Source organism: Nomascus leucogenys, chromosome 11 (assembly GCF_006542625.1).
Source record: "Nomascus leucogenys isolate Asia chromosome 11, Asia_NLE_v1, whole genome shotgun sequence".
Taxonomy (NCBI): domain Eukaryota; kingdom Metazoa; phylum Chordata; class Mammalia; order Primates; family Hylobatidae; genus Nomascus; species Nomascus leucogenys.
The window spans coordinates 38000021-38144199 of record NC_044391.1 but is presented as its reverse complement, the minus strand read 5'-3'; the positions used below and the strand labels follow the sequence as shown (position 1 = coordinate 38144199).

Here is a 144179-nt window from a genome sequence, read left to right as displayed (position 1 = left end):
TTAAATTATGGTTGAGTGACAAGATTCCTAATATGGAAGCATTATAGAACACAATAGTGAACTGCATATTTAGTAGTATCCGTTACATTAATCTGTCTCTAAAAGTAGTTCATGATCAATTTTAGGTTGCCCACTTACTAGATATTTTATCATAATTATCTCAAATACTATAAAAACATTTTGACTTTTGTCTTATTCTAGTTATCTCAAATACTATAATAAGACATTTTGACTTATTTGACATTTTATCATTATTATCTCAAGTACTATAAAAGACATTATTGGCATAAACTTGACTTCAGAAAATCAGCAGGGGCTGAGCTTTGGGCCTCATGTCTGTGATCCCAGCACTTTGAGAGGCCAAGGCAGAAGGGTCACTTGAGCCCAGGAGTTCAAGAAAGAAAGAGAAAATAAAAGAAAGAAAGAAAGAAGGAATACTAGCAGAGCTGTTGTGTTTCATGCTCAATCTGGACTTCCTTGTGGGATTTGTAGTGTATTAATTGGCATCTCGGTATCTTAGCTTCAGCTGCTATAAAAAAAAAAAAATCATAAGCTGGGCGCGGTGGCTTACACCTGTAATCCCAGCACTTTGAGAGGCCGAGGCAGGTGGATCACGAGGTCAGGAGATGGAGACCATCCTAGCTAACATGGTGAAACCCTGTCTCTACTAACAGTACAAAAAAATTAGCCGGGCGTGGTGGCAGGCGCCTGTAGTCCCAGCTACTCGGGAGGGTGAGGCAGGAGAATGGCGTGAACCCGGGAGGTGGAGCTTGCAGTGAGCCGAGATCGCGCCACTGCACTCCAACATGGGAGACAGAGTGAGACTCTGTCTCAAAAAAAAAAAAAAAAGAAAGAAAGAAATCATAGACTGGGTGGCTTAAGCAACCAATGTTTATTTCTCACAGTTCTGGAGGCTGGAAGTCCAGGATCAGGGGCCCAGCATGGTTGGGTTCTTGGTGAGGGCCCCACCCCCAGTTTGCAAGGGCAGCTTCTCACTATATCCTCACATGGCAGAGAGAGAACAACCTCTCTGGTACCTTTTTTTAAATATATATAAAAATCCCATAATCCCATAATGAGGGCCTGTTGGGAATGAAACTTTTGGAGTTTCTCTTCCATTTTGCCACACTAGATAGTAGCTACTGTCCCCAGCAGCCACTAGAGGTCTAGAGGAAAAATCACCAGCAGCAGATCCACCTGCATGTGCCCCTTCACAATGGCCTTGCCATCAGGGGCTGGATTTTGGGCACAGCTTCAGTGACACAATCACAGTGTGAAGGTTTAAGAGTTTTTACTACCTACAGACTCTGGAAGGCAGATTCCCCCACATGCCTGTAGGGGGGAGCAGGGAGCAGTTGTATAAGGCAGATGTCTGGATTGGCCACACAGAGACACTGGGAGGAAGTATACAACCGGAAACTGTGTCAAGGGTGACTGAGCCAAGCTTTTGGTATGGGAAAGCCCAACATATTTCAACATAGATGCCGAAGCAGCATAAATATAAGCATTCACTACAGGGCCCCGTCTTCGTGATCTTATCTAAACCTAATCACCTCCCAAAGGCCCCATCTCCAGACACTATCACATTGGGAGTTAGACTTCAACATTTACATTTTGTGGGGGACACAGACATTCAGTGAGTAACATTTTCCTAGGGCTGCTGGGATGAACAGAATTTATCATATCACAGTTATGGAGGCTGGGAGTCTGGAATCAATGTGGCAGCAGGGTGGGTTCCTACTGAAGGCCGCATGGGAAAATCTGCTCTCTCGGTTTCTGGCGGTTTGCTGGCAACCTTTGGTGTTCCTTGGCTTCTGCTGAATCATCCCAATCTCTGCCCCCATCGGCACGTGTTGTTCTCCCTCTGTGCATGCCTGTGTCCAAATTGTCCCCTTTATAAGGACACAAGTCAGATTAGGAGACCATCCTACTCCATTATAACCTCTTTTTTTTTTTTTTTTTTTTTGACAGGGTCTTGTTCTGTCACTCTGAGGCTGGTGTGCAGTGTTGTGATCTTGGCTCACTGTAACCTCCACCTCCCAGGCTCAGATGCCCAGGCGATCCTCCCACCTCAGCCTCCTGAGTAGCTGGGACTACAGGTGCGTGTCACCATGCCAGGCAACTTTTTAATTTTTTTTGTAGAGATGGGGTTCGCCATGTTGCCCAGCCTGGTCTCGAACACCTAGACTTAAGCCATCTGCCTGCCTCTGCCTCCCAAAGTGCTAGGATTAAGGGTGTGAGCCACTGCACCTGGTCCATTATGCCCTCGTCTTAACTAATTACATCTACAATGTTCCTATTTTCAAGTAAGCTCATATTCTAAGGTATTGGGAATTACAACACCAACATATAAATTTGGAAGGTGATGCAATTCGACCCATAACACCTAGTTACCTTTAATATCTATACAACTTGGGTAAGGATATGAAACCTAGTTTTTTTAACTAGGTTTGACTGTGAACACTGAAGTGTTCACAGGCTATATTCATTTTCATACAATTATGAAATATGATGTGATCTAACTTTTTTCACTTGATATCTTTCTTCTGTGAGAAGCGTTGGTAATATTGAAATAAAATTCAGAGCTGTGTGTAAGGAACGTTTATTTACAAAAAGGAACTGAATCCTACATGTAATGTAGGAACACTGCCAGATCAAATTAGCAATGTGCTAAGTTTCCTGGTATGGTACTTCCAGTGTTAAAAAGTGGTCTCTAAATTAGCTATTAAAAAGCATTTAATTTTGCATAAAGCAGCTTTCACTACAGAGCCTTAATTAAAAGCCAGTACTCAATTATTTATGTACCACTCAGGGTATTCAAATGACTTAGAAGAACTAGCAAGTGACATTTTACAGATTTGGGCCCACTGGCATAAAGGAACTCAGGGTAAATTCAAAGTCTTCCTATGACTTTACTTCTTTGGGTTTGTATTCATTAGCCTTTAGAGAAAACTGCCAGCTACTGCAGTCTCTGCTGAGATCAAAAGCCAAGGAGATGCTGGAAGTAATCTGAATACTTCTTTAAAAGTTCTGAGAAATTTGAAGCTGTAAAAATTTTGCTAGCTCAAAGGAGAACAATTAGGCTGATAATACAAACAGATTTCTCTCCCCGCCCCGCCTCGAGACGGAGTCTTGCTCTGTCGCTCAGAGCTGGAGTGCAACGGTGTGATCTCAGCTCACTGCAACCTCCGCCTCCCGGATTCAAGCAATTCTCCTGCCTCAGCCTCCCAAGAAGCTGGGATTACAGGCATGTGCCACAACGCCTGGCTAATTAATTTCTCTGTATTTTTAGAAGAGGTGGGGTTTCACCATGCTGGCCAGGCTGGTCTCGAACTCCTGACCTTGTGATCTGCCCGCCTTGGCCTCCCAAAGTGCTGGGATTACAGGTGTGAGCCACCGTGCCCAGCCATACAAACAGATTTTAAGAGCTAATTAATAATCACAGCCAAAGAAAGAAGACTCAGGTATCTAATGCAACTAGACCTCTGCAGCTCAGTGGTGACTAAGCAGGCTCTGAGGGTGTTGACGTCCCCATTGTGGTGAACTCCAGACATGGGCAGCTGCCTGCCTTGAGGATGCCTGAAGGGAGAGGAGTTTAAGAGCATATCCATGCACCTCTAAAACAATGAGCAAAATTAGCAACACGGGCACCCATCCCTCCTCTTTGATACCTTGATGGTGTCCAAGAGGTGTTCTGCCACCGGGATATATACTGCAGGACAGCTTCAGAGGCTGATGCTGCCCATCAAGGGCAAGGAGCTCAGGAATGAATTATAGGAGTTGCATTCCATGTGTCCAAGAAGCAAGTCTAGTAGTTCCAGGTGTGGCTGTTTTGGGGCAGTGCTTGAAACCCAGTGGCTCAATGGGGACTCAGGCCAGGTATGGCTCCAGCCAGCAAACCTGAATCTCTGATTTTACATACATGGTGTCCCAAAAGTCTTAGTTCAGTTTTAGGTTGTAATATCTTCAGTAGTACAGATGCTGTGAACGTACAAAATGAGCTCACAAACTTACAAAATGAAGAAGACTATTTAAATTTATCTGTACTTAGTTTTGAGATATTTGAAAAATTAATTTTTAAAACATTTTAGTCCCTCTAAAGATGGCAGACACTGACACAACTAAAGATTAAGTTAAAAATGTGTTATTTGGCTAAGTGTATGAAATAATCATTAGAGAAATGCAAAGAAAAAAACACAATGAGATATCACCGCACACCCATTTGGATGGCTACTATCAAAAAAAGGAAAGGAAAGAAAAGAAAAGAACAAGTGCTGGCACTGATATGGAGAAAGTGGAACTCTTGTGCACCATTGGTGGGAATATAAAATAGTGCCACTGCTATAGAAAACATAGTGGTTCTCAAAAAACTAATAATAGAACTACCATATGATCCAGCAATTCCACTTCTACACATATATCTGACAGAATTGAAAATAGGTCTCAAAGAGCTATTTGTACACCCGTGTTCATAGCAGGATTATTCACAATAGCCAAGGGGTGGAAGAAACCCAAGTGTCCATCAACAGATGAGTGCATCAACAAATGTGGCATATACATACAAGAGCATATGACAGCCTTCAGAAGGAAAAAAATTCTGATGCATGCAACAACATGAATGAACCTTGAGGACGTTATGCAAAGTGAAATAAGCCAGTCACAAAGACAAATACTGTATGATTCCACGTATATGAAGTATCTACGGTAGTCAAATATTTAGAAAGTAGAATGGTGGTTGCCAGGGGCTGAGGGGAGAGGTAAATGGGGAGTTACTATTTAATGACTGTCTTAGTTTGGACTGTGACAACAAAATACCATAGACTGGGTGGTTTATAAGCAACAGAAATATATTTCACACAGAGGCTGGAAGTCTAAGATCAGGATGCCAACATGCTCAGGTTCTAGTGAGGGCTATCTTGTAGGTTGCAGATTGACTTTTTTTGTAACCTCATAAGAGGGAAGAGGGCTAGAGAGCTCTCTGGGGGTCTCTTTTATAAGGCCTAATCTCATTCATGAGGGCTTCACCCTTATCACCTCCCAAATTGTCTTCCAAAAACCCTGCCCCCTAATACCTCACATTGGGGGATTTCAACCTATAAATTCCGGGGAGACACAAACATCAGTCCACTGCAATGGATATAGAGTTTCAGTTTTGTGAGATGAAAAAGTTCTGGAGACTGGTTGCACAGCAATGTTAATATATTTAACGCTACTGAACTATACATTTAGAAATGGTTAAGATGGTAAAGTTTATGTTACGTATTTTTTACTACAGTAAAAAAGTATTATTGAAACTTCCTCAAAACTTCCTGATTGTGATACATTTAAATCATTACATTTTCACTTTTTAAAATTTTGAAGGATTTATTCTTCTGAAATTACTAAAAAAACTGCAGTAGGACTTTGGAAAGATCCTATGCTTTGGGACTTCTCTCCATTTATGACAGTTGGTGTGCACTATTAGTGGGCTTTAGGTTTGCAGAAGTGTCATTGCTCTAAAATCCATGTTGCAAATAAAAGCTTCCATATTACTTTGAAATACTTAACGTTTACAAAGTTTGTATGGATTTGAAACCATTTGCATTATCACAGAAATTTCAGTATCACATGTGGCAATGAAAGAAGTGAAGTGCCATTAGATTCTTAAAATATAATTTCAAATGTATATTTTTGTTTCTTTTCAAATGTATATTTTTGAACGGTCATAAGAACAGTTTAAATTTTTTCAATTACAATTATGAAAATTTCAACCCTATAAAAAAAGAAATGCTGGGAGAATTGGACATCCACACGCAAGGCGCAAATGCACTCTGTTGAGAAGAGTCGGAAGGATCAGAAGACGCATAAACATATTGTGCTACAGAGAATGGGAAGATTTTTTTGTCGTGTTTTAAAAATGACAATTTAAAAAACCAACAAGTATTTATTTGCAAATAAAGTTTTACAAGTAAGAAGGCTATGAGTACATAGCCTTCTTAACTTACATGACTGAACTTCTATTTTTGTAACTGGCTGAATTGATTACGACAGTATCAATGAAGTCATAGTAATGATCACCGGGCGGGTGAGTAAATTCAACCTCCTAAACAAACATTGTTCGCAACTTTAAGTGAATAAACAATTCTCTAAAACAAATATTTTCACAAACATTGTTTTCATAAGATGAAAGGGTTCTAAGATCAATAAATAGTCCTTACAGCATAACTAGTAATAATAAATTTTAAATATAAATGTAAAAAAAACCAAAATTGACATATTAAGGGAAATTTCCCTTCCCCTTTTAGTAAACAGACTAAGATATTCTGTTTTAGGATGATAAGGGACAGACTACATGTAGATTTAACTTATTTTTTATGGCAAATAAAGGCTAAATATCTTTATTCATTCTCTTTCTCCCCTACCTCTCTAAGCACATTGTAATGACTAACCTAGTACCTTGCATTCTCAGTCTATTATTTCAACACCTTTTCATTTTTCCTTACAGGTTTGCTTTTAGAAATCTTTGTACCTTTTTTTCCCGCTTAATTTAATCAAGTCTTAATTAAAGTATCTGGTGATTATAATTTCTTTTACCTTATTCACTGTGAATGAGCATTATAATAAAAGTTCTTTATATTCTGATTCACATTTTGACAGTCACTGCAGGCTGAATAATAGCCCCCAAAGATGTCCTTTTCCTAATCTCTGGAACTTGTGAATATGTTACTTTACGTGGCAAAGTATAACTTACAGATGTGATCAAGAAAGGATTTTCAGATGGGGAGAGTAGCCTGCATTATCCAGGTGGGCCCCATAGAATCACAAGGGTCCTCTAAGAAGGGGAGTAGACCCTGTGACCAGAGAGGTAGAAGCTATACTGCTGGCTTTGAGGCTGGAAGAAAGATCCACTGGCCAAGCAATGTGGACAGCCTGTAGAAGCTAGAAAAGGAAAGGACCTGGATTCCTCCCTAGAGCATCCAGAAGGAATGCAGCAGCTCTGCCTATTGTAAAATAATACATTTGTGTGGTTTTAAGCCACTACATTTGTGGTCATTTGTTTCAATGCCAATAGGAAACAAATGCAATGATCTGTAATCAGCTATCAGTCATCTCTTTTGTGGGATTTGCACATTTAGCCTGTGGCATTGCTTTTAGGTGTTTGTGAGACTAATGCTGTTCGAGTCACTCCCTCCATTTAGTGACCAAACTGAAAGGTAGTTGAAGTCTCAGGTGAATTGTGTTGCCTAAGCTATCTTATAATAAACAGTCAGAAGCTGGTGTGGGGTGGCTCACACCTGTAATCCCAGCACTTTGGGAGGCCCAGGTGGGCAGATCACTTGAGGTCAGGAGTTTGAGACCAGCCTGGTCAGCATGGTGAAACCCCGTTTCTACTGAAAATACAAAAAGTAGCCGAGTGTGGTGGTGGGCGCCTATAATCCCAGCTATTTGGAAGGCTAAGGCGGGAGAATCGCTTGAACCCAGAAGGCGGAGGCTACAGTGAGCCGAGATTGTGCCACTGCACTCCAACCTGGGTGACAGAGTGAGACTCCATCTCAAAAGAAAAAAAAGCTAGGATTCTCCTACATGTGGCTAAGATACAGATTAGAAGGTGTATTCACTATAACAAAATCACTAACAAATTAATCTTCAAATAGACAATTTAGAGGACGATTCAAGGAAACACCAGTACCTAAACTCAGTTAGTGACTCTTATCAGGAAATGTTAACTGCTCATCCCTGCTGAATCTAATTTGGGTTTCCTATAAATTTGAGTAGAATTAACTTACCCTGAACCTTTATTATTTGAGATAAGTCTAGAACCATCAGACCAAATTGATATAAAAAATGTTTCTCCACTGCAATACTTTTATTTTCCTTAATTAAATATTGATCTTGGAAATTTCCTCTGACTATCCTCTCACCTATTTGGTTCAGAGCCCAGATTGCCTACTGCTTACTTCTGCCTCCATGTAGAATAAAAATATTATTCCATCCCCCTTCATTCTCTAGGCCAAATTCAGTGCTTGCTCTCTCGTTCCGGCCTCATTTATGTTCTGAGGCAGTAAACGGAGGGCTGTTCTGCTGTGTGTGTCCTCCAGCACTTTCTGCTACAATCCTGCTGAAAGATGGGCTGTGGGAGTTCAAATTTTAAAAAAGGCAAGGCACAAAGTTAAATTTAGTTCATTTTGGGTATTGCAATCCTAGGAACTAGCACCACCTCTAACCATGCCAGTCATGTTGCAAAACTGAGATCTTCAACACTGTTTTTCATTTTTTAATTTTGTTTTCAGTGTTTAGGGGAAGAAAAGAAGAATGCATCCAAAAGAAACACTACTAGACCATAGTCCGTAATTGATTATTGGACAATTCAAATTTATTACCTGAGTTTTTTGTTTTGTTTTGTTTTGAGACAGCATCTTGCTTTGTTGCCCAGGCTGGAGTGCAGTGGTACAATCACAGCTTACTGCAGCATTGAACTCCCAGGCTCAAGAGATCCTTCCATCCCAGCCTCCCAAGTATCTGGGATTACAGGTATATGCCACCATGCCCGGTTATTTATTTATGTATTTTTTTGAGACGAGTCTCACTCTGTCACCCAGGCTGGAGTGCAGTGGCACGATTTCGGCTCAGCCCCTGCAGTCTCCTGCCTCAGCCTCCAGAGCAGCTGGGATCACAAGTACAAGCCACCACATCCGGCCAATTTTTTATATTTTTGGTAGAGACGGGGTTTCACCATATTGGCCAGGCTGGTCTCAAACTCCTGACCTCAAGTGATCTGCCCGCCTGGGCCTCCCAAAGTGCTGGGATTACAGGCGTGAGCCACCACACCAGGTCCTGGTTTTTTTTTATTTTTTGTACAGACAGGGTCTCACTATGTTGCCCAGGCTGGTCTTGAATCCCTGGGCTCAAGAGATCCGCTTGCCTCAGCCTCCCAAAGGGTGGAATTACAGGTGAACCACTGCTCCCGGCCTATTACCTGAGTTTTTAAAAACAAAAATATAATTTGAGTTATCTACTTCATATTTCTTAGAACATGGGCCTTTGCTTTTTTAAATCTTTTCCCCTCAAACAGTATTATGCAGTGTTCTTAGGCTAACTGCTGAGTTGTGAACAGGAGAAAGGGGCCATTGGAGCAGGCACTTCATTACGTCAGCACCAATTGACATACAATTCCTTTTTGTATCTCTCTTACTCTTCACACCTCATTTTCCCCTTTCTTCTTCATTTTTCCATTGTGAGAATGTGTCAGAAGGAAGAACAGCCCTCAGGACAAAAATGAGATTCAATTAAGAGACTCTGATATTCAAAATGGCACATACATTTCATCTGAGAGGTGGGCTGTTGGCTATAACTAACTTCCACGAGTTACTTTTGGGAAGCCCTCACTAGCTGGGTGCTATTTGTTTTTTGTAGAAGTGGCATATTCTTTCATGTGTCCTGTGTAATTTTCCTGAGTTTACACATTTTTAGCATATGTGGCAGTCCAATTTTCAAAGGCATCTAGTGTATTGCTTCAGTTACAAATCTTTCACTGTTAGAATCATTCTTTACTTTCAGAATGATTTTAAGAACTAGAATATTTTCCCCATATCTAACATAATGCACAAATCATAATAGATTCTGGGGAGTTAATTTGTTTGCTTCCAACTTTGTTGGTCATTGTATATAGAAAATAACTTTTTTTAACACAAGGGGGGAAATATCAGTGGCTTTTATGAATTTCATTGATTGTTAAAAAATTGTGATTTGTAGAATTAGAAAATCTTTCGATCTCTGTTTTTTTTTCTTTTTTCTTTCTTTCTTTTTTTTTTTTTTAAGATAGGGTCTCTTTCTGTAACACAGGTTGGAGTGCAGTAGCACAATCATAGCTCATTGTAACCTCAAACTCCTGGACTCAAGCGATCCTCCTGCCTCAGCCTCCTAAGTAGCTAGAACTACAGGCACACACCACCACGTCTGGCTAATTTTTTATTTTTTGTAGAGACAAGTCTCACTGTGTTGCCCAGGCTGGTCTCAAACTCCTACATTTAAGCAGTCCTCCCTCCTTGGCCTCCCAAAGTGCTGGGATTACAGGCATGAGCCACCATGCCCGGTCTAATCTTACTCTTATAATCGTTTTTTAGGGTATCTTGAGAGTGTTGATTCAAAGAGGTCAGAAGGCAGTTCTGGATCATCTCCAAGTCTCAGGTCTTATTTATGGAACTGTGGAAAAGCTCTTAGCAAGACTCAGAGAAATACTAGAGGTCATCGTGTCTAACCTCTGACATTGCAAGAGAAGGAACTCAAGACAAGAGGGGATAAGAACGAACAACAGAGAAGCTGTGATCTTTTGACTCCCAATCTGATGCACTTGTCTCAAAATTATGCTACTTCAGACTTTGAACATAAACAAACATCGTTCCCCACAAACTATTACAAGAATAAAGAGGTTGTAATGTCTATTTTAGAGATTTTTCTGGACGGTTTAGGGAAATATAACTTTGATCTGAAGAAAACTTGAATTCATAATATTTTCAGCACTTAAAAAAATATAATCTTGTTATCCCCATGTAATGGTGTATAAGTCTGTTCTCACAATGCTATGAAGAAATACCCACGACTGGGTAATTTACAAAGGGAAGAGGTTTAATTGACTCACAGTTCAGCGTTGCTGAGGAGGCCTCAGGAAACTTACAATCGTGGCAGAAGGCAAAGGAGAAGCAGGCACCTTCCTTACAGGGAGGCAGGATGGAGTGAGTGCAAGCAGGGGAAATGCCAGATGCTTATAATACTCTCAGATCTTGTGAGACTCACTCATTATCATGAGAACAGCATGGGGGAAACCTCCCCCGTGATCCAATCACCTCCCACCTGGTCCCACCCTTGACATGTGGAAATTATTACAATTCAAGGAGAGATTTAAGTGGGGACACAGTCAAACCATATCAAATGGAATAACCACATAATGGTTAAGAATATGGCTTCTGAAATAAGATTGCATTGGATCCATTTTTATTATCTGTATCAACTTGGGTGTGTTCCTTAACTTTTCTATCTTTGTAATATGTGAAAATATAATCAATCACATTGGCCTCAAAAAAATTATTTGTGAAGATCAAATAAAATAAGGTATACACCATGTTGAACATCATTGCTAGAAATAGTCACTCAAATATAAACTATTAATTTTATTGTTGTTAATAAACATAGAAAGACATTAATTTTGCCATCAAGTAAGAATAGCTCTTTAGAGAGATATGATATGTCAGAGAAAATTAGTTTTTTTTTCCTTGTTGCTGTTCATCTACTCTCACCCCTGATGAAATGAATTAAAAAGGAAGCTAATCTGAACTGAAAGTAGACTACAGAATTAATAGACCAATGGTTACCAATTTTTTGAAAGGACAATAACTAAAGATACTCACATAGATAGACACACACAACATAATAAGGATCGGTGTTCTTATGCATTAAAATATACTATTCCTAGTCTCCAAGTCTCTTTGGCCATAATTAAGATCTGTATGCATCAAAATGTGGAACTTATTTTATTTTTTTAAAACTAGTCAATTCTTTGCAATAAATCTCTCTCTCATAAACAGACGCACGCACACACTTATATACATGTACGTGCATCTGCATATCTGTGTGTGTGTGTGTGTGTGTGTGTGTGTATCCTGCATTCTACTGGTTCTGTTTCTCTGGTAGAATACTCATATAGATTTTAGTATCCTTATATATAGATATTACACTACAGTAAATAATTGAGACATTGAGTAAGCTCTGGAAAGTAATGAAACCCACAACCTGTTTCTAAAATTGTTTATTATCATTATCTCTAAGTGCTTTGAACAAGTTGCCAAAGGAGGTGATTCAAAAACTATCAGGGAATATGGCAAGATTTGTAATTTTGTGTTTTTCCAATCAACTAGAGCATAAAAAGGATAATATGTTTTGAAGGTGTTACAAGCCCACAAAACAATCAGAGCCCTGACAGCTGCCATGCCTCTGATCCCCTGCTCCGATGGTGTGATACTGATGCTCATTCACTGTGTGATATTAATTTTGTGATGTGATAAGCTATGACCTAAAGTATTCCTTTCCCACATCAACATAAATTCCCAGTTCCTAAGTTTTAATCAAGATTTTTATCCTATAGGACCTAATCAGTAGGTAGGTACATAGATATAGATAGATAGATAGATAGATGATAGATAGATAGATAGAGAGATAGATAGATACATAGATACATACATATGTACATACATACACAGTATAGAGAGATAGCTTTTAGCCTGGGGGCAGTTCTAGAACAATGATTTGAAAGCTCCTTGACTTCTCATTAGGAAAAAATGGAGCCATAAGACAGTGGAACAAGATCTTTAAAGTGCTGAAAGATAAAAACTGCAAACCCAGAAGAACACTGTATCCAATAAAAATATTCTTTAAAAATTAAAGCAAAATAAAGATATTTTCATATAAAAGTAAACAAGATCATTTTTCAGCAGATTTACACTACTAGAAATTCTAAAAGTAGGGTTTTGTTTTTGTTTAATAATTAGTTTGTACAATCATTATATGTATATGTAAAAAGAGAAATGATACCAGATGGAAACTCAGATCTCTAGAAAGAGGAACACTAGATACAGTAAATAAATGGATAAATATAAAACATATTTTTCTTTTTCTATTTTGTTTTTAAATTTATTTTTAGTTTTTCTAAGTTTCAGGGTCCATTGCAGGATGTGCAGGTTCTTACATAGGTAAACGTGTGTGCCATGGTGGTTTGCTGCACAGATCAACCCATCACCTAGGTTTTAAGCCAGCATTTATTAGCTATTCTTCCTGATCCAATCCCTCCCCCCACCCCAACAAGCCCCAGTGAAAAACACATTTTTCTTAATTAAAAATGAACAGAACTGTTTAAAACAAAAATTTATAACATTGTATTTTGGAGTCCATAATGTTTACAGATGTAACATATATGACAACTATTATATAAATGATTGAGGAGAGGGTAAATAGACCTGTACAATTACAAGGTATATTTTATGCAACAGGTTACAATAGTAACTCTCACTAGACTGAAAATTGAAGATTGCACAGTGAAATCCCTAGGGCAACCACTACAAAGATAACATAAAGAGGTGTAGCTAAAAGGCAATAGATAAATTAAAATGGAATTCTAAAAAATACTCAATTAATCCAAAAAGAAGGCAAGGAAAGAGGAACAGAGGAGTACAACCAGAAGGAAAAAGCAGGATAAAACTAAAATTACAGACTTAAAGCAACCATATTAATAATGAGCCAAACATACCATTTAGAAGGCTGAAATTATCACAATTTTTTTTTTAAAGCAAGACTCGGCCCAGTGCAGTGGATCATGCCTCTAATCTCAGCACGTTGGGAAGCTAAGGCAGGATTGCTTGAGCCCAGGAGTTTGAGACCAACCTGGGTAACTAGGGAGACCCTGTCTCTACAAAAAATATAAAAATTAGCCAGGCATGGTGAGATGCACCTGTAGTCCCAGCTACTTGGAGGACTGAGGTGGAAGGATCACTTAAGCCCAGAAGGTCCAGGCTGTAGTTAGTCATGATCACATCACTGCACTCCAGCGTGGGCAACAGAGTGAGACTCTGTCTCAAAAAAAAAAAAAAGAGTGCAAGACTTAGTAATGTGCTCTGTGCAGAAGAGTCATACTTTAAATGTAATGACACAGATAGGTTGAATGGAAATGGATGAAAAAGATACGTCATGCAAACAATATGCCTAAAAGGGTGGAGTGGCTATCCTAATGTCAGATAAAGTAGACAAGAGGCCAGGCATGGTGGCTCACGCCTGTAATCCCAGCACTTTGGGAGGACGAGGCAGGAGGATCGCCTGAGGTCAGGAGTTCGAGACCAGCCTGACCAACATGGCAAAACACCTTCTCTACTAAAAATAGAAAATTAGCCTGGTGTGGTGGTGCACACCTGTAATCTCAGCTACTCGGGAGGCTGAGGCAGGAGAATTGCTTGAACCTGGGAAGCGGAGGTTGCAGTGAGCTGAGTTCGTGCCACTGCACTCCAGCCTGGGCGACACAGTGAGACTCCATTTCAAAAAAAAAAAAAAAAGAAAGTTAAACTGAAGACTGTTAAAGTTGTTTATAAAAATCAGATATCTGTGGATTAAAAAGTAGACAAGACAAAGATTATTACCAGGTAAAGCGGGACATTTCATTGCCCAACTCATGAGAAAGACATAACAATCATAAATCTCTAGGTATCTAATAACAGAGCTTCCAGATGTATAAAGCAAAATTGGCCAAACAGAGAAATGTAGTTTACAGTCACAGACTGAGATTTTAATACCCCTTTCTCAGCAACTGATACAATTACCAGGCAAACAAAAACGAAACAAAAACATTAAAGATGCAGAACTTCTGAACAACACTATCAACTACCAAGACCTCATCGATATTTGTAGAACACTCCACGCAACAACTGTAGAATACACATTGTTTTCAAGTGCAAATGGCATATTCACCAAGATAGACCATATGCTGGGCTATAAAACAAGTCTCAATAAATTTAAAAGCTTTGGAATCTTACCATTTATGTTCTCTTACCACAATGAAATTAAACTAGAAAGTAATTACAACCATATATTTTAAAACTCAAATATATGGAAATTATACAATGCACTCGTAAATAATTCATTGGCCATTGTCATTGCTCAAAATATTTCAAAGCCATTTAGCAGGTACAAGCTATGATGTGAAACAGGTTGTGATCTGAACAAAACACTAGAGGCCAAAGTGAACAGTTTTTCTAAAATCCATGAAAAAACTTTAAGGTTGGTCCAAAGCAAGATAAATGATCAAATATTTCATCTGTTATTTTATCCTCAGCATCAGAATTTTACAATCCTTTGTTGCAAGCTAGTTAGCCTGGTACCCTCCTATCTAGACTGCTAGAAGTATATACACGGAAAATTCATCTTTCCCTACTCTGTAGCACCTGTATTACTCTCTATTCTCTGAAAGTTTTACATATGTTGTAAATAGTCATCTCTTAGATTTCCTTGTATTTAGAAAAGTTGTTGTTTGGTACTACAACAAAAATTGTTGTTTGATTGTCATTGTTGGTGAGCACACTGGAAAAAAGAAAAAAAACTAAATACATTTTCACTTTATTGCTCACTAAGATAAAAAAATCAAGAAAGACCAGTTTTAGGACTATTACTTTTCACAGTGTTCCCACACACTTGGGAATGAATTCAGATTAGCTGTCATATGGCTATAGGGCACTAACATCTTCTATCCTCTTACATCAGGTAAAACCCACTGAAGGTTGCCAGGACATCTTTCTCAAGAGATATTTGCCAGTTTTTAATCAGCTTTCAGGAAAAATGAAATCTACCATCTCACTAATCCCTCATCCTGTGCCAAAGCCTGGTCCTGCCTCAGTTCTTGTCTGCTTGCCCTTATGTCTCCTTGGGAATGTGTTCCAAGATGTTTTGACACCTGAAGTTTGGGTTAGGTCAGTGTTGTTAAGCCCAAGCTTGCATCCAAATCACCAGGAGGGCTTGTCAAAATAGATTGCTCGGTCCACCCCCAGAGTTTCTGATTTCGCATGTCTTGGGGGGATCCTGACAGTCTTCATGTCCAGCTAGCCCCCAGGGAATATCAATGCTGCCAGTCTGGAGACTACACTCAGAAAACCATGAGGATTTCCTGCTAAAAAGAAAAGATAATGCAACAAAAAGGTCTAAGATTCCTCAAACGATTTAGTTGGTTGTAAAACATGAAGGACTGCTTCTTCCCTGCGGACTAAAAAATAATAATAATAATAATAAATCAAGACTATTTGAATTGAGATATTTCCCACCCTCCTGTACCTCTTAAAATACTTTAAAAGTGTTTTATTTTATTTTATTTTTTACTTTTTATTTTTATTTTGAGACAGAGTCTGGCTCTGTCACCCAGACTGGAGTACAATGGCTCTATCTCGGCTCACTGCAACCTCTGCCTTCTGGGTTCAGGCTATTCTCCTGCCTCAGCCTCCCAAGTAGCTGGGACCACAGGTGTGAGACACCACACCTGGCTAATTTTTGTATTTTTAGTAGAGATGGGGTTTCACCATGTTGGCCAGGCTGGTCTCCAACTCCTGATCTCAGGGAATGCACCAGCCTCGGCCTCCGGAAGTGCTGGGATTATAGGCGTGAGCCACTGTGCCCAGCTGAAAAGTAGTTTTAAAAATACAAAATAAAAATACTTGAAAATACTTAAAAAGTAAAAAAAAACTTTAGGATTTTATGAAAAAAAAAAAACTCTCAGAAACAGAAAGTCAAATACCACGTTTTCCCTTTCACAAGTGAGAGCTAAACAATGGGCACACATGGACATAGAGTGGAAGAATAGACACTGGAGACTACGAAAGGCAGGGGTGGGACTGAGGGGTGAGAAATTGCCTGTCGGGTACAATGTACACTATTTGGGTAGTGAGTAAACTAAAAGCCCAGACTTCACCACTGTACAATCTATGCACCTAAGAAATCTGCACTTGTACTCCCTAAATATATAAACATTTGTAACAACTTTTAAAAAAGAATAATTGGCATTGTTACAGAGCCTGGTTAGACAATCCTCACAGTAAAGTTATTTTTGCTTCGTTTGAAAACAAATAATAAGGGAAAGTGTCAGGAGTATTTTATAAATAAATTATGGGCCCACATTGTGTTGGCTGTGTTCCAGGGAATGACACAATCAATAATGATGCGTTGTTGTTTAGTGCATTAATCCAAATTCTCATGAAGTAGCAGTCAGGCTGTGGCTCCAATGCTGAACTTGTTAAAGAAGGTATAGGAAAAATTTAGGATGAATTTTTAATCAACCCTTTAAAAGGGATTTCTTTCTTTTTTTTTTTTTTTTTTTTTTTTTTGAGGCAGAGTCTCACTCTGTCACCCAGGCTGGAGTGCAGTGGCGCGATCTCGGCTCACACCATTCTCCTGCCTCAGCCTCTCGAGTAGCTGGGACCACAGGCGACCGCCACCATGCCCGGCTAATTTTTTGTATTTTTAGGAGAGACAGAGTTTCATCATGTTAGCCAGGCTGGTCTCGATATCCTGACCTAATGATCCACCCACCTCGGCCTCCCAAAGTGCTGGAATTACAGGCGTGAGCCACCACGCCTGGCCTAAAAAGGAATTCTTAATACACATTCACTCATTTAGACGTTCCGACTTTACGGGACACCAACTTCCTGCCAAGTTATGTGCTACGCTATATGGCAATTGAAGATACAGAGTTGAACAAAATACAATCTGTCTCCTTAACTGAAGACATAATGGACTTCAGAAAGTCAGCACCGAAATGGAGCTTAGTAACCATTTGGCCCTGCAGTTCTCCAAGTGTGGTTCTGACACAGAATAGTGTCATCTGGGAACTTGTTAGAAATGCAAATCCTTAGACCCCAGCCCTACTGAGTCAGACACAGCCTGGCAGGGGTGCAATCAACCGTAACAAACCCTTGGGTGATCCTGATGCATGCTGAAGTTTGAGGATCACCAAGGTAGCCCAGTCATTTTACTTTCCTTAGGTCACAGACCACTGACTATCTGATGAAAACAGAGTTTTGCAGATTACTTTGGGTGGCTCACACTATTGGTTCAAGGCTGAATCTTGTCCAAGCTCTTATTTTTACAATTAAGCAAAGTAAATACCAAGAGTTAAGTGACTAGCTAATTAGTTTAACAGCAAATTAAATGGCAGAGTGGTGTCTCCACACCCAAGCCAATCAATTCCAAGTTCCTATCTCTACCCCTCCACTTACACAGCAGCAAAAGCCAAATGTGGGAAGTCCAAAGGACTGAAGCCACAGTAGTTTATGATTTCATTAAAAAAAATCTATCTTGCCCATAAAGATGTGACTACTCTCCAGAGAAGACATGGATGATTTTTTTTTTTTTTTATAATGAGGAAAACCATGTGCTCCAAAGATTATCTCTGAAAAACAGATATGTACCTAGAAATTATTCTCTGCCAAGAACATAGTGCAACATTCAGGCTCATTAAAAAATAATGTTCTCATTTCACATGTTCCTGCTGAAAGAGCTGGGCATTATTGTTGGTAGGTCAACTGTGTCTACTTAATCACACAGCAGAAAACAACTAAACACAAAGAACAACAAAAAAGGTAAAACAAGGTTGAGTAAAAGAAGACATTAACAAAATAATATTAAATGCATCCATTTCAAACACAGGCAAAAATAATCCAGGATCATGATTTCTCGGGTGGAGGCTAGGGTTGCGAGAGGCAAGAGGAGGCTAACGTTCAATTTCTTCATTGGATCGCTGATTACCCAGGTGTGCTATTTCCATTCAAGCCAAAGACTTAGATGCTCTTTCCTATATGTTGTATGTCAATAAAATAGTTAAAACACACATAAAACCAAGACGTAAAGGTTTCAATCATGCAAAGATTAGTTCTAAAAAGGTGTTTTATGTGGAAGAAACATTTTACACCCATTTATTCCACAAGAAAAGGTGTACCAAGGTATATACCAGGTGTAGGGTATACCAGGAGGGACTTTGAAGTCTATCATTTCTCAAAAGTACAGAGAACAGAAAGGAAATAATTTCCATTAGTTCGGAGAAGATGAGGTCAGAAACACTGAATCAGCATGAGCTGGGAGGTGTTTTAGAAATTAGTAATGGGATGCACATTGTCTCAAGCCAAACAATTCTATGACTATGCAAGACATGATACGTTTCATGATTGTTGGTTTCTTGGTTTGCAAATGAAAGATTTTTATTTCCCTCTACCCCAACAAAATTTTGCAAATTAGAAACTGCTGAATTCCAGAAGTTTCGAAGTGTAGCGTTCTATTTTTAGACACTAACACATAATTTTAAATTTCTTATTGAAATGATACTGCCTTGAACTATGCCCAAAATGGGAGTAAAATGTATTTCAATGTATAAATGCAAATCCAGAAAGTGAGATCACATTGTGTTAAAATGTTCAAACCCTTTAACCCAAATTCCATGTTTTTTCTAAATAACCAGAGATGAACAAAAATTTATATAAAGGTATATTTTAAATGGTAATTTTTAAAAGCAAAAAGTTAAAGATAGCTTATACAGAATTCTGGAATAATTAAATAAATTGTGACCCTTCTGGACCAAGAACAATGATATGTTTAAAAATCATGTTTTTGAAGAATAGTTATTGATATGGTAAAAATACAGAGTATCATTAAGGAGCAGGATATAAAAATAATATAGAATAAGCACATTAATTTTAAAATTATGAATGTATCAGATACTCTTTCTAAGGAAATCTAAATAGGTATGAAGAATAAAAAGAAAAATGATTCTTTCCCTTTCTTCGTCCCATCACTGTCCAAGATACATGCAGAAATAACATTTATAACAATTATTAGATAGTATTTTCTCTTTTATGTATTTATAAGGATAAGGTATACATACACATAACTTTTTTGATGAAAAAAATTCTTTAAAACTTGCATTTTTCCTTGAATAATATATTATTAACATCTTTTTTAGTTTAGCTTAACTTAAAATCACTATCTCAAGTTTTGTTTGGGAAAAATACTTCGTGCTAGAAAATGTCAAGTAGTATTCTAAAACTGTTCGAGTCATAGATTAGAAATGCATATGATGGGACCACCCTGCTAAGCTGCTTCCAGATTCCTGACCTACAGAAACTATGGCAGAAAAAAATGTTTAAAAAATGTTTATTGTTTAAAGCTGCTAAATGTTAGGGTAATTTGTTCCACAGCAAAAAAAAAAAAAATTTTTTTTTGATTCATGATACAGATTTATGATAATTTTTAAGGTAGTCATTTCCTTCCTTCCTTCCTTTCCTTCCTTCCTTCCCTCCTTCCCTCCTTCCTTCCTTCTTCCCTTCTTCCCTTCCTTCCTTCCTTCCTTCCTTCTTCCTTCTTCCCTTCCTTCCTTCCTTCCTTCCTTCCTTCCTTCCTTCCTTCCTTCCTTCCTTCCTTCCTTCCTTCTGTTCTTTCTTGAGGCAGTTTCTCTCTTGTTGCCCAGGCTGGAGTGCAATGGCACAATCTTGGCTTGCCAGGCTGGTCTCAAACTCCTGACCTCAGGTGATCCACCTGCCTCGGCCTCCCAAAGTGCTAGGATTACAGGTGAACCACCGTGCCCGGCCAAGTGGCTTTTTTCTTATACGCATTTTACATCTACCAGCCTGTCACTAATACTAATCAGTGCACATAGGTCTTTGGGTACAACTGTGGAATGATTTCTAGAAATGGAGTGCTGCATCAATGGACATGCATTTTTAAAATCTTGATATTTATTGCCAGATTGTAACTGTAAAGGCCATATGTGAAAAAAACTCACTTTTCACACAGCCAACATTATTGATTTTAGTAATTTTTTTCTGACTTTATTATTTTAAGTTGTACATCTCCAATTAACAGTAAGGTTGAGCATCTTTTCATTGTAATTATCCATTTGAATTGACTCATCATACTTTTTGTATATTTTCAGTTAAATTCTTTATTTTTTCTTATTAATTTATAGAAGCTGTTTATATTGTATTAACTCTTTTGTTATTTTTATCCATCTGTTGAAGCTGTACTGATCCTGTATGCATTTGGTGTTTATCATTCATATGCCTTTCAGTATAGACACACTTTAAACTTTCTATATTCAGAGTTTTTTGTTTTTTTTTTTTTGCTTTTGTGTCTTGTTTTCTCTATGTGAAGGCTATAAAGACATTTCTCTGTTTTTTTAGTGCTTTCATTGTTTTACCATTAGGTGAAAATTTTAATTTTACGTTTTTTTTGTTTTTTTGTTTTTTTTAAGACAGGGTCTCACTCTGTCACCCAGGCTGGAGTGCATAGCTTGATCATACCTTATTGCAGCCTCAACCTCCAGGTCTCCAGCAAATACTCCTGCCCCAGGCTTGAGAGTAGCTGGAACCACAGGTGATGCCACCATGCCCAGTTTGTTTGTTTAACTTTTGTAGATATGGGGTCTCATTGTGTTGCCTGGGCTGGTCTTGGGCTCAAGGGATCAAGGGCTCCTCCAGCCTCCTCGGCCACCCAAAGTGTTGGGATTACAGGTATGAGCCACCAGGCCTGGCAAGGTGAACATTTTTAATTTATCAGATATTATTTTTGTATATGTACTACTGCGGTAGCCAGTCTCCAAGTTGGCCTGAAATTATCCTGATGTACTGGTATTCACACTCTCACTTGGTTCTCATATACATTATACAGGGCTGGTCTACGTGACCAATAGAATATAGCAGAAGTGATGTTATGTCACTTCCAGTATTAGGTTATTAAAGGTGACTTCCTTCTTGGGCTCCTTGTCTCTCAGATTACTCAATCTGGAGGAAGCCAGCTATTATGTCATGAGGTCACTCAGGCAGTTGAGTTGAGGTTCTGGCTAAAAGTCAGCAAGAACTGAGGTCCGGCAACAACCTTGTGAGTCACCCTGAAAGCAGATTCTACAGCCCTGGGAAGACAGCGACTCCAGCCCACGGCCTGACGGCAACCTCATGAGGCTGAGCTGAAGCCACCCAGCCAAGCCAGTCCCAGATTCCAGATTCCAGACCCACAGAAGCTGTGGCATCACATATGTTTATTGTTTAAAGCTGCCAAATGGCCAAACGTTAGGGTAATTTGTTTCATGGCAATGGATAACTAATTTAACTACTTTTAAAATAGAAACTGGTTTTATTTAAAAACAAACAAACAAAAAACAGGAAATTGTCTTTCAGAGAAAGACAGGGCTTTTGGTTTGAGGATTCATTACTGAGTCCCTGCTGTTTGAGCATTCCTTTCCCCTCCCCATGCGTGCTGACCTTACAATCACTACTTCAAGTTTTGTTTGGGAAAAATACTCTGCGCTGGAAAATGTTAAGTAGTATTCCATAGACTTCTAGTTCCATGTTGGTTCCATTCTAAGCCCTTGGATAACTGTGCTTTCTGGTTACCTTGGAAATGCTGGAGCCAACAAAGTTGTTGGCTCACATTTTTTACTCATATTCTGCTAAAGTGGAGCAATAACTCTCTTACACATTGACATATAAAAACACATAAAAGTTGACATAAAATTTGTAGCATGTTTTCAATATTTTATCTTTAAATTTTGTCAATATATTAGAGATGCATATTTAACTTATTCAGTTTATACAATATGCTGGCCATGTATCCTAACTGGCAGTCAGCATGTGTCAAATTAGTTGGCCAAATTTATTTTTCAGTTAAAATTTTGCATTTTTTCAATTCAAATAAGCACATTAATAGACACTCATGGTATAATTATTATTTATCTTCAAAATTACAATTTTTAGATATGCGGAAGGGGGCAGGAGCAGTGACTTGCATCTGTAATCTCAGCACTTTGGGAGGCCAAGGCAGGTGGATCACCTGAGGTCAGGAGTTCGAGACCAGCCTGGCCAACATAGTGATACCTCCGTCTCTACTAAAAACACAAAAATTAGCTGGGTGTGGTGGTTCATGCCTGTATCCCCCCTACTCCGGAGGCTGAGGCAGGAAAATTGCTTGAACCCAGGCAGAGGTTGCAGTGAGTCAAGATAGTGCCACTGCACCACAGCCTGGGTGGCAGAGCAAGACTGTCAATAAAAAAAAAAAAAAAAAGATAGATGGAAGAGCAGATAGATAATGGAGACTTGCCACGAATTGATGGCCTGTTAGAAATCAGCCACCTCTCCCATCAGTTTCCAGCTTTTCTCTCAAGGGACTAGCCTAAAAGAGCCACACATTCTAGAACTGTCCCTTTGTTTAGTGCCATGTGCTTGTCATCCTTGGGGCAGTGTACCATATTGGAATGGATGCATTAGCACTTTCTTTTATAAAATAGGAGGAAGCCAACCGTGAAGGGGAAGACCAGGAAGGAAAATCAGCATATGAAAGAGGGACATTATCCAGTAGGTCAATTTTAGGACAGAATATATATGTTACCACCAGGACTATGCTAAGCACTCCAAGGTGACATAAGCTCTTTATTCTATGACTTTGTCCTTGGCCACAGTTGTCCTGTCATTATTTCTTGCACAATGAAAACAGCATTCTCACATATAGATGATTTTTCAAAGTAAGGCTGAGGCAGGAGAATCGCTTGAACCTGGGAGGCGGAGGTTGTAGTGAGCCAGTATCATGCCACTGCACTTCAGCCTGGACCATAGAGGGTGCGAGCCCCTCTCAAAAAAAGAGAAAATGATCTATCATCATTTTATGGATATAAATAGTGGTCGAGTCATAGGGAAAATATTTTTTCTTTTCTGAAGACAAACAGGAAATCAGAAAACCCTCTTTAGATACAGGATGATGATGATACAGCAATGACAATTTTCCTTTTGCTTATCTTAATGAGTACATGGGTTACTAATGTATCATCCTTTTGTTTCAAGTCTTAGATAAAATGTTTCCTTCTTAGAGATTACCATCACCCTAGCACCAGGGCAGTACCTTAAGCTTCTCAAAAGTTAAAAAAAAAAAAAAAGACTTCTGTATAAAGTTTTCCTAAATGTTCAGATGTTTCGTACTATTATTAATACTATTGAGAGAAGAATAACTTAAAGGATAAAATAACTCAGCCATAAATAAATATAAACAAAGACCTAAACCTATATACATAAATCTTTAGCTCTCCTCTAACTAGGGAGAAAATAGTGCTGAGGAAAACGAGCAATGTGAAACATATATTTATATGCTTAATTATTAATAATATAACCATGGCATTATTAATAAGACCAATGTGCATGTATTTGGGGGTTAATTTCTCCTTTGCCATGAGGATAACTGAAATGTACTACTCATGAGATGAGAGAAACAGAACAGTTTTTTGGTTTTTTTTTTTTATTTGAGACGGAGTCTCACTCTGTCACCCAGGCTGGAGTGCAGTAGCGCAATCTTGGCTCACTGCAAGCTCCGCCGCCCAGGTTCACGCCATTCTCCGGCCTCAGCCTCCCGAGTAGCTGAGACTACAGGTGCCCACCACCACACCCGGCTAATTTTTTGTATTTTTAGTAGAGATGGGGTTTCACTGTGGTCTCGATCTCCTGACCTCGTGATCCGCCCGCCTCGGCCTCCCAAAGTGCTGGGATTACAGGTGTGAGCAGAACAGTTTTTAATAGATGACAAGAAATATAACTGTTCAATATTGTGGATGGGTAGAGAAAAAACACCGAAATACCATCTGTGTAAGAAGTCACGTACAGGAAAGAAATAAAAGCTCTGACAATATAAGCCCAGATTTTTAAAAAGCCATTTATTTTAAAAAACTGGTTTGTCAAATCACATACATGAGCAGATACACAACTACCAAAGTGGCCTGTAATAGACACCAGTGGGGCGGTCACCACACAGTACCTGAAAAATACAGCTAAAAAAGGAGGAGTCTGTTGAGTATTTAATTTCAGATTCCTACTTGACTCCTTGTTGAATGGCTTTAAGTTAGCATATAGTGAGTGAGAGGTAGAGTCCCAAGTATAATAGCTGATGCCTCAGGGCTCCATTTAAAAACGAAACAAAAACAAAACCATTTCTCCCTCTGCACAAGGGAAGCCTATCCTATTATTTTTTCCTTTGCGAAAACAGAAGCCAAGTTTCTCTTCTCAAATGGTTCAGCATTCCCAATCAAAAAGTGGTGTGTGGTAACCTAGGTATTGTGCTTGTTGAGCCATTTAATTTTCCTCACCTTCCGATTCGGATTCTAGGAGAGAAGAAAGAAGTTAGATATTTCCCCCCCAGATTCCTCTAATTAAAGTCAAAAGTTACTACCGTCACCAACCCAGAACCCTGCCATTGCGCCAGCATACTTTTACCCTAGGCACCCATTATAAGGTAAAGTAGTCACATGAGGGCAGATAGCAAACTCTTGCTCTTTTCTGCTTTCAGGTAAATTTTACCTGTCTAAAAATGCAACATGCGTATATATACAAATACTTATAAATGAATACATTTTATATATATTACATTTATACATATAAATTATACAAAAATTTGAATACATATAAAATTAAACAATATAACTTTTCTTCTTTGGATCACCTAAGATAAACTTTTTTTTGTTTTTTTCTTTTTAGACGGAGTCTCACTCTGTTGCCCAGGCTGGAGTGCAGTGGCATGATCTCGGCTCACTGCAACCTCCACCTCCCAGGTTCATGCCATTCTCCTGCCTCAGCCTCCCGAGTAGCTGGGACTACAGGCACCCGCCACCATACCCATCTAATTTTTCATATTTTTAGTGGAGACGGGGTTTCACTGTGTTAGCCAAAATGGTCTCAATCTCCTGACCTCGTGATCCACCAGCCTCGGCCTCCCAAAGTGCTGGGATTATAGGCGTGAGCCACCGCGCCCAGCCTAAACTTTTTGTTCTTAATTGAATTCACTTTATTTATTTATTTATTTATTGAGATGGAGTCTTGCTCTGTCATCCAGGCTAGAGTGCAGTGGCGCGATCTTGGCTCACTGCAACCTCCGCCACCCGGTTGAACTGATTCTCCTGCCTCAGCTTCCCGGGTAGCTGGGACTACAGGCGTGCGCCACAATACCTGGCTGATTTTTTTGTGTTTTTAATAGAGACAGGGTTTCACTATGTTGGCCAGGCTGCTCTCAAACTCCTGACCTCAGGTGATCCACCCACCTCTGGTTCCCAAAGTGCTGGGATTACAGGTGTGAGCCACCACGCCTGGCCTGAATTCACTCTTATCCATTATTATCCTTCCACTTTATATTTCCACTATTTAAAATTGTCAGTTAATTGGTAAAGGTGTCATAAAAATCTATAGAATTCCATAATGTGTGATTAAGCTAAACGTATTTTTCTCCTTTCACATCTACTGATCATTTCCTCCTTATTGTCCTCCATCAGAGTGGATAATTTAAGCATTTCATTTCTTTCTTTGTTTTTACGTGTAGAGATTTTTATTGCCGTGATATCAGAAAGGAAAGCTAAGATGTTGGCAAAATGTTTGATACGAAAGATAACTCTAGAATTTTAGTTTTAGGAAATCAAGTAAAATCTGTGGAAGAGGTAAATATTTTGACATATAATGAGACAGTGTTTAAAGGTCATCAAAGTCTGTAAACAGAATCATACCTTCTTCTGCATTTTGTAACCACTCAACAAACTTCTTCATCTGGTCAAGAAAAACACTTTTGCCTTTAGCAACATGTGCTTCCTTATACCATTTCAGTATTGCTTCTTCACTCAGAACATCAGCTGCAATTTTAAATCAAAGATTTCAAAGTTACTACACAAATGTCATGTTTCAAAACAACTTCATGTCTTACAGTTTAATAGAAAGCAATCATTTTAAATATAAAGCATTCTGTTACTTATCAGAAGAGAGGAACCAAGTTGATTTTCATGTAGCACAGTGCCATATTTTGATAGCTTACTAAAGGCTTAAGTAGTGATGATGATGATACACACCTTCTTAGGCATGATATAATGCAAGCCTATAGCTCACTACTAGGACTTGGAAATCTCTCACAGTGCTAATTTGCTGGTAGGAAATAGAATTATTTTGTAATTTTGCAAATGAATCAGCAATTCCAGCATTTTAGAACATTTTGTGTCCTGCCAAGTTCAACCATATCTTGATTAAAGAGCAACCTCAAATGACCAGTGTCTTTTAAAGGGGATTGGGATTTTCTTTTTTAGGAGAAAAATGGCAAAGGAAAAAAATGTAGATAGTATGCAATAATGCTGTTAGCAATTAGGTATAAAGAGGAACTTCTGGGGTATGTTGTGGGAGTAATACACACCTAAACTGAAGTTTTACACTTTCTCCATCACTAAATCACGACTTATTTTCCCACAGTATATCCTAAATTACAAGAGTAATATTTTTCTTCTACTACATTAAGAGAAAACAGACATATTAGCTAATTTCCTACAGGTTTCTAAAAACAACAAAAAATTGTTAACTATCTCTTGTCTAAAACTCTAAATTCCACAGATGTGCCTTGATATTCTCAACATAACATTAATTGAGAGTATTTAATGTTAAGAATAGGAAGGAGAATATAAAAATAAGTGTATATATTCTCCCAATGTTCTAATGGGTTGTTCTAACATTCTTCTAATGTTCCAATGTTCCAATGGGTTGTTGTTTGGGAATCTGTAGTGGGAAACAAGACAGAAAGCGGGTACAAAGCATTTATTATTGCCCCCGAGATGTGCTCAATTCATTACAAATACTGACAAAGCCATATAATGTTAATAAATTACTCTAATGATATATTTTCAGTTAAAATATAATTTCAACTTATGAAAATGACAGAAACAATTTAATATTGTTTTCATTTAAAACATCACTGATATTTTCATAACAAAAACATTGGCTTTTTTATTTTTAAAGAATTATTGGCTCTTGGAAAATGTTCTTGAATTAAATTGAAGAGGCTGAGCTGACTAAAATGAACATGATTTGTTTATGAAAATAAAAGGTTTTTTTAAAAAACATGTTTATTATCATCACTAAAAACACTACATTTTGCAAAGGAAGCAAGAAGTCTGGGTTTACTTATAGAGCCTGGATGTAAGAGCTACAATCAGGGGTCCTATGGACTTACTCTTAGCTTCTAGTTATTTTAGCTCTTTGTTTCTAGCTCTCCACTGAGATAAAAGAAATTTCTACTAGCCATCAGAGCCTAATTGTAATAGAGCTGACGAGCAGGCAGTTGTGTCCCGAGGAAGTGACCTGTTATTGTGTAAGACTGCCTTGCAGAGACTTTTAAAGAACATTAACAGGGATTTTAAGACCCTTTTATATAACTTGTAAATTATCTTTAAGATGCTTATGATTAGATCAGTAATTATCAAACCGTTTGGATCATGTCTTCCTGCCTGTAGGATAATTTTGAGCATATACACCCAACATATGTATATTTTTGAGTTTATAAATTATATTCGTGCACTATTAAACTATCATTATTAATGTTCTACACAAACAATATAATTTTAAACTGTGACAAACATGGAAAGGAGAATTTTTTTTTCTCCACACCTTAGTGAATTGAGGATGATACAAAGTATAGGTTGGAAAGCTGATGTAGACTGCAGTTTAGTGATGCTATTTGTCCGAGCTTTCCTTTTGAAAGTTGAGAGCTCATTCCTGTGTTTTATTGCCCCACAGAGGCTGAAAGAGACCATGCAACTATTAAAATGCTTGTCAATGTCAGTGCTTGTGAAAAGCACACTAAATGATAGGTAAAAACTATCAAATGCATTGTTTATTGCAAATCTTGTGCCTTGATATTCTTGTTACCATTAATTGAGAATATTTAATGTTACGAATAAGGAGAATTTAAAATAAGTCTACATATTAACGGTGCAATGTGGAGTTCTTAGAAGAAGCCAGTGTAGTAATAACTACTTGCTGAAAGATCAAACTTCTAGTACCAGAGAATTATTAATTAAAAGCTACTTCAGTATCTACACAGAGCATCATATGAGGCAAAGCATGAACATCAAAGAGTTTAAGAAGAAATTAAACTTCTATTTAGTGAAAGGAAAGGTCTGAAAAGGAAGGAACTCCTTGAGGAACAAAGAATTCAGACAATTTTTTCCCTCACTAAGGATAAAGTAGGGAAAAGAGTTAATTAAAACTGAGAAACGATTTTTGGTGGGATATTCCATAAATGCCTATTAGGAATATAGAATAACAGTAAAAGACAGTAAGAAAGGAAAACATTGTATGATAGCACATAGAGACTAGAATATATGTTTTCGCCTTCTGTCTGGCCAACTTCTTCATAATGTCTGGTGAGATACATGTACCTCGAGAGCCTTCACTTCTCCCCCTCCAAAGTAGCTTTAACAAGTTAGGTGCCCTTCCTCTGTGGTCCTATCCCTTCTGACACCCTCTGTGTGAGGCTTATTTCAGCAGTTGACATGGTGAGTGTAATTCTTTGTTTTCTTCTACATCCTGAAATTCAGGAAGTCAGGGACTATATTTTGTTCAGCTCATTTCCAGCATTTAATGAAGGACCTGCCCTATAGTGTCCATTCAAGACATGTATAAGGAATAAATTTGTTAACTTGATGAGAAAAAATAAATATTTCTCAATTTGTAGAGTTCTAATGTATTCATGAGGATCGAAGAGACAATACTGTAAAAGTGGCTTGAGAACCGCTAAATTTTAGATCATGTTAGTTATCTAGAAAGTCTAAAACTATGTCACTTGAAACTCTTGAAATTCAGGATTTTTTTATTAGGAATGTCACATAGGGACACAAGTCAAAAATAATTTACCCTAAGAATGCTGGGAATATATGCTGAGAAGGGCACTCACCCTTTTTTAGAACTAGAATAAAAAACTTCTTTTAGAAAAATTTGCATGCAGAATAAAATTTAACCTAAAAAATTTCTGCAAACAAGAAAACCCATGATAGAGATAATAACAGTACTTGACAAGGTAGTTTTACACGTTTTAGACCATGCTGAGTCTATGGGACTTATCTTCAGGGAAAAAAGAAGAGAAAATCATTTTTAAAAGTCAATAATGTGATGCTTGAAAGTTAGCAATGGATTTACTGTTCCTTACTGCCTTAGAAATATGCAAATCTACATTTTAATACAGAGAGTCTTTGCAAAATGACCCATCACCACTTTTTTCTTTGCTGACTAGTATTATTTAGTTTATTTGCTTTTATTGCACTGCTATTTATGTAAAAGATTTATAAATCTTTCAATAATGATATTCAATTAAGTAATTAGATTTGCCAAGGGGGACATGGCTAATCATATGCCCAAGTTTCTGTTATCATCAAGTTCTGGACATGTTGGGAAAGGGGAGGTGTGTGTGTGTCCATGTATATGTTTGTGTGTGCTGTGTGTGTAAGAGAGAGATAAAAATGAAAATTAAAAAGGAGCAACGGTTCCCATTACATTTTAAAAACTTGTTTTAGAGCACTACGTTCCTTATGACAAACTAAAGGAATCCACAGAAACTTGGTAAAAGAAGCAGAGAAGACACTATTCCATATTTGTAAGATGTGGATATGTACCTGAAATCAAAGGTAAGTATAATCTTGAACATGTCACTGGAGTTCATAGCATCTGTTGCTTCTTGAATGCTATACACTTTACACCAGTGGTCCTGGTACAACAGTCAGAGAGCATCACCTTGGAAACTTGTTAAAATGAAAATTCTCAGGCCCAACCCTGGCCCTACTGAATCAGAATCTCTGGGGGAGCTGTGTTTTATAATAAGCTCTCTGGGTAATTCTTACGCATATTAGGAAAGGAGTGCTTTAACACTCACTGTTCATTAAGTCTGTCTCTAGGCATATAAAACACAGAATGAGAGCATCCAAATCTTTACAGAAACAAATCAAATACATGTCTCCTGGTGCACAAGTGTTTGGTGGACAAAATAAGGTGAAAGTAAAAATCTGGCAAAAAAGATACAAGATGGTAAACATAGTTAACACAGTAATGCTCTTAACAGTGGTATGGAACAATCATTCCTCAGGGATTGCATGTTCTCAAGAGAAAACATGGAATTATTTCACTTAAGAAAACAGCCTATATATATCATTCTGTGGAAAATTACCAAATTACCTAGAAAATGGTATTTAAAATGTCAGTTCAGTGATGTATTTTAGGTTTACATTTTAAAAAAAGTTTCCCAATTTCATTTCCAAAAATAACGAAGGCAGAAATAAAATTGATGTTGACACTCACCCTTCCTGTGTTCCCTGGGGCCAGGTCATACTTGCCACAGATCTCACTAACTTTAGGTTATTTAAATGCTGATTACCTAGTTAATCAATGAGCCTAAGAGCTCATGCCTCTTCTTTTTACTTCCTAGTGCTTACTTCTTGAGTTATTTTATAATTTCAGGTCATACTGACCCTTAGCATCTGGGGCTGATGAAGAAGAAAAAACTCAAAGTAGCCAGTTTTACTACCTGTCAGTAGTTGTTATAAGAAGTCTAAAGGAAAAGGAGGTTGGCATTAGTGGTTAAAATGAGAAATCGGAAGGATTTTAATAGTTCATGTGCCACCTAGATGCCATTTCCCATAACAATGGGTTTGCTGATTCTTTGTGATTTCATTACAATAATAAGATAGGGTGCTCCTGAAGATGAGACTCCAACAATGATATCTCAGTTAAAAAAAAAATTTGGTGAGAAACACTGGTTGGGTTATCTTTTAAATGACAAGAAAGCAAACTACGTTCAGGTAACTAACTAGTTTACGAACAGTTTGGTTTTCTGTAGTGGAAAAAATTTACCACCCTCAAAACAAATGTGAAACCTGTCCTATAGGTCTCTCTGACAGTTTTACAAATGGAGCCAGCTGTGGCCACAGAAGGTTGGGCCCCACTTCTCATTCTTGGCTGCTGGGTACCATCTATGAATTGGTAACATGGCTTGCAGGTTTGGTTCTGATGGGTGGATCACTTTGGGTATCATTGGGTGGGGCCTAGTTTTAGGACACTGCTATCTTATGACTAAATCCAAGAAGACCCAACTCAGATCTGGTTGGAGAAAATACCAATTACTGAACTTCAAGTGGCAATGGGTGGCCATCATATTTTCCTACTGACTATTATAATTGTTGCTGAATACCTTTGTGCTCTGAAAAAGTAAAATATCACCCAAACACTTGTGGACAAGATTCATTCATTTGAAGAATCTACGTGGCCAATTAAAATTCATTGTGAAATGCTATTAAGCATTTTTAAAAGAGCTATTATTTATCTAAAACCTTTATTTTCCAAATTCCCAAGATATAATTCAAAATAGACAAATTTAGGAACACATCAAAGGGAAAATAAACATTTGGCTAGTATGATTTTAACTTTTCTGATATCATGATATTTATGAATATAATAACATAAACATGTTATAATGTTCAAAATGTATCATTTCTTAAGTGTTCCTTTTTCTCCCTCACGAAACTACATAAATGTAGGCCCAAAAAATAGCCTAGGACATTTTTGTATGCTGTAGGTATACAGATTGAGATTGGTTAAAACCTTTAGCATTCATTTTTTAGTGCTAGTTGTCATGGCAACCTAATCCTTATAAATACAATGAAAAGACAGTAAATGTGAAAACCTAAAAATAGCCATTCCCTTGGAAAATAGGAGAATGGCTGGGCCAAGTAACTAAAATACAAAGTAAAAAGGCTAATTACTTCAGTAATTTTAAAGTCAGATTTATGGTACCTAAAAGGGTCTGAACATAATATATATAGCATTTTGATAATCATTGTTATTAGAGCTAATCCTTACAATTCAAAAACAGGCTCAATTTTATATAATTACATTTTTTTTCCCACCAACCCCAAGAAACAATTACCAGTTCATCTACCAATGAGAAGTGCCCAGGGGCCTAAGCAGGGTTTCCAAGGCAACGCATATATGGCGTGTATGCCTCCTCTCTCTACATGGTATGGTTGCCTCAATAAAACTTTCACAAATTAGCATCTTGCTGTCCCTCTCTAAGCAGAGCCCCATGACCTCCTCTGCCTCATTCTCTGCTCTGCCCCTCAAAGAGCTTCAGCAAAACACAGAAGCACAGCAGTGGCACATGGATGGATACCTTTATAAAAGAGAACCACGATCTTCTGAAAGGCTTTCATGAAATGGATGTTGTCGTAGCAGTATTCCTGAACCTTCTGGAGGAGGATCAGCTCTGACTGGCCTTGGGAGCTGAACACAGCCAGCAGGGGAGCATATTGCTAGAACAGAAGTGGAGAGTAAAAGCCGTCACTTGCGTAGGAGATACAGAGCCGACACTGCTGGAGCCATAACAATAACCTGGAGGGTTGCTTAGAAAAGATTGACTTTCAGGATTGATACCTTTTATCATCATATTGTGCCCAATGGGGTGAGGGGAACAGAACAGTAGGAACAAAGCAGTATGGTCGACCTGTGAGGGAACTGGGAAGAAGATTCACACTTTTTCAATGGCAGAGCCACAGTCCAATAATACAATGGATATTGTATGAGGATATGACCTCATTTTTGAAATATCCCTTAGACATAGCAGGCCAGCAATTATCTTTAATATAGGCAGATTCTCATATTTGGTCTCTTGGTGGGTACAGGGAAAGAATGTTGATGAGCTGCTGGGATAAAAAGCGTTCATTTAGAAATATCCTTGACTTTCTGACACTGATGCATAGCCATTGTTTTTCTGAGACTTACTCAATTCAATACTTATCTCTTCCAAAGGGCCTTCCCTGATCAAAGTAACATGGACAGTTTACTCACTGCTATGTTCTCATGATCGCTGGGTGCAAACTTGAAAAAAATTAGGAAGTATATGTTTAGTCTGAGTCTAGGGTAATTGTAGTTGGAACCCATTTGTCATACTCTCAATTAAGACAAATTTGGGCCTGGTGTGGTGGCTCACGCCTGCAAGCCAACACTTTGGGAGGCCGAGGCAGGAGGATAGCCTGAATGCAGGAGTTCAAGACCAGCCTGGGCCACACAGCGAGACTACATCTCTACCAAAAAATGAAGAAATTAGCCAGACGTGGTGGCATGCGCCTGTAGTCCCAGCTACCTGGGAGGCTGAGGAGGGAGGATGGCTTGAGCCCAGGAGTTCAAAGTTGCAGTGAGCCCAGATCGTGCCACTGCACTCTAGCTGAGGCAAAAGAGTGAGACTCTGTCTCAAAAAAAAATAAATAAATAAAAGCTGCAGTTTGCCCTTGGCTGGGTCAGTTCCTTGCTAAGGGCTGTTACCTTCAGGTGCTTCAGAGCCTGCTCTGCAACAAGTTCTTCCTTCTTGTTCCACTCAACAGCGTTCATTATACAGGTCCACAGAAGACCAATCACTGCTGTTTCTGGAAGATCATTCCTCTTCATTTCTTCTTTGACATAAAGCACCACCTACATTTCATGGAAATGGGGTCAGAAAGTAATAGGCAGATGGAGGGCTCCCATCTCCCCCGCTAGCTGCCCAGTCAATCAAGGTTTTGGGGCAGCTAAGAAACCATCTGCTTGGCTTCTCCTTTCCTTGTCTGCATTCTCAGACTGGAAGAGGGAGAAAAACTATAATGATTTGTTCTCAAAGCAGATTTATTTTTAGTCCCAAAATTAATAGGCTTAGCTCTGGCCAGGAGCTGCTGGATAATGTGGAGTAAGAGAGGATTTTTGTTTCCTCACGGAGAAACCCCTTTGAGTCTAGTAGAGTAGGGATACTTGAGCCAGTTTGACTTTTTTGGAGATTTAAAGAAGGCAACAGAGTTGTGAACTTTTATCTCCATCCCTAAACTTTAAAACCTCTTGATGGATACCATCTTGGGTTTGTACAGGTCCATTCTCCACAATTTATTCTTCAGTGATTACTTTTGATGATCCTTATGCCCCATCTCAGTGAAAAGTTAATTTGTAAATAAATTGTAAGTGCAAAGGCAATTTTTAAATTTCATATACATCAATTCAGCAGTATTCAGCAACTTATTTTCCCCTTTGAATCATGTATAAATATGCAAATTTATACTCAACCCTGAGAGTATGGAATATAGGCTTGCCTAACTTAATGTATTTTATATCAAATTTATTTGAAAGGCTTTTTCCTTTTAAAATAAAATAATAAATAGAGGTTTGGGCCTCAGAAGTGATTGAAAGTCATCATATATCTCCAGCATACTACTTTGTGAGTAGTAGTAACACCTTTTTATCCTCCCTTTTCTTTTTTACTGGAAACACATTGCTTTCTTTACTTCTGGCCTGGAGTGTAGAAATGCCAGCAGTGACTTGAGTAGCCCTCGAAAGCAGAAGGAGCTGGGCAGTCCCAGTCCCTGTGCTGCCTGGAGGAAGCCACATAAAAGTGTGACATCCTGGCATCTACAAGCATCACAAGGCTTTTTATGTTTGCTTCTTTTCCCCATGGGAAATCATGTACAAATTCTTGCTTGGAGAAATATGATTAAATATACTGCTATCCTTAATACCATGAGACTTAAGAATATTTGTCATTCCAACACCTCCACCTGCTGGATAGTATCAGTCCTACATTCTCCAGGCTTCAACCATGTGAGCTGCCATGCAGGGCTTGGAGCATGGAAGGAGGTATGGGTCAGGCATTTTAGAGCATGTGGAAAAAAAGAAAGGACTCTTTATATTAATTTTTAGATTGTTGCATGAAAGATTTTAAAACTTCAAATAGAAAGCTTTCTCCCGATACACTAAAAATAAAAAAAGATATAGTCATAGCTTTGTGAACTATAGCATGTATATATAAACTATGTATATGCACATTATAAAAAACATAGCTTTTACATTATAGGGAAACACAGCTCTTCCAAGTGTGAGTGGGATTAAACAAGTCACTGATCCAACTAGTCTTTTCCCATAACAGGAATTCAAACTTTTTTCAAATAAAAAGCCTACATATTCATACAGAGTGATGAACAAAAAACCCAGTGTTAATTCCAAACACTAGACAAATGCTTAATCAGGTTAGATAATCTGCAACAAAATTTAAAAACTACCATATAATGGGCTATACTGATAGTGGATGGTCAAATCTCTTTGACAGATGAAATATTTTGAAAATCATAGCAGCCTGGTAAAATAAGTCATTTGTGTGGAAATCACTATTAATTTCTGGACCATCCTAGAGTGTTAACAAAAATGGAGGATACTAAATCAATACTTTGAAGCTGAGTTAATTTAAATGGTAGGAATAAGTACATAAAGTTTACAGCAATAAGCATAGGGCAGATTTTTTAAGGAAAGCCTTTGCTACACAGCCCATGTAATTCCTGTCATTTGTGTATATCGAGGTGATGTCTGCCTGTGGTCTCCCACCTCCTTGATCGGGCATTCCTGAGAAAGACGCTCCTGGAGCTCCTTCTGCAGTTCCTTCCTGGTGCCCAGGGACTGCTGGACTCGGAGGAAGTCGGAAAGCTCCTTAAGACCTGCATCAGTGAAGTATTTAGCAAAATGATCCACACTCTGTCTGTTAACTGGAAAGAGTTCCTGAAAAATGGAAAAAAGACTGCTATACAACAAGCCATTCAAATTTCAGCAAGCATGAAGGACAAAAGTCTTCATTTCACTTAGAATATCTCACATTTCGAAGAAAAGAATAAAGACAAAACAACAAATTGCTGGTATATTTATTGAGCTAAACATCTTCTGAAATCAGGCAGTTTCACAAAGAAAAAGAAAAAAAGGGTAAGCAATTGAGATAAACTTGGACCCTACCGTGACAATACTGAGAGATGAGGCTTTTAAAGAGTTACTGGATTATAAGGGCTCTGCCCTCATGAATGGATTAATCCATTCATGGATTAGTGGGTTATGTTGGGAGGGGACCTGGTGGCTTTAAAAAAGAGGAGGGAAGACCTGAGCTAGCACACTCAGCCCCCTCGCCATGTGATACTCTGAGCCTTCCTGGGACACTGCAGAGTCCCCACCAGCAAGAAGGCCCTCACCAGATGCAGCCCCTTGACATGGGACTTAGCCTCCATAACTGTTAAGAAATAAGTTCCTTTTCTGTATAAATAACCCAGTTTCAGGTATTCTGTTATAAGTAATAGAAAAGGTCTAAGACACCCACCCTACCAACTCTAGTTTATTACATAATTCTGATGGAAATTTTCGAAAAGAGCAATATACCATAGCTGCTCTCATATTTTCACCTCATTTCCATTTTACCCTACACAGTTTGGCAGAATCTCAGTAACACTTAGTCATGATCTAATCCTGGGTGAGTTCAACACCCATCTATGAAATTAAGATGATTTTCAAAGTTCTCACATTTTTCAGACTGCTGCAGGGTCTAAAAAATATATCCAAGCTTTTGTATTGGTTAGACTTGCATATATATGGCCAATGGCTATGCGGTTCCATTGTGGATCAGTAGATCTGCAATGGGTTTGCCACCACCTATAGGAACACAGCTGGAGGGCTCCTATGTCAGGATTCAAATTTCAATGTTCTATCATCCTATTAATTTCCCCTGTTGAGTCATATGTTTCAAAAATGTCAGAAGAGAGCTGGTGGGAGCAGCTATCAAACACGCATTCATAATAAAGCAAACATTTTATATCACACTGAAACTGCGTCACTGATATTTCCTCTACTGCTCCACATCTTCCAAATCTGCAGGGAAGGAAGGGAACTAATGTATTTTTATTGAGTTTCTTCTATGAGTCAAAATGTACTGGCACTTTCCTCATAATAATTGTGTAAAGCATACTTTTCTAGATGATAAACTAAGTTTCAACAAGGTTAAGCAGCTTGACCCAATTTATGCCGCCAAAAATATTTAAGAACAGAGCTGTGTGCCCCCAAGTCAATACTTATTCCATTACTCTGTGCTAGCACTCAATATTCTATTTAGGAAGAGTTTGATTTAAAGTTATGTTCAGAGCAATATGCCATTAAACCTATCACTTGTAGTTCACTTATGAACTACATTCCAAATTCTTATGAATAGTATATAATACATTGAAAATCATTATTCAGATTAAGTTGAGGGGAAGCCCGTCTAAATCATACCGTGTCATTTTTTGACTCGGAACATGGTTTGTATTTTTTTTAGAGAAACCATACCCTGGTACAAATCTCTATCACCTCATCCCTAGATTAAGGTCTCTCTGCTTTTGCTCTTGCCCCTGAGTCTATTCCCAAAGTGACAGCAAGAGTGATCCTGTTGAGACCCAAAATCACATTACACACCATTCTGCAGAGAATTTCCGAAAGTTTTCTATCTCATTTGGAATACAAGCCAAAGCCCTAGATGATATGGGCCTTGCTACTTCTCTGAGCTTATCTACACTTTTGCTTTTACCTGCTCTCCCCTTGCGGTCCCCAACATCCCATGCCCCACGGCCTTCCCATTTCCCATTCCCTTTGCCTGGAATGCTCTATGTGGAGATATTTAAACAGTTCACTCCACACCTCCCTCAAGTCTTTACACAAATGTCATCTTATCACAGAGGGCTTTCCACCACTGAAAATTACAACCCACATTTGGAAGCTCCTTAACTCTTTCCTAATTTTGTTTTGTTTTGTTTTGTTTTGAGACAGAGTCTTGCTCTGTCGTCCAGGCCGGAGTGAAGTGGTGTGATCTTAGCTCACTGCAACCTCCACCTCCTGGGTTCAAGCAATTCTCCTGCCTCAGCCTCCCGAGTAACTGAGATTACAGGTGTGCACCATCACGCCTGGCTAATTTTTTGTATTTTTAGTAGAGACAAGGTTTCACCATGTTGGTCAGGCTGGTCTTGAACTCTTGATCTCAAGTGACCCACCTGCCTCAGCCTCCTAAGGTGCTGGGATTACAGGTGTGAGCCACCACACCCGGCCCCTACTTAATTTTTACCTTTATTATAATACATATTTTACGGGTTTTAGTTTATGGCCCACTCTCCTGAAACAGAATATAAGCTTCATGAAGGAAAGGGTCTGTTGGTTTGGTTCCTTTCAATCTCTTCATCTCTTGGAAGTTTCTGGCATATAATATAATCAATACATACTTATTGAATAAATAAAGGAAGGGATCAATATCTTTGATTTCTTAATCACCATTCTCTTTGTCAGTAATAAGGGTTGGCTTCTCCCATCCCCTCACCTCTCTGAGTTGCTATAAATTGTTCTTTCTTCTGTATTATAATAGTGGGTGATAGCTAAAGTCTGGTAATACACAAATTTTCCTAAAATGTAGTAGTTCAGAGTTAAAGAGAATTTTGTTGCATATGTTCATGAAACAAAATTTCCTCCTAAAGAGTGGAACTGACTCACTAGTTCCTCATTCTCTTGTTGATTCAACAACTATCAGGCAGGCATAGTGCATAGGCAACTATCCTGTTCTCACCCAGTTTATAAGTTTCTTGCAGAAACCACCACCTATGTTCCATATATATACACAAATGCACACATATGTACACATACACACACACACAGAACCTAGTAAAAACAGCTAAATGACATGTGTTTCTAAAAAGAAAATGAATTTTGTAAATGAAGCCATCTAATTAAGTAACCGGGCTATAGTTGTGAATATCTTTAAGAAAATTACTGCTTTAAATTGAACAATGAGAACACATGGACACAGGAAGGGGAACATCACACACCAGGGACTGTTGTGGTGTGGGGGGAGGGGGGAGGGATAGCATTAGGAGATATACCTAATGCTAAATGACGAGTTAATGGGTGCAGCACACCAACATGGCACATGTATACATATGTAACAAACCTGCACATTGTGCACATGTACCCTAAAACTTAAAGTATAATAAAATTAAAAAAAAAATTAAATTACTGCTTTAAGAAATAACCAGATAAATTGTATCTTTGTTCCCAATCATCCACCTCCTCTCCTTCAAAAGAGTATTAAGAGAAACCCCTCCTTGCTATGTCTATCTGCAGAGCTGGAGAAGCAGCCTATTAGTGGACTGGATTTTCCCAATCTATTGCCAGGCATGGCAGCGTCCATAGGTGAGTTTTTAAGGTACTTGAGAGGTTCAGTTCAGTCTCTGTGTTCTGGTACTCTGCCACGAAGACAGAATGGCCCAGATGGGAGCTGCTCCCTCAGCCTGTGCCCGAATGAAAAGGCATGTGGAACTAAGCCAGGCTTAGCCAAGATAGAGCTAATCTACAGACAACCCACAGCCTCATGCACAAGAAATATGTTCCCTTCATATGAACCTCCACCTTCCTCAGCAACCTATTCACTTATCTTCTGTGACTTTTGCTGCTGTTCACAGGGATTTGCCCTAAGTCCACTAGAAAGTAGGTTTCACGAGGGCAGGCAACTTTTCTATCCTGTTCTCTACTGGCTCTGCAGCTTGTGGCACCATACCCAGCACAGGGTAGACATTCAGGAAACATATGAGGAATGAAAATTATTAGGAACTAGAATCTAGACTTCTGTACCTTTTTTACCATAATCTAAAAACCTTGAACACACAAATCTATTTAAGGTAAACTTCAAGAAACAAAGTATTCTTAAGTGATTTAAATTGCAAGTGTTTAAATTTAAAATTACTTTCATGCGTTCTTGAGGAAAAGAGATAGTCTTAGAATTATCTCATGGGATTGGACCCTTGCACACTGAAACACATTGGAAGAGAACAACAGAGAAGAGGCCAGGTGAAGAGAAGATGGCAGGGGTGTGTCTTATTTTTACACTTCATCCTAGAACTGTAAAAGCAATTCCACCTGGAGAAATCTTGGCATTTCACAGCTGCTGCATCAAGAAGAAAGAAATTGTAGGGAGCAGACAGAAATTATAAGAACAAAATATTTTTCTGGATTTTCTTAGAAAAACACAAAGATGGAGAAATAAAAATATAATCAAGCAATTGTGACAATTAACTTGTTTACTTTTTGCAACAGCTTAAGTATTTCCAGGGAAATCTTGTTTAAACTTTTATTTTGTTAACAAACTATTTAACACACATTTGAGATTAGCACAGTCTGACTGCTACTCAAGACAGACATCACAAGTATTTGATCGAGATTGATGAAATTTTTATCATATTAAAACCTTAAAATGTCTAGAAAGTTATGATTATAGGCTGAGTGTGGTGGCTCACACCTATAATCCCAGCACTTTGGGAGGCTGAGGTGGGCGGATCACTTGAGGTCAGGAGATCAAGACTAAAAGACTAACATGGCCAGTATGGTGAAAATCTGTCTCTATTAAAAAAATCCAGAAATTAGCTGAGTGTGGTGGAGGGCGCCTGTAATCCCACCTACTCAGGAGGCTGAGGCAGGAGAATTGTTTGAACCCAGGAGGCAGAGGTTGCAGTGAGCGAGATTGTGCCATTGCACTCCAGCCTGGGTGACAGAGCCAGACTCTGTCTCAAAAAAAAAAAAGAAAAAAAAAAAGTTATGGCTATAAAACAAAGTCTTAATTCTGATGAAATGTTAATACTATGTCAACAAACTTACAAATTTGGAAGTCTATATTCCTCACAATTCTTTAATTTTATTGTGTCATTTGTTGACAAAATAAAGATTAAAATGAAATCAGTTTCTACTACCAATTACACAGAAATAAAAGGAACAGTGCTCCAAGTCAACACAGATCCAGGGATCTTACGCATATACTATATTGCAGGCATTGCTTAAGCTCCAAGAAAGGCATCGTACATACAACCCTTTAACCAGAAAACACTTACAAGCAGCCTCTTGTCTAAGTTGGCTTTTCTCAAAGACGAGGTAACAGAGTTGGCATCTTTTTCTGCCATCCATGCTTTGAAAAGCTTGACAGCAAATGAGGCCGCAATGCCTGTTCAAAAACAAAAGAGAATTTCATTCCTTTTACGAGCAAAACCAATTGTGATGGTGTGCAAAGCAACCAGGTTTCCTGAAACGGGTAAATAACTAAAAGACTAATTTTGGTACAAAGGAAAAGTCAATAGACCTCTAGGCAAATTCTCCTCTTCTCATTACTCAAAATAGAATATTTTCAGGGAAAGGAAAATAAAATATTTTTCAAATTTGGACTCCTTGAATCCAACCTGGTCTAACTGCAAGTTTATTTTATTTTACCTTGGTCAAAAACATATTTAACACTCAGTATCTTCGGTGTTATTGCCTTTATTTCACCCTCTGGTTCATATGTATTTCATGTTTATAACAGTGATCTTGAGGCACAAGAAAGTAAATTAGGAGACACAAAACTGTAATGTCACCTTTATCAAGTAATTTGCTAATAAAGGATGCCAGTACAAGAACACTGATAGTGATAGATACAATAAGTATTGCTACAAATAGATGAACACATATCATTTACCTTAGTTTTGCTTTTTATAAAAAGCATTTTATTTATTTATTTTTATTTTTATTTTTTTGGGGATGGAGTCTCACTCTGTCGCCCAGGCTGGAGTGAAGTAGCATGATCTCGGCACACTGCAATCTTCGCCTCCTGGGTTCAAGTGATTCTCCTGCCTCAGCCTCCCAAGTAGCTGGGATTACAGGCATGCACCACCACACCCAGCTAATTTTTGTATTTTTAGTAGAGACAGGGTTTCGCCATGTTGGGCAGGCTAGTCCTGAACGCTTGACCTCAGGTGATCCACCTGCCTTGGCCTCCCAAATTGCTGGGATTACAGGCATGAGCCACTGCGCCCAGCCATAAAAAGCATTTTAAAATATTCTTGAGTTAAGCTATAAAAATATCAAGGCTGTTTCAAGTTAAACTCTTCTGGATTTAAAAAAAAAATCGTTATTAAGGTAGTTATGTTAAATCAGGAAACCATTTAATCACATGTCCACATTTACATTACCACTTATTTCCAGATAGAAATAATCAGATAACAAGAAGACAGTTCTATGAACACTTCAAATTTCTAAATTTATGTTGCAGTTATTTAATGAAGAGTTAAGATGTAATTGAAGCATTTAACTGATTTTTCTAAACTGAAGGTTCTACTATTGTTATGAGCTAATGATAATGTGGCCTAAGCAGCCTCTATTCTCTTTACCTCCCTCCTAAAAGAGGTCCCCTTTTATCCAGTCCAGGTGACTACTGATTAGTCTAAGTCCTGGTACCACTTCTTTCTGATGATTAATTTAGTGACCTCGCTTAAACTCATCTGCCCAAGGCACGCCCCTGGCAATTGCTACTGGACCTGCACTGGTCATGCAGCCTGTGTCAGCCAATCAGCTGAAGGAAAGATAAATTATCCTCTGTTCAGGAGAAATGTTCTTCCACTGGACCTGAACCAGGAAGAATATGCCATAATTGTGTCAGGAGACATAACAACTAGAGGGGGCACCATCCTTGGGATGAAGTTAATGCTATGAATGATAAAGGAGAAAAATACTTAAGTCCTGGATACTGCTGTTCAGCCTGAGGTCTGTGCTAATTTTCTGTTTATTTTTACATAAGAAATCCATGTCCTTATATACCAATTTGACCCAGGTCTTCCAGAAACTGGAAAGTAAAAGCATTTAATTGGTCTATCATTCATATAGACACCAACTAAACCTGATTTTCTTCCCTTGAATAAGCAAAGAAACTAAGTTAAAAAAAAAACGGCTATAATAACAAAACATGCATTACACCTTAACTGAAAGTTCATGTTAAACAACTTAAGATGAATTTTTAGCATTATCATTAGCTCATAAAACCAATATAAAATTTAATATAAATTAACACTAGGCTGTAATCTGTATTGTAAGCAAAGAAAAACTATGCTTGAAACTAGGAGCCTAAAATTGAGATTTAACTTTCTTTATAGTTACTCCTCTGAGTAGGATAATCCCATCTCCCTTGGTCATTTATTGAATGAGTTGGGGAAAATGATTAATTTCTTAACCATTTTCTTTATTTCTTTTTTTATTTTAGATAGTCTTTCTCTGTTGCCTAGGCTGTAGTAAGATGATGTGATTATAGCTCACTGTAGCCTCAAACTCCTGGGCTCAAGCAATCCTCTTGCCTTAGTCTCCTGAGCAGCTGGGACTGCACAGGTGTGCCAACACACCTGGCTAGTTTTTAAATTTTTTTTGTAGAGAAGAGAGTCTTGCTTTGTTTCCCAGACTGGTCTCAAACTCCTGGCCTCAAGCAATTTTCTTACCTCAGCTTCCCAAAGTGTTAGGATTACATGCATGAGTTACCATACCCAGCCATTTTCTTAATCCTTTTCCAATTAGGAAGCAAGGGTTTAAACCTCTAGTTTGTAAAAGATGGAAAAGCCATATAACAGAGGCACTATGCTACTTCCATAGCAGTTATTTTTCTCCTCACCACCCCCCAAACATTTTACTATAATAATTTTCAGACATACAGAAAAGTTGAACAAATTGAACAATGAACACTCACATGCCCACCATCTAGTTTCTATAGCTAATATTTTGCCGTATTTGCTTTATCACATATCTATCCACCTAATAATTTAATTTTTGTATATATTACAAAGGAAGTTACAGACCTCACTTAGGTTTTTAAAAAAACTAGAAAGGCAATTATTTTCTGTTACATTGGCTAGGATAATTTAAAATAATTAATGATTAATATTTATATTCCATGTTGATTTTCTGTGTGCAAAATGGCTAATAGCAAAAATAAGATGTGTGTTGTATTGTGAATTTTCTTCAGGGAAATACTTTAAAATGTCATAATACTAATAACATCCAACAATTACAGAGTCTGAATTGTCATAAATCTGAGTGATTTTAAGCTAAAAACTAGAGAGAGTCTCTGAATAAGACCAATTGACTCTCAATTTACTATTCTTTTCTTAGCTACAAGAAAACTATAACTCCTTTCTTTCACTATAGGCATGAATGAGGCTAGGACTTCATATACGTAGGAGGAAAACTTTAAGTTCTCAGAAGAAACAGATGTTCTCACAAAAGCTCTTTTAATTTATTTTTAAGGAAAAATAACTGTTTTGTGTTGCATTGTAATTTGACTATCATTATCCTCCTACAAGTAAACAGCCCACTTTTATTTTATTCTATAACCAAATCATGGTATGCATGCCTATCCAACTCTTAATGCCTTAAAATTAAAACAAGACTCCTTCTAATGCAGCAGACTTAAAATTGTTTTCTAAAACTGAGACAATGGATATCTTAAAAAGTGCAATCAAAATGAATATCTGAGCATCAGTTTCTCTAGACCTTGAGAGGGGAACAGTTTTTGTTCTTATAATAGGGGTGAGAGTTAAAGGCTGCCATTTTGTGTCGAAGGGCAAAAAGATTACCAGATCGATTTCAGGGTATTTGACCTAGGCATCAAGTCTTCCATGAGATTTTAATTTGCTATTAGTCTTTCTTAATATGTCTTTGTACAGGTGTGCATATTTTTTCCTTCAAATATCCTACAATTAACATGTCCACTCCTTTTATTATTTGAAAGGCAATATACACCCATACACAGATATTCTCTTATATGAAGAATGAGTAACAGAGGACACCAAAAAGAGTCACTGGCATTTTTCTAACTATCTGTGGCTTTATTTTTCTTTTGTTGTCTGACAGGCGAGAAAACAGGAGCCTCGTTACCTTCTTTGACTAAGCTGTCGGTGAAGAGACTGGTGAGGATGGTGGCGGGCAGGGTGCCATTGCCCAGCAGAATCCCCGACAGCATCGCCAACTTTGTCTGCTCTGTTTCGGAAAAGGCTTTAAGGAAGAGGAGAAGCTGTGGGTCAAAAAAAAAAAAAAAAAAAGAAAAAGAAAAAGAAAAAAAAAGGAACCATGTCTATGAAGCAAAGGACTGAAGTGGGAAGATAAACTGTGAACATCCATGGCTACGTGGCACACACACAGAAGGTCATATGCAAAGCATAGTAATTCATTTCATGATAAACTGGATGCTGTGGAAAGTGACTTGAGCAGGCAGAGTTCCTTTCTTCTCGGTTAATTTACTCACAGCTGTAGATAACATTCACGGAAAGGAAAAGAGATATTTGGATGATATGTAAACAGATGGATTTATGTTTGACTATGTGCATGCAAAAGAGTTAAGTATACATGATGGACATGTTTTCTGAAATGTATTATTTTTCAAGTTTTTCCACTCTTTGGGTGACTACCTCTTCGCCTGCTACATGTACCCATTTTCTCTGAATAGAATTTTTATGGCAAAAACATAGAAACAAAAAAAAAGCCCCACAAAAACAAAAAAACCAGGAAAGAGTCAAAGTTAAGCTTTTGACATTTAATATATACTTTTCTGAGCTCACAGAATACAACAGTCTTCAAAACAAGACTGTTGAGGGAGAAAGGGGTTTTCTAGGTCCTTGATGTTTTTTTGGTAAACTTTTAGATTCTCTTGCCCTAGAGGCAGGGAACTGAAAAAGTAGCAGCCCTAGAAAATTTGAATGTAAGCTCAAAGCAAACAAAACGAAAAACCCACTTCCTGTATTAAATTCTAAGAGTAGTCAGCCCTGTGGGATGCCCTTCTCTCTCGACTCTCCTCTGCTTTGTGCTTTGACTACATTCTACTGTTACTTTCTCCATTTCAGCAGTTATTAGGCTTGCCATGGAAATTCCTCAGGGGCCACTATCACTACAGGGGCCTTGCTGATTTTCCATTATTTTGCACCAATGCAAAATTCACTGGCATTGATAGAGACTTAAGTGTCTCCATCCTGATGATATGATTATTCCACTAACTGTATAGGGGATAAGAAAATATTAACTTACTATTCCCCAAGAATTGAAGGATTGTTATATTATAGACTATTTACATTATGTGAAAGTGGCAGAACTGGAACCAAACCAGTCCATTTGCCTCTCAATTTATACCTATTAAATTCTCAACAAATTAAAAAGAAGTTAACATCTAAGTAAGTGCCAGGGAGTGAGGGAATGAGGGATTGAAAGGCTTAAGTTCCAAGGAGCATCAGAAATGGGGAAGAATGAAAGAACTAACATAAATATAGACAGTTCATGTCAATTTGTCCTTTTCCTCCATTATTAAAATAAATAACATCTAAATGAGAATAATAAAAAAGTCTCTAAAATAAAATTTTAACAACACTTCTTTAAGCTCACACATATAACCATATTCATTTAAAATATACTTAATCACATAGAAATGGTACAAAAATTAGATCATCATAAAAATAACCACATTGCTCAATTATATTAATCAACATTAAAACACAATTACATGTATACACACATATTGTTTTTTACTGCATTATATGCTAACAATAGCTAAAACTTGTTGAGTGGAACAGACACTCTTCTGATCACTTTATGTGTATTAATACCTACAACAGGCTCCATCTCCAATTACAGAAAAGAACACTAAGGTACAAAGATATTAAGTAATTTGCCCCAGGTCAAACTACTACCAAATGGTTGCTTTGCACCTCGCATTTCCACTTAATTTGCCACGGGCATTTTCCCTTATTAATACATGTAGTTATGCCTACATGTATAAAAGACTGCATAGTATTCCACTGTATAGATAGATTGTAATTTAATTAACCAGTCTTCATCTCCCACCAATGAACATTTAGGCTATTTTTCAATACTGTGGTGACATCTTTATACATATAGCTTTATATATCCATGCTAATGGATTCTTATAAATTCATGACGGCTGGGTCATGGGTTATGTAAGAAACATTTCTTTTAATGACTATTGCCAAATTGCTCTTCAATATTATACACGGAACCACTTTGAACTGGGCGGGGTTGGGGGCGGTTAGGTGGGGAGGAGTGGGGAGAGTAAGTAAGTAGGGAAGAAATAAGTATATGTTATGGTTACTTTTTTCACTTGGTTTTTTACTTTAGATAGTTATCTAAAATTGGAAACAATGACAAAATAACGAACAAATCTGAAATAAGTAAAGGTAGTGGGTGCTATATATAAATACACGAGTTACAAATTGAAGAGGGAACATGCAATTACTCAAAAGAGGACATCTTTAAGGAGATGCTACTGTTGATGTGACTAGAGACCAATCACTACACTGAGCCCCTTATATGTTATTTCATATATTCCCACAACAACCATAAGGTATATCCTCTTACAACAGCTATTCCACTGACGAGAAAGAGTACTGAGATTTACACCCATACACTCTATCTCCAAAGAGGTGCTATTCCCTTTGCTAAACTGCAGACAATTAAAGAATTTTGCTGAACATTAGCTGCTGTGCTATGTTCTTTCACAGGCTTTAACTACCTAAATCACTTTATCTTGATTCTAGTTTTCATTTTAATCTCTGCAAGGTCAGAGATTATAGCCCTTAAAACTATTCTTACTGAACAAAGCACACTGTCTTACACTAAATATTAATGCAAAAAGTCCAGAATACTCACATATTTCTTCCTATAGCTATTAGCTAATGATCTTTCATATTTATTTACCAAACATTTATTAAAAACTATGTGTTTCACATACATGTTATTACATATATGGCACTTTTGCAATATCATTGTACGTGTAAATTATTTTATTTTATTTTATTTTATTTTATTTTATTATTTTATTTTATTTTTTGAGATGGAGTCTTGCTCTGTCGCACAGGCTGGAGTGCAGTGGAGTGATCTCGGCTTACTGAAGCGTCTGCCGCCCACGTTCAAGCGATTCTCCTGCCTCAGCCTGCCAGTTAGCTGGGATTACAGGTGCATGCCACCATGCCTGGGTAATTTTTGTGTTTTTAGTAGAGGTGAGGTTTCAGCATCTTGGCCAGGCTGGTCTTAAACTCCTGACCCTGTGACCCACCCGTCTCGGCCTCCCAAAGTGCTGGGATTACAGGCATGAGCCACTTATAACCATGCCCGGCCACTTATAAAATTTTTATCCACCTCCATTTCATTACTATAAAACAGATAGGCATTATATTTGAATTTTTACCTTTTTCATTTCATCTTCAAATGCCTTCTCCAAATACTTATATCTCCTGATGAGTTTATTGAAGACCTAAAAAAAAAACAACCACTAAATATTAGGTCAACCAAAAAGACACAGAAAGAGGTATAGAAACTCACTATAATGACACCATAGATCTATAATAATAAAAGTGTATAGTTAAACAGGCTCACGCTGTAATATAAGAACTGTAAGCATTTCAAAGATGCTATCATGACCTAGGGGAAATGACACATGTAAGATAAAACAAATTCATTCAAGAATATAGCAGGTAGAAAAAAAATTCGACGAAAATAAAATAAATGTGATTTTTAAACTGTGAGATGCGGAGACTAAAAATCACGGAAATGAAGGTGTTAAAGATATAACCACTTAGATAATGATGTGATGGGGAGGAGAGCAAAGTGCAGGACAGATTCTACTCTAGGTGGACAATAAACATGTTTCTAGCAGATGAGCAAAAAATGTTATAATTTACTGGCAATAAAGGATGATTGGCCCCTACAGTCCTGTTAGAACTCTGAAGCAAAGTTTGCAACTATATTAGTAAGATTCCAGACAGTGTTCTAAGTGGAATGATGTTTTTATTTAAATGGGGATTTTGTAAATATTGGTTATTTTAATAACTGTGGGAATGATTTCTTAATCTAGTTCCTTTTTCTCCTACACACAGGCTATACTCCTACTTACAACTCTTGGTGTATTCGTTTCCTAATGTAATCAAGATGGAGTCCAAGAGTAAAAAATATGGTTGCCCTTTATGGAGAAAGAATGACCCAGGCAGGGAATTAACACACAATAAGAAAAAGAAATAAATTGCATTAAAATCCCATAAATTTTATTTCCAACTTAACTAATACTTACATATTCCTTAACATGTATACAAGAAAAACGAATTCTCCTGATCCAAGAATAAATATTTAAATTCTCCCAAGAGAGGTTAAAAAAAAAAAAGCATTATATTCCTGTAGTTCTTTCTGTTTTGTTTTGAGATGGAGTCTCACTGTCACCAAGGTTGAGCAGTGGCACGATCTCGGCTCACTGCAACCTTCGCCTTCTGGGTTCAAGTGATTCTCCTGCCTCAGCCTCCCAAGTAGCTGGGATTACAGGCGCCCACCACCACACCCAGCTAATTTTTGTTATTTTTTAGTAGAGATGGGGTTTCAGCATGTTGGCCAGGCTGGTCACAAACTCCTGACCTCAAGTGATCCACCTGCCATGGCCTCCCAAAGTGCTGGGATTATAGGCTCGAGCCACACTGCTAGGCCTATTTTTGTAGTTTTAATGCCCATTATTTTCATAAGTTTAAAAGCTTTCTAAGATTCCTATTTAAAAACTGGGTGGGCTGTAGAGCTTCTACAGAGTTTTCCTCAATCCTCTTCAAATGCTTCCCTTCTGACTCAAGGGCAATCTCTCAAACAGGCTCTACCTGAGCATAGTTTCGGATGGTTTCATGATCTTCATTTGCTGAAAACACACAGTGGTTGGTCATCTTGGTCTTGTCACCATCATCTATGCGCGTTCCTCCAGGGGCTAAAAAGATAAAGGTAATTATAATTAGGATAATACTGAAATTGAGAACAGCATTTGCAGAACAGATCAATTCTGGCAAATGAAAGAAAATAATGAAAGTAGATGTAAAATCTAAGAATCACATAACATTTTCAAAGAATGACATGGATGTATAGAGGTACACACATTGCTGTATATTTTTTCCTTTTTTTTGAGATGGAGTCTCGCTCTGTCACCCAGGCTGTGACAATTGTGCAATGGCACAATCTCGGCTCACGGCAACCTCCACCTCCCCGGTTCAAGCGATTCTCCTGCCTCAGCCTCCTGAGTAGCTGGGATTACAGGTATGCACCACCGTGCCTGGCTAATTTTTATATTTTTAGTAGAGACGGGGTTTCACCATGTTGGTCAGGCTGGTCTCGAACTCCTGACCTTGTGATCCGCCTGCCTCAGCCTCCCAAAGTGCTGGGATTACAGGTGTGAGCCACTGCACCTGGTCTTTTTTTTTTTTTTTTTTTTTTTCCAGACAGGGTTTCACTCTATTGCTGGAGTGTAGTTGTGCAATTATGGCTCACTGCAGTCTCAACCTCCAGGGTGCTCAAGTGATCCTCCTGCCTCAGCCTCCCAAGTAGCTAGGACCACAGGTGCATGCCACCATGCCCAGCTTATTTTTTTGTAATTGTTTTAGAGACAGGGTTTTCCCATGTTGCCCAGGCTGGTCTTTAACTACCGGGCTCAAGTGATCCTCCTGTCTCAGCATCCCAGAGTGCTGGGATTACAGGTGTAAGCCACTGTAGCTGGCCTTGTATACTTCATGTTTCCAATATAATAGAAATTAGTTGTTTCATTCATACTCCCACCGTAGTGTACTTCATTTTTGTTCCACATCCTTGCCTTCACTACATCCTATCACTATAAGTCTGGTTCTTTCCAAAGTATATTCTTAATCATGGAAGAAAAGAGCAACCTTTATTCAGTAAATTTTTCAGTAAATATTCAGTAATATTCAGTAAATATTCTCAGTGCAACTCCAGACACTTTCCACTCCAGGACATAGTTCTTTCTTCAGGCTTGCTAACATTTTGCAAGTATTTTGCAGATACTCTACCTAGATCACCAACTACAGAATTGACCAGACCTGACTCAGATCTTTTTGCCTTCTACTTGGGTAGCTATTACAATTGCTCCCTCCTTTGCTAACCCAGTTATCCATGACTGGTTGAATAGCATGGACTCTGATGCTTGCTATTTGAATTTGATCGCCCAGCTGCTATGTTGGCTAGAATAAATTATTTTATTCTCTCTCATCTTCTTTTCCCCATGGACTCAATAGATTAGATGCCTTTTTCTTCAATAACTTTCCATATTCAAAGGGTCCTCCTGTAAGTTTCAATGGTAGCCATTAGAAGCATTAGTTGATTAGAAGAGCAGAATGAGAACATTAGGAATTTTTATTTTCTAATTTTACTTCATTGTAATTAAGGTAGAAGGTTTGAGTAGTTAGATTAATATCTTTCATATATACAACAAATGTATGTAGTGTATATACTTATACCAGCTACTGTGCTAGGCACCAAGGATACAACGATGGTCAAAGCTGAAAAGACAAACACTCTCTACTCATTAGCCACTCCCTTTATTTGTTTGTGTATTAGTGTATAATCGTCTTGATTTAACTTGTGATTTCAGATCTCTGGATTAAAAGGGCCACCCACAGCCACCTTTTTTTAGCAGGCATAGGCAAATGAGAATTCAATCAAGTTATACTTTCCTTAGCTTATCATCTCCTCTATGGGCTTCAGACTTCAGCATACAGTTTAGTAAGTAAATTAGTTTTTGGAGAAGTCAGCCCCTTCAGGAATCTATTGTCACTCAATTAATTTATGCATGAGATTTAATTAGCCCTTTTAAATGAATATAACCACCTGGAACTGCTGCGGGAAGTCAGGGAACCTGAACGGAGGGACCGGCTGAAGTCATGGCAGAAGAACATAAATTGTGAAGATTTCATGGACATTTGTTAGTTCCCCAAATTAATACTTTTATAATTTCTTAAGCCTGTCTTTACTGCAATGTCTGAACATAAATTGTGAAGATTTCATGGACATTTATCACTTCCCCAATCAATACTTATGCAGTTGAAGATAAGGGATGAAATATGCCCTGGTCTCCTGCAGCACCCCCAGGCTTGTTAGGATTGGGAAATTCCAGCCTGGCAAAATTCTAGTCAGACCAGTTGTCTGCTCTCAAACCCTGTTTCCTGTTAAGATATTTATCAATGACAGTGTGTGCCCAGCGGGACATGGACCTTCATCAGTAATTCTAATTTCGCCCTGGCCTTGTGATCTTGCTCTGCCCCCATTTGCCTTGTGATATTTTATTGCCTTTGAAGCATGTGATCTCTGTGACCCACACCCTATTCGTACACTGTCTCCCCTTTGAAAATCGCTAATAAAAACTTGCTGGTTTTGCAGCTCAGGCCGACACGTGATGTCACCCCTGGAGACCCAGCTGTAAAATTTCTTTCTTTTGTACTCTTTCTGTTTATTTCTCAAACCGGCCAACACTTAGGGAAAACAGAAAAGAACCTATGTTGAAATACTGGGGGCTGGTTCCCCTGATATGGAACAAACTTAGATAATGATACTCTAAAAACTATGGGCCAATTATTGCTATTGCTTTTGATAGAAATTACAAAACTGAAAAGTTTGATATTGAAACTACAGACTTTTGAGAGGTATGTTTTTAAAGTTACATTGTTTAATGAAATAAAACACTTATTACATATTAATAATATTGCTACAGCTTGCATTAAAATTTTCGCTGATATTAGGACCAAGTATTGTTTGCCATTTCTAATGTTTTTGGAGTGACTGCTGTTTTTCTCAAGGTAGAACTAAACTTAATATATTTACTGTATTTACTATACGAGGGTAATATTGAAAGACCAAGACAGCTGCTGTTTTAAGAACAATGGGGCTGGGTGTGGTGGTGCACGCTTGTAATCCTAGCACTTTGGGACAGATCACCTGAGGTCAGGAGTTCGAGACCAGCCTAGCCAACATGGTGGAAACCCCGTCTCTACTAAAATTACAAAATTAGCTGGGTGTGCCGCACATGCCTGTAATCCCGGCTACTCGGGGTAACTGCCTGATCCCAGGAGGTGGAAGTTGCAGTGAGTCAACACTCCAGCCTGGGCGACATCATTAAAAAAAAAAAAAAAAAAAGAACAGTGGAAGAAGGTAAATTGTGAGTGTCAAGAAAATTTCTACATAATAATTAAACAAAGCATTTATGTAAGAAGAATGCACCTAGCTGGCTTCAGTCCTTACGTTACGTGTCCAGACTCAGTAGACATCTGGTGTTGTACAGCTTATACCAAAACATTGGCCCTATGTTCTTCTTGAATGTATAGACATGGAGTGAAGAAGTAAAATCTGGGCTGCACTAACCAATGGAAATTACTTAAAACCCTTCACCAACCCTTTCACTTAGGCATTGATAGCACCCAGATGGCCAAATTATTATTTACTGGACCAGGCCTTTTCAAAACTATCAAGCAGATAGTCAGGGCCTGTGAAGTGTGCCAAAGAAATAATCCCCTGCACTGCGGGCCATACATTTCAATCCCTGTATCTGTAACTTACTTGTTAAGTTTGTCTCTTCCAGAATCGAAGCTATAAAACTACAAATGGTTCTTCAAATGGAGCCCCAGATGAGGTCCATGACTAGGATCTACCGCGGACCCCTGGACCGGCCTGCTAGCCCATGCTCCAACGTTAATGACATCGAAGGCACCCCTCCCAAGGAAATCTCAACTACACAACCCCTACTACACCCCAATTCAGCAGGAAGCAGTTAGAACGGTCGTCGGCCAACCTCCCCAACAGCACTTGGGTTTTCCTGTTGAAAGGGGGTACTGAGAGACAAGACTAGCTGGATTTCCTAGGGTGACTAAGAATTCCTAAGCCTAGCTGGGAAGGTGACCACATCCACTTTTAAACATGGGGCTTGCAACTTAGCTCACACCCGACCAATCAGGTAGTAAAGAGAGCTCACTAAAATGCTAATTAGGCAAAAACAGGAGGCAAAGAAATAGCCAATCATCTATTGCCTGAGAGCACAGTGGGAGGGACAATGACCAGGATATAAACCCAGGCATTCAAGCCAGCAATGGCTACCCTCTTTGGGTCCCCTGCCTTTGTATGGGAGCTCTGTTTTCACTCCATTAAATCTTGCAACTGCCAAAAAAAAAAAAAAAAAAAAAGAAATCTGGGCTACAGAGATAAATCTGATCATGGTAAATGAAACTTTGAGAAACTCAATACAAATTGGAGAGGCTGAGGCAGAAGAATGGTGTGAACCCGGGAGGCGGAGCTTGCAGTGAGCTGAGATTGCGCCACTGCACTCCAGCCTGGGCGACAGAGCGAGACTCCGTCTCAAAAAAAAAAATATCTCCACCTTTTATTTAATCCATTAATCCCTTGCTAAGTAGATAAGGATGTAATCAGGTAAAAGCACAAAGATATGTGCATACAGACACTGATAACTGTTGTTTATAAAAGCAACAACTGCAAACAGCCTAAATATTCTTTTTTTTTTTTTTTTTTCAGAGAGTTTCACTCTTATTGCCTAGGCTGTAGTGCAATGGCGCAATCTCAGCTCACTGCAACCTCCACCTCCCAGGTTCAAGAAATTCTCCTGCCTCAGCCTCCTGAGTAGCTGGGATTACAGGCACCCACCACCATGCCCAGCTAATTTTGTATTTTTAGTAGAGACGGGGTTTCTCCACGTTGGTCAGGCTGGTCTCGAACTCCTGATCTCAGGTGATCTGCCTGCCTTGGCTTCCCAAAGTGCTGGGATTACAGGCATGAGCCACCGTGCCCAGCCCCTAAATATTCTTTAACATCCGTTTGGCTTGCTTTTTAGAATCATCCAGTATAACACTCATAGGTGTGCAAGGCAGCAACATATTGCTGAATAAATACAAATCAGCATGCAGAATATCGTATTTGCATAATGTCACCCATTCTCAAAATTTTATGAGGTAAAGAGATTTCTTTTTTCTTTTTGAGACAGAGTCTCACTCTGTCACCCCAGGTTGGGGTGCAGTGGCTTGATCTCAGCTCACTGTAACCTCTGCCTTCTAGGTTCAAGTGATTCTCCTGCCTCACCCTCTCCAGTAGCTGGGATTACAGGCAGCTGCCACCAAATCCTGTTAATTTTTGTATTTTTTTATAGACACGGGGTTTCACCACGTGGGCCAAGCTGGTCTCGAACTCCTGACCTCAGGTGATCCACCCGCCTCAGTCTCCCAAAGTGTTAGGATTACAGGCATGAGCCACCACGCCCGGCTGCTAAAGAGATTTCCAGAAGGGAAGTAACCAAAATATTAACAATGATTTTTGCCGGGTAATGGGATTTCAGCTCAATATAGGTAGCTATTATACTTGGACTTGAATTATCTACAGTCATAATGTAAGCTCTTCATAAACAATAAGAACAACAAAACTAATTCAGTATGTGTCGAAAACTAGCAACGCAGAATGACAGAAGGCCTAGTAGTCAATGGGGCCATGTACCAAACAGATTGCTTGAAATAAGAGCTCAGAGAAAAACGAATTTATGGGCAGTTCCACCTCAAGATGGAGGAATGCATGCATATTCTTTTTCAAAGCCAAGGTAGGCTGGCTTAAGCAGTGTTTTCTCAAGGAAAGGCAATGATGGCACTTTGGGCAAGGCAATCTTTCATTATGTTGCATGTTCTTTGCATAGCAGGTAGACAGATACCTGCCCTCCCTCCTCAAGTCTTTTTAACAACTAAAACACTTGCACACATTTACAAACTGAAAATTCCTGGCATAGGAAATTTGACCATTTCTAGTGAAATACAGCTACCACAGGAACTAACTATAAGAACTCAGATCTAAGAATGACTATGAGAGGAAAAATGGGTGGCTATTATACTTAATAAATATTAGAATCATCTACTTAATAAACTTAAATAGTATTCTGAAGCCTACTTTCCTGATGCCTCTGTTCTATAAGGTATAGCTTTTATTTTGTTTTCACCTATCTTTAACAATTTCTAATCTTCTATCTTTAATTTTTCTACTTATACTTAAAACTTAAATGATTTTTCAAAAACCAGGTTTAAACTATGTTTCTTATATGCTTTATTTATGAATGAAATGGCATTAATTAAACCTTGGAAATTTATACACTAAATTATAGTCTTTTGCAGAAATCACCCCTTTTATGGCCCCTCCAAAAACACTGAAAGATTAGGGACATACGAGAAAGGTGGCTTTTAGGAGAAGCAAAGTGGCCGACTTTGTTGTAACGTCAACCAAAGTCCTCCGTTCTATGCTTCTATTAACCAGTAATCATTTCACATCTGCATTAATACCATTCCAAATCCTAAACCAGGTAAAAATTATAGGCTTCCATTTGTATTTTTATTAACTCTAATAAACATAAACTTATAAAGACTCTATCTTATAAGGAAATACTTCAATAGAATTAAAAATATATAAATATACTACAAGAAGCAATAATGCATGGTTTACCAAGCATACTGCCAGCCACCAGGATATCGAAGAGCGTGTCTGCATAGCGACGGTAATCTAATCTTGAGCCTGTGGAGTCCAGAAATTTGGCTACAGCTTCAAGGTCATCACCAGCCTCATTAAGCCCCTGGACAAGTGTATCCCTGAAGACTGTGGGTTCGAATTTCTCTTTTTCATCTAAAATAAAACAATTCAAAATAATAGTCAAATAAATAAATACTGAGAGTATAACAATCAAAACTTAAATTCTATTTTATCTAAGATAGGAAAAAAAAAATCCACAGAGCATCGCCAAAGAATGTACGAGAATATACAAATATAAACAAACAAATAAAGATGGCAGAGGGGAATAAGAAGGGATGTCTCTTTTAAAATACATTACTGTAGGCTGGGTGCAGTGGCTCACGACTGTAATCCCAACACTTTGGGAGGCCAAGGCAGGTAGATCACCAGAGGTCAGGAATTCAAGACCAGCCTTGCCAAAACAATGAAACTCCGTCTCTATTAAAAATATAAAAAATTAGCTGGGCATGGTGGTGGGTGCCTGTAATCCCAGCTACTTGGGAGGCTAAGCCAAGAGAATCACTTGAACCCAGGAGGTGGAGGTTGTGGTGAGCAGAGATAGTGCCATTGCACCCCAGCCTGGGAGACAAGAGTGAAACGCTGTCTCAAAAATATTAAAAAAAAAAAAAAAAAAAAAAAAGAATTTACTGCGGAGTACTTAAATATTTAATAGATGTAATGAGCCATATATGTATATCTACAGCTTCAGGACAGATATGCTAAACTTTTTGGTCTCATGACCTCTTGACACGTAAAATGTACATTTGGAATTAGGATTCCAAAGGATCCTTTGGAAAACGACTCTGGAATCCTAATTACAAAGGATTAGGATTCTAAACTTTGGAACCCTAATTCCAAAGTTTTGGATCCTAACCCAAAAACTCTTTGGAATCCTAACTCCAAAGCATTCCAAAGGGAGTTTCTGTTTATGGAGGTTCAATCTATGGATACTTATTTTAAGAAATTAAAACAAAACATTTTATAGTATTTATTTAACAAAAAAATTAGTGAGAAGGAGAGTATTGTTTTATACTCTTGCAAATCTCTTTAGTGCCTGGCTTAATGGCAGACAGATCAATTTTCATATCCACTGCATTCAACCTACTGCAATATCACACATCTTTAAACTCTAGAAAACTCCACTGTAAAATTATGAGAGAATGTGTGAAAGACGTGAATATCTTGGTGTCATTATAAAAATGGTTTTGATTTTGTGGGGCTTCAGAGGACTGACAGGGATATAGATATTATATAGCTTTTTTTCCTTAGAAAGTGGATAAGACAAATACAGAGTAATCACAAAGGCACACATGAAAAGCATAAATGAGCTGTCACAGTGAAATGGACACATGAGCCTGCAGAAGTAGTTTGATGTGGTGACTGAAAGTTTGGATTTGGAAGGAGTTTTGGTCTAGACTCTAGCAAAACCTTGTGGAAGGTCGACTTGGAGCCAGGTCTTGAACAAAGCAGGGATCATATACTGTTGATAAGAAGTGAAGATGACAAACTACATGTCAGATTTGGTGGAAAAAAATGAGTGGATTAAAGGTAAAGGGTCTGTAGTTCAACTCAAAAGGACATCACCCTTTTTTTCCACACCCATTGAGAATAAGTCTGGATGTGAGGAGAGAGGAGCAAAGGTAGAACCCAAAACTTCAAAAGAAAAAATCATATCATAGATATCTCTAGAGAGAAAGGTGAAAGATACTGCAACAGAAGTGGGAGGGACGGAGGGAAGAGAATACTATAAAAATATTTCATAAATAAAGAGTTCTTGGAAATAAAAAATATGATAGAAAAAGTAAAAAACTCAATGGAAGCATTAAGAGAAAGCTAAGATTATCTTTCAGAAAATAGAAGAAAGGTCAAAGACCTAGAAAATAGTAGCAAAAAGAAGAGAAAAAGGGCAAGACCTGTCAAATATCCAAAAAAATACATCTAACAGACAGAATGAGAAAACAAAGGAAAGGAAATTTTTTGAAAAATCTCAATAACTCTCACAGAAATGAAAGATTGTTTCCAAGTACATGGCTGTCTGTGAACCCAGCACAAAGATTGAAAGTGGATTGACACAAAGTACATTGATTACTGTGAGATTTCAGAATACTGGGAACAAAGCAATTATCTGAAGTTTCCAGGGTAAAAAAAAAACAAGTGATATGTAAAAAGTATCAAGCAACTAAATTGCTCAACAGAAATACCAGACACAGAAGACATTTCTTCAAAATTATTAGGGAAAAGTATTTCCAGCCTAGAATTCTTATTAGTGTTCAACCAAAAAAAAAAAAATTTTTTTTTTTTTGAGACAGGGTCTCACTCTGTCACCCAGGCTGGAGGGCAGTGGTGCAATCTTGGCTCACCATAACCTCTGCCTCCTGGGTTCATGTGATCTTCCTGCTTCAGCTTCCCAAGTACCTGGGACTACAGGTACGTGCCACCACACCCAGCTAGCTTTGGTACAAAAAAAATTGTATTTTCAGTACAGACAGGATCTTGTCATGTTGCACAGGCTGGTCTCAAACTCTTGGCCTCAAAAGATCCACCTGCCTTGGCCTCCCAAAGTACTGGGATTACAGGCACGAGCCACTGTGCCTGGCCCAGCCAAACTACTAACCAAGGGAAAGAGCAATATCAACATACATATACTGAAACACCCAAGGCCTCAAAAATGGATAATAACTGAAGAGTAAGTCATGAGATCCCAGGCAAGAGGGAAAAAACAAGACAGGCAATAGTACTCTTGTGGATAATGGTGAAAGGACATTTCAAGCTTTTCCTTAAGTGTTCTGTATTAAGAGATTCATACAACAAAGGGAAAGGTTAGGGTTGGCTAGTTTTAAGGCACAGAAAACTAAGCCCCCCCAACTCAAGAGATAATTACATTTATTAAATCAAGAGATAACAAAATAATGTTATTTTTTTAAAATGCAGTCATATCATAGTTCAGCTGTGAATAGCATGTACAATGTCACAAAAATATAAACCCTAAACATTGATGTAGCTGAAACTATGACATAATGAAAGAATAGAGAAGGACAGGAAGTATGGGGGTGGGGGGAAGCAAGCAATGAAAGAGAGCTGAATCATCATTTTCCATAGTAGAAAAGGCATATCTAGTATCTCCAACAGAAAAATCAAGAACTAGCCATACTATGCGCATGCATAACTTTGATAAAATTAAAAACTACATTTTAAAACCATATAGCAACTGCCTAGTTTGTACTGCTTGGAAGTGGTCTAACAGAAGGGCTGGGTTGTAAGTGGTTAACACTAGTCACATCAGCATGAGAACCAGAGAAGAATGGCATTCCCAGTACCAGTCACAGTCACGCAGCGTGAGATACCATAAAGACACACATAAATTAACTGGGACAATATTCATCATGAACAAGAGATAAAAAGTCCTTTTGATGCTGTAAGCAAAACATTATGCAGTCAAGAACATGCAAATGGTGACTGCAGAAAAAATATAATTAGGGTCTTGCTGTGTAGAGGGGGAGGAAAACGGATAGGAATTCTAGAGGAATACATTAGGTGGAGCGGGAGGAGGGGATAACTGTGTTTCTACACAAAAGGAACCCACTGAAAAGCACAGAAAACTTCACCTCCCACTCAGGGTTTAGCCAACAGGCAATTCTCCTTCCTTGTTGAAAAAAGATATTTTCTTTCTTATAATATGAGAAAGTTGAAGTAAAACAACTACATGCTGTTATATTAAGTCTCGTGACCAGTTTCCAAAATCAAATAAAGTCATTCCCACAAAGGCCCCACAACATGGTTGGATGATTCAGGTGGTAGAACAGATTTTGATGATTTGAAAATTACAAATGGAGGCATTGGGAAATGTAAATGGATAAATGAGGAAAAACCTAGAGTATGCCAAGAATCCGTGCAGAGGACTTTGTTTTCAATGTAAGACACAACTTAAAAACTTGTTTGTAAAAAGATCTTCATCCTCCCATTCCAAAAGAATTACCAGCAAAGAGAAAAAGGAAGATAGCATACTACAGCCAAGGATATTTCAACAGCGAGCAATAAGGGTAGTAGGTCAAAATGATTACTTACAGCTTGGGAATCTTAAAAACTTACGATGGACTGATAGGACTAATAATTGTTTTGCAGGCTGAAAAAAGCTCCCAGCTGCTAAAACAAAGTGCCCATCAAAATGATTAGAAAATTCCCATATAAGAAAATGGCAAGAACACTAATGAAAACTTGAGAAACAAGACAACATTGGAACTGAAGAGTCTTTTTCATCTGAAAGTACAGTAAATGTAGTTTGTATTTTATTAGAGGACAGTCTAGCAGAAATACTAACAAAATTCAAATGAAAATATGCCATTGCCTCCTTGGATTTCCATTTGGCAGTTCAAGTCTCCCTTGAAGTGAGAAGGATATAATTAGGGTCTCCAATTTAAACTGTGTTGGTGAATCATAATTGTGATACTCAAGAGTTAGTCATTATAGCCCTTGTACTGACATAGAGAAGAAATGGGCCTAATTCTGACACTCAAATATGCCTATACATTATCTAACTTGCTTACTGTGGGAACCACAGTCACTGGTTAAAAACACATTAGTGAAGTGATATAATAGCAGAACCTACATCCCTTTCTGGATGTCACTGAGATGTAGCAATGAATTTTAAAAATCACATATTTTCTTTTTTCCTGTAAAATCAAATGTATTTTCTAATTATATATATACATATACTCATATTTGCACGTATATTTCAAGATTTACAGGTTTACTCATTTAGTTACTAACACCACTTACTATAAAGCTAAAAGTGATTTAAAACCAATATTACATGGCTGGGCACGGTAGCTCATGCCTGTAATCCCAGCACTTTGGGAGGCCAAGGTGGATGGATCACTTGAGGCCAGGAGTTCTGAGACCAGCCTGAGCAACATGATGAAACTTCATGTTTACTAAAAAATACAAAAATTAGCTGGGTGTGGTGGTGCACGCCTGTAATCCCAGCTACTTGGGAGGTTGAGGCACAAGAATCACTTGAATCTGGGAGGCAGAGGCTGCAGTGAGCTGAGATTGCGCCACCGAACTACATCCTAGATGACAGAGTGAGACTGTCTCCAGCAACAACAACAAAAAACATTATTACAGAGCTAAAGTTTCAGGGAGAAACCTGAGCACATGGTCATGCTGAATGCCTGCAGTGTGGCCTGTTTTTCTCTCTCTTGTTTTCACTAATTGTAATCCAATTTTTCTAAAAATGTACAGAAAGACCAGTTTGATTATTAAATGTTTCATTTAGCAAAGCATAATCCAATTGCTCATGGGAGAAATTTTCATCCTTTCAGATTTCCACAAGCCACAGTAAAAAACATAATTACTTTGGAGAATATATCATAAGCGAGATGTATTTCATAAAGGAAAAAAGAATCTGATTAGAGTTCTATTATATAATGTGTCCTGCCATGACGTTTGTATTTTAATGCTAAGCAATAACGACAATGCGATAAGAAATACACTGTCATACTAACTTGGCATGCAGGAGCATTGGCTTTGCTAGGAAATGTTTCAAAGTGAAGACATATCTTCAGAAAACAGCCTATCACAAGGACCTTGAAATATCCTCAGTAGTAATTTTCCCCAGCTCTACAAAACTGCTAACCACTTATTTGATGTCAGCCCCTTCATAATAGCAAAGAAAAGTTAAGGATGAGAAATCATCAGGAGGCATTTCACTACTAAGAGGAGCAGAAAATGAAGTTGACTCAATTTTTATTCCCCCATCAGCAGTTGGGCACAAAATGGCTCAAGTGTTGCTTAAATCCCCAAGAGATACGAGTTATATAAATCCAGATCAACTGGCAAATAATATATATTTCTCAGTGGCTCTCCCTGAGTACTCCAACAGCACAATCTTGACCACCAAGTGATTCAGAGGCAAACCGGTTCTGAAGGAGAGAAAACTTTCTGGTTCTTAGCTGAAGACAAACTGTAAGGGCCAGTTTACTCACTGACTCATGTCTGCTGTTGTGCAACACATTCTGAGGCCCTCTCTTGAGCTCAGTTCCAGTGAATTAGCGTCACACTAATAAAGATGCTTGAGGTGGAGATCCAGCTCTGAGATTAACACGATCCCCCAGGGGCAGGCAATAGCAAACGTTTCTGTGCCTCATAGCTGGGCATATATTAGCTATTATCACATTACTAGGCTCCACAATACCTTCACTGTAATTAGGTTTCTGGACTATATTGTTCATTACTGACAAATCCTTTTAAAATCAACCGTGTCCTTTTTTCCAAGACTGCTTTAAACAGTAAGACGATAAATTCTGGTTAGCACTTTGTGTTTGATACCTGCTTCCAGATGGCAAGGGGCAATGTAGTGGGGCACAATTTGTAAGACTAAGATGAGGACTAAATAGAGAAGTGGTTCAGGCTATACTTGTACTTATTCTTCTTATGGGGATAGGCCAGAAATGAAAAAAATAGAAAAGGGAGAGTGCAAAACAGAAAAACTGTACAAAGTAACTATTTTCTGGTCACTTAAATTTTTTTTAATTTTTATATTTTACTTTGAACATGAAGCTTCCCAGCAGACAGCACACAGTTAAATTCAGTCTTACTGCTTCCTAGTGACTCTTACAAACTCTTCTGATCCAAATGATCTATTATATTGCAATTTCTTTTCTGTCTGCACGACTAGACTTGTTACTTAAATGGACACAGCACTGCAAGAGAACACAGGCTACTTAGCACTGACTGCCAAAGGCATATAAAGTCAGTTATCGATGAAATAATTTAGTCCTCCAAGATCATTACATGGGATTCTGCTCCAACATCTTTTATCTTTATACATATTTCCTTAAATATTTTTCAGTAATTCCCTTCAACTTTATTTAATTTAACCACTCACATCATGTCTCCTCTTTGAAAAAGTTTCCCTATTGCGTTCCAGTTCAGCTTTTTTTTTTTTTTTTTTTTTTTTGAGATGGAGTTTCACTCGTGGCCCAGGCTGCAGTGCAGTGGCTCGATGTCGGCTCACTGCAACCTCCCCCTCCCGGGTTCAAGCGAGTCTCCTACCTCAGCCTCCAGAATAGCTGGGATTACAGGCATGCGCCACCACGCCTGGCTAATTTTGTGCTTTTAGTAGAGACTGGGTTTCTCCATGTTGGTCAGGCTGGTCTCAAACTCCCAACCTCAGGTGATCCGCCCGCCTCGGCCTCCCAAAGTGCTGGCATTACAGGTGTGAGCCACCGTGCCTGGCCCCAGTTCAGCTATTCTTATATCCAAGAGGACCTCTATATAATTATGCAAAACTGACTAAATATAAAATCATGTTTAAAATAGTCTTGGCTTGGTGTAGTGGCTCATGCCTGTAATCCCCTCACTCTGGGAGGCTAAGACATGAAGATCGCTTGAGCCCAGCTTCAAAAACATAGCAAGACCTTGTCTCCACAAAAAAGTGGCTGCTTGGGTGGCTGAGGTGGGAGGAGCACTTGAGCCCAGGAGGTTGAGTCTGCAGTAGCTGTGATGGCACCACTGTATTCCAGCCTAGGTGTCAGAGCAAGACCTTATCTCAAAAATAAATATGCCAATAATTAATTAAAAATAAATAAATAGGCGGATCACAAAGTCAGGAGATTGAGACCAGCATGGCCAATATGGTGAAACCCCATTTGTACTAAAAATACAAAAATTAGCTGGGTATGATGGCAGGTGCCTGTAATCCCAGCTACTTGGGAGGCTGAGGCAGGAGAATCACTTGAATCTGGGAGGCGGAGATTGCAGTGAGCTGAGATGGCGCCACTGCACTCCAGCCTGACGACAGAGCGAGACTCCATCTCAAAATAAATAAATAAATAAAGTCTTTTATACAGGCCAGGCGCAGTGGCTCACATCCACAATCTCAGCACTTTGGGAGGCCAAGGGAGGAGGACTGCTTGAGGCCAGGAGTTCGAGACCCTGTCTCTACAAAAGAATTTTTTTTAAAACGTAGCCAGGTGTGGTGGTGTGCACCTATAGTCCCAGCTACTTGGGAGGCTGAGGTGAAAGGACCACCTGAGCCCAGGTGTTTGAGGATGCAGCGAGCTATCATCACACCACTGCACTCCAACCTGGGCGACAGTGCAAGACCCTGTCTCTAAAAAAATATATAAAATATTATTTACACAAACAGAATGCTAAGATGAACATTATAAAAAAAAAGTCACTCACACAAATAGAAATTTTACCAGTCATCATCAAAATGGGTCTATAACTACTCTTATCACAATTAAAGACACTTGAAAATATGGTTTTTAAGGGGAATTTAGGGCAATAGATTTATTTTGACTTCCTCATTTCTGAAAAATTAAAAAACTCTTCAATATCTCACTTCCTAATTTACTTTTCATTTTATCATCTTTGCCATCAACGTTTTCATAAAACGACAAAGAAAGCAAAAACCAAATACCATGCTAATGTCAAAACCAGTAAAATTTATCAATTGCCTTTATAACCTCCGAAGACAACCTGAACAGAGATATCTATCCCATTCTGTAAGTAGCACAGGCAAATTAAATAACTTGTCCAACAAGTAACTGGCAGTTCTATGGTTTCACTAAAGCACTTCAGATTCTACACTCAGAGCTCAAATGAGTAGAATCAGTGAGGCTGGGGGAAACAGGGATCATTCAGATTCTTCTCCAATCTTATATTTTGGTTACAACTTTAAACACACACACACACAACCTACCCCTTTTCCGAGTTTTGAACCGCTGGCCTGTTAGCACTGGCTTCTGATGCTTATTCATAAAATTTCTGAAAACAAAGAAAATAAAGATTATGTATTTCAAATAAGCATTTTATATGGAAAACATATGGCCAATAAGTTTGGTTGAACATATGTTCAACCTCATTCATTACTGAATATGTCTCTTTTATTTTATTTTTTTCAATTGAGATGGAGTCTCGCTGTTGCCCAGGCGGGAGTGCAGTGGTGTGCTCTCGGCTCACTGCAACCTCCCCATCCCGGGTTCAAGCGATTATCCTGCCTCAGGCTCCTGAGTAGCTGGGACTACAAGTGTGAGCCACCATGCCCAGCTAATTTTTGTATTTTTAGTAGAGACGGGGTTTCACCATGGTGGCCAGGTCTTGAACTCCAGACCTCGTGATCCACCCACCTTGGCCTCGCAAAGTGTTGGGATTACAGGCATGAGCCATGGCACCCGGCATAAATACACTTTCAAAAATGAGATCTAATTTTAACTTCGACTAGCAAAAATTTTAAAGTTTACCAATACTCAGTGTTGGCAAAAGACATAGGAAAAACAACCACAGACACCAACTTTGATGTAAAGATTAAACTCCATGAAATACTTTGAGGAAAATTTTGGTGAGTATTTACTATATTTACTATAAATATTTACATGGGCATAACCTTGGTCCAGCAATACCCTACCGGGAATTTATCCTGTAGTTATATTCACACAAGAATGCAAATATACTTGTATATGTAAAAGGATTTAGTTGCAGCATTGTTGTATACATAAAAAATGGAACACGAAATGTCCTCAAATAAGTTATCATTTAGGCACCAAGTGGAACACCATGAAGCTTTATGAAAGCAAGAATTAGATCTAACTGTACCACATTTCTGATCCTGGCTACCTTTCTGACTATATATGTATGTTCAATACACATCTCGTCTCATCGCTCATTGAGTTCCAGTCACATTGATCTCTTTGTTGTTCTTCCAATAGGCCAGATAAGGTCTGGCTTCTGAGACTCTGTTCCTGCCTCTCTTTCAGGAAAGATCTTCTCCAGCTGTCCACATGGCTATCTCCTTGCAATCATTCAAATGCCTCCCTGAAAACGGAGGTCTTCTCTGACCATCTTCACCAAAGTGGCCCGTTGTCACTAGCTCTCCTTACTTAGCTTTATTTTTCTTTAGCAGTGCCTGCCATTTTATTATTATCTCTTTGTCTGGGGTCTATACCCTCCATGAGTGTAACCTCCACTAGGACAGGAACCTTGTAGATTTTTATTCCATAGAGCTCCTTTAGCTCCTCCATTCTGTATCTTTTATATTAAGCAAAGTATAAACATATAATAAATACTTTTCAAATAAGTTGCTGGACTGATATGGAAAGATGCTCAAGGGATATTGATAGTGGAAAAAAGCAAGCTGAATAAAAGAATGTAAAGTACTTGGTTAAAAGGAGGGTGTATAGAATATATGGTTTTCTATGCAATAACAATTTAAGAAGGATACAAGAAACAGTTAATAGATTTTTAATTTTTTTGGTTTACCTTAATGGACAGGGATTTGAGTACTTTATACTATTTTACTGGATTTAATACACAATTTAAAAAATGTAATATATTATCTTTGAAAAAATGTAAGGCCTGCTCCATAAGACTTCTTAAAAACTGAGAATACGCTTGCTGACTTAAATATTATAAACTGAAAATATGTCTAGATTGCTTCAATTATGAATGCCAAACATTCAATATAACATGCATTATTCAAGCAAATTATTTAATTACCTTCCAAACCTTTTAGATATTCATTTGGAAATGCCTAGATTTCCTTAATTACTTATACCATCAAACAATAAAAAATTTACATTATTCAAGTAATTTAATTACTCCTGAAAGTTTTTTAAAAAAATCTTTAAGAACATGAAAAAATTATTTATGTACCAAATTTTCCCTCTTATGCATAAAAGAGAAACTTGTAGCTTCACATAATAAAAAATCTGTTTATTATTGAAAACTTCAAGTTAATCGTTATTTTAGAAGGGAAACTAATAAAAAGTCACATAAAAACAAAAAAAGTAATTACATGGTTTGAGAAATAATTTTTATCAACCCTATAAAGTAAAATGAACTTAATACATCACGCTTCGAGATACAAAGGTTATTAAGCCAGAATCCATGCCCTCGAGAAACTCACTGGGAGGGATAAAATTCAAACGTTTGCAACACAATGTACTAGTTCAAACAGTAGAAACACAGACCAGAGTAAGAATAAAGTAATTGATTGCTTATGTGTACGGGGCAACAGCAACATATCGAAATCATCACAAATGCTATAAACTTAATCAATGAATTCCCGTTTCACTTGATGGATGTTGAAAACAGAGCTTCTAATGCATCATTTATATTTACCGCAAAAGTTTCATTCAGAAACTTTCCTGCTGGCATTATAAACAGATTCACTCTGGATCAGCCAATACTTTATTGTTGCAAAAGTGATGATGATATACATATTACTGTCTCCATATCTCCCAAACACAAATATTATACAAAATGTATCTGTGTTAGCAAAAAAAAATATGTGTCAAGAATTTGGGTGTTGGGTCTTGTACCAAGATGCAAAAAGAATGTAACTCAACTAGACAGAAATCTCTCCAGCAGACTTCTCTGCCAAAGATTTTTTCTTCTTTCTTTCTGTCCTTCCTTTTTCTTTCTCTCTCTTTCCTTCCTTTTTTTTCTCTCTCTACTTCCTTAGAGATGAGGGTGTTACTATGTTGACCAGGGTGACTTCAAACTCCTGGACTCAAGCAATTCTCTCATCTCGCCTCTTGAGTAACTAGGATTACAGGCACACACCACTGTGCCAGGCTAAAAATGGTTTTTAATTTGTAATTTAAAAAATTCTAAAGTGTGAGTCCTTCCTAAAAGTTTTGTTTTGGGGTTTAGAACACAAACTCATGGAATTCCCTAATTAACTCTTTGCACCTTGTTTCTATTTTTTCTGTTAATGGAGAAGTACCACCAAACACAGCATATGAAAGAATTACTCTATTTTCAAATGTTAAGCTTTTATACTTACTTCCTTTCTAAGCATAAAAGTTTGTTTCTTTATAACCCAGGTATGTGGGCTTACTTCTCATACCCTTGATATATTCCATGTGGAGAAACATACAATAACATGTAAACATAAAAATGTATGCAAAGACTTTGATATAACACCCAAAATTAAAACAAACAAACAAAAACTCACCCACTGGTGGTGACAGACTAAATGAAGATATTCTGCTCTCCAAGAGTGTCTATGCTTTAGCTGTTACTATTTGGAGCAGAGGCCCCACATCCCTCTAAATTTAGCTCTTCATGCTACACTATAATCTGCTCCAGTAAGGGTCAGCCTTTATAAGGTACTCACTGAGCCCTTATAAAAGCCCTGGCCTAAGAGAAGCAAGGACACTTTGAATAAGAAACTGCTAGCTTCAACCTAGGAAAATAACAAAGAAACAGTAACAAAGACAGTTCTATTAGGCCAATGTCAAAGGCTGTTAGTACACTGCCCTACAATGTATTTTCAAATCTAATAACTAAAAATACTTAAGTTTAAAAAAATAAAAGTTTAACATTATCCTCAGAGACAAATCCCCGTGGGGGTACAACCTATGCATCATTGACAATTTGGCTTCTGTTTTAAAAACTATAAGCCACACACAAAATACGCACGTATTCTACCAAAATGGAACAGTTCCATGGTTTAAAATAATATTAAAATTGTATGTGAAATGGCAAACAAAATGGACTTAAGTATTTCACATGTCATCTAAGAGACTACATTTCTTGGATACTCCACAAGGTAATAGAAGGCTATAAGAATACTAAAATGATCCAATCAATCAAATATTTAGAAACTTGATACTATATTAATGAACACTTTTGCATAAATTCCTATTTTAAGTGTAAATTGAAAGGTTTTTATGTCTAACCTATTACATCTATTTCTGTTACCTACCTCATTCTGTTAATCTTCTAACTGTCCTAACATCTTTTTCAAATTCGGTCCCTTAACTTGCAGTGAGACTCTGGGCCCAGGTGTGACAATGAGCCACACGCACAGATGCATCTCATGGCAACTGTGCACTAATCCTTCCAGGTGCCCAGCCCACCTTAAGTGGATTAGCACCTTCAACGTAGACTGATCAGTTTTACCTGGGACTCTTCTTTAGTTCTCTCCATTTTGGAAAGGAACTGATCTACCAGAGGACTTACCTTCTAGTTATCCCTACAAGGGAATGACTGCTCCTGTCTAATTATCCAGCACTTTGGTCCTAGATTCTATTTTTGACTGTTCTGGTCTGACTCATCTTTGAACTATGATAACCTGCCTTACGTAACACGCTATATTACTAACATGTGCTATGCATATGTTATTCCAACAACTTTATGAGCATATATACTCTAAAGCAGGGAACACAACATTTTTTGTAAAGAAATAAAGGAAAAATATTTTACTCTCTCTGAGGGATATAAGGTTTCTGTTCCAACCACTCAATTCTGCTGTTACAGTGTGAAAGCAGCCATGGACAATATGCAAACAAATGGTCATGGCTGTATTCCAATAAAACTTCATATTAACACAACAAGTGGTGGACCAGATTGGACCCCCAGGAAGTCCTTTATGAACTCCTATTCTAGCGCAGTGTATCCAATAGAAGTCTCTATGATGATGGAAACGTTCTATATCAGCACTATCTAATACAGTAGCCACTACTGATCCCTTGAAATGTGGCTAGTGACTAGAGAAATGAATGTTTAATTTTATTTTATTTCCATTAACTAAATTTAAACAGTGTGGCTAATGGTTACTTATGTTGGGCCGTGCAATTCTTATGTCCCAAAACACTTAAATTTGATACAAAGATAAAAATACATCTAAAGAATAGAAATTTTTAATTAATATTTTTCAAATAAAGTAGCTCGAAGAGTAGTCTGCACAAATTTCAAAGCCAGGTGGCTATAGTGAGGAAAAAAGAAAAATTACCACATTTCAAAGTAACACACTGTGTGCAGTCAATACTGTTTAAGACTTTAGGGAAAAAAGACCTTTTTTTTTTTTTTTAAATATGGAGTCTCACTCTGTCACCCAGGCTAAAATGCAGGTGTGTGATCTCTGCTCACTGCAGCCCCGACCACGTGGGCTCAAAAGATCCTCCCAAGTAGCTAGGACTACAGGCACACTACCAGGCCCGGCTATTTTTTTATATATTTTGGTAGAGGTGGGGTTTCCCCATGTTGCCCAAGATGGAAAAAAGACTCTGGAGTCTAAAAATTATAGAGCAACAACATAAAAAAGGATGAGTTCATATCCTTTGTAGGGACATGGATGAAGCTGGAAACCATCATTCTCAGCAAACTATCTCAAGGACAAAAAACCAAACACCGCATGTTCTCACTCATAGGTGGGAACTGAACAATGAGAACACTTGGACACAGCAAGGGGAACATCACACACTGGGGCCTGTTGTGGGGTGGGGGAGATGGGAGGGATAGCATTGGGAGATATACCTAATGTAAATAACGAGTTAATGGGTGCAGCACACCAACATGGTGCATATATACATATGTAACAAACCTGCACGTTGTGCACAGGTACCCTAGAACTTAAAGTATAATAAAAAATAAAAATAAAAAAATAAAAATTATAGGGCAACAATATCATTCCCAAAGTATAAAATGTTTCATAAAGATATAATAACAACACACAAAACTCAAAATTGAGACACTTCACTGCAGTGTTCTCATGAAGCACTTTGTATTTAATAACAAGTTTCAAGAATTACCTTTTAGTCTATATTTTAAATGAGTAAAATTATCTACTATTAAAATAAACTTTAAAAATTACCCATAACTATACAACATTTTCCTTTCCATTAATGCTAAAATTAAAAGAACAAGTAACATAAAATCCTTTACAGAAAATAAAGGAATCTAGGAATCTTTTGGAGTGATAACATTGTATTATCATTCTCTCCAAAGAAACAAAAAATAATTAAGTTGGTTCTAAAAGTTTAAATTATTGACACTCTAAGCAATAAACTAACTATATGCCTATAATAACACTATACAATTTGTTGCCTGAAATAACATTAGCTTGTTTAATATCCTCATCATGATTTTGTAACAGCCTCTGCCTACTCAAAATCACTCAGCCAGTACAAAAAGCTTAATTACTAACAAATACTATGAAAGTTGTAGTATTTATAATAATTGAAAAAAATTAAAATTCAAAATATGACACAAGTTATTTGGGCTTTAATAACTCTTTATAAGGTAGATAGTTGGCGCAAGTAAAGAGTCCACCATTAAAGTTCTTCACTGGAAAATATATACATTTTTGAGGAGACTATACTTTTTTTATTTTTTTTTTTAGTTTTTAAGAGACCGAGTTTCACCATGCTGCCCAGGCTGGTCTCCAACTCTTGAGCTCATGCAGTCCTCCTGCCTCAGCCTCCCAAATTGCTGGGATTCCTCACCTGACCCCGTTTAATGCTTTTTTTCAAAAGTTTTTTTATTCTTTTATATTATTCAGGATAAGAATGAAAGGAATAGGGAAATGACAGCAATATATTTTTTTTTTCTGAGACGGAGTCTTGCTCTGTTGCCCAGGCTGGAGTGCGGTGGTGCGATCTTGCTTCACTACAACCTCCGCCTCCTGGGTTCAAGTGATTCTCCTGCCTCAGCCTCCCAAGTAGCTGGGATTACAGTTGTGCGCCACCACGCCCGGCTAATTTTTGTATTTTTAGTACAGACAGGGTTTCACTATGTTGGACAGGCTGATCTCGATCTCCTGACCTCGTGATCTGCCCACCTCGGCCTCCCAAAGTGCTGGGATTACAGGCGTGAGCCACAGCAATATTTTTATATTAGAAAAAAGAGCATTTGACTTTATTTTTCCCTTAGAGCTGTTAATGCAAATCTCCTTTAAGAAAACATAAAGGCACCATGATAAAGTTTTCATTTTATTATAATACTTCCAAAACTACTTTACACCTTAAACTAATTAGAAGACCTAAGTTGTAAATGCTTGAATGCTTGTTTTTAAAATTTCCTTTTAAATAAAAATAAAAATATTACAAAAATTACATTTTAAATATCCATGTAGAAACAAATTAAGGCAACTACACAATGTCACTTACTTTATCTCAATGAAGCTATTTTCAAAAACTTTTAAGAAGTATAAATTAATTCCTAAACTCCTTTCATTCTAGGAATCACTTCCTGGTCTCTAGTTAATGCAATTCTACTTTTCTAAGAGGTCCCTTAAGGCACGTGCATTCCTTCCTCTGGGCCCTTGCACTTTCCCCAGATGGGTTATCTCCCAGGTCCTGCCCTTTCCCCAAGGGCTAGTCAGCACATTCAATCTTCCAGATGGTCTAATTTTACTGATGTCATTCTTACGTCTTTCAACACTCTGAAGACACAAACACATATACACTACCCACATTGTAGCATACTTTGGCTTTTAGAAAACCCATCCCTCAAATATAATGGTTCAGGGTACTTTAACAAAATGCCCTAAAACTTCTGCTCTCGATAAGTTAAGACCCTTAGGTCTGAAATGTCAATGAAGTGCTGAGGTTGAGAAACCCTACTGTAGAGAGGAAACAATGGTGAGCAAAGCCAGAGATGGTCCCTGCTCTCAAGGGCTGAAAATTTTGCACCCAGGTCTGAACATACCAGTGGCAACGAAGCACATATTTTATTGAACTACTTACTCGTATTTGCCAAACACTGGTGTCAAATTTTAGAAAAAAAAAGTTTATCACTGAATAGATAGTCATATCTCAAACCAAAAGTACAGTTAGAATGTACAAAATACATGTTTCCCAGTCTCTGATACTAACAATTTATTTCTGAAATTGGTAATTTTACATCTTATGCAATTTAGCGGGAGGGCAGCGGATAGGCAAGAATATGGGTTTTAAAGAGAGCAGAAAAAGCAGCTCAACACCAGCAGACAAACTTTTTTTACTTTAGGATATTGCATCAATGGAAACAAAAACAAGAAAGAAAAGAGAAATTTTAATATACAATGTGTGACTTAAAAATGCTAATTTCTATGACTTTGAGAAAACAATGACATGCTATGTAGATACAGCAAAATGCAATATTCTATATACATGATGTGATCTTGGCTATGTAAAATACATTTGCATCCAATGGTGGTAAACATGAGTAGTGGGTTCAAGGCACCTCTTATTCTTCTTACCTATACTTGTCTATATTTTCTGTAATATAAATACATATCTTTTTTATAATTAGAAAATTGCATATACTTAAGTGAAAAGGTTTTAACCTCTTTTGAAGTTCAAACCAATTCTCAAAGAGTCACAAGCAATAATAACATTTTTGCATAAAAAGATATGTGCCACAGGATCTAACTATCATTCCCTACTGAGAGAAACCAAGGTTTCTTGGATAAATGGCTGACTCCAAGGTTAGAGCAGGGGAGAATCACTATGATCCTGGGATGTCTTGTGTTGGCAAATTCAAAAGTGCCTAAAAAAAATCAAACTAGATCAAAACAACATAAGAGCCATCTTGAGGACAATTCCACTGGCCTAGCCCAGGGCAATTTGAGGACCCAAGTAACTAAGGATAATAGCTAATAACCCATTCAACAAAATACAAACCCATAGGTCCATGCTCATAACTTTTAGGTTCATTTTAAAGAAAACAAATTTTTCAGTACACAAGGAAAGGGAAGTAAGTGAAAGATTTTCTTTCAGTAGAATGTCAACTAATAAACAGAGAATGAAACATTGAATTAGAAAACCACCATTTTGCAACAATTAAATAAAAAATTGATTCATGCAAGAGTAATCAATGTATGCTAAACCTATGTGTGTGTGTGTGTGTTTGTGTGCGTGCGCTGGGGACTGCTTGATGATCAACAAGATACTTACATAGCCTCCAAGCATCTTCACATAAATTTTTTTAAAAATATAACTACATATTGGAGAAACAAGACCATACCCTAACCAAAGGACAACATACAATCACTACAACTCCAGATGTTTTACACTTAGAAGGACATATTGCTCATGTGGTACTCTAGACAAAAACACATGACCTGAATAGCTAATCATGAGGAAATAGATGTATATCTAGGGACATTCTCCAAAACAACTGGTCTGTATTCTTCATCAATGATAACATCTTTCCAAAACAAAGGTTGAAGAACTGTTCCAGGAGAATTAAAGGGGCATTGCTAAACGCAATACACATTTCTGGACTGAATGCTGTAGTGGGAAAAAATATCTATGTATATATACATAGTCATTCATATATATATATACACACACACACACACACACACACAAATATACGACTATTGAGACAACCTAAGAAGTTGGAGTATAAAGATAAAATTTACTGAATTTTTTTTTTGCACTGTGGTTCTGTAAGAAAAGTATCTTTTTTTACAGAATAAATACTGAAGAAATAAGGGATAAAGGCAGAAAGCGTATGCAACCTACTCTCAAATGATTAAGAAATAAAACTGATTATGTATACATAGAACCCTGGAGCAATGGCAAACACAGGAAGCCATATGTATTTTAGGGCTTGGCATGGTGGTTCAGATCTGTAATCCCAGCACTTCGGGAGGCAAATATCATATGATCTCACTCATGTAGAATCTAAAAAAGTTGGTATCATAGAAGTAGAGAGTAGAATAGTAGTTTCCCGGAGACAGAGGAGAATAGGAGTGAGGTGGGGATAGGGAAAGATTGGTGAACAGGTACAGAGTTACAGTTAGGAAGAATAAGCTCTAGTGTTCTATTGCACAATAGAGTTATTATAGTTAACAATAATGTATCATATACTACAAAAGAGCTAAAAGAAAGGATTTTGATTGTTCTTACCACAAAGAAATGACGAGTGTTCAATGTAATGAATATGCTAATCACCCTGATTTAATTATTACACAATGTATGTGTATATGGAAACACCACACTGTATCCCATATACGAACAATTACTATATGCCAGTTAAAAACAAAAATGTTATATAGTAACTTAATTTAAAAAAACGTTTTCCAGCATTTACCCATCAAAGTAATTTCTTCCTTCAATAAAGAAAAACTATGAACTAATAATGCTTCCATTAACCAAAACTCCTTTTAATTAATAGATTTATGAACCTTTTTTAGAATTTCCTCTGGAGTCTACAGACCATTCTTTTGACTATCCTCAATGATGAGAAATTTCCTTGTTTGATAGAGGATTTAATTTTAGAAAGTCGCCAGAGATCATTCAGAGTCTAATCCATTGAAAAAAGTAGGTGGCCACTTTGAAGCTATCTGGTGTGTCTAACCAGGTTTTTGAAACAAAATACTGAAAAGAAGCAAAAAAGTAGGTGATTAAGCTGAGAAATAACAGCATCTTTAGTTGAAAGTGAGAGGTAAACTTTAAAAATGACTGATTATAAGGTCAGCTCATCATGTATATTATAGAATATTTAAGGAAAAATTAGAAAAAATCTATCAGTCTAACTTTCAGTAATGACTACTGTTCACATTTAAACACAGTATAGTATACAGGCTGGGCACGGTGGCTTATGCCTGTAATCCCAGCACTTTGGGAGGCTGAGGCAGGCGGATCACCTGAGGTCAGGAGTTTGAGACAAGCCTGGGCAACATGGTGAAACCGTGTATCCACTAAAAAAAAAAAAAAAAAAAAAAAAAAAAAAAAAAAAAAAAAAATTAGCCAGGCATGGTGGTGCACGCCTGTAATCCCAGCTACTTGGAAGGCTGAGGCACGAGAATCACTTGAACCCTGGAGGCAGAGGTTGCAGTGAGCCAAGATCATGCCACTGTATCACAGCCTGGCTGACAGAGGAACACTCCATCTCATAAATAAATATCATCTGTTTTTTTTTTGGGGGGGGAGGTTATATACAGAAAAAAATTAAAATTAAATTCTACCATCTTTTCTCACATTATGCTAAAATACAATTTAAAAAATGATTTGCATTTGGACTTGGAGTTACATAACTTGATTCAGTGATATCCTATAGAATCTTTATTTTAAAAGTCATGTGTTCCACTGCATCACTTTAGGAAACACCGAAACTCTTATAGAGAAGGAAATGTCCTTGAAATTTGTTAATATTATAATTTTAAGCTTAGAAAAAAGCAAGATGATCTCTATATTATTATTATTACTTTTTGAGACAGAGTCTTACTCTGTCACCCAGGCTGGAGTACAGTGGCACAATCTCGGCTCACTGCAAACTCCGCCTCCCTTGGATTCTCATGCCTCAGTCTCCCAAGTAATTAATTTTTGTATTTTTTTTTGGTAGAGATGGGGTTTCGCCATGTTGGCCAGGCTGGTCTCAAACTCCTGACCTCAAGTGATCTGCCCACCTTGGCCACCCAAAGTGATGGGATTACAGGCATAAGTCACCATGCCCGGCTGGTCTCTATATTATTTTAACTAGTGTTTTAAAACTTTAAAGTAATAATACACTGACGGCAAAAACAAAACAAAATCAAACAAACAAAAAACTCCAACACAGTACAGAAGCGTAGTGCTCTTCCCAGTCTTTCACTCTTGACCTTATATCCTAGCCCCACTCCATGGAGATGATAATAATTTAAACCCTTTAACATCATCCTATGTAACCTTTTAGAAAATGCCTATGCATTCGAGATTTTCACCTCCACTGAAGACAAAAGTAGTATTTATTATTAATGAGTCTCCTCATCTCCAATGTTCCTTCCTCCAGAAAAGTGCTTTTTCATTGGAAGATACCTAAATACATGTTGAGCTTTACATAGTAGAGGAGAAAGATGATTTTATATGAGATTTACTTTCCACCTAGAGGAAAGGAGCTATGGACAGCACACACAACACTGGCCTTGCTAACTGAGGCGAGGAGAACCACGAGATGAAAATCAGCAAGGAGTGGAATGGCAATGCCAGAGAGCAAGTTAGTTTACAACAGACACAAAACTGATGGGAGTGTTGGTGACTATTACTCCAATGGGGAAGTCAGAAGATAAGTTATTACAGTAAAAGGGTGTTGAAGTGTTTGCCTCTCTTCAGAGGATTTTTAATCAAGGAAAAGGGGAAAATAAAATCTTCAGGAAAAAAAAAAGAAATAAAAAGAAAAGTAAGGCCTAGACTGGTAGCCACTGAGAGAATGCTGTTTTGGAGCAATTGCTTAAAAATCGTAATAGTGGACCTTCAAGAAGCTCAAAGGTGGTGGTGGGCATGAGTCCAAATATTTGCTCACTTACTAGTTCTCTCAACCAAGAAACTTCCATCCTCCCAGAAGGGGACCTGCCCAAGCCTGTCTAGCAGGTGAAGCTTTATTTGAAGGGCTACACACACACACACACACGCACACACACACGCAAAGTTACTTTCCATATGCATGCTTATTACACAATGACAGCATGAACTGGATAGAAATGCCAAGCCTACTCTAGGGCACACTGATGACATGGGATTGGATTCCCTGACATAACTTTTAGAAGTGGACCATATAAAGTCGAATTAAAGGAAATAAAAAAGAACTAGTACAGAGCTACAAGCTCTCTGAATCATACCTTTTAAAAAGGTTTAAGCCAGGTATGGTGGCTCACGCCTGTAATCCCAGTACTTTGGGAAGCCGAGGTGGGTGAATCACCTGAGGTCAGGTGTTTGAAACCAGCCTGGCCAACATGGTGAAACCCCATCTGTACTAAAAATACAAAAATTAGCCAGGCGTGGTGGCAGGCACCTGTAATCCCAGCTACTCAGTAGGCTGAGGCAGGAGAATCACTTGAACCCAGGAGGCAGAGGTTACAGTCAGCCAAGATCACACCATTGCACTCCAGATTGGGCAACAAGAGCGAGACTCCATCTCAAAAAAAAAAAAAAAAAAAAAAAGGCTTAAACCTACAGAGAATCATTCATTTATTTGTTTGCCAAATATATCAGGTCTGGTACTAGTCAATAGGGATGCAGCAAGCACTAAATCAGGCAAGTTTCATGGAGGTCACTTTCTATCAGGTGGAGCTTTGTTCCAAGTATTCCACAACCGGGCAGAACAAGTTAGCAAGCACTGATGGTCTCCAGTATGTTTAAAGACAACATATGATGCATTCGAGTTGCAGTTGTGTTTATTAACGTTTTAATAATTAAGTGCATTTTTTTTTTACTTTGTAACTTACAAGTGGCATCCATGAGGAATGGAATACTTTGAAAACCATGGATGTAAGCCCAGTCCCTAAGCTAACCTTCAGATAAGGCACTGAGATGTCAAACCACTTGGCTGAGGTCAGGAATTCCATTCTAGCATTGGTAAGACAGTGGAGATCAAAGCAGAAAGATCCCTGCCCATCTGGAGCTTATGTACATAGAAGAGTTGGGGCCAGAACCTGATCCACTGTCTCTACTCAGTGCATTTTCCAGGGAGCCAACTAAAGCTGTTGCAATGTCTTAGAGAATTATTTATATGATTCTCGAAGGCAGCTTTTTCATTATTTGCCTCATAAATTTTATAGTTTGGAATTAGATGGAGTAGAGCATAAATATTAATTTAAAGTTGAGTTCAGCACTTGGATAAATTGAATTAGCATATGTTACTTCCAAAATACCAAAGAGTTCTCCATACAGTTCTATTAAGCGGTGGGGGGAGAAAGGCATTTATCTTTAGAGAGAGAATTTAACAATACTGCCTCTTAGGGACATACAAATATTAGAAAATTTATGGTACCATAATTTCCAGCACTATAGGATACAGTTTTTAAATTGTTTCCTGCAGAAGCTCAACTCTAACAAAAACACAATCTTCACACTCCCAAATACTAACACCGCATCCTTTTCCTCCAGCCAGCAGTTTCCTCTGCACCATCAACTAGGGGTTCTCTTTCCTGTTTATAATAGTCCCATTCAATTACCTTGTTCACTAAGAAAACCATATAACATTTCTTTTTTCTTCTTAGAAATGACCATAAATCCAGGTTAGTTTGAAAAGCATTAAAGTCTTCTGTGTGGATATATAAAAAGGATGACAGTAGAATATCATCCAATAGTAGCTTATGATATATTCTCTACAGTGCTAAACGTTATTATCCCTTATTATTCATCTCTGCCCCAGGGCTTTTCTTGAGATTTATTTAGAAGTCCTCAAAAATAACAGTACACCTGTTATATTTTTTAAAGTTCTCATCTAGCATAAAAATAACTTGAGATGTGAAAAGAAAATATAATTCTACATCTGACACAAAATAATTCTACATCTTAAGTTATTGTTTTCCTACTAAAATATTAATGTTTTCAGAATTGAAGGTATTAAAGATAGTCAAAGGATTATACTATCTTAAATATTAATACAAGGCATTATTCTTTCTTATTGTCATTATACTTTTTTCCTTTAATTTTTGAATAAACTTAAAAAACATCAATGGAAACACCTATTGCTAAAAAGAAAGAATAATGAGAACATTATCTTTTTGGCATTTAACAAAGAATGGTTCATTCAATGAGTTATCCAAATCTTTATTTTCAAAATAGATAGTTTACATATGACTACCTGAACATTTTTGGCACTCTTCACTTAATACATGCCAAATTTAGAACAGAGCAAATCATTCCACTTGGCACCTAACTGCCCAAAAGATACTTGCTAAAGAGCGCCATGGCCTCAATACACAGAAATGAGTGAGTTAAGAATGAAAAGTATTCTTGTTTATGACCTGCTAATATTGGTGGGTTTCATATTAATTAAATATTCTTTTAAAATCCCAAAGTCTAGGATGACATGTTATAAAGGACATTTAATATATCTAAAACACAATAAAAAATTGTAAACATCAAAAAATCAGTTTAAAAAATTGCACAAATTAGAAAGTAGGTGTCAGATTAAGTATTCGGCTAAGCAAACACTGAGTAAGAACCTACCAGTCACACCCCATCCTGGGCCTGCTCCTGATTTTCCTAGACTAATACTTATCCTATCAGTGCTGACATTGCTTGAAACAGTTTTGGTACTCTTTTTTTTTGGAATGCCTTCCGAGTTGGCTTATGACGCACAGAAGAACATCAGTATCTCCACTTCATTCACCTCTTGATTTTCTCTATTAAACTAAATATATCTGTACCCCTTCTTCAGAATTTTCTTTTCAAAAAAGATGAAGATTAACTACCAGTAAGATATTCATCAATTTGTTCTACAAGCACTGAGTAATGCCACCAACTTTTTACTTTTTGGAGAAGTTAAAATGTGATGTGAAATGTTTATGGAAATGCATTGTTCACAAGACAGTTCTTTGCAGATTTAGGTGTAACTGTTTTAACACTTAAATGAATAATCACATAAGCGAAACTCCAAGTATAGAAAAAAGAACATTTGTATTTATATTACTTTCTTATGTTGTATTTAAAAAAAAAAAAGATTTCTTAGAGGCTGTAATACTTCCAAATTTTCTTTTTAAAAACTGCATTATGGAAAATCTCAAATACATCCAAAAGTAGAGAGAACAGCATAATCAAGTGAATATACTCATCACCCATCTTCAACTGTTAACATAGTCAATTTTATCTCATTTATATTCTCATTCAGTCTCTCTTCCTTTCTGTCACAGAATTATATTAAAACAAATCTCAGCTGTCTTCTCATCCAGTTCTGAAATAATTCTGTTCCTATCTCTAAAAGATAAGTAATCTTTTAAAAATATAACCATAATCTACCTCAAACTTAAAAAAATCAAAATTTCTTATTATCAAATATCCAGTCAATAAAGATACCTAAGTTCAAGGAAAAAAAGTCAAATGTCAAGAAAAACAGTACCCTGAAAGATGTAATACTCAAAAATGCAATAAAAAGGCAGCATTCTCCTAATGTAGAGAGCTGGAAATCAGGGTCTTTAATGGGGAAATCTAAGAATGGCATGCCAAATTTGTAACATGTGCATAGGAACAATTTTTCTTGGTTGATAGCATTCATCAGAATGTCAAGAAGCTTGAGATCCAAAACATTTAAAGACTTTCTGCCTCTGGTTATGATTGTGCGTGCTTACTGCCACCTCACCTCACATTGCCAGGAAGGATTAGTGAAGTAGGAAAACAAATCCACCTAAAATAACTTAGAGATCAAACTGAATTCAACTCAGCTTGTACTGAGCATACACTAGGTGCAAGACACTGGGTTAAACCTGAGAAACAAAGATAAATTTGACCTAGTTAATGTATACTCTAGAATGAGAAGGGACCAAACAGATTAATAATAACTATAATAGAATGCGATGAGAAAGTGCTTGTTTTAGGTATTTTCATGGAGATTCAGATGAAGAAGCAATGATGTCAATTTAGGGGGGTGGTAAAAGAGGGGTCGCTAGAATCCATAAGAAGAGAGAATTAAAGGCTGCCAGCAATGATACCAGTAGCCATGTTGCATATCAATCTCCTCCATGTACAAAGATTTTATTTATAACCCTTGCCAAGAGACATGAATAAATGTATTTACTAGAATGTATATTTCCCTTACTGGATAGAGAGGGAGAGATGAACACAAAAGCTGAAGAAAAGAGGTTTTGTTTAAATTGTGTTTGGAAAGTTGAATAGTTCATCAGATCTGGAGAGGAGATTCAGTGAAAAGGGAAGGGAAGTCATTCGGAGGAGGAGAAAAGCAGGAACAAAGGGGTGGAAATTACCGGCAGGTTGGGGAACAAGCAGAGTGGTGATCTTAGAGCCCAGTGTGTGGGAGGGCCCAGATGACTGGAAATGCCTGCTGAGACCATGGATGGATTGGAACCTTCCAGGCCAGACCCAGCCTTCTATTCTGTGGCCAGCGGAGAGCCATTCAAAGAATGATGGGTGCTCAATGTTTATTGAACTGGTAGTTCCCTGAATTAGCTAGATGGAGACAGGTGAGAGAGAAGCTGGCTACTTAAGATGCACTGCAATAGGTCTAGAGTGGTAGTAGCAGAAAAGATATGAGAGGACACATCCAACATTTCAAACATTTCAGAAATCATTATTCCTTATTCCAATTCTGACTCTGACACTTCCTAATATGGGGTTGTGGGCAAATTATTTCCCTTAGTTTCTGTCCTCTTATTTGCAAAGTGGGTATAATACTGGCTAATTCCTTGGTTGTCATAACACTAGAATAATTCTATGCAAAGCATCTGGTAGAACATCTAGCACAGACTAAATACTCAATATGAAGTAGCTATCTTATTATCAATAAAACTTCTTTGATGCGAATCTATTTTAATATGCTCATTATCTAATCTTATCCCTACATTAAATATTTACACCATACAAAACTACTAATGTAATCAATCCATCTAATGAACAGTACCCATTATGAATCTGTTTCTAGAAATGTAAACTGAACATGATTTATCTGCATTTCTAGGTAGATGTTAGATTCTCTTTCAATGTTATTGTCTCTAAATTCACTGGTCATGTATTCAGAGAACACTAAATACCAACCAAGTGTCATAAGGCATCAAGAAAATAGTAAGCTGCTATCCTCGAGGAACTGACAACCCCAGTGAGACAAACAGGTGTGACCTTCAAGTAACCATGGCCCAGATTTGGCACAAGAGATGGAAATACTAGCAATGAAGTACCCAATTCTGTGTATGCATCTGCTGGTAAGATGCTAAATCACATGTTCCAGGAGGTTACCACTCAAGTGTTTTTTTTCGGTTTGTGGGTTTCTTCCGCATGATACTATGTTATAAATCAACTGTAACTCTGAACTAACAGCATTACAAAAGATTGGTCACTCTCAGAAGCCTTACTACTTGCTTGAACAGCCACATCATTATTAAAGCATCATCCAACAAAAGTATCTTTGTTATACACTGAGATGAATAATTTCAAACCATTTTCATGTAAGATATTCTGGCTCAGATCTGTCCCAGCCTTTAATGCTGAAGCTTTAGGGGGGAAACACAGCTGGAGTTTAGGAAAGATTTTTGCTAAAGGCAGGAAATAATGATAAACATATTCCAGGAGATTTCAGATGTGTTAGTAAAAGCTTCACGCAAAATAAATGCCTAAGGCCAGAGGAAAATGCATTTCGCTTTTCGTATGGCACTATGAGAAGAAACAGTGGTCCTGGGGATGCTTAACAAAAACCACCTACATAATTATTCAAATATTTATCTTTGACACATACACCTCTCTTTGACATACATGAGAGAAACAACAATACTACTCTGTAGGGAAACAACAGTAAAACATAAACACTAATTTCCAAAGAAACTTTCATTGATGATGTAAATATAAATGTGCACCCTGGAGAAATGACTGATTCCCACATTTTAGCAAGCAAATCTTATTTCTAAATACACACTTGTATTTACCCCCATCTACCTATGGTCGAAGCTCCAGGCTACATATTACAGTTGAATGAAGGCTGGATTAAGAGGCTAATCTAAGGCTATATATAGGCAGCAACACCAATTTAATCTCCGCCCTCTCCAACCTCCCCACCCTCCACTCCCTATTTCCATAAATCTCAAGATCTGAGTTACAAAGAGAACCAAGAACTCTAGCAGAGCAAAGAAGCCCTTCCCTCCTCCTCCCCCAGGCTGTCTCTTAAACGAAGTATTAGTGCAAGTGTAAATTGTTTCCAAACATCTTTAACAAGCAACATTGGGCGATCAGGTTTTCTTCCACAGCTTCCACAGAGGCCAAAGAGATGACAAGTAGTGGGGAGGGCGAGGATCACCAATGTAAAAACTACCTTCTCCCGAGTCTGTTCTCACTGACTCGCTAGTAATGGGGCGCTCTCCTCCCGACCCCTGGCCCAGAGCCCCGGCCCCAGCCTCCCCGGGAGCCGCATCTGGCGGTGCCACGCACGAGACCATGTGCACCCGCCACATCCCACCGCGTGGCTGGCCCCCGCCCGCCCGCCCGCGGTCCCAGGGTCTCCCGGGGCGGCCAAACGTTGCGAGTCGGAGGTCTTCATCCCAGGGCACTGATACCCTGTACGCGCGGTGATGATGAGGTAGAGCGGGGGCTTCTCCACGGCGAGGCAGGAAGCCGCCCCAGGAGGCACATGCTTCCCCCCCGCCAGCTCCTGCCCGATGGAAACCCCGGCGGGGCGGCAGTCGCTACTCTCGCAACCCTCACGGCACCCCTTGCCTCACCTGGGCTGCTTCTCACCTGTCCGAGGAGGTAGCGACGACGCGCAAGGCTGGGGGCTGCGGCGATTCGTGCAGCGGCAGCGGCAGCAGCAGCAGCAGCAGCGGCGGCAGACAATGGAGGAGTGAAGGACAGACACATTGACATAGACACACGGAACCCGGCGCAGCCCCGCCTCCCGTACCGCCCCCGTCTCCCAGACCGCCCCCGCCCAGACCGCGCCACTCCCGGGGGCATGGTGGGGGTACGGCGACAACCATGGGCACCTGCAAGCCCCAGAAAGCCGTCGCTGAGCGCATAACTGCCAGCTGTAGAATTTTCAACATTACATGTGGCGAAATATTTGAACCGGACAGGATAGGGGTGCGGAACGTGTAGGAGGAATTTAATTCCCCCCTCCGGCTTTCTGCATTTGGTTTTTTCCTTCCATGTTGCTCCAATGGCGATCTCTCGCTGCAGCCTCCTGCGGCTCCTCCTCCTCGGCAGGGCCAATGACAGGCGGCAGGCGGTGACTGCCGCTGGGCCTGCAGAGACCGTCCGCCTGGCTCGCCCGAGCTCGCCCGCTGTCCGCCAGCCCGCGGGAGGGAGGAGAGAAGCGGATCGCTTCCGCGGTTGGCTACTTAGTGTCTTGGTCTCAAGTTGCCTCATTGCGGCTGGCGTTCCCAATACAGACGCATCGTTTCTTTTTTAATACTTCCTAAGAAACAGAATAACCTTCAAGCTGGCGGGAGCAATGGTTCACATAAAGAAAGGCGAGCTGACCCAAGAGGAGAAGGAGCTACTGGAAGTCATCGGGAAAGGTACGGGTGCTGGGCTGCGACGCGGACGCGGCCAGCCTGGCCGGGGGGCGTGGCGGAGCCCGGGGGGCGCTTCTGGCCTGGGTGACCTTTGGCTGCCGTCTGCAAGGTTGGCAGCCTGGAACGGGGAAAGAGCGTTTCTCCCTTTGGTCTGGGAAGGGTTGCAGTGGGGGAGAGGTGGGGAGGTAGAAGCAGTGCTGGGACAAGAGAGGTAGTTACAGAGGCTCGGCCTCTAAATCTGCTTTTGGAAACGTACGGATTTCCACGCCCCGCCTTAGATTAATGCGAGCGTCCCGGGGTGTGGACCCCAGTGTGTGAATTCTTCACTGCTCCTGAGGGATTTTGATCGCAGTGGGTCCTGGTAGTTTCAGGTTCTTAGGCGGGTCTCTAAATGACCCTTTAGACTTCCGCAGGCCGAATGATCTGGATCCTTTGCCGATCCCCACCCCCGCTTGGGAGTGGAGGGCGCCCTTAGGGAGAGGGGTTCTTCATAAGGGCACAGAACTAGGTCTGTAATTTGCTGCATTGAGACTTCCGCATCCAGGGCCTCCCTGGCTTCCAGAAGCCCCGACAGCCTCAGGAACCCTAGAGAGACAAGGAAATTGGCGAGGCCTCCACACCCACCCCTCGGCCCACGTTGCACAGATGAGACCGTCTAATCGCGCTCCTTCGCGCTTTCTTGTCCACTCCCCCAACGCGTGCCCTACTTCCGCAGTGCTGAGTCCCAGCGAGGAGCCCTGAAGACGAGCCAGAAGCCATATTTCCCCGGAGTCCCCGAGTGGACGTCCCAGAGGAGTTCCCTGCCGAGTCCCGTTACCTGGCAGGTGACATCAGCGTGACTGCATGCTTCTCCTGCACCCTCACGGTGCGGGGATGGTGATGCGTGGGACTCCAGGCAATTAATGTGGTGATTTTAAACTCAATAATAATATAGCCATGTTTGTCCTCGAATGGCAGAGATGCCAGTCATTGCAGCAAAAGGCTTCCCAGTTTCCATTTTTATTTACTTAGTAGCCAGGCCGAAATGTGGAATCCTAGAGAATAAGAGAGATTTATTCTTCATAGCGACAAGGAAACTCTACATGCGAAGGAGAAAAAATTCCGGTTTGAACTCAACAGGTGCTGATGAGCTGAGCCCACCCGATCTGATCTCAACTATTCTAAGTCAGTCACAGCTATATCTATCAATGATGTGTTCTTTGCCTGGAATTTGGGGATTTGGGTTAGAGTTTAGATTGTTGTATTGCATGGTTCTCGTTGACCTATTTGGCATTTCAGTCTTTCAGTTCTTCCTGTCTCTAGGTAATTTCTCCCTGCCTTTGATGGCTCCGGGATTCAATTAAGCAAACATGCAAGTTCTTGCTGTAGAGATGGGGTTTCACTTTTAAAATATATTTATAGCTTTATATCTATGATTATATCAAAATCTATATCCATATGTTCTTGTTTTAAAATTAAGGCACTTTAAACATTTTTACATGATTTTACTTATACGTAAACACTATAACAACTAACAAAGCCAAATAGATTTCTAAATCCTTAACTCGATTATATATTCCTTAAAATACCTGTTTTCGTGGCTTCCAATAAATAATGATTGCAATCCAGCTGGACATAGTGGCTCATGCCTGTAGAGTGACCCCTTTGCACGTTGGGAGGATCCAGGAGGATCACTTGGACCCAGGAGTTTGCCACCAGCCTGGGTCTCAACATAGTGAGACCCCATTGTTACAAAAAATGTAAAAATTAGCCGGGTGCATTGGTAAGCACCTGTAGTCCTAGCTACTGAAGAGTCTGAGGCAGGAGGATTGCTTGAACCCAGGAATTCAAGGCTGCAATGAGCCGTGATCACGCCACTGCACTCCAGCTTGGGCGATGGAGGAAGGCCTTGTATCTATAAAAAATTAAAACAGTAATAATGAATAACGATTGAAATCTATACGTGTTTGAATCTCATGGTTGTGTGATGAATTGCTGAAAACAGAATGTTTGTTTCTCCTGTTCTGTTTGTTTTGGCGACGTCTTCTTGTCTTTGGTAGAGACCTGTGTTCCCTATCTAGATATTAGAAATGTCACAATGAATTATATTATGCTGCTCTGAATACAAAATAAAAAGAAGATCTAATAAAGGCTTATATGTGCTCCACATTAGGACACTCCTCAGATAACTGTGGGATGGATATTATTATCCTTATTTCATAGATAAGGAAACTGAGAGTTTTACAGGTCTTTTTATTTCCTTATTTTTTTGAGACAGAGTCTCACTCTTGTCGCCCAGGCTGGAGTGCAGTGGCGCGATCTTGACTCACTGCAACCTCCACCTCCTGGGTTCAAGCAATTCTCCTATCTCAACCTCCTGAGTAGCTGGGACTAGAAGCACACACCACTACACCCGGCTAATTTTTGTATTTTTTTTTTTTAGTAGAGATGGGGTTTCACCATGTTGGCCAGGCTGGTCTCAAACTCCTGACCTCAGGTGATCCATCCGCCTTGGCCTCCCAAAGTGCTGTGATTACAGGCGTGAGCCACCATGCCTGGCCAAGTTTTGCAGGTCTTGTTCCACTTTATAGTATTCCTGAAAAAGCTATAATGTAGTAGAAGAGAGAGCAGTAACACTAAGAATATCTTTCTCTTTTGAGACAGGGTCTCACTTTGTTGCCTAGGCTGGATTACATTGGCATGATCATAGCTCACTGCAGCCTCAACTTCCTGGGCTCAAGCAATCCTCCCACCTCAGCCTCCTGAGTAGCTGGGACTACAGGTCCATGCCACCACACCTGGCTAATTTTTTAGAAAATTTTTTGTAGAGATGGGGTCTCACTATGTTGTCCATGCTTGGAAAATATTATGTACATAATCTTTTCTCCTAAAATGCTTGTTCATCCAGATAAAGTGATCAATTCCACCCTAATGAGGCAGGTTATGCTGTATTTTCTTCTTTGGTTTGAGCAGTTGGAGAAATTCTCTGAAGGGAAATAAGTCACTAATTATTACTTTCATTAGTTTAGGTCTGTTGTTTCCTATCTCCAATGAAGGTAAATGTTGGCTCCTTGCACAGCCCTTCTTATAGTACTCTATCTTCCACCCCCAGCAGTTTGTTAAATCAGATTTAACATATTTATTTCCCAGAATAAAGCAATTAATCTTTTACACTTACTTGTAAAATATTATTTAAGTCTACTATGGACAGTAGGAATGACATAAAGTAAAAATCCTTCTGTGTGAGCCATGTGTTTCACATTTCTATGCTATTCTGGACCTTCTATAATTTCCGACTAATGTCATTACATTGTGAACACCAAATTGGAAATCATCACAGTTTTTCCTCTTGGAGTGTTTTGCTCATCCGTGTTCCAAATCTATTTTTATTCTCTAGAAGCCCAATCTGTTTCAGATTATTTTTCTCATTCCAGTCTCTGCATTTCAAAAGGCTAACCTTAGTGTGATTGTGGGTATGTGTACATATATGATATAATAAGAAATATCTATTTGGTCCCTGCCCCTGGCTCCTAACACAGAGCTCCTAAAACCCTTATAATCTCCTGAGCAATAGGGGTGCTAGGTGCATCTATTGTTCTAATATTTGGTCTTTGACCCTGGTACCTGACACAGAGTTTCTAATCCCTTGGAATTTCCTGGGCATTAGAAATGTCTTTTGTTCTAATGAGGTGACTGTTGGATAGCTTCAGGATGGGGGCTGGTCATGAGAAAGTCCAAGCCATGATTAAAAGGTTGAATTTTTCAACTCCACCCCTCCCCGCATCTTCAGGAAAGGGAGAGGAGCTGAAGACTGACTTAATAATAGGTCACGCCTATGTAATCAAGCTTGCATAAATATTACTGAACTACAGGTTGCAGAGAGCTTCCAGAATGCTGAACTTGTGGAAGTTCTTGGAAGAATGAGTGCCTGGAAAGAGTGTGGAATCTCTGTGCCCTGTGCCACATACCTTGCTCTTTGCCCCTCTTCCGTCTGGCTGTTCATCTTTGTCCTCTGTAATATTATTTGTAATTGATGGGTAAATGTAAGTAGTGTTTCCCTGAGTTCTGTGAGCTGTCCTAGCAAATTATGGAACCTGAGGAGGGGATCACGGGAACCCTGATTTATAGCCAGTCAGAAGTACAGGGGCTTATGATTGGCATCTGAAGTGGGGACAGTCTTGTGGACTGAGATCTTGATCTGTAAGATCAGACTAACTTTAGGTAAACAATGTTAGAAATGAGTTAAATTATAGGATACCCCATTGGTGTCCAATGGAGAATTGCTTGGTGTTTATGGGGGAAACCCCCATATATCTGGTGTCAGAAGTGAAGGATTGAGACTATTGAGTGAGAGTTAAGCAGGAGAGAACAGTTTGTTTTCCATTATACATGCATCATCTTTAAAATATATTGTTCTCTTACAGAATATGTTAACTTAGATTGTTGGCTATTTGGCAAACACCTTAGAGAATTATCAGCCTGTTCTCTAATGAGAGCCAAATGTTTGTGATCTTAATCCCCATTCTACTCTTCACATGTAGCAGGCTTTGACATGCGCACAATCCCTATAGTATTCTCCCTTTCTTGCAAAAACATCTCCTGGGCAGATAGAAAAAGATAGAAAATAACTTTGGTTCTCAGTGAAGAATGGGATTTGGATGAAGCATCTTCCTCAAGAGAAACTGGGGTGCAGGGTTTTTTGCTCTGGTTTTATTCTTCTATAAAGATTTTTGAGAAAGTCCCTGATGAGGAGCCACAGATACAAATAAGGTTTCATGTAGAACTGGCTTGCATGCTCACACACACGAGAGCTTTGCCCTCTCATAGCGATTCAGCCAGTGATACTAACTGCTTTCAGATGGAATACAGGGTCAGAAAAATGCACTATTTATAAAAAGAAATAGCTGCCATCATACTCCAGGGACGTGTAGATCATTCACTTGACATTTTCCCAACAGAGCTACTTCTCTATGTAGGAGATGTTTCTGTTTCTTCTCTGTTGGTGAGGGGAACTCAGGTGACTTGCTTAAGAAGTGGGTCAGAGAGAAAAAAGCATACTAATCTTTATTTTGCATTTCACCTTTAACTCTAGAAGGCTAGCAGAGTTTAGCACATTCTTGCACTACAAGTCTAAAGAGAAGAAATAATCTGGTTGGGAGACTTACCTATTCTTTTATGTTCTTTTATAGGAGAGGCTTATCTTAGCCTTTCTTCCTCAGCACATTCAATTTCATTGTTCTCTTCCCAGTAAAACCAGAAATTTCTTGGCAAAATGTGTGGCTGGCTTGTACTAATGATAATAGCAACATTCTCTCCTGCAAGTATGCTTCTGTCATTATGCCTTATAGAAGACTGGAAAAACCTGACAACTATGGCCCAATTATAGCTTCTTTCCAAATTTACAGAGAAGTGACCTTCAGGTTTACATTAGTTGACTTTCAGGGTGGTGAGTACTGATCATAGAGCACTTTAATATAGTACTAGGCATTAAAGATATGTTTCACCTAAGTATTTCCAAACCAAGCATTCTATTATAAATATGCCATCAATTCACAAGATGTGGTGCTGACAAATTATATAAATACTGACTGCATTTTGAATTCCAAGTATTACATTGACTGGAATTTAAGCTTCAGATGGTGATTTGGATTAGATGCCCTTTAAGATTTTTTTTCAGTATTAAGTCTTATGCTTTGTGGTTATTGTATTACTGCCAAAAGGAAAATGTGGCCAATGTAATATACTTTAAGGTCAGTGAAAATAAAAACAAGATGGAGCTATTTTTAGTTTCTGTAAATCTATTCTACTGGACAATTACTTTGTAAAATAAATAGTATGTGATTGGATGTTTCATTTCTTAGCAACCTACACTGACTAGACCTACTTTTACAGATAACTCCTTAAAGTTTATTTCCTTGATGTTAGATTTTTCTCTTATTCTAGTGATAAATAACCTTACTTTTCATCTTTTTTTTTTTTTAAGGTACTGTCCAAGAAGCTGGAACATTATTATCCAGCAAGAATGTTCGTGTCAACTGTTTGGATGAGGTAAGATTTTAGAAGTTTAATAAAGGATTTTACTTCCTATAAGAAGAGATAATCTATCCTTTTTTTTTTTTTTTTGAGATGGAGTTTTGCTCTTTTGCCCAGGCTGGAGTGCAGTGGCACAATCTCAGCTCACTGCAACCTCCGCCTTCTGGTTTCAAGTGATTCTCCTGCCTCAGCTGCCCAAGTGGCTGGGATTACAGGCACCCACCACCACTCCTGGCTAATTTTTGTATTTTTAGTAGACACGGGGTTTCACTATGTTCACCTGGCTGAGCTCGAACCCTGACCTCATGATCCTCCTGCCTCGGCCTCCCAAAGTGCTGGGATTACAGGCATGAGCCACCACGCCCAGCCTTCAAATCTCTTAATACAAGTTTTTTTTCTAGCATTTTTGCTCATATTATACGAATAATTCCTAAACTAAATGTAAGCAAATAGGCCACAAAAGACAAATAAGCATGTAAAAATAGTTTAGTCTTATTAGTAATCAAATAAGTGTAAATAAAGTCAAAATCATATTATTTCTTGTCAAGCGTGGGGAAAAATGGACTTGTCAATGCTAATGGTTAAGTGTAAATTGATGTACTATTCTGTAGAAAATTTTGGAATATGTATCAATTTTAACTGAGTATATTATTTGATCCAGCAACTTCAGTTCTAGAGAAAGTTAAGTGAACCTAAACTCAATTTCCTAGAATAGTTGCTTCTAAAATAAGTTTTGGAAATGATGGTAACATTTGAGCATTACAGTAGCCATTGGCCATGTCTGACCATTAAACACTTCAAATAAGGGATATTTGACTGAGGAACTGGATATTTAGATTCCTTCATTTCTTTCAGTTATTAGCAGCTTTATTGAGGTGTAATTAATATACAATAAGCTATACATATTTAAGGTGTAAAATTTGTTAAGCTTTGACATATGTATATACCTGTAAAACCATCACTATAATCAAGATAATGAAGATATCCATCACCTCAAAGGTTTCTTCATACCCCTTTGTAATCTCTCCTTCCTGCCTCTCCCCACCCACTCCTGCAGAAAGCATTAATTTGCTTTTAGTCACAATATATTAGTTTGCATTTCCAAGAATTTCATATAAATGAGATCACACAATAAGTACTCTTTTTTTAATCTAGCATCTTTTATTTAGCATAGAGATTCACCCATGCTGTAGCATATATTATTCCTTTTTCTTGCTGAGTAATTTTTTTTATTGTATGTGTATACCATAATCTTTTTATCCATTCATCAGCTGTTAGAGTTTTGGGTTGTTTTCCAGTTTGGGGACTATTACCATAAAGCTTCTATGAACATTTATGTACAAATGTTGGTATGGACATATGTTTTTATTTCTTTTGAATGATTTATCTCCTCTTTATGGGTTGTATGTTTTTATTCTTTCCATGTTTGATTGTTTTTTATTGGGTGCTAGACATTGTCAATTTTACCTTATTGGGTGCTGTATGATTCTGTATTTTGATAAATACTCCTGAGCTTTCTTTCAAGAACACAGTTAAGTTACTTGGAAGCAGTTTGATTATTTCAGTTCCAGTTTTTAATGTTTGTTGGGTGGAACTAGCAAAATGCTCAGTGAAGGATTTTTTTCCTGGTGTTGAACTAAGGCACTTCCTTGTCCTCTATGCAATGTTCTCAGTTGCTTGAGGTTTTCAAGCCTGGCTGGTGGGAACAGGCACTCTTCCTGGCCTTGTGTGAGCTCTGGATGCTGTTCCTTGTAATGCTGTCAGCTAGTTCTTTGCCCAGGCTTGGGTAGTTTCCACATATGCGTGTATTGATAAGTACTCCAGCCAAACACTCTGAAGAAACCCTCTGCAGATCTTTAGAATTCTCTTTCTGTGCAGCTCTCTTCTCTCTTTTACTCTTCCTGGGAACTGAAGCCAACTTGGTGACCCTGGATGCTCAACTCCATCGCCTCAATGCAGTCTGCCAGGCTCAGTCTGGCTGACCTCTCCGTATACTGTAACCTATAAATCCTCTTAAGGTGATAAGTTAGGCAATTGTAGGAGCCAATTCAGTTGCTTTCCTTTTCTCAGGGATCACATGTTTTATTGCCTAACCCGACAGTGTCTTGCAAATTGTAATTTTGTCTGTTTTTCTGTTACTCTAGGAAGAAGATAACTCTGGTTTCTGTTACTATATCTTGGCTAGAAGTACCAGTTTCTAATTTTGTTTAATTTTAAATAATTAGAAGTTAAATTTAAATAGCCATATGTGGCTAGTGGCTACTATATTATATAGCACAGTCTAGTGCTAAAAAGTTCATTGAACTTCAGTTTCTCATGCAGAAGGGAAAGGGGTTCTGTTAACTCTTTACCCACACATGGGTAGCAAAATTAATATCAGACAAAATAAAGTTTAAAGCAAAACATTCTGTCTTATATATTAAATTAATAATCCACCAAGAACATAATAGCCTTAAGCCTTTTCTTATAAACTTATCAGCTATAAGCATTGAGGTTCATAAAGAAAAAAATGATGGTGCTCAAAGGAGAAATCTGTAAGACCGCAATAGCACCTTTTAGAAACTAACAGATTAAATAGAAAAAAAGTAACATAGGACGTAGAAAATTTGGATAACCCAATTAACAGTACATGGACTGTATATTAGCAGAAAAAAATAGTATATCTTCTTTACGTGTAACATTGGTAAAAATTAATCCATGTATTATACTATTTTATAAAGGAAATTGTAGCTTATTTCAGACAGCTTTGCTAAATGTAGTATAATACATTCGAAAAGAAACAAAAATATAATCCAAATAATGAAGCACCTATCTTGGAATTTGTTTTTTTGTCTCTAAATAATTCTCAGGTTTATGAAGATGTAGGAATAAAAATTGCTGACTGTTAACAACTGAAAATACAACATTTATCAAAAGCTTTGTTTGCTGGCCAAAGTGATACTCAAAAGGAATTTTGTAGTGTTTATCATTGCACTTTTAACCTTGATGGTGTTCCGAGCTTTCAATTCATGAAATTGTTAAAAGAGTAAATATACTAAAATAAAAATAAGAAATGATTTAGAAAAAACAGAAATAAAAAATTTTAAAAGCAGATAAGCAACAATATAAAAATAGATAAACTGGAAATAATCAAAATTAAAAACTTTTGTGTTTCAAAGCATACCACCAAGAAAGTGAAAAGACAGTCTGCAAAATGGGAGAAAAATTTTACAAATTATATCTGATAAGGGACTTGTAACTAGAAAATATTAAGAACTTCTACAACTCAATAATGAAACAATATATAACTCAATTAAAAAATGAGCCAAAGATCTGGATAGATATTGCTCCAAAGAAGATACACAAATGATCAATACATAATGAAAAAAGGCTCAACATCATTAACCATCAGGGAAATGCAAATAAAAAGCACAATGAAATACCACTTCATATCCACCAGGATAGCTATAATCAGAAAGGTGGTATAGCAGGTATTAGCAAGGATGTATAGAAATTGGAGCCCTCATACATTGCTGGTGGGAATGTTAAATTGTGTAGCCACTTTGGAAAATAGTCTCACAGTTCCTCACATGATTAAACATGGAGTTACCATATGACCCAGAAATCCTATATATATACTTAAGAGAAATGAAAACATATATCCACACAAAATTTTGCATATGCAAATGCATGTTTATAACAGCATTATTCATAATAGTCAAAGGTAGATACAACCCAAATGTTCAACTGTTGAATACATCAACAAAATGTAGTGTAATCCTATGATGGGTATTATTCACTAACAAAGATGAAAGAAATGGTGATATTTGCTACAATATGCGTCAACCTTGAAAACATTAATGCTACGTGAAAGAAGTCAGTCACAAAAGACTGCATATTTTAGGATTCCATTTATACAAAATATCAAAAATAGGCAAATTCATAGGAACAGAAAGTAAATTAGTGGATGACTAGGGCTGAGTAAGGGAGTGGAGGTGAAGTGGGAAATGACTGCTAATGGGTATGGAGTTTCTTTCAGGGATTATGAAAATATTCAAAAATTGATTGTGGTGATGGCTGCACAACTCTGTGAGTATATTAAACCCATTTATTTGTACAGATTAATTGAGTAAATTGTTTGCTATATGAATTGTATCTCAATAAAACAGGAAAGAAAAAACAGTAAAAATTATCAACTTAAAACCAAAATATAGATACAGCTTGGGAAGTACAAGCAAGAAAACAATATGTATAAACAGTAAGGAGGAAGGAAGGAAGGAAAGGAGAAAGGGAGGGAGAGAGGAAGGAATGAAAGGAGAAAAAGAGGGAGAGAGGAAGGAAGGAAAGATGGGGGGAAGGAAAGGAGAAAGGGAAGGAGGGAGGGAGGGAGAAAGAAAAACATAACTGCAATTATAAAGAAGATTGTCATAACTTTTTTATTATGACAACACATTTGGAAACCCATATGATCTTTGTAGAAAATTAAAATGGATATATTCATCTCATATAGAAGTAGAAAAACTGGGCCGGGTGCAGTGGTTCATGCCTGTAATCCCAGCACTTTGGGAGGCCAAGGCAGTTGGATCACCTGAGGTCAGGACTTTGAGACCAGCCTGGCCAACATGGTGAAACCCCTTCTCTACTAAAAATACAAAAATTAGCCAGGCGTGGTGGCGGGTGCCTGTAGTCCTAGCTACTTGGGAGGCTGAGGCAGGAGAATCGTTTGAACCCCAGAGGCAGAGGTTACAGTGAGCTGAGATTGCACCATTGAACTCCAGCCTGAACGACAGAGTGAGACTGTCTCAAAAAAACAAAAAAGTAGAAAAGCTGGAATAATCAATAATTAAGGAAAATTTATATACATATGTTTAAATCTCCTACCACTTTCAAAAGCTGCAAACCAGAGTAAGCTTTACCAAACTTTAAGGACCAGTTAATTCTCATTTTACACTAATTATACCATTAGTTTAGAAAAAGATGGGAAGATACTCGACTCGTTTATTGGATAAGGCTAGCATAATGCTGATGCCAAATAGTAAGAAGTTCCGCAAAACTATGGACCCAATCCACTTTATAAATACAGAGGCAAAAATTCTAAAAATGTTAGCAGGTTGATGCAGCCATCTGTTAAAAGGATTATAAGATATCATAGCCAAGTAAGGTTTTTCCAAGAATGTTAGGATAGTTCAGTTTTAGAAAACCTTTCAGTGTAATTCACTGTATTACAGAATAAAAGAGAAACAAATAGCATCATCTCAACAGATGCTAAAATGTATATTATAAAATGTAATAACCTTTGATGGTATAAACTAACAAATCAGGATAGAATGACTCTTCTGTAACCTGACAGGTTTGCAGAAACCTTCCACAAACTTTAGCATCATATTTAATGTTCAAATAGAAGTACTAGAATAAAGACAAGAAGCTTCCTAAGTGTTCCTGAAGATTGAGTGGGCTGCAGACAGCCTTGGCCTCTGTGATGAGCCTTGAACACAGCACAGAGTTTTTTGCACTTTCATTCCCTTTCCCTGGAGCATTCTTCCTGTAGTTATCTGCATTCCTTGCCTCCCTAACTCCTTTCAGGGCTTTGTTCAAGTGCCACCTTTTCAGTGGGACATTCCTTGAATGTCCTCTTTAAAATAATAGTCTTCTCTTTCCCTCTGGCATTACTTCCCTTTATTTAATGTTATTTTATTGCAGCACTTGGATCACTATCCATCTAGTCACCTGTACTGTAAGTCCCAGGGACTTAGACTATGGGAGGCATGAAGTTTGCTTATTGCTGCCTCCAATGTATAGATCAGTGTCTGACATATATTAAGCACTTATTAAATGTTTGCTGAATGAATGGATGTTGCATTTAATGACATAGAATTCCAATGTAATAGTCTAATGTTGATTCTTTGACTTAAGAATTATGAGAGAGGAACTTTATTTTTAAGGAGATTGTATCTAAAGAATTGTAGAAGCTTGTTTCTCATGCTATTCAGTTAAGCAGACTACCTACAAGGTTATCTTTGGGAAATGACAAGGACGTGAGGATTTTTACTCTTGCATATCATTGAATCTAAGATGTCATAGATTTCAAAATTCATCTAGATATTTTTTAAATGACGGGAGTGGAAACTGATGGTAATTTGTGAGACTTTAGTAAAGTGAAAATTCTGGAGATTTTAAATATAAAAGTGAGATGCATCTTAGAATTGATGAATTACAATATGATAACATTTTATGAAATCTTATCACTACCTTTCTAGTTTGGGTAGAGATGGATATTTATTTTAATATTCTGTCTGATACTAAGTTATTTCATCTTTACAATTGTAATATAACATTTTAAATTAACTTGCATCATGTATTTTGAACATGGGAATCTTCTACTTCTGGTAGATTAGCAGTATTGTTTCAAATTATTTCCTTTTCTGGATATTTACACTGAAATACTATAAAAACTCTAGAATAAATAGAAAATTTATAACATGGTGGGTTTATATCTCTATGGAGCATCAAAATTTATTAATATTAGTTCTTTTTACTTTGCCCATGGAAAAGTTTTTATACCAAGAAAATGCATAGTAATCATTGCAGTCAAAATTTATGATTTCCTTCTTAGTGTTCTAAATTCTTATAACACAAAATTGTACTAAGATAGGAAAGTACATGTGATATCCACTTCTTTGAAAAATAAGTGTAAATTTGTTACTTATCACTAGTTTTTTTTCTAATACCCAGGACCATCTACCACAGCACTTAAATTTGATGTCTGAAAATCATATACTGCATTACAAACATGACAAAAAGAGGAGGTTCAGAGACTGCACAGCAGATGACATGAGTGGGATAGACATTTACCTTTTTTTTTGAGACAGAGTCTCACTCTGTCACCCAGGCTGGAGTGCAGTGGTGCCATCTCGGCTCACTGCAACCTCCACCTCCCAGGTTCAAGTGATTCTCCTGCTTCAGCTTCCCGAGTAGCTGGGACTGTAGGCACCCACCACCAAGCCCGGCTAATTTTTGTATTTTTAGTGGTGACAGGGTTTTGCCATGTTGGCCAGGCTGGTCTTGAACTCCTGATCTCAAGTGATCTGACCACCTCGGCCTCCCAAAGTGCTGGGATTACAGGGTGAGCCACCGTACCCGGCCGATACTTACCTTTCTGGAAAGAAACTCTCTCATTGGTTTGCTCTAAAAACCAATTTCTGCTAAGGTGACAGCTGGTAAACAGAAAAGAACAAGTGAGAAAGAAAAGAGCCAGGAAATTTTTTTTTAAATGAGAGGAAAGGGAGTAGTAGGAGACAGGTAAATGGGCAGAAGTGATTAACACAGATGACAGTGAAAACACAAACACAGGAAAATAAGGACAGTTGGCAATGTGAGATTCAAAAGTTCTGCATATCTCTTTTGCTCTTAAGCAGATTATCGCATTCTGTTGAAAGCTTTGTGTTTTGTTTTGGTTTGGTTTGTTTTGTTTAAACTATAGGCTAGTTCTGTAGGCTGGGGATTATTCATTCTCAGAGCTAGATAACCTCTTGTTGTATGTTGGATTGCTGGGTGATTGACTGCCCACCTGTTCTGGCTAAACAGAAAAAAACTAACTCCATGGTGAAGTCGGGGGTCCTAAAATCTGCAAAAGAAACAGCTGTTTGCTTCTTTGTGGTGGCCTTTCTGATGGGCCTGTGTCCTTCCCCTACCACCCCTCAGGCTACACACTAGCTTCTTATGGACAGATTCTATCATCCTTTAGGAGATATCACCCTAGTCATGCTCGCAGTATGGTTTTGCCTTATTTAAAAGCTAAAGGCCATGCAGTCCATTCCTACTCCCTTGAAGCACTCCATTGGCTGCCTCTGTACAACGAGATTTACCCACACCCACCCACCCACTCCCAGCATACTAATATTCCATCTCTGTAGAGACTTCCAGCTAAGGGAGTCTTCAAAGTTATCATCTGCTTATCATTTTTCCATTCTTACTCTCAAGAAATGTCCGTTGCTTCCACGGAGTTGCCTCTTGTGCGACTGAAAGGTCCCAGCCTCTCTATCATTCTCGTCTCCACAACCCTCTGAACATAGTGTGTACTGCATTAACAAGATGATGGCTTATGTTCATAATAATAATCTGGAAGCATCAAGAATAATTCACATTATGTTAGCATTCTAAGCTTCACTAAGGTAACGGATTATATGTTTTACAGAGCTTTTCGTCCAAAACAACTTTGATGTTTTGGTACTTACAGCATTTCGCCTACATAACTGAGAAAATTCACTCACAGTAACAGCTCATCCATTTATCTACCAAATAATAGTAGTGCCTAGTACATGAAATGTTGGATGTTTCGTTGAATATGCACAAAGTATGTGGAGACCAGTGTAGCCTAGCGTAAATACTACCAACCATTTCTCCATATATATACAATCACATATAATGAAATCATATGTATGATCAAAATATATGTGTGATTTGACCAAACAATATACCCTAAATACTACCAACCATTTATCTATATTTATACAATCACATATAATCAAATCATATGTATGATCAAAATATATGTGTGATTTGGGGAATCATGGTTTTAAAAAATGATACCACTGTAATGTGTATTTCCTGCACCTTTTCTCATTGACAATAATTTGTGAAAAATGTTCCAGTTCAGTAGATACAGATGAAGTCACTCATTTAATAGCTTCATAATATCCCATGTTTTGCATATACCATACTTTATTCAATTTTCCCCTTGAGAGGCATTATTTGAGATTTTTCTTCTTTTAAAAAAATGTGTTTGTTCATTTGCTTTCTGAGAAAGTAAGTATGTTTGGAAAATGTGGTTTCAATCCCTGCCCCCACCATTTATTAGTCATGTGAGGTTGAGCAAGTCCTCTCTGAATCTGTTTGCTAATCTGTAAAAAAATGTCCAGTAATAAAACCATCTCTTCCTCAGAAGTTTATGGAAGATCCAAGTGTGGAAGTAAATATAAAAATACATATTATAATGACCATTTTAATTTATTCATATTCGTTTTATGTTTCTAATTGCAGAAATTGTTCATAGGTACAGAAAAGATAAAACAGTAAAATTAATACCTTTTTCCTCTTTCTATTAAAGAATGGAATGACTCCTCTAATGCATGCAGCATATAAAGGAAAACTCGATATGTGCAAATTACTACTGCGACATGGAGCCGATGTAAATTGTCATCAGCATGAACATGGATACACAGCCCTCATGTTTGCTGCACTTTCTGGTGAAGTTTTAGTATTTATAAATATGAGTTACCTATACAAACTTATTATAAGTACATATATACTAAAAGATTAAATTCATTTTGATTTTAGTAATTTTATGATCAAGTTTTATGGAAAGGAAGATGACAATTGGTTTTTGAAAAGTTATAATGCAGGAAATAAATTATATAGTGAATTTGGTGATTTGCTTCTTTTGTTATTTAAATCAATTGATTCTTTATGTGGACAACATTTTGATGGAATTGAGGAACTGGATCTGTTTTTCTTTCAAGTTACCTCCTTTGATGTTCTATATCTTTACATTTTCAAGTGATATGAAAACTTCTTTGTTCTCTTGATCAAACTGTTGCCGTGATAGAGCTGTCTGTTTGCCTCACTGGCACTTGTGTACTAAATATGATGATCCATTTAGAAACTTACTCGGATTTGTATTGTTTATTATTTGCTGAATAAGGACAATTTAGAAATACTGTCTAAAATTAAGTGGGGTTATCTGTAATTGGTGCAGCTCTTTGAAAAATACAGAAGTAATATAATATCCTTGTACTTTGAAGATAATAATCTATATTTTCATAATCCTGGAACCCAGAAGCACTTCTAAGCATTATATAAACCACAGAATCCGAAAAGGACAATATTGATAAAAATTTAACATTTTCATTTGTAGGATATACCATAGAGTTAAAATACAAATGAAAAACTAAAAATATTTATTATGTATCTTAAAAGATTATATTGTTAAATACAAAAAGTTCTTTTAGCTGGGCACAGTGGCTCACACTTGTAATCCCAGCACTTTGGAGGCCAAGGCAGGCTGATTGCTTGAGCCCAGGAGTTCGGACCATCCTAGGCAACACCGTGAGACCCCATCTCTACCAAAATAACAAATATTAGCCAGGGACAGTGGTGCACGTCTGTGGTCCCAGATACTCAGGAGGCTGAGGCAGGAGGATTTTTGAGCCTGGGAGGCAGAGGTTGCAGTGAGCTGAGATCGTGCCCCTGAATTCGAGCCTGGGTGACACAGTGAGACTCTGTCTCAAAAAAAAAAAAAAAAAAAAAAAAAAAAAAAGACTTCTTATAAATCAATTATAAAAAGAAAAATACTACAGTAGAAAATTGGATGGAAAACAAAAGAAATACAACTGGCTGATCAAAATATAAAACATTTTGCACAGTAATCAAAAAAATGCAAATTAGAACAATAAATTTTATTTTTTAGCTTATTATACTGGCAAATGTTAAGAAAGAGCTATAATGCTCAGGAACTTCTTTACACTATTTGGGGGAGTGCATATCAGTCCAACCTTGCTGGATGACAGCCTGGCAAAATGCATTTAAAATATGCATAATCTTTGATCTGGCAATATTTCCCAGGAACTGTTCCTAAGGAAATCATAATTCAAACTTGCGAAAATGAATGGAAAATACTTTTCACTGAGTATAGTTCATAATAGCAAAATACCCATAATGACTACTTTAGAAGAAGAATGTGAATAGAATAACGTGTATGTTTAGATAGAAAAAAGGTGTAGAAAGATAGATGCCCAGTGGTTAATAGTTCTTCCAGAGCCTGTAAGTGTGAGGAATGGGATGGGTTAGTCGATATTAAAGGGGAATCCTATTCATTTTATCTCTTTTTAAAAAATTGTTTTGTATGTGTATTTTGATTTTATAGTAAGTGTTACCTCTAGGAAAATATATTTCATTTTGTTTAAAAAGGCAATATTCAATTCCATACTGCTTTTGCATTGCTTGATTTGTTTTCCAGAAAATAAGGTTAATTTCTAAGGTTCTATAGCATTTTACTCTTTACTGTAGTTATGATTCATGTTTTAAAAGAATGAAAATATCCACATGATAGAAACTTAAAACTAACTGGGGGAATAAAGGGTATAGAGAGTTTAGAAAGGGATGTTTAAATTGTGTCCTCCTTAACATTAACAAATGTGTTCCCTTTAAAACTCTAGGTAATAAAGACATCACATGGGTAATGTTAGAATCTGGTGCTGAGACAGATGTTGTCAACTCTGTGGGAAGAACAGCAGCTCAGATGGCAGCCTTTGTGGGTGAGATTTTGCTGCAGTTTTACATTAGATTATACCCAAAATTTCCCTTGTGGAAAAAAAAAACATTTTTCTTCTCATGGTGAAAATATTATCATATTGCTTTAAAAAAACTTAAGTATTTACAGTCCACTGTAACTTAATAAAACACCTAGTCACTCTGGAGAAAACAAACAGCTATTTCGAATTTCCACTTTTTGGAACACAAAGAGTAGTGGGGCCATTTTAATTGCTCACAAATGCTTATAACATGTGTATTTTATGTCTCTGATGGAAGTAACCAACGCTAATGTTTAAGAATGTGAACCGAGAAGTCAGTAATCCCAAGTTAAATTTTGGCTGTGCCACGTGATAGCAAAGTACTTAATAATTCTGACCTTCAGTTTCGTCATGGTAAAATGTTACAGGGTTATTGTGAGGATTAAAAGAGGTGATAGACTTGAGCTTTCCATGTAACACTAAATAAATGGTATTAGTTACTGTTGTTAATAATTATTACAACAATGACATAACTCTTAGGAAAGAGTACTTGATAATAATATACAACTACTTCGTTATCGTTCTCATCAACCACAGACATTTATTGTGTGTGCCCAGTAATTCTTGGCATGTTAATCCTATTACTTGACATAATGTAAAGAAAGAGTGGGAGTGAATTCTTGTTCTTTGGTATTTTGACACCATTGAATTGGTGGTGAAGAGAGTCCACTGAGAGAAAAGCAAAGATAGCAACGTCTGATTTATTGGGAGTGCAGTTAAGTGGCCTTATAGGGACTAATAATTCATTAAACAAATAATGTTCACAACCTGTAAAGCAAGCATCACTGTAGGTGTCTTGGTTATAGTAACAAGACAGGCTGTTCATACTTTCATGGCACTTAAAGGGTAATAGCAATGACAAATGGTGCGAAAATACATACTCCAAGGTAGAACTTCAGAGCTCCATAAAAATAGACAAGGAGGATCTATGCCATTCAAGGGGATTTTGAGAGAAGTCAAGTTCAGATACAGTGTAAATTAGGTGTGGAGGATGGTAACTGAATATTATGTTAAATTTTATTAGAACATTTTCTTGAAACTACTAATAGAAGCTGCCATTGATTAAGCCAGACACTCAATTGCTTTATGACAGCTTTTTCTGTTAGAAGAAATATCCTTATTTTAATTTCAGAAGGACTTGAGAAAGTTATGGCCTTGTGTAAGCTTCGGAGAAATATTTTAACTCCCATATGTACAGGCCCCAAGTTGCCCCCATCTCCGTTCTAAGCTAATTTTGAGGGTGTCACTGCAGGGGGAGAGAACACTAAAGTAGGAATCTGGAGACTTGAACTTTAGTTCGTGTGTGCTGATAATTAGTTATAGGATCACGGGCAAATTCCTTTACCTCCATAGGCCTCAGTTTTCTGATCTGTATGCAAAGAAGCAGGGGAATTAGGTGATCTCTGAACTTCTATTTAACTGTGCAAGTTTTCAGTATATCCACAATGTAACAAAATATTGCTCAGATACAGGTAAAAGAATTATCCCAAGACCACAGGTCTGGAAATGGAGGAGTCTCTTCTTTCAGACATTAATACAATGTTCCTTTCTTTTTCTTAACACTACAATACTAACAAAATTACTACAGTAAAAATTGTTTGCAATCCTATCCTAAAATGAGAGTAATGTTTTCATTCCATTTTAATATATTTAACTAATTTCACAGACAGAAAATTACATTGCACCCTTCCAGTTGTTACTGTATTTTCCAAATAATTAGCCTTTAAAAAAGCTCATTCTCCCCTTTTTGTTTCCTTCAAGTGGATCAGTATGTATACATGTGTATATACATACATAAGATTTTTGTCATTTTTTAAAAATGCCACCCATCACACAGCAGATATTCCTTGTAGCTTGTTTTCTTCACTTACTAATACATCATGGAAGTTCCTCCCATCTCAGTAGGTGTAATTCGTTTCCTTCAACAGCTACATGATATTCCATGATATAGATGTTCCACAAGCTCTCCCTTATTGACGGATTTTACAGTTTTTTAACCACTTTTCTACAAATAATGTAATAGTCATCCTTGATTTTCTATTTTTTATGTTAGTACTTGAATATTTTTTACATGTTAGAACTTTAATATCTCTAAAGTATTTCTTAGAAGTAAAATTCTGAGACAAAGGATATAGAGTTTTTATTTTTATTTATTTATTTATTTATTTTTGAGACGGAGTCTCGCCCTGTCGCCCAGGCTGGAGTGCAGTGGCCCAACCTTGGCTCACTGCAACCTCCGCCTGCCGGGTTCAAGTGATTCTCCTGCCTCAGCCTCCCAACTAGCTGGGATTAGAGGTGTGCGCCACCACACCTAGCTAATTTTTTTTGCATTTTTAGTAGAGATGGGGTTTCACCATGTTGGTCAGGCTGGTCTTGAACTCCTGACCTTGTGATCTGCCCACCTTGGCCTCCCAAAGTGCTGGGATTACAGCCATCACGCCCGGCCTAGAGTTTTAATTTTACTATAAGTCTAGATTCCTTTCCAAAAGGGCATAGTAATTCACAGTAATATCTTCATCAGAGCTGGGTATTATCATTCTTTCATTTTTGCCAATCTGATAGTTAAAAAGATGGTACATTTTCAGCTTACTTTTCCCTCATTATTCATGAAATTAAGCACTTCTGTTGTTGGTAATTTGTATTTTTACTTTTGTGGATTACCTGCTTATACTCTTTATTCATTTTTTTGTGGGGGGATGCCCTTTGTTATTGCTTTGAGGAGCTTTGTGCATACAAATCCATTATCTAACAAATGTGTTTCAAATATTTTATGCCAGTCCTCCTCCTCCTCCTCCTCCTCCTCTTTCTTCTTCTTCTTTTTATTCCTCTTCCTCCTCTTCCTCCTCCTCCTCCTCTTCTTCTTCTTCCTTCTTTCTTCTTCTTTTTTAACTTCATGGAGACCTTTACCATAGGAAATTTATTTATATATTTATTTATTTTTTTATTTTTTTGAGACGGAGTCTCACTCTGTCACTCAGGCTGGAGTGCAGTGGCATAATCTCGGCTCACTGCAATCTCCACCTCCTGGGTTCAAGCAATTCTCCTGCCTCAGCCTCCCATGTAGCTGGGACTACAGGTATGTGCCACCACACCCAGCTAATTGTTGTATTTTTAGTAGAGATGGGGTTTAGCCATGTTGACCAGGTTGGTCTCGAACTCCTGACCTCAGGTGATCATCCCACCTCCCAAAGTCCTAGGATTACAGGCATGAACCACTGTGCCTGGCAGGAAATTTATTTTTAAGTAGTCATATTTTTTCTTTTATAGCTTCCATGTTTCTTGTTTTGCTAAAAGTGGGCCTCTTGACCAGGAGTTACATAAGTATTCTCCTAAATATCCTTCAGTTATTTTTTGTGATTTTTTTTGGTACCTCTAGAATTTATTTGTTTAGAGTTCATTTCCCCCCAGACATATAGCTAATTGTGATGGCACCATTTATTACACCAGCTAACATTTTCCTACTAAACTGAAATACCACCTTTGTGGTAAGTTAAATTCTCTTTTACTAAATGATTATATAATTATTTGCAGAGAATTAACATTTGTATGAGTTTAGGACTTTCCATCCAATTACACAGTACACTTTTACATTTCTTTTAGGGGAGGGGACTGACTTTTGGTCTTTCAGTAATATTTAATAGGTTCCTTCATATCAATTCTTTCTTTCAAAATTTATTTCTTAGTAATTTGTGGTTGCTGTCCATATGGTAAAAATTTGCACTACCACTTCCACACTCAGTCACTTCCAGCTGGTTGTGGATAATAAAGAAAAGCTATTGATTTCTGTATTTTTTCTTATTTTTATTACAGTTTACTGGGTTTTCTAGCTATTAAATTTTATCTTGATTTCTATTTGAATTTGCTTCAGGCTAAGTAAGAAGAAATAGTAGTGATAATTGACATGCCTTTTTCCTGTTTTTAATGAAAATATTTTTAGCTTTTCACTTTTAATATGATATTACTATTGGTTTCATCATTGTATAATGTCACTCTTTTTCTTGTTGAATTCTTTTAGTTCTACTTTTACTGATATTACAGTTATTCCTAATTCCATTTTTTGTCAATAATCTGCTCATCTGTTATTTTCAATCTTTATCATTTCATTTAAGTAGTACAACTTATAAACATATAGGTGGGTTCTGTTTTATAATCTAAAATGTTAGTTTCCCTCTCTTAACAGGTATTTAGCTTATGTATATTTAATGTAATTACTGATATATGTGGTTTCATTCCTCCTCTTTTACCTCATTTTTACTCTTTATTTTACTTGACTATTGTTTGTGCATGCATGTGTGTGTGTGTGTGTGTGTGTGTGTCTGTGTGCACACGCACGCACATGTATTTCCTTAAAGTGATTGGCTGGTCAAAACTGTACAGTACCACATCCCCCATCCCCAAGGCCCCATATTTACCCATTTAGCAACCTTATAAGATGAAATCCTTATACTTCATTTATTTCGCCACATTCTCGGTTTTTGCCTTGTCAGGCCACAGGTCTTTCCTTTCTGCCTTCTCTGATACTTCCTCAAAACCTGTGCCAATCATACCTATAGCTGCGGACTTTGCTCAGAGAGTCTAGTATTTTTAGCACGAGCTGTAATGAGAGTGTCATTGACAGGGTGTTGCTTCTCTTTCAGTAATCCATACCACCAGCTGTATGATTTGGTTGTCATCTATCTTCACCCACTCATATGAACTCACTTTCTTACTGTCCTCTCTCTCCTCCCCTTTGTCTCCATTTCTGCATTTTTGTCTTTACATCTCTGTTCTCATTTAGATTTTGGTTATAGGACCTTTTCAAATGGGTTACATAGGTTGTATATTCTTTGAAACCCATCATGACAAAACTATTAATACCTTTCTTTCTGAAATGTGAGTCATATTTTGCCTAGCTTTCTGACTCATATCACAGTTCTTTTCTCTCAGACATATAGAAGTTATTCTACAGTTTTCTAACTTCTGGCTTTGCAAATGAGAATTCAACTTACTTTCCATTGTAAACTTTACATTTCTCATTCTGGAAGAGCGTTTGATTTTCAGCTTATCCTTGAAAGTAAAATATTTGAAAAGAATATGTCTTGTATGTGTGTGTTCCTATTAATCACACCCAGTGAGCCCTGTAAGTCTAGAGGACTCAAATCTAGTGATTGTAATATGGGAGCAAAATGATGTACTGGCTTCTCCACCTGCAGCATTTATTTTCCATATTAATAGTATTATTTTATTTATGTATATTCAGAATTTATAAATTTAAAACTAGTAAAATATTTAAGAATTTCAATTACAAAAATTTAAACCTAAACGATAAAGTATTTACAAAGATAAACTTTAAACATATTATTCAAATATGTTATTAGCAGATTAATTAAAATAAAATATCAAAATAAGCATTACCTAAAATGAAAAACCTTAATCTGGAAAAAAAAAAGGTAAAGTAATATTTTTTTTTCTTTTTAAAAAGGTATAATTAGGCTGGGCACGGTGTCTCATGCCTGTAATCCCAGCACTTTGGGAGGCCAAGGCGGGTGGATCACCTGAGGTTGGGAGTTCGAGACCAGCCTGATCAACATGGAGAAACCCCGCCTCTACTAAAAAATACAAAATTAGTTGGGCGTGGTGGCAGGCACCTGTAATCCCAGCTACTCGGGAGGCTGAGGCAAGACAATCCCTTGAGCCTAGGAGGCATAGGTTGCGGTGAGCCAAGATCGCGCCATTGCACTCTAGCCTGAGCAAAAAGAGCAAAACTCCGTCTCAAAAAAAAAAAGGTATAATAAAGAAATCCCTAGTCTTGTGACAGTGTCTTTGTTATGTAGCAATTATTTTTATGTACAGATATTTCTACCTGCTGCCTGCTTTTCCTAATTGTACTAGTTGGAGGACTGATGAGAAGATGCAGTTATAAGCTAATTCCATATTTTTCTCTGACTCCTTTATCTTCAAGTCTTCCTATGTCTGGTTCAGTACTTTTGATGAGCTATTTTAGAACTTTTTTGTGTGTGTATGGAAACACCTATCTTTTTATTGAAGCTGGATGTAGATTTTGTTTTAAGGAAGCATGTGCAGTTTGTCTTCATCTTCTCTGGTTTCTTCACATACAGTTGTAAATTTCCTCACAATTACTTGGGTTGATTTTGATACTGTGTTTATAACCCACTTGCATTAGATTTGCTTGGTTGAATCTCATTTTTCTCTCTTGAAGATTCTGGAAGGAAAGGTGATCATTTTCTAAACAGAGCACCTTGGCTTATTTCACATTTTTAATATAGACTGGTACTGTTTGACTTCTCAAGACGTATATACTGGGGAAAGAAATAAAAGAAATATGCACCTCCCCCAATCCCCCCAAAAAGAAAGAAATTGGGTGTTCTGGTACTTAATAAAAGCATAGAGTACCAAAAGTGGTATTGTGATCACTATTAAATTCTCTTTTCAAATCAGGGAAGTTTTCTTTTATCATTTGTTTAATTCTCCATCTATTCCTTTTTTTCCTTTGAGATTTCTGTTAATTTTCACTATTAGATTTCCTAGATTTGTTCTTCAGCTCTTTCATCTCTTGTATAATGATTTCTATATCTGAATTTTTCTGTTTTGAGATATTTCATCCACTCGATCTTTTTTGTTTGTTTTGTTGAGACAGGGTGTCTGTTACCCAGGCTTGAATGCAGTGGTGTGATCAAAACTCACTGAAGCTTTGGCTGGGCATGGTGGCTCACACCTGTAATCCCAGCACTTTGGGAGGCTAAGGCAGGCAGATCACCTGAGGTCGGGAGTTTGAGACCAGCCTGGCAAACATAGTGAAACCCCATCTGAAAATACAAAATAGATTAGCCAGGTGTGGTGGCACACACCTGTAGTCTCAGCTACTTGGGAAGCTGAGGCAGGAGAATTGCTTGAACCCAGGAGGCGGAGGTTGCAGTGAGCCAAGATCATGCCACTGCACTACAGCCTGGGCAACAGAGCCAGACTCTGTCTCACCAAAAAAAAAAAAAAAAACACGCTCACTGTAGCCTTCAACTCCTGGCCCCAAGCAATCCTCCTGCCTTAGTCTCCCAGGTAGCTGGGACTACAGGCACGTATCACTGTATCCACCTAATTTTTTAAATTATTTGTAGAAATGGGGTTGTGCTATGTTACCCAGGCTGGTCTGCATCTCCTGGGCTTAAGCAATCCTCCTGCCTCAGCCTCCCAAAGTGCTGGGATTATAGGCATGAGCCACCATGCCTGGCCTTGATCCTCTGTGTTACTAATTTAGTTCTCAATAGTAACCAGGATCACCTCTTTCAGTTTGCCTGTTAATTTTTAAAATTTGAATCTCTCTGCGGCTCTTGAAAGTCTATTTATATATTATAATTGAATATGCTTAACTTAAGTGCTCTTATTAGCTCTAGTTGTGGTAGTTATTGTTATGGTAAATGTTATCCATACATTTTCAACCCAAGAAGCCCTCTGTTGGAGGCATTGCATAGTCTTCAGAATTGCTGGATCCCCATAGATACCTTGTTCTGTACCTCTCAGGAAGTCAGGTAAAGCTGATAGGGTCCTGGATCAGTGGAAGAAGAAAATTTAATGTCTCAATTAAGACATTAATTAATTACTTTAGAAAATTATCATCCCTCCTTCTAGAATCTTCAAGAAGAGAGAAAAATGACATTCAACCAAGCAAATCTAATGCAAGTGGGTTATGAATATAGCATCAAAATCAACCCAGGTAACTGTGGGGAAATTTACAACTGTGTATGAAGAAACCAGGGAAGATGAATCCTAACTGCATATGCTTCCTTAAAACAAAATCTACATCCAGCTTCAATAAAAAGATAGGTGTTCCCATAAAAAAAAAGTTCTAAAATGTCTGATCAAAAATATTCAACCATTTAATTGAGACATTAAGCTGGTTTGGTCAGCAAACCAGCTGAGGCACAAGGATGAAGCCCACCACTCCTGGGTTCTCCCAGGAACTTTCAGGGACAAGCAGAGCCCTCTGCCAGCCTCAAGCACCAGCGTCCAGCCAGCCCACAGTGCCATCCCCACGCAGGTCACCTGTTGTCGGCAGGATCAAGCAGGCGCTCCCAGGACCAAGCACAAGCAGGCAGGGGCCCTGCAGGCTGCCCAGGGGGGACCACTCTCCGGGAGCGGGGGCCATGGCATCTGCACGCTCTCCCCAGGCGCGCCTCCGCTGGTCCCCCAGCCCTCATCAGGCAGAGCGGAGGAAGAAGTCTCCTCCGGAGATCCAGGAAGAGCCTGCGCCCTCCTGTGTGCCCTGTGGATTCTGCCTGCTTGCCCAGAGTGACCACTGCTTTGCTCCAGAGAGGTAGTGGAGAGAGAGCTAGGGAGGGGAGGCCGCAGGAGCACACTTGCAGGCCAGCAACTTCACCAGGGAAGAATTTGCTTTCATAGAACCATTTTTAACTAGAGATGGCTTAGAGAAGTGGCTTGGAATTCTGTGCAAAGCCACGATGTGGATTCCAAGCTTATGGGAGCAAAAGCCTTTTCTGTACATTTCACAAAGAGGGCAAGCTTTTCTCAAATTTAGGGGGTAGGGGATAAGGGGGAGAGGGATTTAGTTTAATATTATCATTATAGTAAGAACAATACTTTATATGGAGTAAGTTTAAATTTTGTGTAAATACAACGGGATGTGATTAGGGAAACATGAGCATCATTTGTATAGGCTGGGAAGAAGAGACATTTAACTTACAAGCAACTGTTATAAAATACTTAAGGTCTCTTACAAGTTGAATAGTGCTTTCTTTTGTAACCCACGTAATCTTCATATGTATTTTGGATTCTGTGTCTTTCAAAGATTGTTTATCAACTTTACAAGGAATGTTTATAAATGTTCTCTAAAATATTTTATCTCTCCTCCTCCTCCTCTACTCTCCTTTCCTGAAAAATAAAGATACTGGTGCATGTTTACATCACAAAAATAGCAACATAATTAATTTTAAAAACCAGATATGTTATTTTTAATACTAAAACTACAACTTTTCTATTTTCTATGAAAAGGTCAACATGATTGTGTGACCATAATCAACAATTTCTTTCCTCGAGAGAGACTGGATTATTACACTAAGCCCCAGGGACTGGATAAAGAGCCAAAACTGCCCCCAAAGTTGGCAGGCCCACTGCACAAAATTATCACCACAACGAATCTTCATCCTGTCAAGGTAGTGTGGTGTCTACCGTATTTGCTTTTTATGTAAATATTGCTTCAGAGTTTAAACTGCTTTTATTATACAGGATCATAATTGTCTGGGGTTGGGTTTTGTAGATGTAGAGCTTGCAGTGGGCTCTTTTGGCCTGCTAATTTATTGAAGGAACACTCTGTTGAAACCTGGAAGTGAGCGAGCGAGAGAGAAACAGACTAAAGCATCAGGAAAAGCCATGCAAAGAGATGGGTTTGCTGAAGCCTAGCTTCCACCTCATCCCATCGGGAGCTCTGGAGTGTGAGTGGCTCCAGAGAGGCAAGGGGATTCTTTTGTATTCATCAGTCTGTTGTTGGGTGGGGCCTGTCTCCAGAGGGAAAGGACAGCCTCCCACATAGTACCAAATGAGGTGGCTCCCTTTCAATGAGGATAGTCCTCTGGAGAAAAGACCATAGTAGCTGACCCTGAGAGCCCCTGGGGCCTGGTATACAGGCCTGGCAAAAAGGATGTATGTGGGGCACTAACAGCATCTATTACAATAATTTTCTAAGAAAGATTCTGAAATGTAATCATGAGCACGTTTTTAAGCTAAGTGGCTATTTGATGCCTTTAACTAACATAGTTCTTCCAGTAATTCATCAAATCAGATTTTCAAATTTCATAGGCCAACACATAAGTTCAAATGGCTTAACTGGGAAACTTCAAGAGCTATTCTGAAATATTTCACTGCTATTGTCTTCCAGATTTTAAAAATACAGGCTTTTGCTGTTGTTGTTTACAACATAATTTTTTTAAAAAAATCCAGCTAAAGTATAATTTCCTCAATAATCATCACAGAAAACTACACAGCTACATGCGTGCTACAGTGATGAGGTCCTATTTCAATTTCAGTATCTATCATATGCTTTTACTCATAAAGATTTGATAGTAGTTCAGAGTTGTTTAAGTGAGCAAGATAGTAAGTTGTGTCAAAAGTTAAGGTTCTTCCTTAACATAAGGCGTTACTATCATGTAGTAAAATAGATTTCCCCAGAAGTTTATTACAAAAGAAGAATTTGTGCAGAGTCTGCTGAGCATCATGAAAATGAGTGGACAGTTCTTATAAGGTAACTAACTCTTTTGAAGACTGACACTCGTTCAAAGATATAAGATCCAAAATGTGCATAGTCTTATTACTTTGTTGATGCATCCCTGTGCATCTTTCTTGAGTACTTGAAGGTTGAGAAACAAACCAAATTTACTCATTGTGTGTTCCTCCACCCAAATTAATTTTCTAGGCCCTTAAGAGAGATGACAAACTAGTAGATACCTTTCGCATCAGACAGAAAAGTGAAATCTGCTATTTTTATTTTAGAAAACTCAGAGTTTTTCTTAATATTCTGGAAGAACTGCCAGAGGCAACACTTGTGATACTAAGTTGGCAAATTCAGTTGTGAACTGCATACTCATGTTTCTAGTGGAGATTACAGAGAGCTTAGAATTTAACCTTTAAAAAATATGTATTTTCTTCTGTGTTAGTGTTTCTCTCCCTCCCAGCATACCTAGGGAAAAGAGAACTAGAGAAGCATTGACCTCTGTCCATGGCACTCTTTCAGGCATGGGCTGGCTGGGATGGGGAGACAGGTTTCTGTCAGGGTACAGTATTTCTCAATGTAGAGAATGTGTGTGGTTCTATAAGACCCTTGTTCCTCTACTGCCTGAGCAATACAGGATATTCTGGCTTAGATTGATTTGAAGAAGTTCCCTGTATTTTGCTGATTCACTGTCTTTCGTATCTATGTTTCTACCCCTTCAGATTGCAATAAGGGTTTGTGGATTTTTTTTTTTTTTTTTTTTTTTTGAGATAGGGTCTCGCGCTGTCGCCCAGCCTGGAGTGCAGTGGTACAGATCTCAGCCTTCCAGGTTAAAGCAATTCTCCTGCCTCAGCCTCCTGAGTAGCTGGGATTACAGGTGCCCGCCACCACGCCTGGCTAATTTTTGTATTTCGGGTAGAGACGGGGTTTCTCCATGTTGGCCAGGCTTGTGGAATAATTTTTTATGTTTACTTGGAACCCAGTCTTTCAGGGTTAAATGTCCTAATAATAATTAATACTCTACCTTCAGTTATCTTTGAAGGTATATATTTTAAGTAAATTAGATTGAGGGCATAATTATGCAGACAATAATTTGTAAAGATATATAGTCTGAAATAGACTACATAATATTTTTTAGAGTATAAAGGGGACTATCCTATTATATACCTTCCTCCAGACCAGACCTTGCTTTTTGTAGGTATAAACAATCTATTTGCTCAAAACCTTTTCTTTTATCCGTCCTTTGGATATAAAAGCCACCCAGTTGCTTTTGTTGTTGTGGCCCATTTTTATTGCTCTACCCCCTTTTTAAGCTAGCATGGCCTTTCCTATGGAGTATTATTTAAAAAGTAATAACCACTGTGCAATGTTAAACAGCTTTTAAAACAAGCTCAGAAATTCTCCCCAATACACACCTCACTTTTCATTACAGTGCACGTAATATAGCTGTATTTGTGTCTAGATTAAGTGCCTGCCATAGCAATAAGGATGCATTTGTTTTCAAAAAGGACTTGGAGGTTTGTGCTGATGCCCAGAATATGAAGGTTATCTAGGAGAAAAACAAAATCACAGAAAAAAATGTCAGCAGAGCAGGGTTTCTAAGTGGACAGGAGGCAGATGTGCACAGAACAATCATGTCTTTGATTATTGTGATTTTCAAGCCCAGTATTGAAGATTCAGCAGTTTTTAAAAATAGGATTTAAAAAATAAAAAGAATTCAAAATGCCACTACATAAACATATTCTCAGGTAGCAATCCTTTGAATGGTAAAAGTTTACCTAGTTTTTAATGCCAATAGAAATATGTTTATTTGCTCCTCCTCATTAATTAATAAAATGGATTTCCTTCATAATGCTGCAGAGATTAAGGAAGGAAACAAGTACAAATATCCTTTTGTGTGTAGCTATGTAATTGTTTCAATAAGCTCATGTTAATGATGTGGTTATTTGTCATTTTTCTTGGTGTATATTTGTGCTGTGTATTAAAACATAGATAAGGTCTGATGTCTCCAAACAAAAAATTATTAATCTGGGCTCTGTTTGAAATTTTTTGAAAGAATTCTCACTTGTAAGTTTAAGATTCTATAGTTGATTATAAATGCCATATATAAAAATACTGATCAAATAACTTTAAATGATTACAATTAGCAGAAGTAGAAACAGATAATTAATGAGTCTTTTCTTCTCCACCATAAATTGTCAAAGTATGTTTTGGTAAAGAGAGTTATCAATAAGGATTCTGATTATACTTACTTCATTAAGTCTAATAACTTATTATTAAGTGCTGGATTTTTGTAAAACACTGGATTGTGTATAAATCTAATAATGTCAAAAAGTGAAATTAGTTTAATTTTATAAGGACATTTAATCTGTGTTAAATTTCTAATTAGAGGGCTAGCTATGGGCTTTACTAATAGATGATCTTTTTTCATGCCTAAAGAAAAGAATCTAATTCAGGAAATCTACCTGTTGTTCCCTGACATGTACAGTCCCTGGGATATTGATTTAGCTGTAACAGGTAGGTTAGCAAGTACTGACTGGCTGTCTGCTCTGTGCATACAGTTGTGTCCCTGTTAACATTTGTTGTGGTCTTTGTGCTCCTTAGTTCAGCTAGATCCAAGTTCTTGTCTTACAACCAGGAAGACACTGGAGAATGAGTGGAGTAAAATTTATTAAGTGAAAGGAAAGCACTCAGCAAAGAGGGGACACGGGCGGGGGTGGTTCCCTACCCAAAGGTGGGAAAGTGCCTGGGTCCAGGTCCTTTTATGGACTCAGAATGGGGAGTGCATGCTGATTGGTTTGTGAGTATGTAAAAAAGGTTAAAGCGAAGACACCACTCAATGGTGGGCACGACAGTGTAGAAAACCAGTTAGGAAAGGGTAGGTGTACGTAAAATACATGAAGGGTGGGGATCAATCGGAAGAAATTGAGTCAAACAGGAAGACAAGTTCTCAATCCAGTTTGAGGATTTAATTTGTAGCTTGGCTTTCAGGCTTTAAACTGTCTTTGGCTTGGAAGTGGGGATTCACTGAGGAGCCCCCCCATTCTCTCTAGGCATTTGGCTGCCTCCTGCCACTCTGACATTCATGTTTACATTACTGTTATGCCACCCTGGATGTTTACAGCAGTCCTATGCAGACCTACTTCAAATAATCTACCCTACAACAAAGCTAATACAAAAATATTCCTTATTACACTAAATTTAGCATAATCTGTGCATACATAGGAAATGTGGGATTCATAATATGTAAGATTTGATCATTCTAATATTTCCCCTTTAAAGTTATTTATGGCTTCCTCTCTGACCTGTTCTCATTACTGTAGATGATTGGAAGCATCTTCAGGAAAATTTCCACAGAGAAATATAGTTAATCGGGAAGTAAAGCATATTTCATTTTTAGACTTCATTCTGAAAAAAATCTCATTTTCTTGTGCTTAATAAGAATTAATGAGAATTGTAGTTCTCCTAGCCATGAAATTCTAGAGCTGAGTAATGTTAACTAAAAGTGGTTATTGCTCAATGATTTGATTCTTTATGTAAATGTACAAATTTGCCATGTTTATCTTTAGTAAACGTGCATTTAACAGAGACTGTAAAATCATGTGCTCTTGAGTGGCATACTGGCACTCTGGCGTAGGTAGATGGCAGATCACATTATAACTTTGACATACAGAGTTCAAGAGATTCCACTATTTTAGGGTCTTTCTATATTAGTTCTATAAGTTCTGGGTAATTTGCATTCTAACAAATAACAGAATAACTTCATGATCCTAAGGAAGGCTTTCTTTGGTAATCTTTTGAAATCAACTAAATGGACTACCTAATTTGTACATGGACAAGTCCCTCCTTTAATACCTGAGTACACTGGGATTTCCTCTAGATCGTGATGCTTGTAAATGAGAATCCCCTGCTGACAGAAGAAGCAGCCCTGAATAAATGCTACAGAGTGATGGATTTGATTTGTGAGAAATGTATGAAGCAAAGAGACATGAATGAAGTATTGGCTATGAAAATGCATTACATAAGCTGTATCTTTCAGAAATGCATTAACTTCTTAAAAGATGGAGAGAATAAACTGGACACCTTGATCAAAAGGTACTCTTTTTACTATGTTGTTTATAAAATACACTCAAGTGAATATTGGTTTTTTATATGAAGCCTCATTATTATGAGTTTCAAAATTAAACATTTTGGCAGCAATTGCTGTTGTTGGAATCACATTTAGTCTTTGACAAACAGAATAATATTATACTTATATTGAGTGATTATTCAGTTCTGTATCCTTTACTGTGATGTTTTTGTTGTTACCAGCAATTTACAGATGAGGAATCTGAGGTTTGGAGAGGTTAAATAGCATGTGTAAGATCACACACTGAGAAAGTGGCCCAAGTCCAAATTTGAGAATATTTCATGCCCTAGGTTGCAGCTCTAGATTTATAATGGCATCCAGGGTGTCTCTGTTACTGTACTTTGGAGAGCTGTGTGTTATGCTTGTTCTCTGACCACCAGAGATCAAATTCTCTTGCATCCTTACCTAGAAAAGGGAACTAAGTCTGAAGGGTGTGACTCTATGAGAGTTTTTATTCTTAGTACAAATAACTGACATGGTAATAAGTAACTAGCTAATCTGATAACAGCGTTTAGCATGTTTTATGGTGGTAGTCACCTTTGCATATTCATTTAATGGGCCCGAAAACCTTATAAGGCCTAGCCTAACATATAGTTTGAACAGCAATTTGAATTGAGTCCATCATCATGATTTGAAGAGACAAAGAAAATCATAAGTAACAGAAGAAACTACTAAAAACTGTTGAGTTCAGCTAGGAGAGAATGCTTAGTGATTCAACTCCAATTACTCTTTAAAAAATATCTTTCAGCTTGTTAAAAGGCCGAGCTTCTGATGGCTTTCCAGTGTATCAAGAAAAGATCATTAGAGAAAGTATCAGAAAATTTCCTTACTGCGAAGCTACACTCCTCCAGCAGCTGGTTCGAAGCATTGCTCCTGTTGAAATTGTAAGGCTCCTCTTACCTAAGTTGACTCTATCAGTAAGACCTAATTACCACATATTGTATTGTTAAAGGCAAGTTCTTTTTAGTATTTATTTTTATTATTTCAGAATATTTTTAGGAACAAAGGTGGAGATAGGTTTGCCTGCCAAACCTGTTCCTGTTTATTTATTTCCCATCTCACGATCTTCTTCTTACCTTATTATGGTTCATAGTTTAATAAACAGGACGTCCCTATGTTGAAATGTAGATGGTTATGGTAGAAACTTACATTTTAAATACATTCACTATGTAATATAGGTACACACATGTACACTTGTAGCTATATGAATTACCAGCACAAAGTCATACACTAGATGCAAGTATGAATTGATCGCCTAGGGTGATAGTGTCCAGGCAGTGGGGATGTAGTGGGATAAGCCATGGGAAGGCTCATTATCATTCCTGATAACAATCTCAAAGTATGCCCCAGCTTCCTATAATACACCTTAATGCCTCTGATTAGAAAATGTCCATACTTAAAACCTATTTATACGTATGCACTATATAAGTGCATTTTGTTAACTTTATCTGTTATTTAAATTACTTACTATTCATTTGTCATATATTTTAATTTATTTGACCTTTTCTATTTTGTGACAGAGTCTCTTTCTGTTGCCTAGGCTGGAGTGCAGTGGCACAATCTCAGCTAACTGCAACCTCCGCTTCCCATGTTCAGATGATTCTCCTGCCTCAGCCTCCTGAGTAGCTGGGACTATAGGTATGCGCCACCATGCCCAGCTAATTTTTATATTTTTAGTAGAGATGGGGTTTCACCATGTTGACCAGGTTGGTCTCAAACTCCTGACTCAGGTGATCTACCCACCTCGGCTTCCCAAAGTGCTGAGATTACAGGCATGAGCCACTGCGTCCAGCCACCTTTTCTATTTTGAATAGATTTTTGTTTACCCTATCTATACCCATTCATGCTTTTATACGTTTCAATCAAAAACTTGATCAGCTTTTGTCAATCAGGCAAGAAATTGATCCTAAGACCAGTCCCATCCATGGCTTCCTCCCTCCCTCTGGCAAATCTGGTTCCCTTCTCTGTGCCTTCTGTCTGGGTTGTTATGTCATTCTCAGTGTGGAACATCAGGGCTTGAAGTGGGCTCCAGATGCTCCTTCGTACATTAAGAATTCACGTAGTCTGAACCATAAGATAAACAAGAAAGACCTGAGCAGACAAGACCATCTCATAAAGCTCATGCATTAATTTATTCATGTGTGCTCCCCCTACTTTCAAGAGTTTCTTTACTCATACTTTTTAATATAATTGGCTATTTAGTGTTTATGCTTTTGGAAGAATAAAGTTAGCAAATTATGATTTGTCAATTACAAATGTGTCTTGGCAGCACATATCAAAGCCCAACCAACCATGAATTAAATAGATAAGGGTTTATGTATTCACATATACATAGATGCCCAAAGGTAGGCAGACTAGGTCTGACATAGTGACTTAAAGATAGTTTGGGGACCCAAACACTTTCTCATCTTTCCCTTCCAATATTCCTTAGCTGTGTAGGTTCTCATACACATACTTATGATCTCATGATTACGAGACATTTGATTTTCCTCCTCCAGCTCACATTCCTATCCCAGGCAGGCAGGAAGAGCAAAGGGGTCTATATCTGGAAAACATAAGCTCTCCCAGAAGCCCTCTGCCTGTGTCATATGACTTTCCTTAGCTACACAGGAGTCCAGGAAAATTATTTTTTCTGGCTTTTCTAAACACTGCTGCTCTGAACAAAATTATGCTTCTGTTAGTGAGGAAGCTGGGAGAATTGGTATCAGAGAAGCAACTAGCAGTACCTGTTATGTGGGATTTCCAGTACTCACGAATGGTTGCTGACCTTTTACCTTCATGGGAAAAAACAAAAACTAAAAGAGCAACCCAGATTTCTTTAAAAAAAAAAAAAAAAAGCAGATCAATATCGTGGTCAACAAGTTATCCTAGCTCCATATAATAGAATATTGTAATTAGAGTTTATATAGTATAATTATTATTTTTATTTATTTATTGAGGAGGAGTCTTGCTTTGTTACCCAGGCTGGAGTGCAGTAGCACAATCTCAGCTCATTACAACCTCAGCCTTCCGGGTTCAAGCGATTCTCATGTCTCAGCCTCCCAAGTAGCTGGGACTACAGGCACACACCACCATGCCCAACTAACGTGTTTCTGCATTTTTAGTAAAGACGGATTTTCACCATGTTGGCCAGGCTGATCTTGAACTCCTGACCTCAAGTGATCTGCCCGCCTTGGCCTCCCAAAGTGCTGAGATTACAGGCGTGAGCCACCATACCCGGCCTAGAGTATAATGATTAATGTTTATCCCAGTGATCTGAGTCATCAAGAAAAGGTTTATAATAAAGTTAAGATAGTATTTAATGCATTTTAGAAAGACTTTTCTTTAAACATTTTTGTTCTTTGAGAGTTTTATGTTCTTCTGTCTGGAAAACTTCATCCCAAATGCTTGTGATTGTGCATATCACAGCCATTGTTTACTGCCTAATGGGTTTTCATATTCTGCGAGTTCTAAGCATCTGAAGTGATGCCCACCTTTTCCCGGCATACGATGGTTCTCAGGGCTGGCTGCTGTGAGCTTCACTGTGTTGTTTTCTGACAGTGCTAATGCCTGGGTCCTCCTGCTCAGCTTTTGGTTCCCTCTGCTGCTGTGTAACTCTGGCTTCTGCCTGTCTCAAGGCTCAGCATGAAAGAGAATTCATAGCACTTTCATGTGAAAGCAGACCCAGTCATTATTATTTGTATTCAAGAAGAACATGGCAGTTTCAAAATGAGTGCTACTTTTAAAATACTTCTTGAATCTTTGAATATTTTCTTTGACTATCTTGAGTATACAGAACAGTGTAGGACATTGTTCCCAGGTGATATTTTTAAACCTCTATTATGTACAGTTGGTAAGATAATATAAAAACAAATATTCTTAGGAAGAAAAAGCAAATACTCAAATAAAATGAAAATTATAAAGAGTGTCAAAATGCTGGTTTGGAACAAATGAACAAATTTGAAACACTCAGAACAAAGAACTATTAGGAGTAGGTAAGAAAAATAGAAACGCTGTGATTATTTTTTGCTAAATAGGTTTTAGTAGCATTGTCTCAGATAGATAAATACTTACCCTTATAATTTTTTTTTTTAAATACAAGGTCTTGCACTGTCACCAAGGCTGGAGTGCAGTGACACGATCTCGGCTTACTGCAACCTCTGCCTCCCGGACTCAGGTGATCCTTCTGCTTCAGCCTCCCAAGTAGCTGGGACTACAGGCGTGCCACCATGCCTGGCTAATTTTTGTATTTTCAGTAGAGTCGGGGCTTCACCAAGTTGGTCAGGCTGCTCTCGAACTCCTAACCTCAAATGATCTGCCTGCCTTGGCCTTGCAAAGTACTGGGATTACAGGTGCGAGCCACTGCACCCAGCCCCTTATAATTTTCTTTGTAAAAAAAAGTTTATAGGCCGGGTGCAGTGGCTCATGCCTGCAGTCCCAGCACTTTGGGAAGCCAAGGCGGGCGAACCATGAGGTCAGGAGTTCGAGACCAGCCTGGCCAACATGGTAAAATCCTGTCTCTACTAAAAATACAAAAAATTGGCCGGGCGCGGTGGCTCATGCCTGTAATCCCAGCACTTTGGGAGGCCGAGGCGGGCAGATCACGAGGTCAGGAGATCGAGACCATCCTGGCTGACACAGTGAAACCCTGTCTCTACTAAAAATACAAAATAATTATCTGGGTGTGGTGGCGGGCACCTGTAGTCCCAGCTACTCTGGAGGCTGAGGCAGGAGAATGGCGTGAAGCCAGGAAGCGAAGCTTGGAGTGAGCGGAGATCACACCACTGCATTCTAGCCTGGGCAACAGAGCGAGACTCCATCTCAAAAAAAAAGTACAAAAAATTAGCTAGGCATAGTGGCGGGTGCCTGCAATCCCAGCTACTGAGGAGGCTGAGGCAGGATAATCACTTGAACCTGGGAGGCGGAGGTTGCAGTGAGCCAAGATCGAGCCACTGCACCTCTAGCCGGGTGACAGAGTGAGACTCCATCTCAAAAAAATAAAAATAAATAAAAATCATAAATATTTTTTAACCTATTTTAATTTTCCATTGCCCACTAGTAATAAGTTTCACACATTTGGTTTTTCTTAATACTTTGATTCAATTGCTGCATGTGTGTTTCTTAACAAATTTGGAACATACCGATTATAATAGTGATAATTTATTTGAATTGCAAGCCTACATCAAGTAAATGAGTTTAAATATATTGTCTTTAAAATACTTAGATTGTACTAAACTTTTCGGAATTAAGATAGTTAAACATTTTTGATGTGCCCTGTAATTGTCTCACTGAATATGAATATTTTCTGGATGTCAGTTCTCAGAAAAAAATTCCACTCTGGAGTTACTGTCCTAAATCTGAAACCCTATGGACTTACTGAATTATCCTCATTGGAAAAATACTTTTGTTCTAGATTAAGGGTGTTTTTTTCTCTTTAATTATTTGGACATATGACTGACTTTTCATATGTTTTGTACAGAAAATGGTACATTCTAAAAGATTTTTGTCATTTTGTCTTAAAGCCTGTGTAATCTATAGCCTTAATGATTTCTTCCTTTTTGTGTCACATTGTAGGACAGCAGTGTCCATGGGCTGATACCTCTGTAGTGTTTCCGTGGTGATTTCAGAATTTGTTTTTTCTCCTCTTCATGCCCACTCTAGGGTTCTGATCCCACTGCATTCTCCGTCCTTACCCAAGCCATCACTGGCCAGGTGGGTTTTGTGGATGTGGAATTTTGCACTACCTGTGGAGAAAAGGGAGCAAGTAAAAGATGTTCAGTTTGCAAAATGGTAAGAATGGAGTTCTTTTTATTTCATTGACCTCTGGTTTAGATGCAGCCAAGCTGATGATTGAGTTTTAATATTCTGTAAGAGTGGACATTAGTTTTCTAATAAATTCTAGCAATGAAAATATTCTATTTAATACTTAAAAAGTAGTTTTGGAAAAGAATTAATAGGATCAATATAGTTCTTTACTGTGTCTGTCTTCTGCTAATAATACAATATATGTATAAGGGGCCAATACATGTATTGGGGCCAATAATACAATATATGTATAAGGGCCCAGCACAGTGCTTGGCATATAGTGTTTAATAACACTCATTCCCATCTCCTTTCCACCCCCACTTGCAAAATTATAAGGCCATTTACAAAAACTTCTTGCTGTTCTTGAACATATCATTCACTTCCCTGTTCCTGCATTTTTGTACTAGATATTTTCTCCAGTTGGAATTCTTCTTTCCCATTTTTCTGTCTACCTTGACTCACCACAGGTAGAGTGAGTTGCTGCTTCCTCTATGCCTCCATCACTCTTACATCCTGTACTGTGTTAAGAAATTATGTATTTAGGTGCCTGCCTCTCTCCCTTCTTCCATATCTTTCTTTTTCCTGACCCTAGTACCTTTGGGACAACATCTCTATCTTCCTTGTCATTGTACTGTACTCATTCTGGCACATGGCGGGTTCATAATAATCTATTTGCTAAAGTCTTTGGTAGACTGTTTGTTATATGTTCATTATTGCTTTAAAGTAAAGCTACGAACTATAAATCTAAATCAATACACAGATACTGTGTTAGGCCATTCTTATGTTGCTATAAAGAAATACTTGAGACTGGGTCATTTATAAAGAAAAGAGGTTTAATGGGCTCACGGTTCTGAAGGTGTACAGGAAGCATGGCATGGGCATCTGTTCAGCTTCTGGTGAGGTCTCAGGAAGCCTTCAATTATGGTGGAAGGTGAAGGGGGAGCAGGCATGTCACATGGCAGGAGCTGGAGCAAGAGGAGGTGGGGGAGTTGCCACATACTTTTGAACAACCAGATCTTGTAAGAACTCACTCACTATTGTGAGGACAGCACCAAGGGAAGGGTGCTAAACCGTTCATGAGAAAACCGCCCCCATGATCCTATCACCTCCCACTAGGCCCCACCTCCAACATTTGGGATCACAATTCAATATGAGATTTAGAGGGGACAACATCCAAACTATATCAACCACATATTATGGTTTTAAAATAAAGTGTGGAAAATGACATTTTTATAGCTTAGTTCTTGGTTTAGTCATAGTTGGGAAATCATACAACCCAAGCTCTGGAAATGAAAATAAACCAACAATTGCTTTCAGGTAATATATTGTGATCAAACCTGCCAGAAAACACACTGGTTTACTCATAAGAAAATCTGTAAGAATCTGAAGGACATTTACGAAAAGCAACAATTGGAGGCTGCCAAAGAAAAGAGACAAGAGGAAAACCGTATGTATATAAAAACCGAGTTCACTCTGCTTAGTGGGGAGAGAGAGATGATAGGTGAGCTTAACACACTGAAACTGAGTCTTCTCTGGAAGCCATAGGAGCTCAGGAGTGACCAATGTAAGAATCACATTTAAATGTAAATGTGTCCCTTTTTTAAGTTCTTAGGATATAGTCAGCCTAGACATCACTGGAAAACAGAGATGTCAAAATCTGAGGGATGTAGTTCATTTCATACTTTACATTCTAGCTTAGGTGACTGCCCTGCAACAATGGGACTCTTAATGGGTATCAACTTATATTCTGTTCATGAAGGATTTTAAAGTCTTTGAATAAGGGAATTAATTAAATTTCCACTAATGGCTACTAGAAGATTTTAAGGGTGGAAGCCTTTAAATTCCTTAATTAAATTTCAGAACTACACGTGAAATTACAGAGCACATTTATAAATCATTCATTAAATTGCAGATCTAATATAGAGAACAAATTTCTACAAGTGTCAGAGCAGTGAATTTTGTATTTTTTTTCTCCATCCCTCTTGAGGTTTTGTGACCCATTTTCATCAGAAATAGTGAGTTGCTTCAGCAGTGATCATCAGACTGGAAAGGAGAACTGCCCCCACCCTCATGCCTCATTCCAGAGAATATATCATATGTTCTGGGGGAGTGCATGTAGTTTGAAAAAGATGCCTCGGTGACTCTGATACCAGGCATTTCCGCCTCCACCTCTCAAGGAACCATATCCCCTCTACTACTGGGTTGAGAAATACTCTCGGTGGAATTAAATGATTTGTACACAATTAAACCATTTATCCTTAAGAGAATAGTCAGGCTTTCTGACTGCCATGCCTTCTCTTGTTTTCATGACCAAACTTTTTTATTCTATGTGCTAAGGACAGAAAGTAACAAATGTTCATTACTAACACACCATTGAGGGAGAATAAGATTGTCAGTAGAATGGGCACTCCCAGTTGTTAAGCATCATTCATGCACCAAACACTGCTCTAAATGTTACAGACAACTTTATTCTTCACCAGTGTAGGATAGCCTTTATTACCTACATATTATAGACAAGGGAAACAACTGCATCCAGGCAATTACCTCTCCAAGGACATCAAACAAATTCACAGAAAAGCTGTATTCAAGTACAGGCTTTGTCAAATCCCAAGCAACAATCTTGATTTAGAGATGGCTTTGGAGCCAGAGGCCTGAGTTCAAATGCTGGTTCTGCTGTTTCACTCGCTAGGAAACTTGCAGCAAGTTGCCAAACCTCTCTCCTCTCAGTTTTCTCATTTGTAAAATAATGTTAGCGATGACAGTAGATAATCATATACCTCGTGTAGTTGATAGGAAGATTAAATAATACATGTAAAGCATTGAGAAGAGTGTCTGACACATGGTAGGAACAAAATAACAACGTCTTCTTTTTTTAATCAGACAGCAAACTTGATGTCAATTCTAACTGTGTTAATGAAGAGCAACCAGAGGCTGAAGTGGGTATCTCTCAAAAGGATTCCAATCCTGAAGATTCCGGGGAAGGAAAGAAAGAATCTCTTGAAAGTGAAGCTGAGTTGGAAGGCTTACAGGATGGTCCTGCAGTGCCACAGGTGTCCGAGGAGTAAAAGCCAGAGCAAGTGCCAGTGTGGATGGTCCTCACCCTGCAAGAAGCTGGAAAACTCATGGGAATGCATTGTCCTCGCCTCGTTATGCCTGCATGGCACCATGGCAGGATTCCACATTTCATAGAATAGAGGTTTTCAAGCAAACCCCTGTTGACCATGCCCTAATTTCCTATTGATTTCTGTTCTATAATTGAACGGATATTCCTATGGAAAATTTTTTGTTTCAAAATACAGGAAAAACATTCCTATTCCCTTTCTGAGGCTGGCTTTCCAGCAATTGTTTCAAAGAAAAATAGATCCCCTTAAAGAAAAAATACAGGCTTTAGGGAACAAAGGGACAAGTAGAACAGGTGTGGAAGAGAGATTTTCAGGAAGGAAAAAATTTATAGCTACAGAGATGGGTAGTTAGAAAAATCATAACTTACATGTGAATAAAATACAAGTAAACAGCATTTACTGTAGTGGCATTCTACTTATTAAGATGCAATGAAATGAAGAAAAGCTTTATGTTCAAGGACCTTTGCCATAGTTCAGCTAATTGTAGTTTTATATAGAAATGATCCTGAACACTCTGAACTTGACGTAGTCCTGCGGTGATAATTCTATCTGCAGTATTTGTACCTCCAGAATGGCAGATCCCTCAGCAGGAACAAAGGCATATTGACGGTTCTCTCAGCATGTGCATTAAAAAAGGTACTTCCTGAAACTTGTGATTCAATAATGACTAAACATACTATGTACACAATTATTGTAAGACTAATTCAAGTGCCATACTCCACCTGAAAGCCCGAGTTATCTTGCTATAAGCTTTTCATGGAGCACTTCCTTTCCAGAAACTAATTTGTAACTCATTTAGAGAATGTCCTGGCGTCAGTTTTTAGCATATGTGGTATTTAAACAGAGCTAGAATGTGATGTCTGAAGATAATGCTGCATTTCTAAGTTTCTTGTGTGGATTTTAAAATAAATTGTGCCTACAAATATAAACAACTCATCTTGTTTTATAATTTGTTGGGGAGTGGCAAATATTAGAGAAGTATTAGAGAACTTAAAAAAATAATAGGGAACTTGACAAATATTGGAGAACAGCAAAGTAATAATTATTTTAATATGTACAATGGCAGAACAAAATGACTAGAATTCTCACCTCACTTTGCTGATCAAATTCTATCTTGTGGATTTTGTTTGTTTGTTTTTGTTTTGAAATGGAGTTTGGCTCTTGTCGCCCACACGGGAGTGAAATGGCACTATCTCAGCTCACTGCGACCTCCGCCTCTCAGGTTCAAGTGACTCTCCTACCTCAGCCTCCTGAATAGCTGGGATTACAGGTGCCTGCCACCACACCCAGTTAATTTTTGTACTTTTTTTTTGTTTTTTTTTGAGACAGAGTCTCGCTCTGTTGCCCAGACTGGAGTGCAGTGGCGCAATCTTGGCTCACTGCAAGTTCCACCTCCCGGGTTCACGCCAGCTAATTTTTGCATTTTTAGTAGAGACGGGGTTTCATCATGTGAGCCAGGATGGTCTCGATCTCCTGACGTCATGATCCGCCCACCTCAGCCTCCCAAAGTGCTGGGATTACAGGCGTGAGCCATTGCACCCGGCCATTTTTGTATTTTTAGATTTCACCATATTGGCCAGGCTAGTCTCAAACTCCTGACCTCAGGTGATCCACCCGCCTCGGCTTCCCAAAATGCTGGGATTAGAGGCGTGAGCCACTGCGCCCGGCCTATCTTGTGGATTTTTATCTTCCTGACACTCCATTATTTTTTTCCTAGCCCAAACATATACCCTATACCACACACACCCTATACCATGCTGGCTGTAGGATGACTTTGAGTAAATTCAATGTTGAGGGTTAACTGGTTAGGAATTCAGCAGGCAAATTTAGACTGAATTTGTTAATCATGACAAGCCTCCCTCGGAAAAAAATAAAATCATTCATCCAGGTACTTCATCTATACACACACTGCTGAACATTTATCTTCAGGTAGTAAAGGAGCCCTCCCAGCCCTCCCTCTCCCACTGACATGCTTTTTACCTGAGTTCCCAGATTTTAGTGATTTTTTGTAATGTTTGTGTTACCATCAATTCACCCTACTCTGTCACACACTGTGGAGGACTCTGCCAAGAGGGCATGGCCCCTGTCTTTGCATACCATGGAGGGTTGTGGAAAAGCAGAAGAAATTGTCACCCAGTAAACTGAGTTATTTCCCGGCTCTGCATTAGCTGCAAAAAAAGAACATACAATTGGGGAAAAAAAGGCAGGCAGGTTTTATTCCTGGCCAGGAATGGAAAAGGAGAGAGCTCTTGCTCTAAAGACACCCTCCTCCCAAGCTGTGGGAAGCTGGGGAACTTTAAGGAGTTAGATGTTGGGTGGAAGATAGGTAAGCATATTCAGAGAGGAACTCCAGATGCACAGGCATAGATCATAAACATGTCTCCATACACCCCACGTTCAGAAAAGGCAGTGATTCTCCTCTGGGTGAGAAGCTTAGCATTATAATGATATGCTAATGATCTAAAGGTAGCAAGGAGTCTCTGCTTCTGGTTTGCAGAGTTTCACTCAGGCCTTATCTTCCTGTAGTAATTGGCGAAGGGTCCTGAAACTCCTGGACCACAAGGAGTCCTTTTAAGCAGGCTTAAAAGGACTTCAAGTAAAAGAGACTAGAAAAAAAAAAAGCTGTTTAAGAAAATAATGAGCTTCCTCAGCTGTATCTCCTGGACTGCCCTGGTAACAGAATTAGAAAAATAAAGAGCCGTGGCAACGTAGAGGTACTTTTCTCCTTTATTGTCATGAATTACTAAATGAATCGGAACTAACAGAGCTGGTATGAATAGGAACTTTAACATTGGACAAAGAGAAATTCAAGCATAAGCCATATCAATATCAAAAATGTTCTTGGATGTATGTTAGGAAAGGGGTGGTCAGAAAATGGGGTTGGTTCTGATTATCATAAATTATCTAAAACAGCATTTTCCATTATAATACCAACAGAACACGTGGTCATCTTATTTTTTTCCCATGTTGAATTGTTTTCAATATGCTATCAAAAAACTCTTCTCAAACAAAAATAGGACCTAAAGGATTTTGAATACTGTTAGTATTCCAATACTTCTGGTACCTAGAGCTGATGTAATACAATATTGAATTGGCCAGTTAGTTTAAGAAATCAGATTCTGCTTTTTCATTCAGTAGATGATGATAATAGCTAACAGTGAAAGTTACTCTATCCCTGAAATAATTTTGTATAATATTCACAATGACCCTGTGAATTAGACTTTATCCAGTAGCACAGATGAAGAACTTTAAAGAGGTTGCCTAATTTATCCAAAATTGTAGAGCTGGTGCTTGGCGAGGTCTGCAGTTTTAACTAGTACATTGTACATTCTTAACATGTTAACCTCACTGTAGTATCCCTGCAGCCAGAAGATCATACAGGGTTGAAGACAAGCTGTTATTTTACAGGGTGTAATGGATATTCCCAAGGCCCTTAAAAAAAAAAAAAAATCACTGCTTTTGGTCAACTTTCATATATATGAGTTTACTTGAGTTTTAATGTTATTGACTATAAAACATCATAGAAATTCTCTTTTTTTTTTTTTAGACAGAACCTCGCTCTATCCCCCAGGCTAGAGTGCAGTGGCGCAATCTCAACTCACTGCAACCTCCACCTCCTGGGTTCAAGAGATGCTCATGCCTCAGCCTCCTGAGTAGCTGGGACTATAGGCGCCTGCCACCATGATGGGATAATTTATGTATTTTTTTTAGTAGAGAAGGGGTTTCACCACGTTGGCCAGGCTGGTCTCAAACTCCTGACTTCAGACGATCCGCCCACCTTGGCCTCCCAAAGTGCTGGGATTACAGGCATGAGCCACCACATCTGGCCAGAAATTCTTATAGTGGATATTCTTGCAATGTTTTCATCTTCTCAGGATCCTGTCTCCCCCACTTCTGAAGCAAATTAGTGCCCTTCCTTCAGTGGAAACTGGCTCTTCCGATTTAGGTGGTTTTGTGGTTGTTGCCGGTAGTGATTGGCCTCCTTGGTCACAATGAGGACAATCAGAACAATTCCCAGAGATTTTTTTCATTCCTGAAGTTGAAGAAGGGGGGCTTTTATTATTTTCTTTATTTGTTTCTCCTTTGGAGAGATTGTAAAGTACGATGATTTGGCTCCAGAACTGAGGCCATGACCCCTGACATGTGAAGGCACCTGAAAATGCAGTTATTAAGTGGACACCAGCGAGACAGGGATAGAGAGAGGAAATGCTTATTTGAGCTGTCAAATCCAGTGGGCTCTGACAGAGCCCACATTTGGGGTTTACAAGGTCTGCTTACATGAGCAAATACATTTCCCATTTGGATTTCTGTCACTTAGAGCCAAAGAATCCTTATTAATAATGTGACAACTAGAAAACAAAAGCAAATTTCAAAAGTTAAATACATAAAAATATAGGTAAAAGAAAAATGAAGGCATATAACGTGAATTTTATGATTATATTCTCTTAGAAAATTAACAATGGCAGTTCAAATTTCAAATTAGATTTAAGGACTAACCTCTGATTATTTATCTTGTCCAAATTCCTACCCAAGGGGTCTGGGGAGTCATGCCCTACAAACCATGGATTCTCATCAGATGGGTTTTATTTGACCCTGTATATTGTGACTTGCTTTTCAATCTGACTGTGGCATAACATTATGAGACAAGGAAAAAATATTTAACTGCAAAATATATTTCCTTGCCATGCCTTGAAATTGCCCTGCAAAGTGTTTTGTGGAAAGGATCCACATTCTATAGAGAATCCCCTTCCCCCTTTGTTTTCCTTCCTTTCTTTCCAGATCCAGGAGATAATCAACTAAGAGCCAGGCACCCCTTTAGGTCTGATAAGAAACGTTTTACAACCTGCTCTCTCTCTGAAGTCTGCTATCTGAGAGATTCCTCTTCACAGCACAGTAAAACTTGGTCTCCACAATCCTTTATCTTTAACCTGAGCATTCCCTTCTATGGATCCCAGGTCTTTAGACAAACTCAACCAATTGTCAACCAGAAAATGTTTAAGTTTACCTATAGCCTAGAAGTCCCCCGCTTTGAGTTGTCCTGCCTTTCTGAACCAAACAGATGTATTTCTTAAATGTATTTGATTGATGTCTCATGCCTCTCTAAAATATATAAAACCAAGCTGTGCCCCAACCACCTTGGGCACGTGGTCTCAGGACCTCCTGAGGGCTGTGTCACGGGCCATGTTCACTCATATTTGGCTTAGAATAAATCTCTTTAAATATTTTACAGAGTTTGACTCTTTTGGTCGACAGATTGCAGTTATTTTTGTTAGAAAACCAACACAAAGTGTTTTTGCACCTATTTACTGATATTAATTTTGAAAAAAAAAACTTTATTTAAAATTGGAATAGGGCATGTTTATGTAAACTTTGATCATATCAAATCATCATTTCTACGGACAAAGACAAGATCTTAATTTAGTAAAAAGAAATTTTCTTTTTCTCATAATTATTTCAGTAGATGAGCAGATTTTTCCCCCAAAGGTAGCTCTAGCCTGGTTCGAAGTGCTGGTTGTATATATCCTTTAAAGTCCTAGTTTTATAAATAGCCAAAGGCAAATGGTGATCATACTTTGCATAGAATAAATCAGGTAGCTACGTAATTGACCATTTCAGAGCAATGTAGCTAGCTAATTCAAGTACTCACACGAAACCACTTTATCTGATAATTCCAAATCGTTAAGATTTTAATGTGAAAAAAATAATCCCAGGAGAAACCATGAGAGAATTCTTTATGACTTTAGCATGAAAGAGGCCTTCATAAATATACTAAACCCAGAAACCACAAAAGGAAACAAATTCAGCTACATTTAAAACATAATCTGAATACTTCTGCTCCTGGGAAGGTGGAGTAGACACACTTTTCACTATTCTTCCCACTAAGGAAAGCTAAAACCCCCGAACAATTGTATATAAAACAAATATAAGAAGACTGTGAAAGTTGGAGAGGAGGTAGACTGGCTAGGGATCCTGGACCCAGGGTTCCATGTAGCAACACCTGCTGAGTTCTCTGGGTTTTCTTCCTGCCTCACGTAGCCCAGACTTGGAGCTGAAGAAGCTGGAAACATGGAAACACCAACAGCTACAGACCAAGAAAAGTCCCAACAAAGGCCTGCCAGTCTGCCAGCCTGTCCTGTGGATTTCCAACTCAAGATTGCAGCATCAACTCATACCTGAAGCTCTGGCTTCCCTACAAACTTTGAACTTGCCAGTCCCCACAATGGCATAAGCCAATTCCTTAAAATGAATGTCTAGTTCTAGATATGCGTGTATTCTACTGGTTCTGTTTCTCTGGAGAAGCCTACTAATAGATCATTTGTCTTAGTCAATTCGAGCTGCTGTCACAGATTTCCATAGACTGGGTGGTTAAAACTACAAATACTTATTACTCACAGTTTTGGAGGCTGGAAGTCTGAGATCAGGTTTCCAGCAGGATTGAGTACTTGGTGAGCATCCTCTTCCTGGTCTACAGAGTACTGTGTTACTTAAGTGGAAAAAGTATGGTGAGCTGGTTCTCTGGCCTCCTCTTTTAGGGGACTAATCTCATTCATGAGGGCTCCACCCTCATGACCTAGTTACCTCCCAAAGGCTCCATCTCCAATACCATCACAATGGGGATTAGATTTCAACATAGGAATTTTGGAAGGACAAAAACATTCAGTCCATAACACCAAGTATAGTCCACAAGGAGCACAACTGCCCTTGGGATAAGAATAATAGTAATAGCTAACATATATGGAGTACTTTAAGAAAGACAGTCTACCTAGCACTTGACATACATTATCTAACTTAATCTCTGAGACTCTATGAGGTAACTACTATTATTGTTTTAAATAAAAGGATATCAAAACCTTAACAGGTCAACTAACTTCTCCAAGTAGCATCTAGTAAATGGAACAGCTAAGCTAGATTTGTTGGATTCCAAAGCCCCAGCTTTTAGCCAAACCCTCTATAGATCTACATATCATTATTTTTTGTTTCCTAGTCATGAGAAATTCCATTGTAAATAAATATGCTTCCACTTGAGACAGTTTGAATGGTCATCTTGTTGTGTTGTTGTTATTGTTTTTTCTTTTCTCTCTTTCTCTCTCTCTCTCTTTTTTTTTTTTTTTTGAGAAAAGGTTTAGCTTTGTCACCCAGGATGGAGTGTAATGGCGCGATCTCAGCTCACTGCAACTTCTGCTTCCCAGGCTCAAGCAATCCTCCCACCTCAGCCTTCCAAGTAGTTGGAACTACAGGTGCATGCCACCATTCCCGGATTTAAATTTTTTTTTTTAGTAGAGGCAGGGTTTCGCCATGTTGCCCGGGCTGGTCTCAGACTCCTGGGCTCAAGCAATCCGCCGGCCTTAGCCTCCCAAAATGCTGAAATTACAGGCGTGAGCCACGCATCCGGGTCTCTTGTTTAAAGCAAAGAACTTAATTTAAAATACCCTCTCAATAATGATGTATTCCATTTTGGCAGAGGTTTAGGTAACTTAAAGATCATGTCTTCTGTTTTGTGTTTCTCCTGAAATGGTATTTCATACAATGTTCCCCATTCACAATAATGAAGGGCCACTCATTAGCCCTTAATTGTTGAATAACATATCCAGTATTGAGGAGTGCGTTCTAAAGCACATCTTTTTTTTTCATGCAGGTGACACAGTTTTGTAAAAAGAAAAATAATTTCTACCTCTTACCAGATGAAGTAAAATATTTTAGACATTTTAAAATTGGAGTAAATGTTTTATTTTCAGTAATTGTGGGATTAAGAATATAATGTCAAAGAGTACACATTTGAAAATGATTCTTTTAGTGGTTAACAAAGAGATTACATTAGCCCATCCTTAATTTACTTCAATCTGATTAAAAATTAGTACTTCTTATGCAAGTATGGGCCACCTTAAACCTGATGTCAAATATACTATTTCCATCATGAAATGGCTTGTTGCCACCCAATGTTATTGCTTGGTGGATCTGATAGTACTCAGCTCATGATGAGTAGCTTTGGTCAAACAGCTACTTGGTCAAGGGTCAGACTCTCAGTTAGTAGTAGAATCTATGCAGCAGCATGCCTAGATGTGCTATTTAAACAGTGACTAGTTCTCTGCTGCAGATGGTGTGGCCTTGTTCAAGAACCCTTGAAACTGCACTGTGACTTTCCTCTCACTGCTAGCTGGAGACTCCACCGAAGGACCCTGGATTACAGTGGGATATTGTATTAGTTATCTGTTGCTGTGGAACCAATTATCCCTAAATGTATCAGCTTGAAACAACAGTAAGCATTATCTCATATGATTTCTGCAGGCCAGAAATCCAGAAGCAGCTCAACTGGGTGGTTCTGGTTTCAGATGTCTTTGGCTTGAAGGTACAGTGAAGCTTTCAGCCAGGGCTGTAGTCATCTGCGAGTTTAACTGGGTCTGTGGTATACGTTGGCAGAAGACCTTGCACTGTACTGGCTTTTGGAAAGAGGCATCAGTTCTTCAGAATATGGACCACTCCAGAGGACTGCTTGAATGTTCTAATGACATGGCAGTTGGAGTCCCCCAATGTAAGTGATCCAGGAGAGAGAGTAAGAGCAGTGCCAACCATAATTCCCAAAGATGCAATCCCGAATGCCATAATTCCAAACGTTATTACCTCTAAAGATCAAAATCCCTAAAGTTAAAAATCCCTAACATCTAAAACCCCCCAAATCACAATTAGTGCATTTACAGTTGTACACAGGGTAGTGCGGCATATTAGGCAGAACTATTACCTTGTTATTGTCCTTATTTGGAAATAAAGTGTGATTTAAGGAGATGCATATGGATGCTAAGCTAACAAGGGGTAGACTTGTGGACTCAATCTTAGGTGTCAATTTAACTGGATTAAGGAATGCCTAGCGACCTGGTAAAGCATTATTTTCAGTGTGCCTGGGTATTTCCAGAGGAGATTAGTGTCTGAGTCTTAGTGGATTGGGTGGGGAAGATCTGCCTTCAATGTTTCTAGTTTTTCAAAGGTCATCAAAGAAATGAAAATGCAAGCAAAACATATAAGAGGCCAGGTGCGGTGGCTCACTCCTGTAATCCCAGCATTTTAGGAGGCTGAGGCGGACAGATCACTTGAGGTTAGGGGTTCGAGGCCAGCCTGGCCAACGTGGTAAAACTCCATCTCTACTAAAAATACAAAAAGTAGCCGGGTGTGGGATTGTGTGCCTGTAATCCCAGCTTCTTGGAAGCCTGAGGCAGGAGAATCACTTGAATCCGGGAAGCAGAGGTTGCAGTGAGCTGACATTGGGCCACTACACTCCAGCTTGGACAATAGAGCAAGACCCCATCTCAAAAAAAAAAACAGAAATCTCTCCTGCCAGATTATTCAGTTGTGTACTGCTCCTGCCCCTTCACACATAACACCATGCTTGCATTTTTAAAAATATGCCCTTCATCAGAGAACAAAAAGAATTCAAGTTCAGAGATCTTCTGAACCAAAGATGTTTGCTGATTTTGAGATTCCTCCAGCATTACAAAAAATTAAGTGGTGACCTATTCTTGGTTAGGGATTTGACTATTAAAGAAGATAGACTTTTTCTACTGAAAATATAACATACAAAAACTAGCAGATGCTTCACTTTGACTCATGGATGTGTTGATTGAAATTAAGGCTGTTGAGGCAGAAATAATTTGATAAAAATTTTTTGGAAACTGAATGTGAGGATGGACACGGGAAGACACCAACAAAGTTAGGCATGTTCCAAAGTCTGTTACGAGTTGGAATGCTTTTATAAGGAAGTTTATGAGAAGGGAGAGGGACTCCTCATACTGGACTTGTCCTTTTTCTTTGGAGGGTACAATACAGAGGTTAACATCATTGGCTACAGATGTCAACATACAGGCTTAAACGTTCTAGGTGCAAGACAATACAACTTCATGATTCAGAAACAAATCAGCAAAATCTTATGATTCAGAAACAAATCGGTGTCCTTGTCAATGTCAGTAAGTTATGCATTAATCAGTATATCAACAGTTTGAGGAACTCATGATAAGATTTGAGGGACTCACGTGAATCACAAGACTTTCCTCGGGCAGTTAATTTGGAAGCCTGCCAAATGTGACCTGTAAGTTATCAAATGGCATATTCAAAACTGTCCTCACTGTTTTTTAATCAGATAGGTACTATTCATGCCCCTATTGGATCTGAAAATTACAGAGCTTATCCATTCATTTATGTATTAATGACTGCAAAAAGTGAAGCACTTTACAAATGCTTATTTGAAGATTTGGTGGAGTTTGCAGAAAAAAAAAAGGATTCCAACTAAACCCTCAAACCATAATGACAGATTTGGAATTAGGTACAATCAAGCCTTCTAAAAGTGAATTTCAAGGTGTTATCAATAAAGTCTGTTTTTTCCAATCAGCCCAATGCTTTGGCAAAAAAAAAAAAAAAAAATGAGATAAGTGGATTGGTCGCATAATACAGCAATGACAAAAACTTGAGTTTAGAAATTTGTCTGCATTGGCATTCTTTCCAACTGTGAAATTCTAGGAGCTTTTAATAGCTTTCTCTGCATTTGCCTGGAGAAGCCAGTAAAATTACTGACTCGTTCAAAAATAATTATGTGCACAGTAGGACAGGAAAACACTTACACAACAGTTTTCCTGTTCCATCACCAATATCATTTCTGCCAAATTAGTGGTCTGTCTATAAGTGCATACAGAACAGATTCTGGGCACTCCAAACAACATAGAAGCATGGTACAGAAGATGGGAAAATTTAAAAGGGAATGCTCCTGTGAATGTATATTGAATCATAGAAGAATTTCAAAAAGAGCAGCACCACGTAGAAAATGAATGGAGGCAGGTGTACTATCATAGTTCACTGCAGTCTCGACCTCCCTGGGCTCAGGTGATCCTCCTAGCTCAGTTTCCCAAGTAGCTGGGACTAGAGGAATCGCTTGAGCTGGGGAGGTAGAGACTGCAATGAGCTGTGATAGTGCCATTGCCCTCCAGCATGGGTGACAGAGGGAGACCCTCTCTCAGAGAGAGAGAGAGAGACAGAGAGACAGACAGAGACAGGCTAAAAAGAAACTTCAAGTACAATTAACTGTGATCTTAATTACCTTTTACTTTGCTCACTCCCACTTAGTTGTTTATTGTTATTATTGTTATTATTTCTTTGTTATTGTTTGTTATTATCATTGTTATTGTTTGTTGTTGTTCATTTATTTATTTATTTTTTTTTGAGACAAGATCTCACTCTGTTGCCCAGGCTCCAAGTCCTGGGCTCAAACAATCCTCCCACCTTGGTCTCCCAAACTGCCGGGATTACGTGAGCCATCATGCCCGGCCTGGTCATATTTTTGATGTGTTGATTCTTTCCAGTCCATGTTCCAGTCCAGATGCATAGTGATAATACAAGAATTGAAAACAAAAATTTTGAGACAGATCCATCTCACGAACCTGCCTTTCTTTTCTAGTAGTACAAGCCCCGTTGAGTGAAGCGCTCCTAATCTCTGATGATTTAAAATACTGTAGAAAGCATTGAGGTATTTAACTCTGGGCACTGAAGATTTTTTCTAGTCCTAGAATACAGATCAATCTAGATACATGGTCTCGATCAATCACAAGAGGATCAATAAGCTTTTTTCCTTATTCTACTTCCCTTTTTTGAAAGGGCCTTGATTTGCATTTGCTGCCTATAGACAGCAATTTGTCTGAATTTTTTTTTTTTTTAGTATTCAGGGGGTACATGTGCTTGTTTGTGAAATGAGCATACTGCATTCTGGTGGGGAGTGGGCTTTTAGTGTACCTAATACCTACATAGCAAACATTGTTGTATCCCATAGGTAATTTTTCATCCCTTGTCCCCCTCCCGCTCTCCTCCCTTCTGGAGTCCCCGAGTATCTATTATTTCCATCTTTATGACCGTGTGTACCCACTGTTTCGCTCCCACTTATAAGTGAGAACGTGCAATATTTGCTTTTCTGCTTTGGAGTTAGTTCATTGTATAATGAGCTGGAGTATAATGGCCTCCAACTCCATCCATGTTACTGTAAAAGGCATAAAATCATTCTTGTAGCTGCATCATTGGAGAATTTTAACTTTTTTATTGGTTGGTCTTCCTTTGTCTCTCCCTCTCTCTTACTCTCTCTCTTTTTCTTTCTTTTTGCATCTCAGATGACACAAACCAATGTTTGTTTTTTGGGTCACTCTGTCACCCAAACTGCAGTGCAGTGGGAATGATCCTAGCTCACTACATCCTCAGACCTCCTGTCCCAGCCTCCCCAGCCTCCTGATGATATAGGAGTTAAGAAGAAATAATTTAGGCAGATAGTGAGAGTAAGGAAGTCTTCAATAAGGTTTTCCTTTTAATGAAAACCATCCCCAAATTATTTTATTTTCTAATAAAGAGCAGCCTGTAAAATCAAGCTGCAGACATAGAAAAGCAAGCTAGAAGCTTGCAAGGGTGAATGCCGGCAACTGTGCCAATAGGAAAAGGCCACCTGGGACTAGGAATATTCAAAATGCTGGCTCCATCTCCCCTTTTCCTTTCCAACCACTTGTGCAGTAGGGAGCAGACAACATGGCACGGCCAAGTGGAAAGTCTATTTGCATAATAAGAAGATTAGGGTGGGTTAGCCAGCTTCCCAAAGCACTATATAGATGTCACACCTGGTCCAACCAATCTGTGGGCCCTGCGTAAATCAGACACCTCCTCCTCAAGCCTGTCTGTAAAATCCGGTGCACTCTGCCATGGGCTGGAAGTCCCATTCGGAAGCCCCTCTCTCGCAAGAGAGAGAGCTGTTCTCCTTTCTCTTTCTTCTGCCTATTAAAGGTCTGCTCCTAAATCCACTTCTTGTGTCTGCCTACTGGATTTCCTTGGTGAGACAACAAACCCCAGGCATTTACCCCAGACAACGACATGGCTTCACTGAGCTGGGCTGGGTGTGAAGCCTGGGCCACCCACCCTGCCCGGATTTTGTTTTTTTTAAGAATTGGGCTCACCCTCCCCATGCTGTTGCTCCCGGCTTTTCTTTTTTTTTTTTTTTTTTGCTACTGCTACATAGCTGTTCTATGTAGGAGAAATCTGTCCTAACAATGATAATCCTTGGAAATTTCCCTTTCAAATCTAGCATTTGCTTGTCAAATGATCATCTCTTGTAAAAGGGAAAAGGTTAAAAAATAAAGACAAAGATAAAAATATAAAAAAAAAAGAATGAACGGAAACATATTCTACAAGGAGAGCCATGCCTAAAAGAAAAAAAAAGCAGCTATTCATCAAGATGCAATACTGATAGATGTCGGAGGCAGACAAACGCCTATGCAGATAAGGAAGGGTCCCTGGAGAATCTCTGCTGCACAAGTGTTTATGCCAGATGTTTTTGTGCAGATAAGGGAACCTGCACAGGGTCTTGCCTGGGCATGGCCACAAGGGACTGGAGGCCCAAATGCACTGGAGGAATAGGGTGGAGCCACCAGGAATTCGCGCCTTATGCGTGGGAGGAACCTGACCTCTTCAACTCATGTGTTGTGGCCTGGCATTCAGTTTGTGAGGTGGAAACCTGCGTGCATGACCCCTCTTTTTGTTCAAATCTTTCCTTTCACTTAATAAATTCTGGCCTCCTCACCTTTCAACATGTCTGCATGCCTAATTTTTCCTGGTTGTGAGACAAGAACCTGGATTTAGCTGAACTAAAGAGCAAAAAAATCCTGCATCAACATTTCAAAATATAATTAAGAATAGGGGTTCTCTCCAGCCCCTGACACCTCGAGGCTCCCCCCGCCTGCCAATGGCAGGCCTGGCTTCCCGATCCCCCTTGCTTCCCATGCTCTCCCGCGGGGCCCCAGCCGCGGCCCCCTGTCTCCCTCCCTTCCTTTTAATTCCCCTTCCGGACTCTGCTATCATGTTGAAGCCTCAGCCGCCACAACAGCTGTCCAAGCCCCAGTAGCCGCCCCCGATGCAACAGGCCATGCCTCCTCCGCAGCTCCACCGGGGCCTCCTGCAGTATCCTCCGCCTGTCTGGGGCCTTCGGCTGTGGGGAGCGGGCTCCGCTGGGGAGCCAAAAGCATCTTGACGACGCAGCCGCCACCACAGTAGCAACACCAGGAGATGCCGGGGGCAGCTGCCACCGGCAGCACCAGGGGACAGAACACAGGAAAGGGACCCCCACAGTCACCTGTGTTTGAAGGCGTCTGCAACAATTCCAGAATGCTGCATTTCCTTACAGCTGTTGTGGCCTCCACTTGTGATGTAAAGGTGAAAAATGGCACCACTTATGAGGGTATCTGCAAGATGCTGAGCTCAAATTTTGAACTAGCAGTGGATATTGTACACTAGAAAGCATCTGAGACAGCAGGTGGTCCTTGTCGGGAGGACACTGTAGACACCATGGTGTTTAAGCCAAGTGATGTCATGCTTGTTCACTTCCGAAATGCTGACTTCAGCTACGCTACTAAAGACAAGTTCACCGATTCAGCTATCGCCATGGACTCGAAAGGAATGGGGAACACAAAGAGAAGGTGCTTCAGCGGTGGGAGGGGGGTGACAGCAACAGCGACAACTACGACCTCAAGTCCAACACGTCCAATGGATGGGACCCCAATGAAATGTTCAAGTTCAATGAGGAAAACTACGGTGTGAAGACCTCCTACGACAGCAGTCTTTCTCCTTATACGATGCCCTTAGAAAAGGACAACTCGGAAGAGTTTCAGCTGTGAGAGCTGTGTGCGGCCCAGTTGGCTCCAGAGATTGAATCAAGCTCCCAGTACCGCCTGCGGATCTCCATGGAGAGCGACGATGGGCGCACTGAAGAGGAGAAGCACAGGGTGGTTCAGCGGCAGGGCTCGGGGCAGCAGAGCCCCAGCTTGGCATCCAGGAAGGGGAAGTATATCATCCATCTGCCTCAACGAGTCCAGGAAGGTCCCTGGGGAGGAGTTGATGCAGCAGCCCTCTGGGCGGTCGGCCTAGCCTTAGCGATTTGCCACCTCGTGGCCCTCACCATGTGGACAATAGCAATCCTGGCCCAGGTTCTGAGGCCCGTGATATCAATGGAGGCCCTTCCCACATGTCCCCAAAGGCACAGAGGCCGCTGAGAGGTGCCAAGACTCTGTCTTCACCCAATAATAGGCCTTCTGGAGAAACTTCTGTTCCTCCTCCTGCAGTGGGCCGGATGTATCCCCAGAGTTCTCCCAAGTTTGCTGCCCCTGCCCCAGTCTCACCTTCCTGTCCTGAGCCTCCCATCGGCTTGGCAGTGCCAACCTCTTCAGCCTCCATCCCTGTGACCTTATCAGTCTCAGATCCTGGAATGGGCTCCATTTCGTCAGCTTCTCCCTGGCCCCCACAGATGTAAAAGAACTCTCTACCAAGAACCTGGAAGAACCCTGGAGCCCAAGTAGCTGGCTCAGATAGCTGGGAAAGTGTCTGGTATTCAGAATGAACAGAAACGATTCCAACTGGAAGAACTGAGAAATTTTGGGGCCCAGTTTAAGCTTCAGCCCAGTAGTTCCCCTGAGAACAGCCTGGATCCTTTTCCTTCCTGGACCTTAAAGGAGGAGGCCAAAGGAAAGGAGAAGGAGGCTGATGGTCTGTTGACCTCAGAGCCCATGGGGTCCCCCGTCTCCTCCAAGACAGAGTCTGTATCAAATAAGGAGGACAAACCACCCCTGGCACCAGAAGGAGACACTGAGGGGCCAGAGATGCCCCCACCACCTTGCCCAAGCCAAACTGGCAGCCCCCCGTTGGCCTTATCAAAGAAGAGGACAAGGATGAGGGCCCTATTGCTGAACAAGTAAAGAAATCAGCGTAGAACCCCAATACCAAGGAGTTCAATCCCACAAAGCCTCTGCTGTCTATGAATAAATCCACCAGTACCCCAACTTCTCCAGGGCCTTGGACTCATTCAGCTCTCTCCATCCCAGTGCTAACAGCAGGCCAGAGTGGGCTATACAGCCCCCAGTACATGTCCTGCATACCTCAGATCCACATGGGACCAGCTGTGCAGGCACCTCAGATGTATCCGTATCCTGTATCCAATTCAATGTCTGGGCAGCAAGGCAAGTACTGGGGAGCAAAAGGCTCCCTGTTCCCACAGCTCTGGGACCAACACGAGCCAGCCTCAGCCCCACCGTGGTGGCTGCTGGCCCTCCTCTGGTGGCTGCCATGCCCTATTCTTCCTACATCCCCTACAACCCTCAGCAGTTCCCAGGCCCACCTGCCATGATGCAGCCCATGGCCCACTATTCCTCACGGCCAGTGTTTGCCCCCATGCTTCAAAGCAACCCACGCATGCTGACGTCGGGCAGCCATCCCCAGGTCATCATGTCATCCTCCACCCCTCAGTACCCTTCTGCAGAGCAGCCCACTCCCCAAGCCCTTTATGTCACAGTTCACCAGGCTTACCCACACTATGCCACACAGCTTCATGCCCACCAGCCGCAGCCAGCTATCACGCCTACTGGGAACCAGCCTGCAGCCCCCAGTCCTGTCCAGCATCAAGCAGGGGTGGCTCCACACCTGGGCAGTGGACAGCCACAGCAGAATCTGTGCCACCTAGGGGCCCTGACAGGCATGCTGCCCTCTCTGCCACCGGGACCTTCTGCCCAGTCCCCTCAGAGCAGTTTCCCCCAGCCAGCCACTGTGTATGCCACCAACACCAGCAGCTGCCCCACGGCTTCACCAACATGGCCCATGTTCCCCAGGCCCATGTCCAAACTGGAATCACAGCAGCCCTGCCCCCTCACCCTGGGGCTCCCCACCTGCCCCAGGTGATGTACTATTTGCCCCCCCGCAAAGCGCAGTGCCCAGAGTGGGGTGCCTGCATTCTCAGCTTCCACACCCTCACCCTACCCCTACATTGGACACCCCCAAGCTCTCAGTGACCCCGACTGTCTCCTGACTTACTGGTGGAGTTCAATATTATCCCTCCCAAAAGCTCCCCTTCCACCCTGCCAGGGAACTGAAGATTTTCCTGGCCCCGACCTGAGACCTCCATGAGTGGAGGGAAGAGTGATCTATGTCTCTTCCCCCAGCAGCTCAGACTACTGCCAGCTCCCCATCCCCCCTTTCTCCAGGGGAGCTGGGGAATTCCTGCCAAGCACCTTGAATAGGAGGGGCCTCACAGAGGGCAGAGCCAGGGTCCAGCGGTGGTGGGGGTTTCCTGCTCTGCCCCTGCCTGTCCCCACCCAGTATTGCCCTCCCATCCTCTCATCTATTTCCTTGCTGGACACAGAAGATCTTTTATTTTCTATTATTTATAACCTGAGACTTGGGCCCCCGGTTCTTTATTTCCCATTAACTTGAGTGACCTGTGTGAGAGACAGACAGATGCCCCATGCGGATGGCTGGACAAGAACTTTTACTTTTTATTACATAAAAATATTAAAAATAAATAAGTAAATAAAATTTTAAATAATTGTGAAAGTCAGCCAACTCTTATGGCCTACTTCATCCCAATAGCTTATAACCTATTCCCATAATATACTTTTTCATATGTACAATTGTCTTTTTAGTTTTTTGTCCACAATTTTAAATTGTGAGCATTGCTTTTTGTAATTTGCTAACTTATACCTCCATTTCCAATACAGGAATTATATCAAGACTTAGAGTTATAATTTGTTTTATACATTTTTCACAAATCTGAGTTCACAAAAGTACATTATTGCAACACTGATTTTGTGTGTAAGCTTTGTGTGTGTGTACATGAAAATATTGAAACTTCCTCAATAAATGAAGAGATGTCCTTTTTGTATGTCTGCATTTGTGATATACATTTTGCTTTTTGACCTATTTCTTTATGAATACAGTTTGTCTACTCATAACTGTTATACCTGTGCAACTGTCATTAATATACCTGAGTGCTTATGCTTGCAAAAATGTATATGTCATTATTGCCTATTTTATTTTGCAAAGTGGCCTATAAAATGTTCTGTAGATATGATGTTTCTCAAACAAATCCGTTTTAAAAAATGTAAACAAATGTCTTTTAATTTTTTTTTAATTATTTTTTCCAGAATTACATTTTTGGGACTATGTCTTTTGTCTTTTGGATTATCGCCCAAGCCCGAGCAAGGGAATGCCTCAATTCTTTCTATCACCTAATCTTGGAAGCCACGCACAACTACTTTTGTCATGATACCAGCCACTCACCTATATGAATGGTCAAATCTTTGCATTTTCTTTATTTTAGCTGCAACCTTTTTCCAGGGAACATATCCGAATTTTTAGACTCTGGCCGTGCACAGAATGATAAGTGCCCACAGGTGAATGGAGGCTGTAGATTCTCAGTGTCAATTCGCTATTCCTTCTAGGCCTTCATCTCCTGCCTATTTTGATTCCAGTCCACTTCTACGGTGTGTCTGTGTTTCCCAAGTACCATCAGCTAGAGGGAGATGTCACTCTGCCCTTTGTAAGCCTTTTATCTAGATCCTTCGGGAAAACCAGTAATGAATTTGAGTTACATTCAATGTTCACTTTTGTCACTCAGTACTAGGCAACTGCTAAAAGCATTTGGATTTTTTTTTCCCTGAGGAGCAAGTTTCTGGCTACACCAAACCCAGACCGTTAGCCAGAAGTGGCAAATATCTCCAGAGATGAGA

The 144179-nt window shown here is 38.7% G+C and overlaps 2 protein-coding genes and 1 pseudogene across 4 annotated transcripts; 2 read left to right on the top strand and 1 right to left on the bottom strand.

The window, feature by feature from the left end:
* Positions 1 to 24212: 24212 nt before the first annotated feature.
* On the bottom strand, positions 24213 to 84411 carry BZW2 (basic leucine zipper and W2 domains 2). 3 transcript variants are annotated; one of them, XM_003252601.3, is made up of 12 exons: positions 84263 to 84411; positions 65089 to 65153; positions 56319 to 56495; positions 49667 to 49770; positions 48223 to 48288; positions 44910 to 45045; positions 41075 to 41184; positions 35751 to 35921; positions 33678 to 33824; positions 32530 to 32668; positions 26066 to 26188; positions 24213 to 24676 (listed from the first exon to the last, which is right to left on the bottom strand). In XM_003252601.3, exons 2-12 carry the CDS (start codon positions 65144 to 65146, stop codon positions 24648 to 24650), a joined length of 1260 nt encoding a protein of 419 aa, XP_003252649.2. In that variant the 5' UTR covers positions 65147 to 65153; positions 84263 to 84411; the 3' UTR covers positions 24213 to 24647. The 3 variants fall into 3 exon arrangements, with proteins under 3 accessions (XP_003252649.2, XP_003252650.1, XP_030678042.1); XM_003252602.3 differs by having other exon boundaries at positions 84247 to 84410; XM_030822182.1 differs by lacking the exon at positions 65089 to 65153 and having other exon boundaries at positions 84263 to 84401.
* A 319-nt stretch (positions 84412 to 84730) lies between these two features.
* ANKMY2 (ankyrin repeat and MYND domain containing 2) lies at positions 84731 to 126560 on the top strand. The gene is made up of 10 exons (XM_030822181.1): positions 84731 to 85041; positions 91001 to 91065; positions 100136 to 100274; positions 102243 to 102341; positions 111381 to 111541; positions 116474 to 116688; positions 117471 to 117606; positions 122363 to 122491; positions 123824 to 123953; positions 125387 to 126560. The coding sequence occupies exons 1-10, from the start codon at positions 84975 to 84977 to the stop codon at positions 125569 to 125571; spliced, it is 1326 nt and encodes a 441-aa protein (XP_030678041.1). The 5' UTR covers positions 84731 to 84974; the 3' UTR covers positions 125572 to 126560.
* A 914-nt stretch (positions 126561 to 127474) lies between these two features.
* LOC100587071 lies at positions 127475 to 142578 on the top strand (annotated as a pseudogene).
* Positions 142579 to 144179: the final 1601 nt, after the last annotated feature.

Bases quoted from the DNA above. Each gene is read 5' to 3' on its own strand.
- BZW2 (XM_003252601.3), bottom strand. From the start codon at position 65,146: ATGAATAAGCATCAGAAGCCAGTGCTAACAGGCCAGCGGTTCAAAACT. The intron at 45,046-48,222 runs GTAAAAATTCAA...TTTGACCCACAG, and splicing joins TTGAAGATGAAATGAAAAAG to CTTCTCCTCTTCCTTAAAGC. The intron at 33,825-35,750 runs GTGGGAGACCAC...CATGAAATGTAG, and splicing joins AGGAATGCCCGATCAAGGAG to GTGGTGCTTTATGTCAAAGA.
- ANKMY2 (XM_030822181.1), top strand. From the start codon at position 84,975: ATGGTTCACATAAAGAAAGGCGAGCTGACCCAAGAGGAGAAGGAGCTA. The intron at 91,066-100,135 runs GTAAGATTTTAG...TTTCTATTAAAG, and splicing joins GTGTCAACTGTTTGGATGAG to AATGGAATGACTCCTCTAAT. The intron at 116,689-117,470 runs GTACTCTTTTTA...AATATCTTTCAG, and splicing joins CTGGACACCTTGATCAAAAG to CTTGTTAAAAGGCCGAGCTT.